Below are 118,656 nucleotides of genomic sequence, written 5' to 3' on the forward strand. Positions count from 1 at the left end.
TTTTTTTCTTTTTTGAGATACAGTTTTTCTACGTAGCCCTGGCTGTTCTAGAACTCACTGTGTAGACCAAGTCAGCCTTAGATTTAGAGAGATTTGCCTGCCTCTGTTTCCCACATGCTGGGATTAAAAAAGTGTACACCATGCCTGGCTTTGAGGCAGAGTCTTATGAAGCCTAGGGTGGTCTTGAACTCCGTATGTAGCAGAAACTAGTCTTGAATTCCTGAACATTCTACTTTTCCTTACAAGTGCTGGAATTACAGGCATACACCATCACACTCAGAATCCCAAATCTTAAAAAACCAAAACAACAACAACAACAACAATAGAAACCCTGGGATTTGAGAGATGGCTCGGAGATTAAGAGCACTGGCTGCTCTTCCAGAGGTCCTGAGTTTAATTCCCAGCAACCACATGGTGGTTCACAACCATCTGTAATGAGACCTGGTGTAATGGTTGTTCTGTCTCTTTAAGAGACAAGCCATGCCCCCTCCCTTCCACATCCGCTGAGGCAGGCTGGTCTTCAGCTTTCGGCCTGAGCTCTTTCTCTTTTCTGTCTTCCTCTTGGAGAGGCAGCTTTGCTTCTGTCTCTCTCCCTTCTTCTCTGCTTCCCCTGCTTCTCTCTCTCTCTCTCTCCTCTTCTTCCCTTCTCCCTTCCCCCTCCAGAAACCCCTTGAATAAATATTCAACCTCATTCTGCATGGCGTTTCTCTTACCCGCCCGCCACATGTCTCCCAGACACTGCTCGGATCCACCCCGACCGGATCCAGCCAGGCCATAGCACCCCACCCAGGGCAGGGGATGCCCAGCTCACGGGTCCTGCAGTGTTCATGCCACGTTGTACCCCGCCTACAATTTCAGCTGTGAGTAGCAAGTCATCCAGGTCTGTCCCCCATGAGGTGGAAGACTTTTAGAGGCCCCAAAACCCTAGGTCTTAGCTCTTACCCTCATTCCACCAGTGTCCCTCCTGCCAGCTCCACTTTTTTATGGAGCTCCACTTTTACTGCTGCCAACAAGATTGGTCGGATCCACGAAACAGCTTTCTTCAGTTCCAGTCTTTTACTCCCCACCGCATCTTGTGGCATGGTGACTTGTGGCGTGGTGGCTCAGCAACAGGGTTGATCACGCCTCTAGGACTCTCTTATTATTAAGCTTAAAATCCCTGCAGTTGTGGCTTTTCCATCTCTTATTGAGTTTAAAACTACAACTCAAAAATTGTGGCTTTTTTCATACAACATGTGAATGCTGCCATTTTGACTGAGGTCATGTGACCTCACCACCATCTTAACTGAGATCAAGTGACCTCACCACCATCTTAACTGAGTGGCTTTTCCATACAACATATGACTGCTGCCATTTTGACTAGGGTCAGGTGACTTCGCCTCCATCTTGGCTGAGAGCCAGGTCAGGTGACCACGTTCTGCCATCTTTACTGAGGTATTTATTCCCTGCCTGGTTCTCCAGTGTTAACTCTTTGCATGGGTTACCTTACTGCCATCTTAACTGAGAGTCAGATCTGGTGACCAAGTTCTCCCATCTTTACTGAAGTATACCCTGCCTTGTCCCCCAGTTTACTTCTGTTTTTTTTTTCACTAAATTCCTCTTGTTGACTCTGTTGCATGTGTTTTGCACAGTGGCATGCCTTTGGTAGGGTCCACCAAGAGCATCTACTTTATCCAATTCCTGTTCACTCTCTCTCTGTGTGATTATACATGTAACTTAAATATACCTATGCTTAATGTTATAATTGTTCATTGCATGTCATTTCAGACTACAAAAACAATAAGTCTCATGTTATAACTGGTATGTACTTTTAAGTCTCTTACAAAAGTACTTTATATTTAATCCAACCCTCATTTAAAATATATTAAGCTGTTCTCTACTATTGTCAGTTCTGCCATTAACCTTATATTGCAAGCAGTTTTTTTTTCTTCTTTCTGTCTATTTATGACTGTAAATCTTACCTGTTAAGAGCCAGTACAGTCAAGCTCAGACCCAGCTCTCCAGGCAGAGTCTATACTGTAGTTATATCTAATAAAAAGCCCTCAACTGCTCAGAGATCTAGAAAATATGGCATTTAAATATTTAATTATTAAAAAACTTTTCATAACGAAAAGAGACAGGTTGACTCCTAGCAGCACTCTACTTCCTCCAAAGAAGACAGAAGACAAATGGGCACAGAACAGCATTCATTCACAATTCACTTCAACTGCCAAGTGCTGACGATTGGTAAAAACTCCCTTTCATCTAAACTGAAGATCTCTAGATGTGGACAGAATTGCTGGAATCAACAGCCTAGCTGCTCAGGTCAAGGTAGGCTTGTCTTCCCACAGATTTCTTAGCCCACAGGTTCTTCTGGAGCCTGGCAGGCCCTGTGCTAAACAGTAAAAGGTAAATGCGACCTTCAGTGACCATGGAGGACCCTGGAGAGTAGTTCTGGGTGCCAACCAAGTAAGTTCAGTGTCATTTTTTAATCAGTAACTCAAGTTAAATTTTATCCTTCTCAAAGATCTCTGATGTGGTTTGACAGCTGAGAGGTTTTGTCAGTTTAAAAGGACAACCTCAGCAAACAAATTTCAGATCAAATTTCTCTCTCATGATGCCTTTCATAGTCTTAAAAATACTTTTCATTGTGCAAAAATATCTGTCACAGTAATTCTGACATATGTCTAAAACTTCTCTTTTCACAAACCCAAAGCATTCTTGTGAGTTCCAGGGAGCCAAATTGAAGGATCCACCTTAAACAGGTCAGATACATCCCCTTCAATTCCCTGGTCCCAATTTTTTTCCCCTTAATTTAACTTTGTTCTTTGTTCTGCCAATACCTTAAACAGGTATAAGAGACACCAGACATTTCCATACCACAAACACCAGACAAGAGCAAAGAGACCAGCTATGCTAGGATGTTGCCAGCACCCAGCCTTCTCAGGTTCCCCCCAAAGACGATGCCCACAAATAAATAGGAAGCAGTCTTGAGAATTCACCGCCCCAATTCCTTTGACCTGTGGTGCCTAACTACCTACTTTTTTATTATAAAGAAGAGATGGGAATGTAATGGTTGTTCTGTCTCTTTAAGAGACAAGCCACACCCACTCCCTCCCACATCCGCTGAGGCAGGCTGATCTTCAGCTTCTGGTCTGAGCTCTCTCTTTTCAGTCTTCCTCTCGGAGAGGCAGCTTTGCTTGCGCCTTTCTCCCTTCTTCTCCCCTTCCCCGCTTCTGTCTCTCTCTTCTCTCTCCTTTCTCTCTCTCTCTCGCTCTGCTCTCCTCCCTTCCCCCTCCAGAACCCCCTTGAATAAATATCCAACTTCAGTCTGCATGGCGTGCCTATCCATGTCTCTGTCTCTTGCCCGCCATGTGTCTCCCTGCCTGGGACCAGCCACGGGTCTCACCACGTTGCTCAGCTCATGTGAATTTTCTACATAAACCAGACTGGTCTTGAACTCACAGAAACTTGCCTACCTCAGCCTCCTGAGTGCCCAGATTAAAGATGTGAGTTTGAGGCCAACCTGGTCTACAAAGAAAGTTCCAGGAAAGGCTCCAAAGCTACACAGAGAAACCCTGTCTCAAAAAAACCAAAAAGAATAAAGGAAAAGATGTTCACCACCAGGTCAGGCCATGTGTATAAGTCTTAAATCAATGGCTGGCTTGTGATAAGCATTCAGTAAGCCCTAGGAGTTATTATGATCATATGTCAATTACCTTAATAAGTCAGATAAACTATTAGAATTCACCATAGGTGTTTTAAGTAGAAAGGAACAGTCTTCCTGTTTTCTGCAGGGATTGCCTCGAGGACTTGCTTTAATGAATTGCTGGGAAGAAGCGATCTATAATTACCATATTGCTGGAATTCGGATAGGTACTTCAAAAAGGTGTAGAGAACTCCATTTCTTAAGGGGGATAAATATTCCCCTTGGGGTTCTATATACAAACTCAATTATTTTGTAATAAATAGAATACAGTAAACCCCAGCCCGATTTAAGTAAATGCTGAGCTGTAAGCTTCTGTCCTGCAGACATGGAGCCACCGCCTGGGTAGATTTCCTAAATCAGAAGTACCAGGTGAAAAGTGTCTAGCTTGAGGGTTTTTTGCTTCATACATCTTTATTCCAGCGCTACATAAAATGGAGTAATGGCCAGCCTAATGCACAAATGTAGTCAAATACCCACCACACCTATATGGATTACCCGAGGCAAGTATCGACCAACTGTGCGCTTATTCCTTCTATTCTTTTCACCCTCTATTTCCACCATTCCCAGAGCACAGTCAGCTCTACTCACTAACACACTCGCATTCATATTCATACAGATATACTCAAGTTCACACATTTACAGGCACCCATATAGCACAACACCCCATTCTCTCTGTGCGTCTCTAACATACACGGGGACACACACACACACACACACACACACACACACACACACACACACCATGTTGCCCAGAGCAGAGAATATTGCTCAAAAATAGCATCTCTTATTGCCTTCCTCTCCTCACTGTAGGCTTCCCTTTCCTGAATCACACAGTGAGGGTGTGGCAGGAAGGGAGAGAAAGGAAGGAAGGAAATCATGGTATTTGTCCTGGCCTAGCAGTGCAGCCCATGAGAAGCAGAAGGCGCCTGCTCCCTGTGTGCTGGCATCTCTCCTGCCATTTTCCTGAAACTTGAGGGTGTTTTTCTCTCTGCAGCACCCACGCTCCCTCCCTCCCTGCCAAAGCTTCTTGTTGTGACAGAGTGAGATGCTGGTGTTGGGGGTGGGGATGGCAGCTAGGTAGCCTGCAGACTGAGTTAGAGCGCCCCCTCCAGGACCAGTGATGGGGGAGATCAGGCTACAGACAAGCCCTGGATTTACTGACCACCCTACATTCCCACAGTACCTGTATGTACACAGAGGTGTATATTTCCCTGACATTCATATGGACACTCGGACAGACACATACACACACACATGAGTCTAGAGCTGGGCAAACACAACTTAACAGTAATGATGGGAGAAAAGATGATTTCCACAAGATGTCCTCTGATCATACTCATGCCAGGGAGTGCACACCACATGCCCACTACCCAGGGAGTGCACACCACATGCCCACTACCCAGGGAGTGCACACCTCATGTCCACTACCCAGGGAGTGCACACCACATGCCCACCTACCCAGGGAGTGCACACCACATGTCCACTACCCAGGGAGTGCACACCTCATGTCCACTACCCAGGGAGTGCACACCACACGTCCACTACCCAGGGAGTGCACACCTCACGCCCACCTACCCAGGGAGTGCACACCTCACGCCCACCTACCCAGGGAGTGCACACCTCATGTCCACTACCCAGGGAGTGCACACCACACGTCCACTACCCAGGGAGTGCACACCACACGCCCACCTACCCAGGGAGTGCACACCTCATGTCCACTACCCAGGGAGTGCACACCACACGCCCACCTACCCAGGGAGTGCACACCACATGCCCACCTACCCAGGGAGTGCACACCACATGCCCACTACCCAGGGAGTGCACACCACATGCCCACCTACCCAGGGAGTGCACACCACATGCCCACTACCCAGGGAGTGCACACCTCACGCCCACCTACCCAGGGAGTGCACACCTCATGTCCACTACCCAGGGAGTGCACACCACATGCCCACCTACCCAGGGAGTGCACACCACATGCCCACCTACCCAGGGAGTGCACACCACATGCCCACTACCCAGGGAGTGCACACCACATGCCCACTACCCAGGGAGTGCACACCTCATGTCCACTACCCAGGGAGTGCACACCACATGTCCACTACCCAGGGAGTGCACACCTCATGTCCACTACCCAGGGAGTGCACACCACACGCCCACTACCCAGGGAGTGCACACCACACGCCCACTACCCAGGGAGTGCACACCACACGCCCACTACCCAGGGAGTGCACACCACACGCCCACCTACCCAGGGAGTGCACACCTCATGTCCACTACCCAGGGAGTGCACACCACATGCCCACTACCCAGGGAGTGCACACCTCACGCCCACCTACCCAGGGAGTGCACACCACATGCCCACTACCCAGGGAGTGCACACCTCACGCCCACTGACCCACACACACAATAAATAAATATAAATAAAAGCAACACATGACCAAGCCCCCCTCTCTGTTCTCTTTTTCTTCTCCTGGGCCTGACATCGCACTGGTACTTGCCATTCTTGTACTGCAGGGGAAGGTCAATCACTTTTCAGACTCTTGGCCTAGAGTAGCAGGTGGAGAGGGCAGTGAGTCTTGAGTGCCTAGATTCTATCTTTCCAGCACTTTCTAGTAGGGAACACCAGCGGCAGTACCCTAAGACTGACCCCCTTCCTCCACAGCAGCCTTTATAAGGAGGACCCTGGACTCTTCCCAATGACTCCCACGGCATACTCTAGAAAGCACAGAGACGACTTCTGGTACGGGGGCTAAAGAAAGGTGATTGTGCTCCTCTCAGACTCAGCTAATAGCAGAGAGGTCCTGAGTTTGTCTGAGGGAGAAGCCTCACTGTGCAAAAGGAAAAAGAAGGACTCAATGATTGCCGAAATTCTCTCAAGCTCTAGGAGACCAACCAATGAAAGCCCGGGTGAAGTGGTACTCAGTTGTAATCTCAACGATTCGGAGCTAAGGTTGAAGAGTTGCGAGTTCAAGGCCAATATGAGCTATATAGTGAGATCCTGTCTCAAAAGAAAAAAAGTTGAACAAATGCTTTTGTCATATGATAGGGCATCTCTTGGGTATATTCCCAAGAGTGGTATTGCTGGGTCCAGGGGTAGGTTGATCCCGAATTTCCTGAGAAACCGAAACACTGATTTCCAAAGTGGTTGCACAAGATTGCATTCCCACCAGCAATGGATGAGGGTACCCCTTCCTCCACAGCCTCTCCTGCAAAGGCTATCATTGGTGTTTTTGATTTTAGCCATTCTGACAGGTGTAAGATGATATCTCAAAGTTGTTTTGATTTGCATTTCCCTGATTGCTAAGGAGGTTGAGCATGACCTTAAGTGTCTTTTGGCCATTTGAACTTCTTCTGTTGAGAATTCTCTGTTCAGTTCAGTGCCCAGGAGCCCAAGGCGATGTCCCCAGTTAGTTCCTTGGGCAGCTGAGGATAGGGAAGCTGAAATGACCCTATCCTATAGCAATACTGACGAATATCTTGCATATCACCATAGAACCTTCATCTGATGATGGATGGAGATAGAGACAGAGACCCACACTGGAGCACTGGACTGAGCTCCCAAGGTCCCAATGAGGAGCAGAAGGAGGGAGAACATGAGCAAAGAAGTCAGGACCACGAGGGGTGCACCCACCCACTGAGACAGTGGGGCTGATCTATTGGGAGCTCACCAAGGCTAGCTGGACTATGACTGAAAAAGCATGGGATAAAACCGGACTCTCTGAACATGGCGAACAATCAGGGCTGATGAGAAGCCAAGGACAATGGCACGGGGTTTTGATCCTACTTCATGTTCTGGCTTTGTGGGAGCCTAGCCAGTTTGGATGTTCACCTTACTAGACATGGACGGAGGGGGAGGACCTTGGACTTTCCACAGGGCAGGGAACCTTGACTGCTCTTTGGACTGGAGAGGGAGGGGGAGAGGAATGGGAGGAGGGAGAGAAGGGTGGGAGGAGGGGGAGGGAAATGGGAGGCTGGGAGGAGGCTGAAACTTTTTTTCCTTTTCTTAATAAAAAATTAAAAAAAAGAAAAAAAGGTAGAAAAGAGAGGGAATGGGGGGGAGGGCGTAGGAAAGGAGGGAAAAGAAACATAAGTCAAGAGGACCTGACTGAATATCAGGAAACACCACATGCCGTCCTGGGTCCCGTTAGGAAAGTCAGAAGGACATTAGTCTACCTCATTGGGATAGATGAGACTTTGTGTGCTCACCTCCAAGGAGTCAGTGCTAGGCGGACTCCATCTTTGCCAGCCATTGCTAGCCAAGTGCACTGCTTCCCTGCCTATGTCCTCTCCACCAGGCGTCTACATGAGTCCTTGAACTTTATGTCCACTGTTTCACCTTAAAGAACTCCACGAAACACTATTAAAGAGAAAGTTAAGAAAGCTTGTGGTTCAGAATCTTACACCAGTTGATCAGGATTACATGACTAATAAGTGAATTCAGCCCAAAGAATGATTCACTTGGGACCCTTACCCTATCTTTGCCAGGGCCGGGGAACCTCCTCAGCTTCCTCTGAATCAGCAGCTGATGGTCAAAACAGTGTTGGAGGTGGAAAATGTTGGGCGTCTCAGGAGCCTTTGCTCATCTTCAACAGTGACAGGGTGGACCTGTCCCTTGTTCCATGCAGGTAGTCCTCAGGGTACTGATGGGCAAGTCATCTAGAGCCATTTCTTCTTTAGGACCATACACTTCTGGGGCGGTGTGTGGCATGGCAGTAAAAATCTCAGCTCTGGATCGCCAAAGAATGTGTTGATTCAGAAACATGTTTGTGGTGGCATTTCATTCGTATGTTAATAAATAAAGCTTGCCTGAAGATCAGAAAAGTAAAACAGCCACACTGGCCAGCCTTACAGACCAGGCAGCAATGACACAGCCTTAATCCCAGTAGCCACACTAGCTTGCCATAGAAACCAAAAAGTAGTGGTGCACGCCCTCAATCCCAGAACTAGAGAGGATTATAAAATTGGAGGAGACAGCTCTCACACTCAGTCTCATTCTGAGGTTTCTCTCGAGGCAGGATCGCCATTTTCAGACTGAGGGTGAGGTAAGAGCCAGTGGCTGGCTGCTTTGCTTTTCTGGTCTTCAGATTGAGCCCCAGTATCTGTCTCTGAGTTTTTTTTAATTGAGTATCACATGTTTGAAATTATTAAGCACGTGGTGACACAGGTTGTTTGTTCAGGGCAATGTGCTGCCTAAATTGGACCGCACCAAACAGCCTCCTCCTACTTCCTCCAGGTCCTCCCCATTCCAGGGTCTTGGCTGTTACCCATGTATTCTGCCAAGACAGTTATTCTCTCATTCCCTCTGGCTGGGAGACTATCAGTTTGCAAAACTCAACCTACCAACTGAGCTGTTTGCCCAAACTTAGAAGTCTCACTTTGGCCAGTTTGTGTGTGTGCTTGTGTGCGTGTGTGTGTGTGTGTGTGTGTGTGTGTGTGTGTGTGTATGTACCTAAGCCAGTTCATGCATGTGTGTGTATGTACCTAAGCCAGTTCATGTGTGTGTGTGTGTGTGTATGTACCTAAGCCAGTTCATGTGTGTGTGTGTGTATGTACCTAAGCCAGTTCATGCATGTGTGTATGTACCTAAGCCAGTTCATGCATGTGTGTGTATGTACCTAAGCCAGTGCGTGTGCGTGTGTGTGTGTGTGTGTGTGTGTGTGTACACATAGGCACGTGCATCCAGAATTCAGAGGACTGTTTCTGGGAGTCACTTCTCTTTTTAAATCATATGGTATCCAGGGATTGAATCCAGGTTTTTAGGCTTGTACAGCAAGTACTTTTACTGCTGAGCCATCTTGCTAGCCCCTAAATTAATTTCTAAACTGTCAAAATGTCTTTTAGACAAGGTTTCATAGAGCCCAGGCTGAGCTTTAATTTGTTATCTACCCAAGAATGACCTTGAACTATCACTCCTCTGGCCTCCATCTCCCAAGTTTTGGGATTGCAGGCACACACCGCCACATCTGCCTCTTAGTTTTTGAATTAATATATAAACACATTAGTAACAAAATAGAAAAGACTATGCAGAGAAATATTTCTCTAGGCCCTACCTTCAGATGTCAAGTTTTTCTCCAACATGTGCAAATGTTCATTTCTGTGTATTTTTTCAGAGAAATTCATTCATACAAAAGTGGTTTGTGTGTAGTTTGTGTTTTTGCCCCGAGGAACATATTTAAATGGGGCATCAGGGACACTTGTAATTCTAGCTGAAACTTGAATGATAAGAAAGAATTGGGCTTCTCTTAGGACAGAGAGGGCCAGAGGAAACAAGCTGCACCGGGAACAGAAGCCAGGAACAAATTCAGTCCTGGGAGCCAACCCAGTCCTGGGACACTGGCAGACCAGGATTGAGCCAACAATCTGACTCAGAGTCTATGATCTTCACCAGAACCGGAGTGGGACTGAACCAGCTACCTTGGACACAGAGAGATCAACCTCCACCAGCAGCAGAAGCCAGAAGCAAACCCAGTCCCGGAACACGGGAGGATCAGTATTGAGCCAGCAACCAGATCCAGAGTCAGCGATCTCCACCAGAACAGGTCCAACTCCATTCAGGGACTCTGCAGGAGGATATCCAGACCAAGATTTACAGAAACAGATCAAAGCCAGTAGCCTAGGCCAAAGTAGGCCTGAGACAGCAAACTCCAAGGGAGCAGACCAAAGCACAGGAGCACTGAGCTACCTCCAGGAACAGGAATAACCAACAAGGTAACTAGAACTGTGACACTGACTGTACCATGAGGTACAACCATCTGAGCTTTGGATTCACTGGCACCTACAAGATTATTCAACAGAATCTCAGAAAGCCCCAACCACACCTACTAGAGGAAAAGATAAGTAGAAAAGGTAAGATCACACACTACACCACAAAGAGCAACACCTAAAGACCCTACAAAAGCATGACTGAAAAACCAAATATGGATGAACCAGAAGAAAATGATCTAAAAATTAACCTCAAGAGAATGTTTGAAATTCTTAAAGATGAAATGAGAAATTCCCTTAAAGAAATGGAGGAAGAAAGAATTGGGGCTGGAGTGATGGCTCAGCGGTTGAGAGCCCTGGCCACACTTCAAAGGATATGGGTTCAATTCCCAGCACCCACATGGCAACTCACAACTTCTGTAACTTCAGTGCCAGTGGATCTGGCATTTTCACACAGACATACATGCAGGCAAAACACCAATGATGTGGGAGTGTCATATATCAATCTGTTGATTTCATTGGTTAAGTAATAAACAAACTGCTTGGGTTCATAGCTTAGAACATAGGTGGGTGGAGTAAACAGAACAGAATGCTGGGAGGAATAGGAAGCAAGGTAAGATGCCTCAGACAGAGACGCCATGCTCTGCTCTCCCGGGCAGACGCGATTCAGCTCCGACCAGGATGGACGTAGGCTAGAATCTTCCCGGTAAGCGCACCTTGGGGTGCTACAACACATGATTGGAAATGGGCTAGTCCAGGTGCGAGAGTTAGCCGAGAAGAGGCTAGATATAATGGGCCAAGCAGTGTTTAAAAGAATACAGTGTCCATGTAATTATTTCGGGGTATAAGCTAGCCAGGCAGCTGGGGTGCTGGGGACGCAGCCCCGCCACTCCTATCACTACACACCAATACATAACAAATAAATCTTTAAAAGAAAAAAAAAGAAATAGAAGGTATCAGCCGGATAGAGCAGCAACCCTTCAACTGTGAAAGCACCCAGAGCGAAAGCCCTAGGTGAGATCCGGCTGGCAAGAAAGCAGCTCAGGTCCCTCTGCACAGCTGATGAGTGCGCTAGGTCAGATGTGAGCAGGCTTGAGAGACACTGAGGATGAACTACTCTCTCACAATCAGCAGCAGAAACCAGATCTCAAGCTGGCGTGGTAGAGTGTACTTGCAATCCCAGCCCTTGAGAGGTGGAGGCAGGACAATCAGGTCATCTTCTAGCTATGTGAGTAGGAGGCCAATCTGGACTATATGAGACCTTGTCTCAAAAGAGCCAAAAGGGAGAGGGATACTGGGAGGATGGCTCAGTTGGTAAAGTACCTGCCATGCAAACCTAAGGACAAAGAAAATGGGCTATGTGGAGCAGTGCACGTCTGCTGGCCTGCTAGTCTAGCCAAATTGGTAAGGTCTGGGTTTAGGTGGAGGGCAATTGAAAAAATACCTGATGTTGGGGCTGGAAGGATGGCTCAGAGGTTAAGAGCACTGACTGTCTTTCCAGAGGTCCTGAGTTCAATTCCCAGCAACCACATGGTGGCTCACACCATCTATAATGAGATCTGGTGCCCTCTTCTGGCATGCAAGCATACAGACAGACAGAACAATGTATACATAATAAATAAATAAATAAAATATTTTAAAAAATACCTGGTGTCAACCTCTGGCCTCTGTGTGTCCCTGCAGACACATGTGCACTCATGAACATGTACATACAAACATGCACAAAGCTTAAAAAAAAAGGACCAAATCAGGGAGTGATCAGAATTGTCTCTAAACCACCAAAAAGATCCAAGATCAAATCATAAGGTTATCTCTAGTCAGAAGCTTTCAAGTAAAGAACAAAGGTATACTACTTCCTTGAGAATTAACCCAAATGAGTCTGTCAATCACTTAGACAGGAATAGATCCCCCAGGAAACCATCTGCCCCAGATTTTAAGAAACAGTATAAAGTGGCTGGACAGTGGTGGTGTATGCCTTTAATCCCAGCACTCAGGAAGAAGAGGCAGATGGATCTCTGTGAGTTCAAGCCCAGCCTCGTCCACAGAATGACTTCCTAGATATGTTCAAAAGCTACAAAAAAAAAAAAAGTTCTAGTATGTCTTTATCACAACTACTGACTTTTTTGAGGTAGGAGGAAAGGAGAAAAGTCATTCTTGAAATATAACTCTCGTCTTGCTATTCTCTCTTTTTATAAATCTCTATTTATTAGTTATAGTGTTGTGTCTGCATGTATACCTGCACACCAGAAGAGGGCACCAGATCTCATTATAGACAGTTGTGAGTCACCATATAGTTGCTTGGAATTGAATTCAGGATCTCTGGAAGAGCAGTCAGACTCTTAACCTCTGAAACATCTCTCCAGTCCTCTCTTTAGTCTTATAGAGAGGAAGGACACTATATTTTTAATGACAAAACTTGAGGGGTTCTTTGTTGTTTTGCTCTTTTGTCTGTTTGGAGACCGGAGGATATTACCGTAGCCCAAGCTAGATACCCTAGAACTCTCTGTTTTTGTTTTTGTTTTCTCTGTGTAGCCTTGACTGTCCTGGAACTCATTCTGTAGACAAGGTTGGCTTCAAACTCCGCAGGCAGACCAACCCCCGGGATCGGTCCAAACATGATTCCGGTAAAGGAAAGCAACAGTAGCAGAACGAAAGCAACCGTAGCAGAACAGGGAGAGACTCACCAGTTGAAGCCATCTGGGAAGCCGGTGGTGGGAGTGGAAAAAGAACCCGGTTCAGGATATCCGAGCTATCTGTCTCTGACTCCTGAGTGCTGGGATTAGAGGTGTGCACCACCACAGCCTGGCTAATAATAATAAATTAAAAGAGAACATGGGGGTAACAGAATTGGCACTGTTTCTTCTTGTCTGATGCTAGGGATTAAGCCCAGGGCTTTGCCCGGGTAAGTAAGCACTCTGTCATAAGCTGTAATACTAGCACGTGGTCAGCACCTCTAAAGGCAGGTCCTATAATGAGAAGCCTCAATGCAGGAGCTCAGTAAAGACTTTGTAAAGATGATGATGATGCACATGGCTGGAGAAATGGCTCAGAGGTTAAGAGTACTCATTGCTCTTGCAGAGAACCAGGGTTATGGTCCAGCACCCACATGGTGGCTCACAACAATCTCTAACTCCAATTTCAGAGGATTTGATACCCTTTTCTGACCTCTACAGGCACCAGGTGCATGGCACAGATACATAAGTGTAGGTAAAACATTCATACACAGAAAATAATCTTTAAAAAACCCTAATGATTAGCAACCTCAGTTCATAGATGGGTTCTTGGCTTTTGATAAAGACCAAGAAGAATAACTGTGTTTTCACCCAGGGCTTTGCTTTGAAAAATGTAGGACATTCTTAGGCTGAAAGAGTAGCTCAGTTAGTAGTGCTTGGCCCAGCACCACGCTAAACAAGCATGGTGGCACATGCTTATAGTCACAGCACTTGGGAGGTGGAGGCAGGGAGATTAGAAGTTCAAGGCTGGGCTAGCAAAATGGCTCTCACTGGGTAGAAGTGCTTTCCTTGCAAGCCTCAGATGAATCTGAAACCCCAAAATTATTCTCCGACTTTGCACCTGTCCTCTCTCATGCACACACATGTGAAATAATTTTTATATTATGTATTAGTTCAAGGTCGTCTTCGCTACCTAACCAGTTTGAGTCCAACCTGAGCTACGTGAGACACTGAGTCACACAAAACAAAGACAAGCAAAGGACATTTACAACTTTTACTATAACTAGTGGCTAGACATTTCAACCTCAGGTTTCTTTACTTTAAAAATTATGTTTTTGCTGGGCAGTGGTGGTGCACTCCTTTAATTCCAGCACTCAGGAAACAGATGCAGATGGATGTCTGTGAGCGTGAGGCCACAGCCAGACTATATAAAGAAACTCTGTCTCAAAAAATCAAAACAAAAAAACCCCAAAATTATTTATATTATTATTTTTTTTAAAAAAATATTTATTTATTTATTATGTATACAATATTCTGTCTGTGTGTATGTCTGCAGGCCAGAGAGGGCACCAGACCTCATTCCAGATGGTTGTAAGCCACCATGTGGTTGCTGGGAATTGAACTCAGGACCTTTGGAAGAGCAGGCAATGCTCTTAACCACTGAGCCATCTCTCCAGCCCCCTATTTATATTATTATTATTTTACATGTATAGATGTTTTGCTTGAATGTCTGTATGTGCACCATATGCATGCCTGGAGCCTTCAGAGGCCCAAACAAGGAGGCAGAGGCAGGCAGATCTCTGCATGTTTGAGGCCAGCCTGGTCTGCAGAAGGAAGTCCAGTACAGCCAAGGTACACAGTGCAACCCTGTCTTGAAACAAACAAGACAAATAATTTTTAAATCATTACTGTGTGTGCATGTGCCGCAATGCAGGCGTGGAGTCAGAGGACAACCCTGTGGAGTCAGTTCTCCCCTTCCACCCCTACACGAGTTCCAGGTCTCGAACTCAGACATCAGAGTTGTACATCAAACATTCTGTCCCTAAGCCATCTTGCCAGCCAACTTCAGGTTTTCAATTAACAGCTGTGTTCAGTACCTTTATTTATTTTTTTCATTTTGTCTTATGCATGTGGGCTTTGCCTGCATGTACGTCTGCACTAGGTGTGTTCTGTGCTCACAAAGGCCAGAAGATGGCATCAGAACCCCTGGAAATGGTCAGTGGTCCTGCAGGTCCAGGAATATGCGACTCAAACCCAGGTCCTCTAGCAGTCAGTACTGCTAACCACTGAGCAATCACGCCAGTCCCCAGGGTTCACTCTCTTGGGGATAGCAACTAAAACTAGTCACCCTGGCCCCTGGCATCCACCCCGGCGCCCTGGCCTGGGAGTTGCATTGGTCGGAACTCCAATTCCCAATATGCCGGGGAGGTCAGGCTCACTCCCACAGGCTATTTAAGTGGGCACTCAGAGGAGGAACACGTGGTCCTGGGTTTTGTGTGCGCCCCCCCCCCCCCGTTTTCTGTGTCCCCTGCCGTGCTCTCGGCCACCCGGGAGTGCTTTATTTACTAAAAAAAATAAAATAAAATAAATAAATGGACATTTTAATTTGGTTTGATTTGACCTGGTTGGATTTCTTTGCTCAGGCGGAGTAGCTCGGCTTAGGATTTTTCCTGACAGTGCTAATCAAATGCTTCCCTAGAAGTTGGAAACTCAACCATGCCGCCGCAGTGTGCGGCACAAATTTAAGGATGCCCTATCCAGGTGTGCATACTTCAAGCTGTGCACAAGAGCTGACAGAGAAAGAACACGGGTACACTCAACAGTGCCTCAGGGCAAGATGGCGTCCGCTTCACGAAGAAGCCTGAGGAGAAACTTCGAGGCCGTCAGTGCGACCTCGCGCTCCGGGTACTCTTGGGCAAACTCGCGTACACTGGAGCACCCAATAAAGCCGACAGTTAGGTCCCAAACCCCGGTTCGCCACGCCCTTCGCACTTGCGCGCTAGAGCCTAGGTCGGGTGCCAAGGACGCAGGCGCAGGAGGCTCCTCCTTCTGCGCAACTGACGCAAGGAGACTGTAATCTTTTCGTAATTTACCCCGTGTGTCCTTGAGTCTTTCCAACCGCGAAGGGCCGGGGCTGTCTGAAGCACTGCCTGTGTGTTCCTCTTCCCCGTCTCCCTTCTCTCTGCTCCCGCAGCCGCGGAGGCCGTGTAGAGAGGACAGAACTTTTCAACAATCTTGTTGCGGGCCGTGCTCGCCGCGGGCTGCGATTTTGGGAGCAGCAACCGTTCAGTCTCTGCTCAGGCAACGCGCTCGGCGCCTCAGCGGAAGGGGGGGCCTTCGTGCTGCGGCCGTCAATTCCCGCCCCCCACCCCACGTGGTTGGAGGTTTTTAGAAGTGTGGCTGCCGCTGTGCTGCGCACCTCCGGACCTGTGCGGTGTTTGCTCTCTGCTCTCGCGTCCCCTCCGTCCAGCCGCCATGATAAGCGCCAGCAGAGCCGCGGCCGCGCGTCTCGTGGGCGCCTCAGCCTCCCGGAGTCTGGCGGGCGCCCGTCACCAGGTGAGGAAATGCCATGCCTTCTGGAAGGGGCTCCAGGCCCTGACTTGAGTGAGGTAGGTCTTGCCCTTTAAGGGTCAGACTCTAGGAGAAATCCGGAGCGGAGAAAGGTAACGGACCTTCGGTGGTCAGGGCTGCTGGCCTTGGTCAGGACTTTAGCCTCGAGCTCTGCTGAGTCACAATCCATGGCGTTCTGGAGTCGCACCCACTAATTCACGAGGTAGCGGTCCTCCCCACCTGACATGGGGCGCATTGGATGTACTTAGTCCCAGGCAGCGGGTGTGGTCTATCGGAAGGCAGAACTATGAGCTAGGCTCTGTTTCCTAAAGAGCCGAAGGACACTTCCAGCTCTGGTTTTTTTTGTTTGGTTTTTTTTTTTTTCTTGAAGCAGGTTGTCTTTGTAGACCTGACTGGCCAGGAACTGACCATGTAGACCTCATAGAGACCCGCCCGTCCTTGCCTCATCTGTGCTGAGATTGAAGGTGTGCACCACCCACCACACCTGGCTCCAACCTCGGAGACTTTTTTTTTAATGTCTTCGATTTACTTGTGGATTGTAATAGAACAGAAAAAGATTGTGGATCTTGGTCTGAAATAAGAGAAAGTACGTCTTTGAGACTGTAGCTCCCCAGAGTAGTTGTTGACAAGATCATTCATTGGAAGTGGCTCCAGTATCTTTTGGAGTGCAGGTATAATGAGGTTCAGGTGTGCGCAGCTGTGGGTTTGAGACAGGGTCTCACTATTTAGCCTTGGTTGTACCGGAACTTACCAAGACCAGACCTGCCTTTGGCTTTCAAGTGTTGGGGTTAAAGATGGTTGCCACCAGGCCTGGCGACTATGAAATAATTTTGAATTTTTTGCATAATGTCTTTTTAATCTGATCAGCAGCAGCAAAAGTTGTTCCCCCAACTCAGGGGAATTGGGGGGGTGGCAGGTCTGTCAGCTTCCGGGTTGTATTGACTTTGAGGGACACTAATTTATGGGCTTCTTGTTGGTAAAGAGCGGAGTTACTTCTAAGCATTCCACACTTAACGGGTCACAGCACGTTGTACCAGATCAATAATGTCAAAGTTGAGAACCCTCTGTTGCACTGTAATTCCTTTTTTCTTTTTTCTTTTCTTTTTTTTTTTTTTTTTTTTTTTTTTTTTTTTTGATTTTCGAGACAGGGTTTCTCCGTAGCTTTTGGTTCCTGTCCTGGAACTAGCTCTTCTAGACCAGGCTGGCCTCAAACTCACAGAGATCCGCCTGCCTCTGCCTTTTTTCTTTTTTTAATGCTAGTTTTTTTGTTTGTTTGTTTTGAGATTGTTCCTCTATATAGCTCTGGCTGTCCTGTAACTCATTGGTCCGCCTGCCTTCCGCCTCCCAAATGCTGGGATTAAAGAATTGCTCCACCCACACTTCTTGTCTAGTTTTCTGTTTTGTTTTTTCAATTTTTCTTTCTTTTTTTTTTTTTTTTTTTTGTAATTTAAGACTATTGGTTTTGGGGTTTTTTGTTTTTGTTTTTCGACACAGGGTTTCTCTGTAGCTTTGGAGCCTGTCCTGGAACTAGCTCTTGTAGACCAGGCTGGTCTCGAACTCACAGAGATCCGCCTGCCTCTGTCTCCCGAGTGCTGGGATTAAAGGCGTGCGCCACCACCGCCGGCTAGAATTTTTTTATAGTTTAAGACAATTTGCTTATTTTTACCTGACAGTCCGGAAAACTTGTAGATGTGTGGTAGACATGTAGATCTTTTTCCTTATACATACTAAGTACTTTTCTTCTGTTTTTTATACAGGCTACTACTTAATTCTAAAGGTTGTATGTGTTTCTCGGTAATAATTGGAAAAAGTCCAAGTGTACTTGTGTAGTTGACGGATGATGCAATTTTTCCCCCCTCAGGATGGCTGGAATGGTGTTAGTCATGAAGCTTTTAGATTTGTTTCAAGAAGAGATTATGCGTAAGTATAACTTTAGTTTCTTTGGGAGAAAACACATATTAATTGAACACCTGGGCTGTGATCTATACATTTAAATAAATAATTTTCCCTCTGTAACTTTATACTTGTAGTTTATGAAATATGCTGCTTAACACCAACATAAAAGCAGTTATTATGTTGGAGACTGTTAAGATAACCATGGTGTTTTAAATTTCTTGCAGATCAGAGGCAATTAAGGGTGCAGTTGTTGGCATTGATCTGGGTACTACCAACTCCTGTGTGGCGGTTATGGAGGGCAAACAAGCAAAGGTGAGCAAGATTGGAAGCTGGGGTCACTTAGGTTTCCTGCCTGACCTTAGGTGCTTAGAAATACTGAACCGAGCCGGGCAAGGTGTAACACCTTTAGACAGTGGAATCTCAGAGTTTGAGCCCAGCCTGGGCTATAAATAGAACCCCTGTCTCAAAATGAGGGGAGGGGGAACATTGAATCAAGTTTGGTGCTGTGTTTTTCTATTGAGACAGTATATATATTAGGCTATTCTCAAATGCAGATTATTCAGCACTAACATTACAGGCATTAGCTATTACTCCAGACATGTGTGTTTCTGTTTTTGCTTTTTATGGTGTTTGTGTTTGGAGAAAGGGTTTCTCTGTAGCTTTGGAGCCTGTCCTGAAACTCTGTAGAGCAGGGTTGCCTAGAACTCACAGAGATCCGCCTATCTCTGCTTCCTGAGTGCTGGGGTTAAAGGCATGTGCCACCTTGCCTAATTTGCATTTTAAAACTGCTTTTATTTTCTCTTTTTTCTTTCTTTTTTTTTTTTGGACTTAGGAATTCACTTGGTATTGATAATTGAATACAACTTTACAGGATAGGATCTAAATGTGTTCTCTAGCAGTATGGGTGGTGATGCCATTAGAGGACTCGGAATGGCTTTCTCAGCTTGGAGTTCAGCAGGGTTCAAGGTGTCTGCTATGGAGAGGCTGTTAGAGCCTCCTCAGAATGCGCAGATCTTAAGAGCACCTGTAATTGTAGAGTTGTCTGTTCATTCTTGACCCTTCATGTTTTCTTTTCCCATGCCCTCATCTGAAACAACTCGGGCTATTTACAGGAGTCTGGCTTACTGGATACTAAGAGAAGTGAAGCCCTTCCTTAGTTCTTATGTATGCTGCTTATCCTCACCCCCCTATTTTCTGAAGCTTTAGCTTCCACGTGCATTTTGCATATTATTCATATTCAAGGTGGTATGATCATAGACTTCTCCATACATTTGAAATGATGCTGTGTAGCATTCCTAGCAGTAAACATGCCAACTTAGTGTTATCCTTTTAGCATTTGTTTTATGATTTGAGCTGTGATTGTATCTTAAATCAGAGCCACAAAGATGTTAGTGGTGACTAGTATCTTAATCATTATCTTTGGTAATTTTAGGTCCTGGAGAATGCTGAAGGTGCCAGAACTACGCCTTCTGTTGTTGCCTTTACAGCAGATGGAGAACGACTTGTTGGCATGCCAGCAAAGCGACAGGCTGTCACCAACCCAAACAACACCTTCTATGCTACTAAGCGTCTGATTGGGCGTCGCTATGATGACCCTGAAGTACAGAAAGACACGTGAGTAATAGCAAAAGCAACCGAGAGTGCTTTGCTCGAGGTCTCTTTTTCATTATTGTTCCTAAAAGAAATTCACATCTCTGCCAAAAGAGTAAACAGTTTTTAAAAGCCCATTTGTGCTTTCATAGACTAGGCTTTTTTTATTTAATAACATGACAGGTAATATGTTAAGATGCATTAAGGTTTTTGAGATATTCCTAAATGATGTTCCTCATCACTTGTGTAAGGCTGTTAAATGTCCTTACATTACATGCGCGCGCGCGTGTGTGTGTGTGTGTGTGTGTGTGTGTGTGTGTGTGTGTGTGTGTGTGTGTTTACAGCCCTTTCCCATTATTTTTATTTGTTTGAGACAGGGTTTCTTTGTGTAGCCCTGGCTCTCCTGGAAATCACACTGTAGACCAGACTGGCCTTGCCCCTGCCTCCTGAGTGCTGGGATTAAAGGCATGTACCAGTGCCTGGCTAAGCTTTTATTAACATTTTTGTTTGTGGGTGTATTCATCCTCACAAAATGGGAGGTCAGAGTCCAGTATGAGCCTTTATTTGTTAAGCCATCTCCTTATCCAGCTCTTTGGTTTGTCTCTTTGTCTGCTGTGCTTTCAAGACAGGTTTCTGTGTAGCTTGACTGCCCTAGAACTCATTCGGTAGACCAGGTTGCCCTCAAACTCAGAGATCTGCCTGCCTCTGGCTCCTGAGTGCTAAGGTCAAAAGCCTGTGCTATCCCTGCCCAAACAGGTTTTTGGGTTTTTTTGTTTGTTTTGTTTTGCCACAGTGTTTTTCTGTGTAACAGCCCTAACTGTCCTGGAACTAACTCTGTAGACCAGGCTGGCTCTTGAACTCAAAAAGTTGAACTGGAGTTAAAAGACAGTTTTGAGCTGCCATGTGGGTGCTGGGAATCGAACCTGGTTCCTCTAGAAGAGCAGCCAGTGCTCTTCACCACCGGTCTATCTCTCTCTCTGGTCTTCAATAGAAATTGCCTGTGACCAAATAATATTCTATTACATGAACATATTTTTTCGCAACTTTCAAATGGGCATTTGAATTAATTTCACTTTGTTGTTTTGAGTAATGCTATCCTAATTATTTGTTTTTACTTTTGGTTTATTTGAGACAGGATCTCACTGTGTTGCTCTGGCTGTACTAGAACTCACTATGTAGACCAGGCTGACCTCAAATTCAGAGGTCTGTCAGCCACCTCTACCTAGCTCCTTTATTATATCATTTTTTTAATTGATTTTTATTGAGCTCTACATTTTTCTCTTGCTTTCTACCTGCCTCTCCACTCCCCCCTTCAACCCTCCCCCAAGGTCCCCATGCTCCCAATTTACTAAGGAGGTCTTTCTTGTCTTTTTCTACTTTCTTCTTCCCATGTAGATTAGATCTATATAAGTCTCTCTTAGTGTCCACATTGTTGTCTAAGTTCTCTGGGATTGTGATTTGTAGGCTGGTTTTCTTTGCTTTATGTTTAAAAACCACCTATGAGTGAGTACATGTGATAATTGTCTTTCTGTGTCTGGGTTACCTCACTCAAAATGTTTCCTGGCTCCATCCATTTTCCTGCAAAATTCGAGGTGTCATTTTTTTCTGCTATGTAGTACTTCATTGTGTAAATGTACCACATTTTCCTTATTCATTCTTTGGTTGAGGGGCATTCAGGTTGTTTCCAGGTTCTGGTTATGACAAACAAAGCTGTTATGAACATAGTTGAGCGTGTGTCCTTGTGGCACGATTGAGCATCCTTTGGATATATACCCAAAAGTGGTATTAGTGGGTCTTGAGGAAGGTTGTTTCCTAATTTTCTGAGAAATCGCAACACTGACATCCAAAGGGGTTGTACCAGCTTGCATTCCCACCAGCAATGCAGAAGTGTTCCCTTTTCCCCACAACCTCTCCAGCATAAGCTGTCATCAGTGTTTTTGATCTTGGCCATTCTTACAGGTATAAGATGGAATCTCAGAGTTGCTTTGATTTGCATTTCTCTGATGACTAAGGATATTGAGCATTTTCTTAAGTGTCTTTCAGCCATTTTAGATTCCTCTGTTGAGAGTTCTCTCTTTAGGTCTGTATTCCATTTTTTTTTTTATTGTATTATGTGATCTTTTGGTGTCCAATTTCTTGAGTTCTTTGTATATTTTGGAGATCAGACCTCTGTCTGATGTGGGGTTAGTGAAGATCTTTTTCCATTCTGTGGGCTGTCGTTTTGTCTTGTTAACTGTGTCCTTTGCTTTACAGAAACTTCACAGTTTCAGGAGGTCCCATTTATTGTTTCTCTCAGTGTCTATGCTGCTGGGGGTTATACTTAGGAAGTGGTCCCCAGTGCCAGTGCGTTCAAGTGTGTTTCCCACCTTCTCTTCTATAAGGTTCAGTGTGGCTGGCTTTATGACAATGTGAGGTCTTTGATCCATTTTGACTTGAGTTTTGTGCATGGTGATAGATATGGATCTATTTTCATTCTTCTACATGTTGCTATCCAGTTATGCCAGCACCACTTGTTAAATATGCTTTCTTTTTTCCATTTGATATTTTTTGCTTTGTCAAAAATCAGGTGTTCGAAGGTGTGTGGATTAATAACCGGGTCTTTGATTCGGTTCCATTGGTCCTCCTATCTGTTCTTAAGCCAATACCAGGCTGTTTTCAGTCCTGAAGCTCTGTAGTAGAGTTTGAAGTTAGATTGTGATGCCTCCAGAAGTTCTCTTATTGTACAGGATTGTTTTGGCTATCCTGGATTTTTTGCTTTTCCATATGAAGTTGAGTACTGTTCTTTCGAGGTTTTTGAAGAATTTTGCTGGGATTTTGATGGCAATGCATTGAATCTGTAGATTGCTTTTGGTAAGATTGCCGTTTTTACTATGTTAATTCTACCTACCCAGGAGCATGGGAGATCTTTCACTTTCCAATTTCTTTCTTCAAAGATTTAAAAGTTCTTGTCATACAAGTCTTCCACTTGTTTGGTTAGAAACTCCGAGATATTTTATGCTATTTGTGGCTATTGTGAAGGATGTTTTTTTCTGATTTCTTCCCCAGCCTTTTTATCATCTGTATACAGGAGGGCTACTGATTTTTTTTTATTCATTTATTTATTTATTTTTGATTTTTGAGACAGGGTTTCTCTGTAGCTTTTTTTGGTTGCTGTTCTGATGCTAGCTTTTGTAGACCAGGCTGGCCTTGAACTCACAGAGATCCACCTGCCTCTGCCTCCCAAGTGCTGGGATTAAAGGTGTGCGCCACCACCGCCCGTCTTAATTTTTTTGAGTTAATCTTTTATCCTGCTACATTACTGAAAGTGTTTATGAGTTGTAGAAGTTCCTTAGGAGAATTTTTGGGATTGCTTATGTAAACTATTATATAATCAGCAAACAGTGAGAGTTTGACTTCTTTTCCAATTTGTATCCCCTTGATCTCCTTTTGGTGTTTTATTGCTCTAGCTAGGACCTCAAGAACTATATTGAATAGATATGGAGAGAGTGGAAAACCTTGTCTTGTTCCTGATTTTAGTGGAATTGCTGCTTTGTCTCATTTTTGAGAACTATTAAGACAATTTTTGAAATGATTTCAAGTTATCAGGCTCACATTTTTACACGATAGTAATTATAGAGATTTTTAATAAACCTGTCTCCAGAAATTATCGTTTATTGGTCCATCTGTTTATTTTTATAATTTGAAATGGATAGATATATGATGACATAATTCTTTTTATTTTTCAGCAAAAATGTTCCCTTTAAGATTGTCCGTGCCTCTAATGGTGATGCCTGGGTTGAGGCTCATGGGAAACTCTACTCTCCTAGTCAGATAGGAGCATTTGTTTTGATGAAGATGAAAGAGACTGCGGGTGAGAAGATTTAGTTCATTCTGGGGAAATTGGAAGTGTTGGTGGTTCCTCTGAGTTTATAAACTCATGCCCTGTAGATTATGCTCTTTGCACAAGAAATGTAGGAACGGCAAAACTGTGCAGATGAAGTTTTTTTCACACTTCATCTGCAAGTTGAGTTTAATTTCCCTAATGATACAAGCTGGTGCCTTTTCAATAGGGGGCAGTGTAGTATTTGTTAAAATCTGGAAAGCTACACATTAAACTTAGAGTCTAAAGGTCAATTGATGTTGGTAAGTCTTGGCTGAAATGCTAAAGGTAATTTGGAATTTCTGGCCAGTACCACCTTGGCTGCTGAGCTACACAAAATTACTCCCTACATCTCCAAATAACTTTAATAGAGGAGGGGGGTTGGCTGCCTTGAGCTTCTGGTACTACTGTTACAGCCTCTGAAGGACTAACAGTGGTCAAGGTGATTTGTTTCTGAGAATAAATTTCATACTGGAGTTTACGTTATCTTCAGACTAATTTTGTGGCCAAGGCTGGTGTCAAACTTAGGGTCATCTTCCTGCCTCAGCTTTGGATGCCAAGATAACAAAAGGCATGAGCTGTGTAACCCAGGACAGCCTTAAACTCACCTTCCTCCTGCTACCTCCCTGGTGCTAGATTACTAGGGTATAATACAGTATTCAGTGTTTTTCTTATGTGGCCTGTCTGCAGGTTAAGCTGCAAAGGAGGTGAGTGTTCTCTGTTGCTCCACAAGAGGATTTGAGGAGGAATATTAGGCTTTGGTAGTAATTTTGATGCTTTTTTTTTTCCTGACATAGTGCCACAATTGAATTTTATTCTTTTCCAGAAAATTACTTGGGTCACACAGCAAAAAATGCTGTGATCACAGTCCCTGCTTATTTCAATGACTCACAGCGACAGGTAAGGTTAATTATATCTCCTATTTGCCTGGGGGAAGAGTTTCCAGAGTTAAAGGATGGAAAAATACATTTACTTTTACTTTCTCTAGGCCACTAAGGATGCTGGCCAGATATCTGGGCTAAATGTACTTAGAGTGATTAATGAACCTACAGCTGCTGCCCTGGCGTATGGTCTGGACAAATCCGAAGATAAAGTGTAAGTTTATAAAGCGTAGATACTCGTACCTGAATTATAGGTTTTTACACGATTTTTTTATTACATTTTCTAATTTTGTGCTGGTACTTATGTTGGAGGTATGTTTATGCTACGGTATGTATGTGGAGCTCAGAAGACAAAATGTGTGAGATGGCTTTTGTCTTTCTCAAAAATGGGTCTTGGATCAGTTTGTCTGGCTTGACAGCAAGTGCCCTCACCCTCAAAGGCCCTTAACGTTTTATTTTTTTTTAACTAAAAATTACTCATTTTCAATTATAAATGTGTTTGTGTATGGCTATATACACGATATTGCAGATACCTTCAGAGATGTCAGATTCCCCTAGAAATTAAATTACTGGTGGCTGTGAGCTACCTGATGTAGGTACTGGAAATCAAACTGGTCCTCTCTGCTTTAAAAGCTGCTGACTCGCTCTAACCCATACCCTCCTTGTCATTGACTATGTATGTGGTGGGGCATGTTCATAACAGTGTGCATGTGGAAGGACAGCATGGAGTTCATTCTCCTTTCGCATAGGTTCCTGGGGTTGCATCAGGCTTGGAGCCAAGGATCTTCACCAGATAAAAAGCTATCTTGCCAGTCCTCATGTTGTAAATTGTTTTGTTTTTATTTTGTCTTTGTTTTTCAAGACGGATTTTGCTGTGTAGCCCAGGCTGTCCTGGAACTTTCTCTGTACACCAAACTGGCGTCTAACTCAGATCCACCTGCCTCTGCTTCCTGAGTGCTGGGATCAAGGGTGTGTACTGTACCTGCTACACTTGTACTGTAAATTAACCTGAACTGTGAATCAAGTTATAACAACTATAAGATTTATCCTATATTTCCATTTCTTAGGGTTAAAAGGGTTGTGCTTAGAATGAAAATGTACTTCCTTTTTTCTCCCCAAATTTGTATATATAGTCTTTTTTTTCGTTGTTTCAAGACGATTTTTCTCTTTCCTTGGTACCCTGGACAATTTTTATTTTTGTTATTATGGGTATTGATAAATACTTTGGGAACCATGGTTTGTGTGATATGAATTTTGCTAGTCTCTCTTATATGTTACCAATGCCATATGTTAAGGCATGTTGGTTACTAGATTTCAAAATTAGTAAGTATTTCAGGAAGATAACTAAGTTAATCTTTGGTTATTGAATTCATTCCTTTGTAATAGGATTTGTTTCTTTGTTTTCCTTTCTAGCATTGCTGTGTATGATTTAGGTGGTGGAACCTTTGATGTTTCTATCCTGGAAATTCAGAAAGGAGTGTTTGAGGTGAAATCCACCAATGGGGATACTTTCTTGGGCGGTGAAGATTTTGACCAGGCTTTGTTACGTCACATTGTCAAGGAGTTCAAGAGGGAGGTTAGTTACCATTGTGGATTTAATGTGTAGGCTTCTTTGTAGGAGGTTCAGACTTTTTGTTCAAAATGCTCATTTGCTTTCTGAATAAATTTTTTGCACTAAAGTAATTACATTCAGGTTCATGGGTAGACTCAACCATTTTAGTTACATGTATATAGTACCTTAGATTGGGAACAAAAGACTTGTCCCCTAGCCCACAAATCCTCACAGTTTATATTTCTTTATAAAGGATGACCCTTTCATAAGCAGACAAAATAAATCTACATTGCCACTGCAGTTCCTCTATTAATTGTCTTATGAATCCTATTTTGTAGACAGGGGTTGATTTGACCAAAGACAACATGGCACTTCAGAGGGTTCGGGAAGCTGCTGAGAAGGCTAAGTGTGAACTCTCCTCATCTGTTCAGGTGAACATGAAGAAATCCAAGTTCTTTTGGTGGATATTTTTAGCCTAACCTTATTTGAATCATATATTCTAATTTACCTAATGTCAGTGTAGCCTGTTTACGGTTTTCTATTTGGTAAAAACCTTGAGCAAGCTGGGCAGTGCTGGCCACGCCTTTACTCCCAGCGCACTGGAAGTTCGAGGCCAGCCTAGTCTACAGAGCGAGTTCCAGGACAGGCTCCAAAGCTACTGAGAAAAACCCTGTCTGGCAAAAAGAACAAAAACCTTGAGCTGGGCAGGGGTGGTGCACTCCTATAATAATCTTAGCACTCAGGGAGGCCCAGGTAGACAGATCACTTTGAGTTCAAGGCTACCCTGGGCTACAAGAGCTAGTTAGAGGACAGTTAGGGCTGCGATACAGAGAAACAGTCTCAAAAAAGAAAGGAAAACAATACGACAATGATCAGTTTTCTTTTTAATGAATTAGGTAAATCTTTGCATGTGGATCTTTTGTTCACATGTATATACGTACTGTGTGTGTGCTTGGTCCTTGCAGAGGCCAGAACTCCCATGTTCTCTAGAAGACCTGCCAGTGCTCTCAAGCTTTCCAGCCCTGAGACAGATATTTTTTAAATTATCTATTATATGTGCACTGGTGTTTTTACCTGCATTTTTGTCTCAGGGTGTCAGATCCCCTGGACTAGAGTTACAAAAGCAGTATGGTGAATGATTAACCTTGAAAAAAATTAGAGTCTTCAATATACTATTTTGTGGATTATATGAATTGCTAGTTTTCTGCCTAATAAATTGGATCACCATTCTAGAAAGTGAGCTGTGGGAAAAATCTGCCCTTTGAGCAACAGATTTGCTCCAACTCTCTGTTCTGCACTTGTTTGTTGACCTCAGTTCTGGGAGGTAAAGCTTCCCTGTCTTAAGCAGGTGTAGACTAGTGTAAAATCTAGGTTACAGCCTCACCAGCGTGAAACTAGACCACTCTAAACCTGTGACTGCTTAAGATTCTTACATTCACAGCAACAAGTTATGGTAGCTGTTGGTTAAGTGGTTGTTGCTAACTAAGTTGCTGAAACCTGAATGCTGTATACAGTAATCTATTTTTGAGTTCGGCCTTAGTTCCCAAGCCTTCACTGTTGTAAGGGGCTGTGAGTAGTTAGTTACTATGTTGTCCGTACTCATGGGTGGTGATGCCATTCTCCCTGCTGAGTGACAGAACTTGTGTGACTTATTCATGTTTAAGGTTGTGGTTTAAGAGCCTGGGTTTGTCAGTAGAAAGAGAAATCTATAAGTCTCAGATTTGATACTGGGAGGGGAAACAGTTGTTTACATTTACATGGCTGTGTCTTACTGACGGACATTTTCTTTTCTAGCCTTTAGCACTTTAGCAAAGTATTTAGCCAAGTCAGTGTATAGTTATGATTTTAAGTCTGTAAAATAAATCCTTGGGAACATCTCAGAAGACTTAATAGTGTACTCTGAAAAGATGGATTTTACCTAGAATATTAACTCAGCCCTGTGGTGGTCTCCTACCACTCAGACTGGCCTTGAACTCACTACCTCTGAAGATGACTGTGAGTTCCTGAGGGCTTGGGCAGTGCCAACACAGCCAGTGTGCATCGCTCCTGCTTTTTCTAGTAAGAGCAGAGGTAACACTAGTTCCTGGAACTCAGTCTGGGTATGTTAAGAGGATATGTTCTTTTTGTTTCTTGTTTGACTTCGTCGTTCCTCACCCACCCCCCATACACAACATACCCCGTTTCTCTCTATAATAGTCCTGGCTGTCCTAGAACTTGCTTTGTAGACCAGGCTGGACTCAAACTATCAGATCTGCCTACCTCTGCCTCTTAAGAGCTGGGATTAAAGGTGTGCACTCCAATGGCCCTTCATGATTTCTGTCTTTGATTTTCATTTTTATATATGTGGAGAGGATGAGAGAAGGTGAATGTGAATACCAGTAAAAGAGATTTTAGTGTATTTACACTACATTGTAGGAATTTAGTAAGGCTGATTTTCTGTGCTTCCTAGGTTCTATCCTGGGGTATAGTCTTAACCTTAATTGGAGTCATAAAGATTAACTTATAGTGAAATATTTTCTGTGTAGACTGACATCAACTTGCCATATCTTACAATGGATGCTTCTGGACCCAAGCATTTAAATATGAAGGTAACTCGAGCTCAGTTTGAGGGCATCGTCGCAGACCTAGTCAAGAGAACTATTACTCCATGCCAGAAGGCGATGCAAGACGCAGAAGTCAGCAAGAGTGACATAGGAGAAGTGATTCTGGTTGGTGGCATGACGAGGATGCCCAAGGTATGGACTCATATCTTATGTGGGGGAAATCGATACATAATACAATTTAATTAAAAGATGCAAGAAAGGGTATCAGGGAGACTATTAAACCCATTCTTATAATGTTGTCAAGCCTTGATGGTGGTCATTCCCTAGGAGATGTCTTTTGGGCACTTCTTCCCAGCATAGTGGTTGGGACTACTTGCATTACTTCAACAAAGATTTGTGCAATGATGCATTTTATTAATCAACACATCATTCTGAAAACAGATGTGTAGATAAGTAATAACTGAGCACAGACTGTTGATGAATGTGCAGTTGTTCCTTGGAGGCTGGATAGAATTATCTTGGGTCCAAGTTAATGGTGGAATTACTGCTTTTGGTGGTGGTTTCTCTTGTTTTTTTGTTTTGTTTTTAATTGTACTGATTTTTATTGAGCTCTATGTTTTTCTTTCTCCACTCCCTGCCTCTCCCCACCCCTTTAACTCTCTCCCTGGTCCCCATTCTCCCAACTTACTCAGGAGATCTTGTCTTTTTCTATGTCCCCTGTAGATTAGGTCTATGTATGTCTCTCTTAGGGTCCTCATTGTTACTCTAGGTTCTCTGGGATTGTGATTTGTAGGCTGGTTTTCTTTGCTTTATGTTTAAAAACCACTTAAGAGTGAGTACATGTGATAACTGTCTTTCAAAATGATGTTTTCTAGTTCCATCCATTTGCCTGCAAAATTCAAGATGTCGTTATTTTTTTCTTTGTAGTACTCCATTGTGTAAATGTAGGTGGGTTGTGTTTATGGGAGATTTTGTTTCTCTGTTGCAACACTAGGATATTGGAAAATGAATCTAGAATAAAGTTGGACCCAGAACTCTGGTTAGAGAAGACATGTTGATATTAACAAATTATCCCAAGATGCTGTGTACTTTTGTTAGCTCTTAACAGGGTCAAAAACTATCCCACAGAATTGGTATTACTGCTTCCTTCAAATTGGCCTCTGATTAATTATTTAATAGTGTAGGCTGTATTTTATAGTCCCTTGCCTTATGCCTTCTCTTTCCAGTGATGAATGTCATCTGGAAGACAGATAATTGAAGCAAATGCTTCTAAATTAAGGGGACAAAGTGAGTTTTCACGTAAAGAAGAAGTCAGCATTGTTGGAGCTGAGTTCATCTGACTTGCAATCTGGGTGGCACCTTAGTGCTCTGTCTCAGTTCAACAGTGGCCCTGGGTGTTGGCTAACAGGTTCTTTGTCCTCCGCACATAGGTTCAGCAGACTGTGCAAGATATTTTTGGCAGAGCCCCAAGTAAAGCTGTGAATCCTGATGAGGCTGTAGCCATCGGAGCTGCCATTCAGGGAGGTGTGCTGGCTGGAGATGTCACAGATGTGCTGCTCCTGGATGTCACTCCCCTCTCTCTGGGTATTGAGACTCTGGGAGGTGTTTTTACTAAACTTATTAATAGGAACACCACAATTCCAACCAAAAAGAGCCAGGTAAGAGTTATCCTTCCTCACAGGTTTTAAGTTCTATGAGTGCATAACTGCAGCCACTTCATGAACTGTTTAAAACTTAATGTTTCTAAATCCACACCAGCTGACTGGGTGGTGAGATTACCATTTGTGTGTTTTGTTGCAGTTTCTGGAAAAGTTCTTAGATATCAGCTAGCAGTGATGATTAAGGGAAGGATAATGCAGTCTCCTAAAAGGGCTGTTGTCATTTGCCACTGAATTCTCTGTAGTCAGAAATAAAATAAAAAGTCTGGTTAGCAACATGGGACTAGGCTTGATTTCAGCGTGAATGATGGGGGCTGAGTTGTGTTTTACCAATCAGTGATATATGGGCGTGGCTTGGCAGGGTCTTAGGTGAAGTCACACTTCTTGTGCCTGGTTGGATTGTCGCAAAACTAGGGAAGTTGAGGCATGAATATTGAGAACGTGAGAACTGCGGACCATATAGTGTGACACTGTCTCAAATGGTTGTATTTCCAGACTCAAATCAGTCTTGAATTATTCTAGGATCTCTCTCTTTGGTATTTGTGCAGTGATGTATTTGTCAACACATCATTCTGAAAATATGTGATGACATCTCAAGACTGAGCACATGGTACATCGCCTATCTCTGGTCTTACTTCCTTGGACTGACAAGTTGTTATTTTATATTCTTATTTTGATGCCTTAAACTTCCAAGCTTAAAGCTTCATCTTGTCCAACATACTTGTCTAGCAGAAACAATAGCTGTTGTGTGCCATTTAATACTAACCCTGTCTTTGCAGAGATAAACCTTTGTTCTGAGAGTAATGTATGTTAGGAATCATCCAGTATTAGAATGTCATTGTCTCGTTAGCCTTTTTCTGTATAATGGGTGTAAGTTTAATCATCAAGTAAGGAAGTTTCCTTCTTACTAGGTATTTTCTACCGCTGCTGATGGACAAACTCAAGTAGAGATTAAAGTGTGTCAGGGAGAGCGAGAGATGGCTGGGGACAACAAACTTCTAGGACAGTTCACTTTGGTAAGTATTTCAAATCTGAGTATCATGTGTTTTGGTCCTATAGCTTACAAAGGTGACAGTAGTCTAACCTCTCCAAACTGCTTGCAAACAGGCATACTTTTACTTTATTAATACTTTATTAAGGTTTTATTGTATGGGTGTATCTCTATGTACCAAGGGCACTAAGGCCAGAAGAGGGTATTGGGTTCCCTGGATGGATTTACTACAGTTTTCTGCAATGTGGATGCTGGGAATTGAACCTGGGTCCTCAGGAAGAACTGCAAGGGCTCTTAACCGCTGAACCATCAGCCCAGCCCATATTGTGTTCCTTTTGAAAAACAGTTTTCATAGGTGAACTATGAAACTCAAAAATTCAGTACTTTTTGTGTTTTCAGATCTTTATTGAAAAGCCAGGGACATGTTCAGTTTCAGAAGCAGTGCTAACTCAGAAACTCAAAACCACTTGATGGTCACCGTTTTGGGTCAGCATTGCTACAGTGAAGAAGTCCTGATTTACTGAAAAAACTCTGGCCAACACGGCTATTATGGTTACGTATTTGCTCCTTGAAGCACTAAAATCTCAAGTTTGTGTACATTAGTGAAGATACCACTTGTTTTCGGGAGCACGTGGTAGATGGCCTGTTTGGAAATGGGAGCATCTGAGAGGAGCTGACTCTAGCTGTTTACTTTAGGTTGGAATTCCCCCAGCCCCTCGTGGAGTCCCTCAGATTGAAGTTACATTTGACATTGATGCCAATGGTATTGTACACGTTTCTGCCAAAGATAAAGGAACAGGACGTGAACAACAGAGTAAGTATTCAGGCTGTATGAATGAGGTATGATGCTGAGAACGTCGTCCAGCAGTAGAGTGCCTTCCAGCATATGTGATGCCCTGGGTTTGGTTACCATCAAAGGAAAAGTAAGGTGGCCATTATTAGGAACTACATACTCTGTTTCTATGCCTCTTCTCCCCTGGGGTGGTTGCTACCACACTGCCCCCTTTTCCAGGTATCAGATAGGGGTGCTTCACTTGCATGGTTTTTGTTTTTTTTCTCTTGGTTTTCTGAGACAGTGTCTTGAGGATTTAAGGTGTGCGCCACCACTGCCTGGCTTTGCATGTATTTCTTGTACCTCATGCATGTCCAATGCCCTGGAAAGGATTGCTGCCAGTCTTACTGAAGTGAATTTCTGGCTTGTTTTGAGACAGGGGTCTGACTTTGTATCCCTGATTGACCCAGAACTTGCTGCTCAGACCGTGCTAACCTCAAACAATGAGATCTGTATGCTTCTTCCTTCCAAATGCTGGCATAGATCTCTAAATTTTTTGTTAGGTTTTTGAGACAGGGTTTCTCTGTGTGTAGCCCTAGTTGTCCTGGAACTAGCTCTGTAGGCCAGGCTGGCCCCAAACTCAAGATTCATCTGCTTCTGCCTATTAAGTGCTAAGATTAAAGGTGTGTGCCACTACTACCTGGACAAATATCTGAATTTTCATAAGTTAACATTAGGAGGGGACAAACCAAGCCTGACCTTGTGGAATGCTGAAGTTTCACCAGGGAGGCAGGTCACTTGTTCTTTTTATACAACTCACTTACAAGACAATAACTAAAATCATAATTTGAATCATTCAGATTAGTTACTACAGAGGCAGCATTTGTTTATTGTGGAAGCTGAGTCTTATTTTGTAGCCGTGACTGACCTTAAGCTCAGAGTTGCCTGCTTCTTGAGTGTTGGGATTAAAAGTGTGCACCATGTAGTGTAATGTTATTTGTTAATACAGTGAAAGAAGAGAACTAAAGAGATTTTTTTTTAAACTAACTCTAGTTGTGATCCAGTCTTCTGGTGGATTAAGCAAAGATGACATTGAAAATATGGTTAAAAATGCAGAGAAGTATGCTGAGCAAGACCGGAGAAAGAAGGTGATTACTTCTGCTGAACGTGTTAAAGCTGACAGACTGGGCAGGTCACTGCTCTTAAGTTTCTCATCTTTATTGTTCCCTTTCATTAATTTATACTTTGTTTAATGTGAAATTACACCCTGTGGTCAGGACGATTTCCACAACCCTCCCATTTCTCAGCCTCCACTAGTACCTGGGACTAAGGGCACATACTGGGTTTAGGATGTTCTCTTAGTCTCCCCGCTATCAAAATTCCCACGCCACAAAAGCCAACTCTTTTCTCCGGGTCAACCCAAGTACTTCTGAGTACAGTCATTGTTGCTCTACTGTTAACAGTGTGGAAAGTAACTTATTGTATCACGTGATATAGAACTTAAGTCAGTTATGTTAAACTCATAATTTTTTTAAGGAACGCGTTGAAGCAGTTAATATGGCTGAAGGAATTATTCATGACACAGAAACCAAGATGGAAGAATTCAAGGATCAGTTACCTGCTGATGAGGTAAGTTATTAGAAAAAAAATCAAAGAGAATATTCGCTGATTCATTGAAGCTCATTTTTTATTGGGTTTGATAGTGATTGGTGTTTTTTAAAGCATGAATAAAGGGTAGAGGTGGGAAGGCAAAAAGAATGCTTGAAAATTCGCCTTTAATCCCAGCACTCGGGAGGCAGAGGCAGGCGGATCTCTGTGAGTTCCAGACCAGCCTGGTCTACAGAGCTAGTTCCAGGACAGGCTCCAAAGCCACAGAGAAACCCTGTCTCGAAAAACCAAAAAAGAAAAAAAAGAAAAGAAAAGAAATTTTGAATAGTGCACTACATATAAGAAAAGAACATTCTAGAAAAAGGGTTTGTTTTTTGCCTTTTACAGTGCAACAAACTAAAGGAAGAGATTTCCAAAATGAGAGAACTGCTTGCGCGGAAGGACAGTGAAACGGGAGAAAACATTAGACAGGCAGCATCTTCACTTCAGCAGGCATCACTGAAGCTCTTTGAGATGGCATATAAAAAGGTACAAGGGCCGGAGGGGTATTTGGTCGAGATTACTGGGAACAGAATGTTACAGGGAAAGACATAGGAAATAGCAATGGTTTACAAGGGCGGGTGGAAGGAATGATGAATACAATGTGAGTTATGTATGAAGGATGAGGTTAGACCTAACGTAAATCTCAGTGATCACAAATATTTTCTCAACAGATGGCATCTGAACGGGAAGGTTCTGGAAGTTCTGGTACTGGGGAACAGAAGGAAGACCAGAAGGAGGAGAAACAGTAACAGTGGCAAGGCATTGAGAGAAGAGGCCAGAAGGACAACATGAAGCTTGGGAGTAAAGGGACGTCCTGAGCAGAAAAGGGTCAAACTTCAGTCTTTTTACTGTGTTTTTGCAGTAACCCATATAATTTCCTTAATAAATATATGTAGTGAAAATTAGCAAACTCATTTTAACGGGTGGTAATTCAGAAGTAGACCATTCTGTCACTAGCCGGTTAGTTTCAGCCACGTGTAAAGGGGTGGGGTGGGACTGTATACCAATCATTATTAAGCTATATCTGGTTTGTGCTGAAGGGGCCATGTTTTCAAAGTGTGAAACCCATTTCACATGCAGTAGTCTTGTCATGGACCTTGGATTGTATGTAGATCTTTGTTGGCCAAGAGAACTGCTATAAAGAACGGTCTATTTGTATATGAGGCGATCCCTCAACAGGCCTTGCAAGACTAAGCTACCTGTGCCATGCATGGTTTGTTGGTACAGAAGCTAAGCCAGTGTAAGCCAGGTGTTAGCCATGGCTTCCAGAGATGCAGGATAGTGATGAAGTCTTTCGTGGTCCTAAGCCATACTTTCCAAGCTACCCTCTTGGTTGGCCTATATCTGGCACTATATCCTTGGTGATCATTCTTTTCATCCATTTTGGAGGTTTTTTTAAAAAAATAAAATTCTAAAAACTTCTTGATCTCCTTTGTGAATGGCATTAGTTTCAGGAAGAAATGACAATGACTTTCTAACACTGGCTAAGTTTGGACACATTAAAGATACAGGAGGAATGATAAAAATACTGGCAGAAGCACACTAAGGAAGCCAGGCAGGGCTACATAGTGAGACTCTCAAAAGTACTGGCTGGCATAAACAAATCTAAAGAAAAAAAAAAACAAACACTCAACTACTTCCTAGGCAGATGAGGAATCTTTAGTTTCCTCTGTTCTATTTACAACTTTAAAATCTTCAAGTCTCTTAAGCAGTCATGGAACAGGGCACATAATAGCACCGTGGAACACTTTTCATACAGATTTGATTAACGTCTTGTTACCTTGCAGTCCACACCTGACACTTAACCCTAAGTATTTCAGCATCCACTTTACACGATTCCCACAATTACCAAGGTCAGGAATATTAGCACTGAAATAACATTTTAATATATAATTCATATTAAAACCGTCAAGTATCTTGCTCACAGCTGAAATCCCAGCACTTAGGAGGCTGAGGCTCGGGGATTCTCCAAGTTTGGAGATAGCATAGATGACAGTGAGACCAGTTTTCTGTCTTGAAAGCAGTAAAGCAATCCCTTTGATCAGAGCACAGGACCACATCAGTCCTCAAGTAAAGTTTGTACTGAAGTCCTGGTTGGCTGGGAATTCGCTCTGTAGAACAGGCTGGGCTCGAATTTATAGAGATCCACCTGTCTCTGCTCCTGAGTGCTGGGACTGAAGGCGTGTGACACTATCGCCTGGCTTACTGGACATTTTAAATTATTCAAGACAGGGTCTCACACAATCCAGGCTGCCTTAAGCTTACTCTGCAGCTTGGGAAGCCCTTGAACTGAAGATCCTCCTGCCTCATTCTTTGAAGAATAGGAACTTTAACTGTGTATCATTGTCCTACCCTCCTCTTGCTTTTGTTTGCTTGTTTAAGATGGGAGTCTTATGTTCCCCTCCCTACCCAACTCAGCTGACCACCTCAGTACCAGAGCAGCTGTGACTGGCTGTACTCTAGCCAGAACCACAGGCATGCACCACTCAGCCAGTTTTCTTTTTCCCCAGCAACAGTGATGCAGTTCAAATTGAGAATTTTGCTCATGTTAGACAAGTATTCTTCCACTGAGGTATATCCCAGTTCCAAGCAAAATTTATTATGGGGCTCTGGTTGGGGCAGGGGAAAAAAAAAGGCCCCAAAACATTTAATCCTAGCAAGGGTTGCAGATACAGGACATAAAGCAGGTGGTGGAGCGTTTCCCAGCATCCTCAAAGACAGGGTAATAGGCAGGCATTTCACTAACATTCAACCTCGGTGGCCAAAGGTTTTTTCCATGCTGGGTACCGTATGTCCAGTCCTGACACCACCGGGAGTTAGTATTAGATCCCACAAGTTCAGCATCTGTAGGTCTACTTTGGATGCCTAGTAAGAGTTCCACGCTGAACCTGACAAATGGGACCTTTTTCTGGGTTTGACAACTTGCTAGAGTGGCTCACAGAACACGAGGACACACACCTTATCCATTCCAGAGGATAGTACAAAAGATACAGAATAACAGCCTAATGAGGGTCTAGGAGGGTCCTGAGCTCGGGGCTTGTGTCTCTTGTTCTTGCTGCTACTACACATGAGCCTACCCGCTTTCCAAATGCTATGTTTGGCTTAAAAAGTTCCTGGATCACCTCTCCCCCCTGTGGCTGCAGCACACTGTCAGTTTTATAGCTCCTCAAATATATTAGACTACTACTTTACTCAACCTCCACGCTTTATTTCAGAATTAGATTCCTTGTCATATACTCTCATATCCGTCGATTATTTTAATACACAAAATATAAAGATCGGCTGGGTTTACTGGTTCACACCTGTAACCCCATCATTCGGAAGGCTGAGGCAGGAGTGTTGCCTGTACTTTTGAGGCCAACAAACAAAGTTATAAAAATTACGAACGGGGGCTGGAGAGATGGCTCAGTGGTTAAGAGCACTGCCTGCTCTTCCAAAGGTCCTGAGTTCAATTCCCAGCAACCACATGGTGGCTCACAACACTCTGTAGTGAGATCTGGTGCCCTCTTCTGGCCTGCAGGCAGACATGCAGACAGAATACTGAGAATACTGTATACATAATAAAAAATAAAATCTTTAAAAAAAAATTACGAACGGTTGCTAAGCAGCGGTGGCGCACGCCTTTAATCCCAATAGTAGAGGTAGGGGGAAGCGGCTCTCCGAGTTCAAGGCCAACCTGGTCTAGGAGAAACCCAAGGGGGGGGGGGCAACCAAAACGTTATGAACGGTTATAAGCTCAACTAAACTGTGAATTCCACTAAAGTTAATATTACTTACTCGATTCACCTCTTTCTAGGAAAACTAGAGTTCAACTACTTGCTCGGAGTTCAAATCTTTGATTACACACAATTTGTGAAGTTGGAGACAGACAACTGGAAAGCTTAACTCTTGACAGTTCTAACGTTGCAAACGTTCTCCCCACCTCCACGCTCACAGTTAACAAAACACGCATGCTCTCAGATACCTTGGGTCTCCAACCTCAGACAACCCTTCAACCCCCAAAAGTCCCAGGGCCACTGTGAACCCACAGTAACACTGAAACGTCAGGAAACCCTCCTTCACTCCAGCGCAGCCGATCGGCTCCAGCCTCGGCGAAGCTCCTGATCCAGACCTAGAGGCCAAGATTCTGAACTTTTGTTCGCAAAGCCACGATACACGCAGGCGCACCGCACTTGGTCAGCGACAAAGCTGACGGTGGAGAGACGTCCTCCAAGCTTTCCAAGCACCTCTGACCACACGCACGTACATACGAGTCGGTCCGAGAAACAGGATTCTGCGTGGCAGAGCTTCAGGTGTCCGTTCAGGTGAAGGGGCAAAAAACGGAAGACAACGACCACTCTCTCGCGCCCTTTAAGAGCAACCGCCATTCCAACCCATAGAAGCCGAGAAAATGCTCGCCAGGTCACCGGAGTCCGCCCGCTTTCCCCTCCAAAGCCGGCGGGGCCGGAACGGAAGCGGTGCATCCCGCTCCCCGGCCTACACCTCACAAGGCAGCGCGGCCGCAGAGGCAGCCAATCAGAAGAACTCTTGTAAGCGGAGGCACGAGAGCCAATGGGAAGTCGCGGCGCGCGCAGAGCCTCTGTGCGTCGCACCGGCCCCCTCCCTTCCGCCCGCCGCCTTCCACTCCGCCCCTGGCGGAGGAAGTGAGATCAGAGGCCCCATGTGAGCGGATTGCAACACATGCAGCTGCCTGGAGAGAGGGAGCCGGTGTCCTACGTCAGAGCCGCCGCCGCCGCGGAGCCGCCGCCGGGGAGGAGCAGCCGCTACCGCCCAGCACTGGGCCCCTAGGTAAAGCGGGCGTAGGAAAGCCGGCGCCCGATGCCGCGGGTTGTCGGGGCGGGAGGAGAGGGCAGCTCGGGGGGTGGCGACGAAGGGGGCCTCTCTGCCCCAGCGGCGGCACTAACTCTGTGGTCTTGGTGTCTCCGGGCCCCGCCGGGCCGCTCTAGGGAGGAGGAGGCGAGAAGATGGCGGACGACCCCAGTGCTGCCGATAGGAACGTGGAGATCTGGAAGATCAAGAAGCTCATTAAGAGCTTGGAGGCGGCCCGCGGGTGAGAGCCACGTCCGCCACCCCCCTGCACTCTTGGATCCGGGACCCTCGGGATGGCCGCCCCCACCCCGCATGGCCGGATGGGGAGAACCCGGCACTAGCCAACTCCCGCCTTTAGACCTCCGGGTAGTAGCCTCTGACTGGAGGGCGAGGGTCGGCGCTGCTGGCCGGGAAAGAGTCCTGCCCCCACCCTCTAGGGGTAAGGAGCCGGCTCCCACGGCTCAGATCACTCGGTGCCCTCTCTGGAGAAAGCCCCTGCGACTTTTGTACCACTCTCGAGCCCTTAAATCCAGCTCCTCACTTTTCGGGCTCCTTGTGCTGCCACCCGACTTGGGTGCTGTTGGGGTAAAGTACTTGGCGCTCCTTTCCGAACGCCCTACCCTGATTTTCTATCTTACTCTCGCTTCACGTTCCTCAGCCAGGCCTCATTAAAATGGCCTCCCCCACTTGGACTTTCAAGTCCCGTGTGGGTGAAGTTTTGATGGGGGCTGTAAAGGAGAGTTGGCCAAGGGAGATCTTCCCGGCTCACCTTTATTTGTCTGGGTCTTAGACCTCTCCGACTTCCCCTAAGTTTTCTAATTTCTCCGGCGCTTCCTGGTTTTGGCTGTTCCAAAACTCGTCTATAAACCGAAAATGCCAGCGTGTGCGGGATGGGCTGGTGGTGGGTTTTTTGTTGTTGTTGTTGTTGTTGTTAACAAATCTGTTGTGTGCTCATTCAAGATAATTCCAGGTAATACGACTGGTTGATAGAAACCATAATATTAGTGTCCTTGTTGGCTTTTCTTTGTAACTTCTTAGGAATGTCATCGTCGAGTTTCCTGATGGATTAATAATGCTGTGGAAATTCAAAACTTAAAGGGAGCTTCCGGGCTCCTGTAAGTTTTTGTACGAATTTGTTAGTGTGTTCATTCCTGGGTGAATAAGCTAGGTTGAAAGTAGCCATATGTTTGCTTTTTGTGAGTTTGCCAGAGGTATTTGTGTTACTTCCTTGTATTGCTGTATTTACTTTCCCAATTATGGAAACTTTTTACTATCTGGCTTGCCCCCACCCGAAAAGTGGAACGTTATATATTGCTGCACTCCATGGCATAGTTATAACAGAGTGCCTTTCTTCCCTGCCATGTGGGAAGTTGACTTCGGCCCACAACTGAGACTATCTGAGTTTCAGCCCGAGTTTGTCACTGAAGGGGAATCTGACAGTGGTGTGATGACGACGTTGGCACCGAACTCATTAACTTCTTAGGTGGATTCGGCCTCATTCTACCAAAGTTCATGGTTTTAAAGCCAGATGCTTTTGCTTTGGTGTTTCATTCTTAATTAACAAGAAGCTCTAATTTCTGTTTGGGATTAGACGCCTGAAAGATCAGCCTGAAGGTCTTTGCTCATCCCTTTGATGTAGTGTAAAATCTTGAGATGAGGGTAGATAGATGCTTTTGTTGTTATTTCTTAGGGTGTTTGTTTTAAATGGAAGATAAAGACTTTCTCATAGGAACTTGTGCTGTGTGGAGAGTGGGGGGAAAAAAGCCCAAATGTGAAAATCATATAGGAGTGTTACTAGAGGTCATGATTCATTAGGACGCCAAGAATTAGCCAGGTACTGTTGTTTCAGTAGGCATCCTTTTGTTGTTACTTAAAGCTTTCTGTGGGGTACTCATTTATGAATTCGTCCTGTTACACTGTTTCAAGTTGAACTTGAACCTGTAGGTTATCTCAATTCTTTTATTTATGGTTCTTATTAGAATTTGGATATAGTGCATTCTCTGAAGCAGTTTCAATATGAATTCATATACTAGTTTGCTTGAGTGAAGTTAACATTGGAGGCGTGGTAAGCTACTTTTCTTTCTCCTAGTTGATCTCATTCTTAGATTTGTTCCTAGCCATAGTTCCTAACTACTTGGAAGTGTTAAGGCTCTCTTAAAAGTCTTTGGAAACTTTATTTTCTAGTTTAGAAAAGTTCGGTAAAGTTTGGAGCATGCTAAAGAACATGTTAGACAGGATTACGCCGTCTAAATTAGCTCGGGGCTCTTCCTCTGAACAAGTAATGCAATTTATAATCGTTTCCTGCTTTGCTTAATAATTTAGCCGGGATCTGGTTGCACCTCGAACCCATGGAAATGCTAAAATCTCAGGTGTTGGTCAGGGAATCAAAAGTTTGTTGTATGTGACTCGGAACTTTTTTGGTACGTATCAGTTTCTTTTGGGAAATGGCAAGATTTCATTCTCATGGCTGAGTTGTATTAGTTTTAAGTGCCCCTCCCCCCCTAAAAAATTTTAATGGTTTTGTGAACCAAGCTGGCCTCCAACTCATTATGTGGCTGGCTGAAGCTGGCCTGACTTCTGATCTGCCTCTATTCCCCGAGGTGCTGGGGTTATAGGATGAGCCTGAGTAATACTAAAATATTTTTAGGATGATTGTGATGAACCTTAAAGAAAAATTAAATGGCAAAATGGATCCATATGTGTCAGTCTTTGGAGGTGCCCCAGTTTAACATGCGTAGAATTATCTCAGAAGTAAATAGGAACTTGTGGGCAGGTTTAGGATGTGGGCCCCATTAGCTTTCCTTTAGCTTCTTTAGTGTGTGCGCATGGGTATTTGTAGAGGTCAAAGGACAACTTTGTGGTGTTAGTTGGTTTTCTCCTACTTTAAGTCACGTTCTGAGGCTGGAGTGCAAGTCATCAGGGCCCCAAATTTTTTGAGTTATATTCTTACTATGTTGCCCTGGCTGGCCTCGAATTTGGTGTATAGCCGAGGATGGCCTCTAGCTCACAGAGATGTGTGTGTCTCTGCTCGTATATGCTATCACCATTCTCCGCCTAAACACTACTTTTTAAAGTTTGCCCGAGTAATTTTGAAGTTTACTCAGTCAATATGAGGTTATCTTTTGATATATAACCAAATGTAGAGTAGCCCCAAAATGGACTCATTAGTTAAAATACATTGACAGGATGAAGTCACCACAAAATGATTGACTGAGCGCTTTGTCATAGATGCTTTGGAGTGATACGTTGTCATTTAATGTTCACAACAACAAATGTCACCAGTTGATACACAAAGCAGCTGAGAGCTTAGATAACTTGTTGTCTTGAATGTCAGAGTGTGAAAATGTGAGACACGCTAAGCGTCAAACAAACTGCAGAGGCCGGCCTCTTTAACCTATGATTCTGAGCTTGGTTTCCACGAGTGTAACTGCATAGTAATCCACATTCTAGTTTGTGAACCAGTGTGCTGGTTTGGAAAACTGTCTTTTCCAAAATCTACAAGACTAGTCTTAAAAATTACTCTGAGTCCAGCAGGCTGTATTGTTGTGGAATTACATCTACAAAGGCCAACTACTGAAGGAGAAATTTGGTGGCCGTGTTTTTTGGTTTTTTTTTTTTTTTAAATATTTATTTATTATGTATACAATATTCTGTCTGTGTGTATGCCTGCAGGCCAGCAGAGGGCACCAGATCCCATTACAGATGGTTGTGAGCCACCATGTGGTTGCTGGGAATTGAACTCAGGACCTTTGGAAGAACAGGCAGTGCTCTTAACCACTGAGCCATCTCTCCAGCCCCCGTTCGTAATTTTTATAACTTCGTTTGTTGGCCTCAAAAATATGGGCAACACTCCTGCCTCAGCCTTCCGAATGATGGGGTTACAGGTGTGAACCATCTCTCCAGCCCGGTGGCCGTGTTTTATAGCACATGGTGTATGAACTGGTTGGAGTGTTCCTGTTTAGGTGGGCTAATAGAATAAGCAGCCAGTTGTTTTCTTATATAAACCTCCCTTAGTACTTACCCTGTATAAGTTTAGCTCTTTATGATTACTCTTAGTATATTACCCAAAGTTACCTTATAAGGAAAAACATGTACATAGCCAAAACTGGATCCAGTGCCACGAGTTGAACCACACCTGGTTTCAAATAAGGAACTTAAAGTGGTTTCTAGGCCTTTTTGTTTTTCTCTTTTGAGATAAAGGTCTCCTGTGTTCCTGGTTGGACTTGTACTCTTGATCTTTCTGCCTCAATCTCCCAAATGCTGCGATTATAGGAATGAGCCACCATGAATGAACTAGCTGCTGGGAAAAGAAATGGCCCCGAGTTCAAGGTCAGTTGACTATAGGAGACCCTTCTGTAAACATCTTTCTCCTCTTAATAAAAGAAACCTTTCCTTTTTGGAGACAGGGTTTTCTCTGTGTAGCCATAGCTGTCCTGGAACTCTAAGTATCCTAGGTTGGCCTTGAACTCAAAGATCCACTTGGCCTTTGCCTCCCCAGTGTTGGGATTAAAGGTGTGCCACCACTGCCCAGCAGAACATTCTCAAACTAGTGAATTTCAGGTAGTTTTTGGTTTTATTCATTTCTCAATATTCTTTCTTAAATGTGGCTAAATTTGGATTTTAAAGATATTTTAATAAGGTTTAAGCATGTGTTACTCAGAAGAAAGTAAGACACACCCAGAAAGGGCTTCTTAAAGAAGAGTGTAGGGAAGTAAGCTTTTCATATTCTTGAAGGTGTGGTTGTGACTCAGGTGATACACTGGCTAAGATCCTACTTGATGACACAGTTACAAAGCTAGTGTGTATGATTTTCAGCACTTCTTCAAAAAGAAAGTCTTCAGAGTGATAGCTTACAGTCATTCAGTCTTCTTTCTCCTCATTTCATACCTCTTTCCATCCCTTCCTCCATTCCTTCTAGTTTTGCACACTCCGTGCATTTGCAAATATATATTGGGAGGAAGAGTGCTGGAGATTGAACTTAGGGTTGCAAACAAGCACTGAATGAACATTCCAAGCCATTTTTAAAGATACTGGTTTTGCTGGTAGTGGTTGAACTCAAGGCCTGTCCATTTCTGGCAGTCACCCTGTTACTAAGCCACGATTTGAGCTCTCGGAGTCTTTGAGGGTTAAGAATCTCACTCAGTTTTTACTGCTGGCCTGTTTCAGACTTGGCAGCTATCTTCTAGGCTTTTATATATCTACCTAAACCATTAGAGATTCAGGCTCTGGAAGAGCCTTCATCCATCCCTTTGTCTTGTGTGCCATGTCCCATTTTAGATTTTAAAGTGAAAAACAGAAGAGTCAAGGATCAGAATATTTATGATTCAGGGGAGAGGTGAATATAAAACCAATTGCGGAGACTTGTTTGACATATGACAGGTTATATGTATTTAACTATGCATAGAAGTCTTGGATTGTGCCAGGCAATGGTAGCTCATGCCTTTAATACCAGAATTTGCAAGGCAGAGTCAGGCAGAGTCAGCCTGGTCTACAAAGTGAGTTCTAGGACAGCCAGGACTGTTACACAGGGTTTCTCTGTTATGTTAGTCCTGTTATATACACTGATCTTTAGAACTATTTTACAGGAGCTAGCTCTAGTGGCACGGGAGTAATTTTGTCTACCTGGGAAGCTGAGGCAGGAAGTTGCATGCTCAAAGTCTGCATGAATAACTAAATGACATTCTGATTCAAAATAAAATGTAAAAAGTAGTATTGTGATACAGTTCAGTGGTAGAGTACTTGCCTAGCATGTTTAGGGTGAGTCTGTCTCAAAAAATTTGGTGGAGAGTAATTGCACACAGAGGAACGCATCCAATTCGGATGTGGTAGTCTTCCTCAGGTAACCCTCCAGGTGTCTTAATTCAGGACTAGTCCTAAGAGCTTGAGTATTCTGTTCAAGAGTCCTATGTCCTGTGGATCTAATGAACAAACACTCGAGTTTCGAGTCTTGACACACATTGCGATAGGAGATGTACTTAATCCTTCCAGGGAAGGGAGATCTCTAGACACATTCTTGAAGCATGCATTTACGGTGGCATGTAGTAAGGTATTTTTCTATCCTTCCTGCCACACCACATAGACCAATTGGATGTACCCTTTAACAAGAGGATTCTTCTTTGAACTAGGGCTTGAGAGAGTACTTGCATGATAGTTCTAGTAAGATACTTGCTTGTAAGATACTAGTAGGAGTCTGCTTGAAGAGTGGGAAGGAAAATTTTTGCCTGCCCATTATCAGGTCTGTCTGTCCAGTTGATCATCTCCAGCAGAGATTTCTGAGTCCAGCCTATTCTCCAGGAATCTCAGAATAGAATCTTCTCCTAGGATACATTCTGTAGGTGTCTTTTCATTCTTTCTCAGCCTGCTATCTTAAGAGGGAGTGGGGGGGGGGGAAGGTTCGAAGCTCTTTTCCATGAGGTTAGAAATTATATGGCTTCCCGCTCAGGCACCGAGAGCTCTGTGAGACTGCCTCTAAAATAGCAGGCTTTAGCGTTGCCATTTGACATGCTTCGGACGCTTAGCTAACAGTCTTTATTCTTGTTGCAGCCCTTCCTACTAGGTTCATAGGACTTGGCATGTTTGGGTTCCTGGCAACTCTTTGTAGTCATTCTGATAACCTGGGACGGTTGGCCTAGACTTGGTGTCTTGAGACAAAGTTTTGCCTTGTTATCCAGACTAGTCTTGAACTCTTTACAATCCCTCTGCCTCAGCCTCCCAAGTGCAGGATTATAGGCATCTAACATTGATCCTTTAAGGCTTCCTTGATGTTTGGTTTGGTTTTTGTTTTTCAAAATAGGGTTTTCTCTGTGTAGCCCTGATTATCCTGGAACTCGATCTGTAGACCAGGCCCTTGAACTCACAGAGATCCACTTGCCTCTGTCTCCTGAGTTCTAGATTAACTTTGCTTTTATGTCTGGTGTCTTGGGTTGATAGAGAGAAAGAGGTCCCCTCTTATTTGTGTTGGCTAGGTCAGGCTAGCTGTGTGTCCATCCTCCCCACCTCCACCCCTAACAGGGTTTCTCTGTGTAGTCCTGGCTGTCCTCAAACTCAGAGATGCACCTGCCGCTGCCTCATTGGGGATTAAGGATAAGCATCAGGCTAATTTTGAGTTTGTGAGTTAAGCAGTCGTCAACTTTAACCTCTTGAGTAGCTGGGCCTGCAGACACGACCCTGGCTAGGACTGTGGTTTACTGTTGTCACGTTGATCTTCTAAAATCTCCTTTAAGGGGAATGACCTTTGTCAGGGGTTTTGTCTTTTTCCCGCTGTGTCTTTTATTTGTTTTTGTGGTACTGCATGGAGATCAACTCCAGGATTTAGCTCATCCTACACAAGTATTCTACCACTGACCTGCCACAGCTCCATCCCACCATGTCTATGACCTTCAAGTTGTGATTTTATCCACACATCAAAAATTAAATCCACAAATGCTTTTTTACTATTAATCAGTCAAGCTTATCAAACCCTTTGTAGTGAGTTAGACAGGTATTTAAGAAAAATGTATAAAATAAAATGAGAAAGTGGGGGCTCATGAGCTGTCTCAGTGGATAAAGATGCTTGCGGCTAAACATCAGGACCTAAATTCTGTTCTTGGAACAAACACACACAAGTAAATACATGTAATAAAAGTTGTGTGGTTTTGGAGGGGGCCTTTTTTCTTTTTTACCTTCCAAGTTCTGTGATTTCAGGCAGTAGTCACAAGCCCGATTTATAGTTTTTTTTTTTTTTTTTTTCCGAGACAGGGTTTCTCTGTGGCTTTGTAGCCTGTCCTGGAACTAGCTCTGTAGACCAGGCTGGTCTGGAACTCACAGAGATCTGCCTGCCTCTGCCTCCCGAGTGCTGGGATTAAAGGTGTGGGCCACCACCGCCCTGCTCCTATTTATAGTCTTAAATGACATATTGGATACTATTAAAAAAGAATAAGGTAACTACTTGGACAAAAATTAGAAAGTATCTTAGCAAGGCAGGTGTTTAAAAAAAATGTTACTTTGAGGGGCTGGAGAGATGGTTCAGCAGTTAAAAACTGGTTTTTCTTTTTGTCTTTTTTTTTTTTTTAGGATTGTTACCATGCATGCTAGGTAATAAAGTAGCCAAGCCCACACTTGTAATCCCAATAGTGGGGAGACTAACTAAGGCTGGAGGATCACAACTTCAAGGCCAACCTGAGCAACGAGCCCTTTCTCAAAAGAAGAGATTACTTTGTGCTTGCCTAGTGTGTACAAGGCACTACAGAAAAGTTGGTTTGGGCATTGGTGTTAGTATTATGTGGCTGGAGACTCTTTGGCATGGTAGAATAAAACTGTTACAATTGGGATGTTTCATTATTTTGAGATAAGATCTCCGAAACTGGCCCTCCTGTCTCTACTTCCCAGGGTACCCCATAGCTGCTGTGGGTCATTCTTGTATTGTACAGAGGATTGAAGCAGTTAAAATCTTTTTGAGTTATTGGAAATTGAACCCATGACCTTGAATGCTGGGCAAGTGTTCTTCCACTAAGCTACATAGTCTTGGGCCCCAAAATTCTGTTGGTTGTTGTTGTTGTTTAGAGTTAATTTATTCTGATAAATAAATGAATATGTGTGTGTGCGCGGATGCCTGAAGAGGCCAGATTACCCTGGAGTTAAAGGCGGTTGTGAGCTGCTTGATGTGGGTTTGTGGATTGAACTCAGGTCCTCTGGAAGAGCAGCAAGTGCTCTTACTCCAGCCTTAGCATGTTTGTTCTTAATGAGCATTGATGGTGAGGGAAGTGTGTATTCAAAAGACAGTTATTGGGAGAGTTGTGCTTTTCTGTTTGTTTTTCTTTCTTTTCAAGACAGGGTTTCTCTGTGTTGCTTTGGAGCCTGTCCTAGAACTCACTCAGACCAGGCTGGCTTTGAATTCACTGAGATCTGTCTGCCTCTGCCTCCCTAGTGCTGGAATTAAAGATGAGTGGTATCACCGCCTGGCTGAGAGTTGTGCTTTTCCTTTATTTCAAAATACTTACACATTGGTCAAGAAAGGCTCGTCGTCATCCCTTTTACACTTTCCTAACTAGAGCACTGATAGTGAGATCCTAACATTGATTGACATTGCTGTTTCTTTGTAGTGCATTGTTTTGACAAAACTAGAAAAATTTTCCAACTATTGCTGCTTCCTGGTGGAATATTCCAGTATGTAGTGTTGGGATGTTCTGTTAGGAAGGGTGGCTATTAGCAAGTGTGTTTTTGTTTTAGAGGACAGAGTGGTCTGCTTTTGGTGATAAAATGCTACTGGAAAACGGCTGCTCCATTAAATCACTCTATACCTGCAAGCATCGGGAGTGTCTGCGGGCGGGCATGTGTGACATGCCTGCTGTCAGGATTACTTGTGGGAGTCAGTTCTGTCCTCCACCAGGTGAGCTCCAGGGATTGATCTCAGGTCATAAGATTGACAGTAAATTACTTTAACCAAGCCATCTTTAATCTTCCCTCCCTTCTCTTTTTGTAGACAAGGGCTCAAAGTAGGCCCTAAGCAGCTGATCTTCTGCCACCACACCTTGTTTATGTGATGCTAGAGATCAAACCCAGGAACTCCTGCATGCTACCACCAACTAAGTTATAGTCCCAGCCCAATGACTAATTTTCTAGTTCTAATTTTGTGTTCTAACCAAGTTCTGTCCACCCCTTGACCTGTATCATAGATAGTGGCATTAAGGTGATCCTCAAAATCAAATGAAAAAAAGAAAATGTGGGATTTATTGTGGGTAAAATAGTGTCCTAGCCTTTTTAATGATTTTTATTTTATTTTTTGTGAATTGGTATTTTTCCTGAATGAATGCCTGTATGTGGGTGTTGGATCCCCTGGAGCTGAAGTTGCATAGTGTGACTTGAGACTTGAATGTGGGTCCTCTAGAGCAGCCACTCCAGCGCTGGTTTTTGTTTTTCAAGATAAGGTTTCTTAGTCCTCCTTTAATCCTAACCCTTGGGAGGCAGACACAGGTGGATCTCTGTGTTTGAAACCAGCTTCAAACTTGCTGTGTGGACAGACTGTGCTGGCCTCAAATTTAAAGAGATCTAACACACCTGGCAGGTTGATCTTTTTCAGTCAGGTGGAAACTGAGAGACAATTAGTTATTTTAAGATAGCATATGTTCAGGGGAGGGCCTTGGACTTCCCACGGGGCAGGGTACCCTACCCTCTCTTAGGACTGGAGGGGGAGAGGGGAACAGGAGGGAAATGGGAGGAGGGGAGGAAGTGGAAATTTTGAATGATATTATTTATAAAGCAATAAAAAAAGATAGCATGTGTTCAAGCCAGGCAGTGGTGGCACATGCCTTTTTTAGTCCCAGCACTCGGGAGGCAGAGGCAGGCAGATCTCTGAGTTCGAGGCCAGCCTGGGCTATGAGAGCTAGTTCCAGGATAGGCTCCAAAGCTATAGAGAAACCCTGTCACGAAAAACCAAACACACACACACACACACACACACAACAACAACTAAGGAGTGACTGACTTTATTGAGACTGGATCTCACTACATGCCCAGACTACCCCCAAAAGCATTATTGTCCTACCTCAGTGTTCCAAGAGTTACATAAGTAGATCTTCATAACCACCTAGGAGTAGAAAGTGTTTAGTTGAATAAAACATCTGATGCCTGCTTATCAGAAAGTATATTGACACCGGGTGCATTGGCTCTCACCTTTAATCCCAGCACTTAAGGCAGAGGCAGACAGATCTCTCTGGATTTGAGGCCAGCCTGGCCTACAGAGTGAGTTCCAGAAAAGGGAGGAATATGCAGCCCCCGTCTTGAAAACAGCAAACAAAGGTGTTGGAGGAGACTGCTCTTTAGTTTCCTGGCCACTCAGACCCGAGTAATCACAGAAACTATTAATTACAACACTGTTTGGTCAATGGCTCAAGCATATTCCTGGCTAACTCTTATATCTTAAATTAACCCATTTCTATTCATCTTTGTATCACCATGAGGCTGTGACCTACCAGTAAGGTTTCAGCAGCTACATGGATGGCATCTACCTGACTATCTCTCTATCTCTATCTTTGTTCAGAGTTCCCGCCGGGCTTAACTCTTTAAGCCATTGGCCAGAACAGTAACCAATAAAAGCAGCACATATACGAAGGACCTCCCACATCACAAAGGTGTTGGGGTCCAGTAAAATGACTCGGCAAGTAAAAGTGCTTCCTGTGCAAGCTTGGTTACCTGAGTTGAATCTTCAGAACCTGTGTTAAAGTGAAAGAGAGTGACTCCAGAAGTTGTTTCTTTGACCTCCTCATGTACACTGTGTCCTGGTAACAGATAAATAAGGTAACTCCACCTCTGACCTCCAAACACGTTCTCACACAGAGATAGAAATGTAGCTAAGATGCGGTATACAGAAGACCTTGCTTTTGTTGTCAGAGACTATTGATTCCTCAAGTATTTTACCGCCACTGTGTGCGGAAATGATTTCTATCCTCGAGAGCACCAGCCTGTGGCAAGGTAGCAGGCCTCTGTGAAGTGGCTTACCCCATGGGACCTATGCTACAAATGTAGGGTTCGGACATTTCTTTGGTATGGCTGTTTAATGTTTTAGATGATGTTGAATCTGTTGTGCCACTGTCCTGGAAAAGTGGTTACCACTTACCAAAGTCCACTTTGCCTCTGTGTGGACATAGCCAAGTTCAAATAATGCTCCTGTGGGGCTTCGAGAGCTCACCTCTTGTGCCTGTGGGGAGGGACTGCCGGAATCTAGTTGCCATTTAGTGATTACTTACTCTCTGCTCTTCAGGCTGAGTACTGAGCACAGCCTACAGAATCATCATGACCTTATGAAGTAAATAGATAGCAAGATTTGCAGGAATTTAGGTCATTTGTTTTGGGTCAGAAAGCCCAATAACAGATTAGAGCCTAAGCCTGGATGTGCATGATTCCAAACCTGTACTCAGAGTCATGAGATACCTGTGTTTTTCTACTGTGGGGATGCCATCCCACTCCTTACAGCATCAGAAGATAACTTTGGGTGTTGGTCTTGGGCCTCTTATAGTTTGTCACTTGCACACCAGGCTACTGGCCCACCAGCTTTCCGGACCCTCCATTCTTTGCCTCCCATCTTGCTGTAGGAGCACTGAGATTACACATAGTCCCTGTATCCATCTTCTAGGGATTTGAACTTGCTCTCACACTTGCATGGCACATACTTTAACCACAGAGCTCTCTCTCACCAACCCACTTTAAAAGATGATCTAGGGAAAGAAAGAAGAATTGAAGTCTTATAGTGAGTCCAGTAAGGACAGTTTTGGGAAATGGTCTGAAAATTGGTGAGGAATTGACTGATTTCTCCGTCTTTATCATGGTTTTAACATCTTTCCCAGAAATGGTCTAGGTCTAAGTTGAACTTCGGAGCATGATAATAACTTGGGTCATCTACATCCTGGGAGGTAGGTACCCAATTGAATGTTGAGCTGAAAGAGTCTTGGAACTATGCTCAACCCCAGCTTGGGCTTTAGGAAGCAAATCTCTAGGCTGTTCTGGTCCAGTCCTGAAATAGTTGTATTAGGAGTGATGACCTGTCTATAAAACGGCTGGTGAGGTGTGGGTGTTCTGTCTGGTCAAAGTTGTGTTATTTGGTATAATTGTATAAGTAGGATAGCAGAATACTGCAGATGCCGCTGGGCAGTGGCCAAGGAAGTGTGTCTGCTAAGCACCCCCAAGATTTATTTGACTGCTGCCTCCTTCAGGAAGAACACCAATTTTCATATGGCAGAAAGATCATACACACAAACATGTCTTTTTCTTTTTGAAATCTTGTTTGTGTATTCATTTGGTTTCTGTGTGTCTGTGTCTCTTTGTGTGTGTGCCCGTGTGGATCTATGTGCATGCATGTGCCACTGTGTATGTGGAGGTCAGAGGACAACTTTGTGGAGTGTCCTTGCATGGGTTTCTTCAGAGAATCACCGCTGCCCATGGGCAGGCTGAAATTGTTTTATTTTGAGACAGAATATCGAATGTCCTAGAGTGTCCTCAAACTCCCTGTGCAAGAAAGGTTAAATTTCCAACACGTTTGAGCACAGCATAGGGTGAATGCAGCTTGTGGGCTCTTTGGATTTCTGTTCTTGAATTTAGGCTTGTACTGCAGAGGTGCTTTGCCTTGAGCTGACCAGAAGAGGGTCCTGCTTGGAAGTACACAATTAGACTCAGTGAATGTTTTTGTGTTTGAGATGAGGTCTGGAACTTGCTATGTAAACCAAACCTTAGTAAGACTTACAGGTGAAAGGATACTTCGGTATTGTTTGCCTGAAGTTGACCAAATACATACATCCAGTGAAGTCAGGATCCACTGGTCACCTTCAGTTTTTCTTGTTATATCTTCTGGGTAAAGTTACCACAGAGATGCTTGGCAGCGCTGCGGACTCTGCTCTGTCTTATCCAGTTGATCTGGGTAGAGGAACTTCCCTGTAACAATTGAGTGAGGAAAGGAAAGCTAAATCTTTCCTTCCTGCGTTGTCTTTGCTGTTTTAATTTGACCAAGTTGTGTTTGCTCTGTGTATTTACTATATTTACAAGTTCTTTTCCCTGGGAGTCCCAGAAGCTAGCCCTCTAGGTAAATGGTTGAAGAAAGTTCTCTGATAATGGAAGTATCCTGGTGAGTATGAGCAGGACAGAGGACCTTGGGAGCTTTGTGTTAATCATTGTTCGAGGTTATATCTTGCTTTTTATGTCTTTGAGTTTTTAAGACCTGTGTATGAATCATTGCTATATATCATGATTCTTGGAGTTGTTTTTTTTTTTTTTTAAGTTTTGGGTTGGGTGTAGGGGTCAGAGCAGTCTGTTCTCTCCTATCATGTGGTTTCCAGGAGTTGAAGTGTCTACCCGCTAAGCTGTCTCACTGGCCCCTCACTGGCTCTTGTTTTGAGACAGTCGTACTTTGTTCCCAGCTGGCCTGGAACTCTCAGTATGTCAGGTTGTCCTCAAACTTATGGCCATACTGGCTTTGCCTCCTGGCTTAGTCTCCTAAAATCTGGGATTACAGGTATGCACTGCCAACCCCAGCATGCCATATAGTGACTTCTTTGTCATCCTCTTCCTGTGCGTGCCTAAGGTGGGATGTCGGTCAGGGGACAACTTCAGGTGTGTTGGTTCCTCCTTGTTGGAGACAGGATTTCTTTGTTGTTTCACTTCCTGTTCAAGTAGCTGGCCTTTGGGTTGTGGGAATTCTCCAGTCTCTGCTTTCCATCTTGAGATAGGAGTGTTGTTATTGTTGTTTGTTTTTCTTTTGACAGCTTCCCCACTCACTGGCTAACCAGGAAGCCCTAGGGATCTCCCTCTCTCTGCCTCCTTAGTTACAGGTTGTTTGAGGCTTGCATTGCCATGTCTAGCTTTTTATGTGAGTGCGCTGAGGATCTAGTTCAGATCTTCATGCTTCCAGAGACCGAGCTCTTCTCTGACTGGAACATCTCCCCAGCCCTTACACTGGCTCTTTTCCTACATTTGTTTGTTTGTTTTTTTTTGTTTGTTTGTTTGGGGGGCATGGTCTTGCCATGTAGCCACGGCTGTTTTGGGCTCTTTGTGTACCACCCTTCCAAGTGCTGGCATTATAAATGTGTAGTCGTTGCCCCCCCCTAACATGTGTAGATGTTTGAGCACCACATGCATACCTGGTGCCTTCAGAGTCCAGAAAAGGGGCATTAGATCTCCTAGAGCTGACTTCTTCTGTGAGTCACTGTGTAAATATTGGAACTCTGGGACTTGTGGAAGAGCAACTATTACTCTTAACTGCCAAATCATCTTTCAGTACCCTCACTGGCTGTTTTTAATTAGGGTCTTTTGATTTTGGAAAGGAGATATAGTGACAGCGGAGAAGGCAAGCAGTGTGGTGTGGTGCACACCCTTCTTAATCCTAGCACTTGGGAGGCTGGGCAGGCAGATCTGGGTTCCAGGCCAGCCAAGGATACATGGTGAGACCCTGTCTCAGAGATGAGGAGGTGGTGAGGATGAGAATATGCTGTAGCTTGCTCTTTATAGCTAGCAGTTTCTCAAGTGTCTGGAGATGTAACTCTAGGCCTTGCAGATGCCAACCAAGTACTTCATTGAGCTACATGCCCTGCTGCAAGAGTTTTGTTTCTCATTCTCATTTTAAGAGGTATTTGCTGTATGTGAACATGAAATACTCAGCTTCCTTGAGATTTTATTCTTGTATTTACACAAACTGGTCTAACAGCTTTGACTCGCCTGGGAAGTAAATGAGTGTGTCTGCTCCGCAACTTTCCTGGCAGAGGCCTTTAATCTGCTAGAGTTAACGCTTACATAAAAATTATCAGGCAGTGCTGAACCATTAGGGTTAGTGCCTTGGAGTACTGGCGTACAGGCATGCACTACCCTGCTCTACTCTACCACAAGCTGTGTTTTTAACATCTAGATTTCAAGCCTTTCTAGCCAAGTGTCTTAGAAAGGTGAGTTAAGAAATAAATGTGTTCCCCACCCCTCCCCCCCCCACACAGAGCAGGGAGAGTTATAGATGGAAACTGGTGGAAGGTAGTTTTGTCCCTAAAATTTCAGGGTGGGTCAGAGATGGATGGACACAATGTATCTTTGGGTGAGAGCCACCCTGCTCTGTCATTGTGATCCTTATCCCCTTGAAACGGGGTCTCTCACTGAACCTCAGCTAGGCTGGCAGCCAGGGAGTCGTTGTGTCATGCCCCGTCCTCAGCGTCCATCCGTCCGTCCCCCACCCTGGCAGCCCTGTCCTTACCTCCCACTGCCCCAGGGTTACAAGCACTTGTTCTTATGTAGATTCTAGATTCTGGGATCTGAACTCCTGTCTTCATGAAGACTTGTACCCATAGAGCTATCTCTTCAGTGCAGTCTTAAACTTTAAGGTAGTATGTTTCACAGTTAGCAACTTGGTAGAAATGTACCCAAAAAACCCTGGCAAATTATACCTCTGAATCTGTTTGTCTGTTTTGGTTTTTTTGTTGTTTGTTTTGTTTTTGGTTTGGTTTTGTTTTTTTTGAAACAGGGTTTCTCTGTGTTAGCAGGCTGGCCTAGAACTCAGATATCTGCCTGTCTGCCTCCAGTGTACTGAGATTAATGGAGTGCTCCACTATGCCCTGCTCTACTTCTGAACCTTTTAAACAGTGGGTTCCAGGAAATAACCATATCCTATCACTAAATGTGTCCACTGCTTTATCTTCTCTGGAATGTTACATAGGGGGTGCAAGGTTACCCTACTGTTCTTACAGTAAAATTGAACCTGTCTTTGTGGAAAGTAGATAACTGCTTATCTCAAGGTCATTACTCTGTTCTGCACGCCATTTTTTCTGGCTTTGAGGTATTTTGGGTTTGCTCAGTTTGTTCCAGTAGTCTATTTAGCTTCAGCTGTTCCAGTCCTTCAGGACTGGGTTCCTGTGCCATCGACTCCGCTATTCTCCTTGCTCTGCTCTTTGTCAGTCCCATCTCAGGATACTGCCCTGTAAACAAGGCTGTGTGCTCAGAGCTGTGGCCTGGTTGGTTTTTGTTTTTTGAGACAGGGTTTCTCTATAGCTTTGGATCATGTTCTAGAACTTGTTCTGTAGACCAAGCTGTCCTAGAACTCAAAGAAATCTGCCTGCCTCTGCCTCACAAGTGTTGGAATCAAAGGAGTGAGCCTCCCTCACCCAGCTTGAACTGGGCCCTTTTGAAGAGAATTCCTATGGTTTCTAAAGTGAACGTATATGCTTCCTTGAAAATTGTTCATCAGGGAAAAAGAGAGAGAGAGAAAACTGTTTATATTTAAACTGACTTGTCTTGGGACTGAAGAGGTGGCTTAGCAGGTAGAGCCCTGATTTCTCTTGGAAAGAACTGAGGTTCCAGGGGATTCACTGCCTTCTCTGGCATCTGAGGGCACCAGGGATGCAATAGTGCAGACAAGATAGGCTTGTATACAGGAAAAATACCATACACTTAAAGAATTAATGATTTTGTTTTGTTTTGGGGGTGGTTTTAGATAGGGTCTCTGTGTATATCCCTGACTGTCCTGGAACTCATGCTATAGACCAGGCTGGCCTTGAACTCACAGAGATCTGCCTGTCTCTGCCCTGTGCTGGGATTAAAGGTATGTGCCACCACCGCCCGGCAAGGGGTGATTTTTTTTTTTATGTGTATGGTGTGTGTGTGTATCTATGTCCTTACACCACATTCATGCATGCTTGGTGTGATGGTTGTGAGCCATCATGTGGTTGCTGGGAATTGAGTTTGGTTTTCTAAGGCAGTGCATTTAACTGCCTAGCCATCTCTCTAGAAACTGGAATGTGTATTCTATTGTGGATTCTAGGAAATGAGTTAAAGGTGTTTCATATATGTACATAAATATTCCGGTCATATTTACCTCCTGTGTCTTAGTTACTTTTCTGTTGCTGTGATACAACGCCACCAAAGCAACTTCTAAAGCAAAGAGTTTCTTTGGGCTTATATGTTCCAAGAGGTAGAGTCCTGTGTGGAGTGGATCAGCTGACAGCTCCCATCTCCAGCCATAAGCGAGAAGCAGAACAAACTGGGACTAGCACAGAGTCTGTGAAACCTCAAAGCCTGCCGCCCCCCCCCCCCCCCGCCCCCCGTGACATTTCTTCCAGCAAGGTCACACCTTCCAAACGATGCCACCAACTGGAGCATTCAAATGCCTAAGACTAATCTGCTTCCTTTTCCTAGCTAGTCCACTTGTACTGTGTGTATTGGCCTACCATCTGTTGTCACAGTGCCTTTTGTTAGGGTTTGTGGGAACCTGCTCCAAGGATGATCTTGAATTTCTGCTACTCCTGCCCCCAACTGTGCTGGTGATTGAACCCAGGGTCTCACACTTGCTTAGCAAGCACTCTACTAACTGAGCTATATCCTAGCCATAACTGATTTTCTTAATTAAAGTGTAATTTACATATCATAAAATATACCCCTTTTAAAAGGTATAACTCGGGGCCTTGTCCTGGTTGTCGGTTGCCATGTAAAACACCCTGACAACAGGCAGCTTAGAAGCAAGAGTTTACTTGAGCAGCGGTTCCAGCCTGAGGTCCATCATTGCGGGAAAGTCAGGCGGGGACTTCATTTCTGCAGTCAAGAACAGAGAAGAAATGTGTACGTGCTTGTTGTAGAATATTATTTTAAGGTGTATTTTGTTCATGTTACATTCGTTTGCACCTGATGCTCCTAATAAAGAGCTGAATGACCAGGAGCAAGGCAGGAGCAAGACTAGGTGGTGAAGGATAGGCAGGACTGGCGGGCAGTGTCTATAGGAGAGGAGGACATCAGGGGCCAGACAGCCACGGAGTAACGGTGAAAGTAAGATTGCAGAGTAAGAAAAGGAAAAGGCTCAGAGGTAGTCTGTATAACCTAAGAAAAGCTGGAAAGAAGAAACAAGCCAATACAGGCCGGGAATGGATGAGAAAGAATAAGCATCCATTTGTGTTTCTTTGTGAGCCAGGTGTGGGCCCCCAAAAAAGCTAAAAGAGTAAAACTTTGCACAGCACATGCTTATGACCACTTTTCTGTTTTCATAGTCAGAGTCTTCCCATGGCACCTACCTATCTAGTTGTTTTCTGAATAATGTATGTAGAAGTAACTAGACAGCATGTGGTCTTTTATGATTGATTTTATTTGCTATAATTTAAACTGGTATGAATATCAATCTCTTAAAATTCATTTGAATTATGTATATGGGTGTATGAATGCCGCAGCATACATGTAGAGATAAGAGGACAGACAGCCTAAGGGTATTGGCTCTCTCCTTACACCACATAGAGTCCCAAGAATCAAACTCAGGTCATCAGACTTGACAATTAAGTGCCTTTACTCACTGATCTATCCCGCCTGCTGGGATCATCCCATATTACACCTATGACATATTGAGCTTTTATTTTTCTGCATCCTGTAACTTCTCTTTTCTAAATTGTGGGTGGGGCTTCATTCACTTCTGTATGTGGAGACCAGAAACCAAGGTTGGATGCCTTATTACTCTCAAGGTTTATGTGTATAAGTGTTTATCAGAATAGATGTGTGGGTCAGAATAGGGCACCAGATCCCCCTGAACTGGACTTACAGTCAATTGCAAGCTGCCATTCACGTGCTGAGCACTGGACCAACCTGGGTCCAGTGCAATAGCAACAGGTGTTCTGAACCACTGAGTCACTGCTCCAGGCTCCTGTTGTATGTCAAAGCTTTTCCTGGGGAGATGGAACACACACAGCTTTGTTTACCCCAGATAGGGAACCCATGGCAGACCACAGTGCCTTTCTGTGGTCTTTGCAAAAATGTCTATTCAAGCCCTTTTTCCAGTTTTATTTTGTTTTTTGTTTGTTTGGTTTTTTTGGTTTTTCTTTTTTTCTTTTCCTTTTTTTTTTTTTTTTTTTTGTTTTTTTTTTTTTTGTTTTTTCGAGACAGGGTTTCTCTGTAGCTTTGGAGCCTGTCCTGGAACTAGCTCTGTAGACCAGGCTGGTCTCGAACTCACAGAGATCCGCCTGCCTCTGCCTCCCGAGTGCTGGGATTAAAGGCGTGCGCCACCATCGCCCGGCTCCAGTTTTATTTTGTATTGGTGATTGAACCTAGTGCTTGCTTAGCAAACACTCTGCCACTGACCTATGTCCTTCGCTGGCTTTTGTTGATGTCTGTTTGTGTAAGGCTTGTTTTGAGACAAGGTGGCCTCCTACTCAGATCATCTGCCTACACATACCCCTATGCCCAGGCTTTGCTGGTTTTTAATTTGGGTTGTCTTTTTGTTGTTGAGTGCTGGGAGTTGTTCACATGTTCTATGTAATCTTTTCAGAAATCTTACATGATTTTTACACATAATCTTATGTGTTATCTTTGTGTATGGTACACACATGGGTGTTCGTGTGTGCATGCACATGTTTGGAAGGAAACCAGAGGCTGGCATCGGGTATTTTCCTTTATCAATCTCCACTTGTGATTTGAGATGATCTCCACTTGAACCTGTGAGCCTCCTTAGTGCTTGCATGTGGCAGATGCCTTTACCTGCTGAGGCTTCTCTGGCGTTGGTCATCTTAATCAACTTCATGTGTATAGTCATTATAGGTGAGTATGTTCACATTGTAAACCAGTCTTCGGAACTCTTTTCAACTTACAAAACTGGTTTATGTTGCTGCTGACATGCCCTGCACTACTCCTTGGTGTTAGAATTTGAACCTGTGACTTCATGCATGCTAGACAAAACAACTAGAAATATCGAAACCAGGTGTAACTGCTGGTGGTGGTGTTTTGAAAGTACGGGTTAAAGAGGTGGTATTCTCCTGGGTCATCTTTTGGCTCTTGATATTTGAATTTGTTTGGATACTTAATTAGGTTCTCAGTGAGTTATTCTTCTAAAATTTTAATTTGTGTGTTTGTACATGCATGTTATGTGATAGACTTTATTGTCTACCGCCCTTGGAGATGGTGTTACTAGGCATGTGCAGAACACCTGTTGTGTTGCAAGGCTTCTGGGACTCAGCTCCAGGCTTTCATGATAGTGAAACAAGATGCTCTCAGTTACCCAGCCATCTTTTGCCCCTGTTTGACTTCTGTAAAATGGTTGAGTCAAACCAGTGTAATCCAAACACATTCTTGGTAGCATACCCCTTTAATCCCAGCACTCTGAGAGGCAGAGATAGGAGGATTTCTGTAGTCTACATAGCTGCAGAACTATACAGAACGACCCTATCTCAAGGGGGTGGGGGGAGCCAAGCACAAAATATTAGGATACAAATTGTTTCATAACTGGGGTATTTGTGAATTGTAGTACTCTCCTATCAAGAAAGCCTTGGGTATGCTGAATTGGTATTTGAGGATTTTTGTGGCAACCTAGAATTTAAGGAGAAAAGGGTAATATTAAGTGAAATATTTGTCTGGACACCGGAAGACTTGTTGCATTGTCTTGGCATAGCTTCTCCCACTGAAGAACAACCAGAACCTAAGCCTCTACTGTTGACAGGCTTCATTCATGGTAAAATTCCAGCTTGTTGGTCCTCCACAGCAACCTCTTCTCTTCGTCTTTGAATATGAGGTTTTCCCTTTGAGTGCCTTCATTACTCGGCTAATCTCCGTTTTGAAGTAATTGCGCAGCCACTGTCTGCTGGCTCTTGTTAGGCTTCTTTGGGAAATGCACTGATGTGCTTACTGCCTTTCTGGTGCCGTTTAGATGGTGTATTTTTATGATTTCTGGAACGCCTCACTGTAGCTCGTTTTACTGGTGGTAAACATGAATTTAAACTGGTGTTTCTCTTCTCCAGCAATGGCACGAGCATGATATCGCTGATCATTCCTCCCAAAGACCAGATTTCACGAGTGGCAAAGATGTTAGCAGACGAATTTGGAACTGCTTCTAACATTAAGTCACGAGTAAACCGCCTTTCAGTCCTGGGAGCCATCACATCTGTACAACAGAGACTCAAACTTTATAACAAAGGTAACCGTTTCCCTGTCCGCTCTGCCTGCTCTGCTCCTGCCGTAGGCCCTTACTGCTGTGTCTTCAGCTAGCTGATGTTTAGCTTTTTCATCCATTGAGCGCTGAGTGCTATTTGCTGTGCTTAAGGAATAAATCCTACTGAAACATCTCAGAGGAAGTTTTGCAAATGGGGTGAGAATTTTGCCTATGAGTCTCAAGGGTTTTTCTGTTTTATTTAAGTTATGGTTGTGGGAACAATTAAAAGTAGAGAAATTGTTTATGTTCTTTGCAGTACCTCCAAATGGTCTGGTTGTTTACTGTGGAACGATTGTAACGGAAGAAGGAAAGGAAAAGAAAGTCAACATTGACTTTGAACCTTTCAAACCTATTAATACATCGTTGTATTTGTGTGACAACAAGTTTCATACAGAGGTAAGAGTGAGCACAGAAGCCCCGTGCCCATTAGCAGCTACTGTCCTTCCTTCAGCTTCTGCAGCTCCAGGCCACTGCTAATGTACTTTCTATTAATAGTTTGGCTTACACGTTCGTATATTGGAATTGTACAGTCTAGCCTTTTTCAAGATTGTTTGTGTGGTAGCATATTTCTGTACTGTTCTGCCACTCTGTCATTGAGCACTCTGTGGCATACATCGATGTCTGGGTGGTTTTCACTGTCTGGCTTTCATGAACAATGCCACTGAACATTTATGCACAGGGATTTGTTTGTGTAACCATTTCTTTTATTTTTGTAGATTATATATGTAGAAAGAAATAGAACTGGTAGCTCAGATAGTAATCATAGTTCATCTTTTGAGAAGTCACTTTTCTAAACCATAGGCAACTTTTTACATAGGTATTTTTCCTTTTCTTTTATGTGTGGGGGGTGCTGGTGTTGGAGGACAAAGTGTATATTGCTGAGGCTGGTTTTAAATTCCTAATCCTCCTGCCTCCACCTCTGAAGTGCTGGGCACTCCATCTGGACATCCTCCGTCACAACTCTTTTCAGAATAATGCATGTTTTTTTATGATACTGCTCATTGGGATGTTTGAGGAAAATGCTAAGGAGAACGAATTAGAGGCAGGTGATTGGTTACCTCTGGCTGGCCTATATTCTTGCACCTTAGCACTAAGCTCACAAATTCTTCAAAAATAAGCAAATAAAATGCATTTGATGCTCATTTTAGGTTTCGTTTGTTTTTTGTTTTTCCTGTTCTTATAAAACCCGAGTGAGTGCTAACTCTGATGAACATTAATGGTGGAAAAGAAACCTCATTAGACTGACCCAGATCAGTCAGCAGTGAGCAATCAGGAATTCACAGCTGGCTCCGAGTTCAGTCTCTTGCCTTTCATCAACCTAGAGAAAACCCTCTGCAGTGGAATTAGAACTGACATTTGTCTGCAGTTTACAGTGGCTGATTTTTGCTAACGTGACAGGAATTCCAATCCCAGTTGAATCTTGCTTGACTGTATGGTGGTCTAGCTTAACCTTTTCTTAGCTTCTAAGTTAGTGCCTGGCAAAGGCCGCTTGGGACTGTTAGCGATTCTATCTGACAGATTTACTTATATCAACTTTGAAAGCAGATTTTGGATCGTTCTGACTTAAAAAGTACCCAATAGCTGTATTGTCTGACTTTAGATTGGTTATTACATTAGCATAACTGATTTTTACTTTTCTTCCAATAATCATTAAAATGACTAGTAGAGGTAAGGATGGAGATTCTAGTACCCTCAAAACCCAACTTTGACCCATACCTAGTTTTTTACATGGATACAAACTAAGGTCCTTACGCATAGCAAGCACCGTACCTACCAAACCACTTTCCCTCTCAGCCCCTATTGGAGTTTAGTTGTTGAGACAAACTGTTCTCAACATTGCTGGGCGGTGGTGGCGCATGCCTTTAATCCCAGCCCTTGGGAGGCAGAGGCAGGCGGATCTCTGTGAATTCTAGGCCAGCCTGGTATACAGAGTGAATTCCAGGACAGGCTCCAAAGCTGTGGAGAGATTCTGTCTCAAAAATGAATGAATGAGGGCTGGAGAGATGGCTCAGTGGTTAAGAGCATTGCCTGCTCTTCCAAAGGTCCTGAGATCAATTCCCAGCAACCACATGGTGGCTCACAACCATCTGTAATGAGGTCTGGTGCTCTCTTCTGGCCTGCAGGTATGCACACAGGCAGAATATTGTATACATAATAAATAAATATTTTTAAAAAAAATGAATGAATGAATAAATACATAAATAAATTTAATAAAGATTTTTGTACACCCAAGGATGACCTTGAACTTCTGATCCTTTTCCACCTGAAGAAGGTGTTACAAGTGAATCCCAAAACCTGATTTTCTTGTTTTGTTTAAGACAGGGTCTTGCTGTCTAACCTAGGCTCAACTCTCATGCCTCTGCTTCCCAAGTGCTGGTATTAAAGGCATGTCATCACACCAAATTTACAATATATGTATCTTACTACTGTTTCATTTGTCCAAAAATAGATTGCTAATTCAGTAGCCTGCATTCTAGACATCTTTATAAAGGTTTCTTATTCATTAATTAAAGTAGAATGAAAGATATATCAGTTCTTTATTATGGTAAAATCCAGATAAGTCACCTTAACTGCTTTTAGTTGTGCCGTTCAGTGTGTACGATCACCATCTTATCCCAGAACTAATCCTGTAACTGTAAACAAGTGTTTCCTGCAGAGTGGAAACTCCATAGTCATAGCTAATGTCCGTACTTACTCCATTCCCTCCATAGTGTTCATTCCATGTTGAGTGGGATAAAAGAGCTCGTGTGTCGCTGAACTTTGTCTCTGCCTTGACAGAGCCCTGGAGTTCATTGTACAGTGTTGTGTTTGTTTTTTAGGCTCTTACAGCATTACTTTCAGATGACAGCAAGTTTGGTTTTATTGTAATAGACGGTAGTGGTGCTCTTTTTGGCACGCTCCAGGGAAACACCAGAGAAGTCCTGCACAAATTCACTGTGGATCTCCCAAAGAAACACGGTATGTAGGAGGAGCGCCTGAGTCCTTTTGCTTCCCTCTAGCAGTAGTCATGAAGCTCAGTTTGTACTAAACAGTTGCGGGGGGGGGGTGTCCTTTTCCTCTGTAGTTTGACTGGTTATTTTGTTTCTGCTTCATGGCCTATTGTACTCTTTAATCTTTAACCCTTTCTTCCCCATACTTTTGTATCAAAGGCAGAGGAGGTCAATCAGCCTTGCGTTTTGCCCGTTTAAGAATGGAAAAGCGACATAACTATGTTCGAAAAGTAGCAGAGACTGCTGTGCAGCTGTTTATTTCTGGAGACAAAGTAAATGTGGCTGGTCTGGTTTTAGCTGGATCAGCTGACTTTAAAACTGAACTAAGTCAGTCTGACATGTTTGATCAGGTAAGAAATAAGAAACAGCCGGATAGAGTCTCTAATGTGGGGTACATTCGTCCCCAGCATATTATGCGTGTGTTCGTATTCCTAGCCATAAATTCCCTAGGTTTAAAAAAAAAAATCTCTGGGTAGCGATGGCTCAGTGGTTAAAGGCACACAAGGCTTTTACAGAAGACCTAAATTTGGTCCTAGTGCCCACATCAGATGGCAGACATACCTGTAACTCCAGCTCCTGGTGGCCAATAAATTTTTATTTTTTTTTTTTAAGGGAGAGAATGGAATTTTACTAAAGGTATTTAAGGTCCTAATGTTTTTATTTTTATTTGTGTCAGAGGTTGCAATCGAAAGTTTTAAAATTAGTTGATATATCCTATGGTGGTGAAAATGGATTCAACCAAGCCATTGAATTATCTACTGAAGTTCTCTCCAACGTGAAGTTCATCCAAGAGAAGAAATTAATAGGTATCACTGAAATACTATTTTGCTTATCCTGTGAAATGTTTTTGGTATGATGTCTGAAAAAGACACTAAAAAGGTATAAAAGAAAGGGCAAGCCAGGGGGTGGTGGTGCACGCCTTTAATCCCAGCACTGGGGAGGCAGAGGCAGGCAGATCTATGTGAGTTCGAGGCCAGCCTAGTCTACAGAGCTAGTTCCAAGATGGGCTCCAAAGCTATAGAGAAACCCTGTCTTGGAAATGAAAAGAAAGGAAAAACAAAAACAAAAAAAAAATCCAGGCAACCAGGTGGTGGTGGTAGTGGTTGGAAGGCAGAGACAGGCGATCTTATTGAGTTCGAGACTTTCCTGGTCTACAAAGCAAGTAAGACAGCCAGGACTGTTACACAGAGAAATCCTGTCTTTAAAAAAAGAAAAGAAAAATCAGGTGGTAGTGGTGCATACCTTTATTCCCAGCACCTGGGAGGCAGAGACAGAGAACTCTTGAGTTGGAAACCAGCCTGGTCTACAGATGCCCTCTAGGACAGGTTCAAAAGCTACAGAGAAACATTGTCTCAAAACACCCTACCCTACCCTACCCCTCAAAAAAGGGAAGGAGAAAGAGCTAGATGTAGTAGTTGATATTAGAAATTCCCACACTAGGGTGACTGAGCTTAGATCAAGGTCATCCGTAAGAGCTTTTAGGGCTTTTGTCTGTCTCAAACAAACCTAAAGTGAAAAAAAAAAAGTAAAAGAATAGAAAACTAAACATTTTCACTGAGGGGGAAAAAGTATCAGCTGGGGCTGGAGAAGATGGCTCAGTGATTAAGAACACTGCCTCCTTTTCCAGAGGATTTTTCACTGAGGAAAAAAAGTATCTGCTGTGGCCAGAGAGATGACTTGGGTTAAGAGCACTGCCTGCTCTTCCAAAGGTCTTGAGTTCAATTCCCAGAAACCACATGGTAACTCACAATCATCCATAATAAGATACGGTGTCCTCTTTTTAGCCTGTAGGCATACATGCAGACGGAACACTGTATACATAATAAATATATCTTTATAAACAAAGTATTAGCTGGACATGTCTATGTAATCTTATCACTCAGGAAGCTGAGGTAGTGGTATTGCCACAAGTTCCAACCAGCCTGATTTTCAAGTTGAGATTCTGGGATGAGGGCTGGGTCCAGTGGGGAAGTGGCTCAGTAAATAGAGTGCTTACCTAGCATTCGACAAGACCCTCGAGTCAATTCACAGCACCAGTATAATATACTTTAGGGGGAGCCTGTAATCCCAGCACTCTGTGGTAGAGGCAGGAAGATCAGAAGTTCAAGGTCATCCTTAACTCTAAAGTACAGCACCAGCCTTAAAAGGGTGACTCGGGAGGACCTAGGAGCTCAACAGAAATGATCCAGAAACCCTTGGTTTCCTCAACCACATGGGCCTAAGGCCATGAACAGCTAACACTGGAACAGGCTCGCTGTGATGGGTCAGCTGCCAAGCCTGGGACTGAAAGTGGGATTCTCTTTATAGCGGTCAGGACTGCTGGAACTGATTGCATAACCTTGTGAGTCACAAAATCCAGAGCTGTGCAAGGCCCTTAGAGAAATTTGCATATAGCACATGTACATCGTCCCATGTACTTTAAATTATCTCTCAATTACTTACAATACCTTGTAAATGTCATATAAATAATGTACCTTTTAATATATTGTAAATATTATATAAGTAGTCATATGTTATTTAGGTTACAGTGACAAGTAAATGTCTGTATGTTCAAAAACAGCCGGCCGGGCGGTGGTGGCGCACGCCTTTAATCCCAGCACTCGGGAGGCAGAGACAGGTGGATCTCTGTGAGTTCGAGACCAGCCTGGTCTACAAGTGCTAGTTCCAGGACAGGCTCCAAAACCACAGAGAAACCCTGTCTCAGAAAAAAAACAAAACAAAAAAAAACAACCATTGCATGCTTAGCTCTCTAGTACCTCTTGGTATGCTATGCTTGCTTTTCTGCATGTTTAATCCATAGTTGACTAAGTTCATGGATATCAAGAGCCACCATATATTTTATTGTTATGTCCCTAATCCACAGGGCGATACTTTGATGAAATTAGCCAGGACACAGGCAAGTACTGTTTTGGAGTTGAAGATACACTAAAGGCTTTGGAAATGGGAGCTGTAGAGATTTTAATAGTCTATGAAAATCTGGATATAATGAGATACGTTCTTCATTGCCAAGGCACAGAAGGTAAAAAAAGATGAAAAATTGTTGCTGTCTGTTACATTTCTCTGTGTTCGGGAAGCCTTGGTTTCAGGCGCAGTTAGAAGGGAGCATGTAATTGCGTAGGATCTAGGATCATGTGTCATGTTGTGTTCCTGCTGCTGCCGCCCCACCCCCACCCCCACCTGTTTGATGGCTGTTCGCAGTTAAAGTTGACAAGGAACGGGGCTGTGTCTTGGATGTTTCCCTATAGTGGCAGAGTACAAGGGCTGTATAGTGGGGTGTTTATGGGAAGATTTAGTTCAGGAGTCCTGTTCTTATCTGATCTCCTTATTCTGTTAATATTGTGAGAGCCAGGATAACACTTTTTTTTCTTTTTTAACTTTTAATACTACAGAGGAGAAAATTCTCTATTTAACTCCAGAACAAGAGAAGGATAAGTCTCACTTCACAGACAAAGAGGTATGTAAACCTGAGTTCCTTTTGTAAGGACAACATACGAAAGCCTGAGTGCTAGAGCGCGCGGTCTGACTCCAGGGGGGAGGGGTCGCGATAGTGAGGTCTGGGTGTGGTGTGCACTCTAGGTGCAAGGCCAGCTAGCTGCAACTACACGAGATGGTAGCTAGTTGATTATTTCAGTATTTCCCCTCTGGCTATAGCCTCAGCAACAAAATGTCAAACCATTCTTAGCCAAAAAAGGTTAAGAAATCAGGAAAACACTCTTATCCTTGAAATAACGTAGATTTAATTTGAGTAGCGCTGTCCCACCCTGTGAGACCTATTTTGTTTTATTAACATTTTATCAGCTTTTCCTTTGAACTTAACTAAATTTATAAATGCATTGCCGTGGTTAATACTGAATGCTACATTCCTAACCAAGACAACTATAATGGCAACTGCCCTGAGTTTTGAGTTGGGCTGATGAGGAAGAGGCACATGCTGCCCGAGAGCCGACTCCAGCTGTTTGTCTTCTGAATGGCATGTTGGCGTCATATCCATACAGTACTGCATGCTGTTGAAAACAAGGCTGCCAGTGGGGCTGAGGAGATGGCACAACAACTAAGAGCACGTGTTCTTGCAGAGGACCCGGGTTGGGTTCCTAACATCCACATGGTAGCTCCCAACTGTCTATAATTCCAGTTCCTGGGCAGCAGGCACAAATGTGGTGGTTTTGTTTGTTTGTTTTGTATTTTAATCTGCCACGTCTCTTCTGGGCTGTTGAATAAAGAGGAACTACAGCAACCTAGTTTCTAGAATCAACAATAGGAATCATTAGACTACTAAGTATGGTTTGACATTTTGTTGCTGAGGCTACAGCCTGAGGGAAAATACTGAAATAATCAGTTTATTAACCATCTCAGTTATTCAGTTATGTTCCCAAGAACCAGGATATTTTTAAGATTATACATTTATAGTACTCAGTGGGTAAGAGGATCAGTGAAGATGGGCTGGGGCATTGAGGGTCCTAAACTCTGTGTTCTGATCCCATTGTTTCTGTGTCCTGACTGCCCTATAGACTGGACAAGAACATGAATTGATTGAGAGCATGCCCCTTTTGGAATGGTTTGCTAACAACTATAAAAAATTTGGAGCTACACTAGAAATTGTCACAGATAAGTCACAAGAAGGATCACAGTTTGTAAAAGGATTTGGTGGAATTGGAGGTGAGTAGCAAACTCCAAACAGGATTTTTTTTTTTAACCAGGACCTCTTGTGGCTAGCCTGAAATAAGTTAGTTCAAGTGGCATATGCTCGCTCTACTTGAAAGGTGGTTGGAACAGCAGGTGGAGGCATATTCCTTAGTTTGAACCAAAAAAAAGTTTTTTATTAGCGTATATTTATGTGTAATAATGGATCGTGTATCTGTGATTTGTTTGTTTGCTTTGGTTTTTTAAGACTTGGTTTCTCTGAGTAGCCCTGGCTGTCCTGGAACTTGCTTTGTAGACTGGGCTGGTCTTGGACTCAGAGATCTGCCTGCCTGTGCTTCCCAAGTCGTGGGACTAATGGGACTGAAGACTTGTACTAGCATATTTTTTTTTAATGCATGTACATGATGTATTTAATATTTAATCTCTGGGGTTTTGTTTGGTGTGTTTCTGTGTGGGGCATGCATATGGAGGTCAGACAGCTTACAGAAATCGGTTCCCTCCTTCCACCTGTGAATCCTGGGCATCTGCTTCTGCAGCAGTGCCTTTACCTACAGAACCATCTTGCTGGGCCTGTGTTTGTTTGGGGAGTACAGCTTTGTGTCTGCAAACACTCTGGTGTCAAAGGAAAACTGGGAGTCCACTCTTCCATCACGTGGGTTCCAGGAATGGAATGACATCAGGTTTAGCACATGCACTATTATTCTCTACTCCACTTCTCCCTCTCCATTATGTTTTCTTTGAGGGGGTGGGTCTGAGACTCACTGTGCCACCCAAATTGGCCTCTAACTGAGCAATCCTTGTACCTTGGCCTCCCAAGCACTGAAATTTGTATTTGTGAGCCATCATGCCTAATCATTGCCATTTTGTAATTTGGGAAGAAGATGGGCTTCTCTTGGAAGAGCAATCCTTCCTGCTTCAAGAACCCAGATCACTCATTCTGCTTTGCTTCTTCAGGTATCTTGCGGTACCGAGTAGATTTCCAGGGAATGGAATACCAAGGAGGAGACGATGAATTTTTTGACCTTGATGACTACTAGGTAGTCGACATGGGTCCGGCAAAATGTGCCTCACCCTCCAGCATTCAACCCAAGGAGCATACCCGTGGTGGAATCCAAACAGATCCCTGCCTTACAATTGGAACATTTCCAGAACTTAATCCGTGAGCATTGGATACTGAAAAGAAAGCGAAACAAAACCAGACCCAACCCTACACTTTGGTTTGTCATGGAGTCAGCGCAGCAGCCACAACTAAGTCCTAAATGCCACTGGACTAATTTAAAAAAGAACCCCAGTTTTTACTTTTACTTGATGGTAAAATTGGTTGCTCTTGTATTTTATGAAAAAAAAATGATTTTTTTAACCTTCATACATAGAAGCAAAAATACTTTAACTGCTGTAAACCTTCAAAAGTTAGTAGAAGTGAGATCATACTGGTTTGTTTCTTATTTTGATCAGAGAATAACTAAATTGCTGCATTTCGCAGTGACCCATTTACATGGCATTCTCAGCTTAGACTGCACAAGAAGAAATATATGTGGTGAAATATTGGAACTGTTTCTCTCTTGGTCTCTGTTTAATGTTGAAAGGGTGAGCTAATAGGAGGCAATTTCAGCTTCACTCCCGCACACTTCCCACTCCCAGACTGTCTGTTTCAAAGGTGCAGATTGTGTTGCAAAGTCAGACTGAGTGCTGAAACATTGGGGCCAGCGCATTCTTGGCTTCCATCTTTTTGGAGGCACATTTGTGCCAAGCATTTGGGAGCCCTTAGTGTCACTAACATTAATGAAGCTCCTCCCTTTTGTCTCAGCCTACTAGGAACCAGTGTGGGATGGACATGATGGGGCTTCTGTGCTATTGCTGGGATTGGGAGAAATAAAACATGCAATTTAAGTGGAACCAAAAAAAAATGCAAAGATGATTTTGCTTGGATGTATTCTTGATAAACGGAGGTGGTCGTGTTTCCTTGTGTTGGGTGGCATGAGATTATGTGTTTTGATTTTTTTTCTTCCAAATGAACTGCAAGGTTTTTCACATGAACAACAGACAAGACATGTATGACTGCATGTTTCTCAGACCCCTGGTGGGGCTGGAGCATCTGTTTCACAAGTGGGACTTACAGCACTCTCAGATGAGAAAGTATGGGAGGAGGGTGGGAAGGGCGGGGGGGGAGGGATGGGACACAGCTTCTGGCACCATGGATTAAACCATGTTAGATCCAAAAGTTGGCTGAAAACCTGAAGCTTATGCTTCACAGCTGGGCTGTAAGTTGGATTTGAGCCCAGTTGAAGTACAAGGTCATGTTGTGCTCAAGGTGGTGACAGTAAAGGAAGTGTAGGATGTGCCCAGTGGCAGCAATGGGGAAAGCATACCAAGTGGACTTTGAAGGACCAAAGGTTTTAAAGTCAGTTGGTATCACCCACACTCACCAGGGTGGTGGGGTACATTGGGTTTCAAATTGGGTACTTTTAACACTTTAGTGCCTGACTGCTGTTCTTCACTGACTTGACTCAGTCACTTGTAGCTTTATTGGTCTGAACCAGCTCCTTGTTCCCAGGTTACAGACCTGCCTATCGTTCCAATAATCCTGTTTCACTTGAATGAAGGGAGTATGTCTTAAATGTAAAGCTTCTGGTTCTCACACTGTACTCTGAGGTCCAAATGACTGTCTGTCGTGTAACCCGATGTCTCAACCCCCAGTGAGAAGTCAATTCTCTCGTGTTCACCAACATGGCAGGCTTCACCAGAACAGGCTTTTGCTTTGGGCTCTGCTGTTTGTTTGCAGAACACCCAAGAGCAAGCAAACACACTCTTCCCAGCAGTACCTTAGGGCTTTGCCATTGTAAATGGGTCTAATGTGATATGACAAGACCAGAGAAATCGGATGTAAATTTACAGTTTTGAATATGCTTGTTGTTTCACATGATACATTTAGGGTATGCAGCTCCTTTTGTAGTTTTTATTTTTACTATTTAAGTTTGGAAATGATGCCAAATTTTTGTATTTCTTTAATCAATGTGTTCTCCTTGGTGATATATATTGCATTATATATTGATGTGTGTATCAATATATACCGATATGTGTTACACTTCCGCATACAAACACATACGTGAGAGGGGTGAAACCGTAGCCTGCACTCCCTAGCCTCTGCAGAGAGACCCTAAGAGCAGAATCTCGGTGTTGTGATGTACAGAAATGGAGAAGAGTATTAAACCATATTTAAGAATATATTTTGTGTGCTTGAGATTCTTTAGGAATGTTCCTAGGAAAGTCTGAACTACAGAGACTGAATTCTCCCATTATTAGATTAGTCATGCCTAATAAATGCTCAGCCTTAGTGATTCTCTCCATGTCAATGAAGAATAGCTGAGGTTGCAATCCCAGGGTTATGCTATAGGAGCTTCTACTCTCTAGGGCCAAGCTAATTTATACCTTTCTCCACTTTTACATGTATGCCAGAAGGGAATGTGCATGTGTTCAGCTTTGAATTTTTGTTTGTTTAAGATATTTCAATCCTTCCTATACTCCATGGAGACAGATTGTGTCACCTAACGGGTAAGAAGGCCTTCATTAGCAGCTCTTTGGTGATAAAGCCAAAATTTTATCCTAGTTCCAATTCTTTTTTTTTTAATTTATTTATTATGTATACAATATTCTTTCTGTATGTATGCCTGCAGGCCAGAAGGGGGCACCAGACCCCATTACAGATGGTTGTGAGCCACCATGTGGTTGCCGGGAATAGAACTCAGGACCTTTGGAAGAACAGGCAATGCTCTTAACCGCTGAGCCATTTCTCCAGCCCCTCTAGACCCAATTTTTAAGTTAATTCTATGTCCACTTCCCTTTGAGTCCTATAAAAGGTCCCATAGTCCTGTGGTGGTACAAGTTTGAGGCTAATCTTGGCTTCATAGCAAGATTCTGTCTCAAAAAATGAAAGAATAGCCCAGGGGGCTGAGTAAGTTATCTCAACAGTTAAGGCTGTAAGCCATGCCAAGTGGCACATGCCTTGAATCCCAGCACTTGGGAGACAGAGGCAGGTTCAAGGAGAGCCAGGGATAAACAGAGAAATCCCATCTTGGAAAATGGGAGGGGCGGGGCACTGGCTACACTTGAAAGTGTGTGGGTTCAGTGCCCACATGGTGGCTCACAACAGGCTGTAACTCCAGTCTTAGGGAATCCAGTGCCTTCTGATTTTCGCTGGCACCTGGTGCATGCATTAAAAGTAAATCTGGTGTGGTGTGGTTGGTACATATCTTTATAACAATATTTCTTTTCTCTCCTTAAAGGTTTAGGAACATAGACGTTCATTTAACTTTATTTTATGTGCATGGGTATAAAGATGTTAGATCCCCCGGAACTGGATTTTCAGACAGTGTGGGGGCAGGGAATTGAACCCCAGGCCCTCTGGAAGAACAGTCAGTGCTCTTAACCATTGAGCCATCTCTCCAGCGCCCCTGCCCCCTTTCTTAGAGAGTTTAAGCGTAGTTGAGCAATAGTCTGTACATGGCTTGCTATTTCCAGTTTCAAAGAAAACTGACCACTAATTGTGATTTTTTTTTTCCCCTCTTACCCATCACCGCTTTTTCAGTGCTTTCTCATCTGACCCAGAAAGTACTCGGATTAAACCAGTCTTCCTCTGGAAAGAGGCAGGCACACTGCGCAGCAAAGGAGGGGGTGTTTCTCCTGCAGCATGCCTAGGTGGTGTTCTTGATTAAGGTTCAGCTGTTGGAAGGGCAGGACGTGTGAGCTGCGGCCCTTGCCTGTCTGGGCCTGCAATGCTGCCATCTCTCGTTCCCCGTTCCCATTCCCATACCACAACACTCCCAGACAGGCCCAGCAGATTGGCTGAATGCCATGGTGGAATTTAAGGTTATGTCAGCTTCCCTATAGGCAACTTGAGTGCCAGTTGGAATTCGCATCTGCCGAAGTCCCACCCTGATGGAACTGTACCTTGGTAGGAGCTGACGTGGGGGGGGGCAGGGTGGAAACATGGTGTTAGAGCCTGTGAGACAGGACGCCACAGGTGGCATGAGGCCCAATGAGAACTAAAGGAGAATAAGCAGACATTCTTCTCTAAGGGTACGTCCTGGCCCATGAACTGCCCTGGAGAGTAGAGCCATCTCCAGGAGTCCCAGAACTTGGCAGGCTTGTCCTTACCTGGGCTTAACAGGAACCAGCCTGTAATCCCTGATCCCTGGGAGGCTTGGGCAAATCAAAGCCAGCCTGCTGAAACTAGTGAGATCCTATCTCAAAACAAAGGGCTGGGGATGTAGTTTAGTGCTACGTTTGTCCAGTATATGTGAAGACTTTGGGTTTGACTCTTGTACCATGCCGAGCCCCCACCCAGTTCCCCAGCACATGAGGTGTTAAAAAGCCCTGGCTTTGAACTAACTACATGTGACAGACACTCCAGCACACTGCAACACCGGCACTCTGGAGGCAGGAGAGCGGAGTTTTCTAGGCCAGCCTTCCCAGCTGGAAAGACTGACAGACCGCCTGAAGAATTTCATAATGGTGAATACATATGGTGAATGCATAGCCCGGTACCTGGAGCTCGATTGGGCCTGTGATGAGACTTGATATCAAGATTCCTTGGCTACCAGCTTCCTCGTGGATGTGTCTAGAGTGACTTTATACCAGTGACCACAAGGTGGTGCCACACTACAAGGATACTAGCTATGGTTGAAATCTGCTTCATCTGCAAAGGCCGGATCTGTGACCAGCATCAGATGTCGGGAACAACTTGCTTTGTCCTTGCAGTATGGAGAAATAGGGAGGGCAGTCAACCAAAAGAAGGAGGAAGAACCCAGGAGGCTCATTCAACGTCTGTTCAGTTTTGCCCTCTGAAATCTAGGTTTGAACTGTCACCTGTAAAATAACTGTAGTCACTGACATTCTAGTTACATAACCCTTAAAAAAACCACAGAGACATAGTTCTATCTGTCCAAGCTATTACATGGCAATCTAGGACTCGGTCAGGTCTTTTTGGTTCCAAAGTCATGAAATGCAAGTAATCCTTGCATTAAGGGGGATTCCCTTAAGGGGGGAAAATGTTGTTGGGGCAAGTAAGGTTAAGTGGGCATGCATGCCCATCCACTGGCAGGCTTTCCACCCTGCCTGAGTTGTGTCCGGAAACACTTCTTCCCACAGCACACATTTCAACTGGATAGCCTCTCATCCCCCAACACAGTTGAAGATGGACAAAGGAGTCCAGTGACCTCCAGCATCCTCACCAGACCTTGGAAGAGCACACTTAAAATGCTAGCATTTGGGAAATGGAGGCAGGAAGATCAAGGAATTGAAGGTCATCCTATACTGTGTTTAATGCTAGCCTTGGTTACATAAGACACCGCCTCTAGGGTTGGAGGAAAACAATTTATCCAGTGTCTTCATAGAACAGACAGAATTTTCCAAACGGTAGTGTTTGTCCTTGGGCTTGTATTAATTAGCCCCAGTCCAGCTCTGAGCTAAGCAGGTGCTCCACCACTGAGCTACATTGCCACCGCCCACCCATCCACTCCTTTGGAAACAAGAAAGGTCTTGCTAACTTGCACAAACTCTTGGTTTCAAATGGTTTTTTGGTTTTTAAATTTTTATTTTTATATATGCATTTATGCCTGCACACCAGAAGAGGGCACCAGATCTCATTGTGGATGGTTATGAGCCACCATGTGGTTGCTAGTAATTGAATAGTAAAAGACCTCTAGAAGAGAATTCAGTGCTCTTAACTGAGCCATCTTCCCAGCCCTGCTGATTTTGTTTTTTAGACAGGATTGCTACATAGCCCTAGCTGTCCTGGAACTCAAAGTTGACCTTAAACTCAAGGACCGACCTGCCTCTGCCTCCCAAGGGCTGAGATCACCCCTGCCTCAAGTGACTGTTGCCCTTTTTGCTCAGCATCACAAGTGGCTGGTGACATAAGAGTGACAGGTACCTGCATTGTGCCAAACTTGCCCCCAACTAGGTTACTTTCTTTTCAATTTATCACATTTTTGTTAACATTTTTAGAGGTGCATGTCACAGCTTATATAAAAAAATAGGACAACGTGTAGGTGGTGATTCTCTTCACCTCCCTCCCCCTCCTGAGCCCTCTTGCCTGACCCTTGCCCCTGCTCTTCAAATTATATCGATAGGACAGTTAACACTGAGATGTGAACTGTAGATAAAAACCACCAAAGCTGGATTCTAGCTTTAGCTGAGCGGTGGTGGTGCATGTCTTTAATCCCAGCACTCAGAAGACAGAGGCAGGTGGATCTCTGAGAGTTCCAGAACAGACAGAGCTACAAGGAACAAGGACTATTTGGGGACCTTCGAAGGACAAGGTCCTAGACAAGCAGCAGGCGATGGAGAAGCACAGCTATCTGAAAACATGGAGTCCAACCTGAAGACAGACTTGTGTCCTTCGTCTCCAGTCAGTCCGCTCTTGACTACAGTAGCCTAATACCTTCACTTTTCAAAAATGATTGTTTCAGAGAGAGAGCGCGAGCTCAGGAAGAGCACTGGAATCGCTTCAAGAGGACCTGGGTTCAATTCTTGCCACTCATACACATCAGTCCCAGGGATCTGATAACCTCTTATGGCATTTACACAGACATACATGCAGACAAAATACTCTTACACAAAATAATGTGTATGGGTGTTTGCCTGCATATATGTCTTGCACCAGCATAAATACAGTGCCTGCAGAGATCAGAAGAGGGCATTGGATCCCATGTAAGTGGATGGCTGTGAACCATCAGGAGGGTTCTGGAAACAGGCTCCAGGCCCTCTACAAGAGCAACAAGTGCTCTTAACTGCTGAGCTGTCTCTCCAGTCCCCCAGTACTTGCGTTTTTGAGACAGGGTTTATGTAGCCCAGGCCAGTCACAGACCTAGTTATCCTGCCTCCACCCCCTACGAGCTGGATTACAGGCATGCACCCACCATGCCTGGGTCTTTGAGAATCCTAACTTTAGCACTCGAGAGCCTTGGATCTTATCCTGTTCCCGTCACAACCCAGAAAAGGTGGCTGAAGACCAGAGAGCAACATCACAGATGACCTGCCGAGCTCTAAGTTAGCACGAGTGTCCAACAACTCTAAAGTCTGTGGTCGCAGCAAACAGGTGACCTTATTTTCTTAAACCCTGCTCTCTCCAGTGCTCTGGATGAAAGAACAGATTGTGAGGGGGCAAGTGAATGGCCATAACCAAAGGAGGCCAAACACCCAGAGAGTGCTCTGAAGTCACTTCCCCGAGTCAGGGTTGCCTGAGTGTATGACTCAGTTGCTTCTCTTGCCCCAAGCTCCCAGCACCTTCTGCCACTCCGCTGAGACACCCTACATGGCTCTGTGTGGTCCTTTCTGCTTGGCTCTCCAAACCACTCAGCTAGAGGTCCCATTCCTGGGGAAGCTACAGAAAGAACGGCAGCTTCAGAGACAGGCTCAAGCAAGGAGCAAGGATCTTGTGAGGTGGGGGCAAAGGAGAGCTCAAAAGGGAGAGAAACGAGGACTCAATGCCAGGACACAAGCCTGTTCTATGGCTGTCTAAACTGAACAAGTTCCCAGTCTGGACTTTGGGGTGGGGGGTGATGGGAATAGCAAGGCCACTCAGAGAGGCTGCAGAGCAGCCTCTGAGAAGATAGGATGACAGCTGCGGAAGAGATGGAGCTCCCCCCTGCAGAGTCGTGCTGGCCAAGACTGCGGAGCTGAGGATTACCTTGTATGTCTGGCCCTGGGGTTGACCCCAGCACTGGAGCTGCGCTCCTGTGCTCAGGCCTGTGAACCTTCCCTTGCCCCACGTCCACTCTGTAGCCCAGGCCGCCCTCCCATTCATGCCCCATCCCTTTCAAATCTGACTTGAAAGATAGGCAACAGATTAATTCTAGCCTGGGGACCTGAGCAGAGGGCCTCCGAAACCCAGACCCCCCCCCAGGCTTGTCTACAGCACCCCTCGCTGCCATCCTTTCCCTGAGCAAGCGGTCGCAGGCATTTCCTATGCGCTGAGCCCTGTTCAGCATGCTGAGGCTCAGTGGTAAGCGGGCAATGAAGAGCAGAAGGCCCAGGCTCTGGTTATTGTCCAGCAACGAAACAGTTAACGAGGCATTAAAGGTGAAGAGTGGCAAGTGTTAAGAAATATGGAGGACACAGAGTGGCCCCTTCTCACTTGGAGCTCTAGGCCTACATGGGAGCTGCGGTTAGCTGCAGAGATGACGGGCGTGTGAAGAGCCGAGTCGGTCCTCACCTCATCCGAAAGCAAGAAAGTTACTCAAATTTCAGGATATTGATTTTTTTTGGGGGGGGGGGGGAGACAGGGTTTCTCCGTAGCTTTTGGTTCCTGTCCTGGAACTAGCTCTTGTAGACCAGGCTGGCCTCGAACTCACAGAGATCCGCCTGCCTCTGCCTCCCGAGTGCTGGGATTAAAGGCGTGCGCCACCACCACCCGGCAGGATATTGATATTCTATACTCATCATTTCTCACTTGTTTATTAACTATATTAAGGTATAATACAATGTATTATTATTGTGTATAAGGTATAATATAAATACAATGAGACCCTGTATTAAACCATTTCTAAAATAGGTGCCTAGAAAATTCACACTATAATTTCATTTTTTGAGATAGTCTCACTATGTAGCCCCAGATGGCCTGGAACTTGCTATATAGACCAGGTTGGCCTTGAACTTAGAGATCTGTCCCTTTCTGTCAGGATCTCACTATATTTTTTTTATTCTTTTTCTTTCCTCCCTCCCTTTCTCTTTCTTCCTTTCAACATGGCCTTTTGTTTTCAGAGACAGGGTTTTTCTGTGTAGCCCTGGCTGTTCTGGAATTCACTCTGTAGACCAGGTGGCCTCCAATTCATAGAATTCTGCCTGCCTCTGCCTCCCGAGTGCTGGGATTAAAGTTATGCACCACCACTGCCCCATTTAGTACAATCCTATACTACACCCTGGGGTAGCCTGAAACTCATTGCCCTGGATCTTCCTACCCTAGTCTTCAGAGACGGTGGGCCCATGTGACATCACATCTATCAGGACTGACTGAACCTTTAAACTATGGTGTCTGCACTAAAATCAGCTGTCAAAATTGAACTGATGGATACCCAGTTCATGTCGGGGGAGACAGAGAATTGGTTGGTATGGGAGGAGACTCCACACACCCACATACTTGGTGTTGAAAATGTTGCATGTAAGAATCACAAAGTAGTACACCATTGCATGAACATCACAGTTGCTGCTTCCCCTGGGGGATCTGGCTCATTACTACTTTTTACTCATGGTGAATAATGTTGCCATTACCAATCTTTGGGTAACTTTTGAGGAACTGGAGAGATGGCTCAATAAAGTGCTTACAAGTATCGGGATCTGAGTTCGAATCCCAGAACCCACACAGAGAGCTGGGCATGGTGGTTTGTATGTCCTTAATGACTAACCCCGTTTCAAAGACATGTTCATATTGTAATCTGCTGGCCTGCCCTGTCACCTGGGTACCCTGTCCCTTTAAGAGACAAGCCCCGCTTTTTTCCTGCCTAGGCAAGCAAGGGATCTCCTGCCTGCACTCCCTCTCTCTCTCTCTCTCTCTCTCTCTCTCTCTCTCTCTCTCTCTCTCTCCATCACTCTTCTGAAGAGGCTGCTTGCTGTCTCTCTCCCTTTCTTCTCTTCTGTTCCCCTCTTCTCTCTCCCCTTCTCCCCCAACCCCCCGCCAATACCCCCTTACTCTTATACCGTTCCCAATACCCACTAAATAAACTCTATATCCTAACTCTCTCTGCATGGCGTATCTGTCTGTCTCCCACCCGCGGGGCCTTGCGTCACCCATGTCATAAATAACACATATGACTGTTGGCCATTGGCACTGCATGTTCCTGTCCTTTGTTCATTTTTCACTTAAAAAAATAACTTGCCAGGTGAAGAAGGTACATATCTTTAATTCCAGCACTTGGTGGGCAGAAGCAGGAGGATCTCTGAGTTCCAGGCCAACCTGGTCTACATAGTGAGTTCCAGGACAGCCAGGGCTAAACTGAGAAACACTGTCAAAAAAAAAAAAGAGAGAGAGAGAGAGAGAGAAAATTAAGTCCTGCAACTCAAGGACACAGAATGACTATTTAGATTTTCTTTCTTTCACTATGGTTTATAATTTCCATTGAACAATCTTTCTACTACCTGAGCTAAATTTATTCCTGGGCATTTCTTTGTGGTTGAAAATGGAATTGTTATCTTCATTTCTTTTTCAAATTGTTCATTGCTGGTGTCACTATGGTTTTGATTTGCATTTTCTGATGACTAATAGGAGCATCTTTTCATATGCTTATCAGCCATGCAGAGCCCTCCCTGGTGAAATCTGATCTTGGGGTTTTGTCTTGTTTATGAATGGGTATTTGCTTGCATCACATGCCTGAGCACCACTTCTGTGTCTGGCGCTGCAGAGGCCAAAATGGACACTGGATCCCCTTGAACTGGTGGAGTCACAGTTGTTATAAGTGGCCATGTATGTGGGTGCTGGGGATCGAACCTGAGTCCTAGGCCCTTCTCTGGGACTCAGAGAACTACTTAATGGATGTGGGGTGGACACTGGAGTCTGCTGTCCAGGGGAACAGTGGCAGTCCACTTAAAGGCTCTGTGACTTTGAGATGTTGTTTAGCCTTTCTTTCAGGTTCAAGTTTGAAATGGAAGTTTTATTAAATATACTAAGTTGTTTGCTACACACTATAGACAAGCAAAGGGTAAGCCCCCTGGAATGTTTCATGAACAAAAGAGACAAGCCCTAGACTTCCAGCCTAGTGAATCATTCTGATGGGACATCCTAATTGTGACAAACGCCGGGAGGGTTATGTGTGAAATAGAGGTCGCGGGGCTAACTGACCTGACAGAGAAGAGGATCACTAATCCAGAACAGCTTGTTGAGGAGGCCATGGGAATGGGTCTTCTGAACTAAGGGAGCGTGTGACAAAGGTTGAACCTGGAGAACCCAGGCAGACAGAGCCTGGTCATTCACGTCTGTCGTCCCAGCGTGTGGAAGGGGGGAAGGACCAGGGGAGGAGAGAGGAGGGAGAAGGGAGGGGGAAAGACAGAGATAAGCAAGCCAGGGAGCAGATCCCGCCCACCGAGTGTGAAAGGTGGGGCTGAGCTCACAACACATTTGAAGAATATGGAGACACTACTGCGGTATTTTAATCAGGGAGGTGACACTCAAACCTCTTTTTCAAAAGGTCTCTATGTGCACAGCACAGTTTGGAGAGAGCCTGGATCATTGTGAGGAAGCTCACAGCTACTTCACACCCAAGGAGAAGAACCTACAGGCCTGTGAGTGTGATATGGAGAAGATTCGGAACACTTGGAAGAGCAAAGACTGCCCTTGTAAGAGGACCTCGGTTCAGTCTCCAGCTCGAGAGAATCTGACGCCCTCTTCTGGGCTCTGAGAGCACCTGCATGCATGTGCACACACTTATCACATGCATATGTGCATAATTAAAAATTACCCCATTTGTGTTTGTTTTTTGGAGTCAGGGTTTCTCTGTGTAATAGTCCTAGCTGTCCTGAAACTAGCTTTGCAGACCAGGCTGGCCTTGAACTCACAGAGGACCACCTGCCTCTGCCTCCTGAGTGCTAGCATTAAAGATGTGTGCCGGCACACCCAGCCAAAAAGAATTTTTTAAAAATATTTATTTATTATGTATAAAATATTCTTTCTGCGTGTATGCCTGAAGGCCAGAAGAGGGCACAGATGGTTGTGAGCCACCATGTGGTTGCTGGGAATTGAACTCAGGACCTTTGGAAGAGCAGGCAATGCTCTTAACCACTGAGCCATCTCTCCAGCCCCCAAAATTTTTTTTTTAAAAAGATATGGAAGTGTGCCGGGTGGTGATGGTGCACGCCTTTAATCCTAGCACTTGGGAGGCAGAGGCAGGTAGATCTCTGAGTTCGAGGCAGCCTGGTCTACAGAGTGAGTTCCAGAACAGCCAAGCCTACAGAGAAAAACCCTGTCACAAAAAATCAACCAAACAACAAACAAAGATATGGAAGTGCTGAAGATAGGGCTTCAATGCAGAATGATTGCCTAGCATGGGAAGACAAGGGCTTTGATTTAGGAGGCAGAGGCATGAATATGGTCCCAAGTTTAAAGCAGCCTGGTCTACAATGCAGAATTCCCAGCTAGCCAAGGCTGCCCTCTCTTTTGTTGTATACTGTCAGGGCTCAACAGTACTCTGAAGTCAGATGCCAGAAGTTATCGCAGCTCTGGGGGAAAGATCCAAATGCCCCAAGCTGCTTTCCAAACCATAAACAGCACAGTGATGAAGTATGTATCAAGCATCACTCCACACACAGTGCTGGCAACCCCGACCCTCCAGTCAGTTTATTCATCAGACAGTGGGACTATAGCAGTCAACCTGCAAACAATAAGAACAAGCAAAGCCCAGAAAATGAAAGGCACTGGGCAGTGGAGTCTATGGGACAAGGGGACAAAGGCAGCACCCCGACTTTCTTCCCAAGACCCTTCTCTCGCCCAACCCTAGTGATTACAAATCTATGATAAAGGTCAGAGGGAGGCTTGGCAGTTAAGGAGCACACGCGGCTCTAGCAGAGGACCCAGGTTCAGTTCCCAGAACACTCAGGCCCCTCCAGGGGACCCGACAGTCTCTCTGGACTCTGCAGGACCTGCATGTTCCCACACCCACACACAGACACACATATACACATAATTTTTTTAAAAAATGTTCTTTAAAACCTGCATTAAGGACTGGAGAGATGGCTCAGTGGTTAAGAGCATTGCCTGCTCTTCCAAAGGTCCTGAGTTCAATTCCCAGCAACCACATGGTGGCTCACAACCATCTGTAATGAGGTCTGGTGCCCTGTTCTGGCCTTTAGGCATACACACAGACAGAATATTGTATATATAATAAATAAATAAATATTAAAACCTGCATTAAGGGCTCAGCAGTTAAAAGCACTTACTGCGCTTCTAACCAGAATTCGGTTCCCTTGTACCCACATGTCAGTTCCAGGGATACCAGGCACACACAGGGTGTGCATACATACATGCAGGCCACGCATACACATTTAAAAAAATTATATATATTAAAAATTCCCAACTAAGGGCATGGCTAAATGGGTTAAATGCACTAGCCACCAAGCCTGATGACCTAATTTAATCCCTGGAACCCACATGGTAGAAAGTTGAACTCCAAGAGTGGTTCTATATGTGTACAGTCAGATCTCCTGCCATCCCCCCAAACACACACAACAAATGTAATTTTAAAACTCTAAAATATCCTAATAAACTCCACCATTGCTTCAAAAAGAAAAAGGCATCCAGTCCAGCTTGGTATTTTAAGCAGCGGGCAGTTTTGTTTGTTTTTGTTCTTCTCCTGTGGAGATTTGGTTAAGAAAAATGCAAGTCTTGGCACATACCTTTAATTCAGCATTTGGGAGGCTGAGGCAGCTGGATCTCTGGTGGTTCAAGAGGCTAGGCTGGTCGACATGGTGAGTTTTCCAGGACAGCCAGTGCTATGGGGGGAGAGAGAGAGAGAGAGAGAGAGAGAGAGAGAGAGAGAGAGAGAGAGAGAGAGAGAGAGAGAGAGAGATCCTGTCTCAACAACAAATTCGTGAAAATCTCAAGAGACTACACCGCGTGTCCCATGCTTTTTATTTCTTCAAAAAGGTTCACCTTCTCAACCCAGATCAAATAAATATCCAACCCTCGAAAGAAATCGAAAAAGCTGGCATCAGAGCTCTCAGGGGAGACTCAAGACCCCTAGAAGTTCGTGGGGTTTTCTGAGACTCGCAGCCACGTCACCGAGAAAGAGAAGGCCTGCCAAGCAGAAGCATGGGGTTCCCGCGAATCCTCGTGGAGTTCAGCACCTTCGACACCATTCCTCCACCAGGCTGTTATAAATAGTTCTCAGGTTTCCAGCCCGGAATCTCCCAGCCTCACAGGAGCAGTCACCGCCTCCACCCCTGAATTGCCCTCGACAGGGAGGCATCGTCCAGCAGAGGGCGAAAGGAAGCGGGAGACGGCGGGAAGAACCGCAGGAAACCTGGTCTTCAGGATCTTCTCCCCCAAGAGGCGGTAGCCTTGCTGAGGACAACGCTCAGGGCAGCTCCTGGAGCTTTGAGAGCCTCTCATAGCACTCACGGTGACACAAAACTCAACTGAAAGGCCTTAGCTGTAGTCTTGGGGCATGGGAGTTTGGTAGCTGGGGGAGACTGGAAGCCTGTAAGGCACTTCACTCTAGATCGAAACCAGAAAAGAAAAGTCTGGAAGGAGGAAGAGAAAGATGGACTGGCGGAAAGATGTCCTGCAGAGAGGACCTGGGACACACGGTAGATGGGATTTCTACATATTGTCCTCTGACTGCCACAGCCACACACAAATAAAAATGTAATGTAAAAATAAACACCCACAACAAGAGCTCATAGGCTGCCTGGAACTAGAAACCCCTTCTCTGGCCGCAAGGCTCTCAGGGCGGATACGGGGCAACAGGGAAGCTGGTTTGTTTCCACCCAGCATGTCTGGACTTCAGTGACTGTGGTGCCTGCCCCTCTCTCTGACCTGCTTTCTTTCTTTTCTTTTTTTCTTTTTCTTTTTAGGGCAGATCGCCTCAGTACCCGAGTGTCTGGCCCAGGTTTAGGTCCCTGCAGCTGCTGTAGCAGGGCCTGCAGGAGGAGCTTGTCGGTTCTTGAAATAGTGGATAGCTGTCAGGCAGAGCAAGAGAGGCCACTCTGGGGGTGAGGGGCACCTCGTGGGTGCTGTTGCTCACTGTAGCTGTACACCTAGGCGTCGCTACTCCCCCACCCCACCCCTGCTCCATCTTCCCTTACAAAACTGAATCACTCTTATAGGGTTCTGGGGCTCCTGAACCTCCATCCCACAGGAAATCCAAGAAGGCTGCAGAGGCCTGATAAGAGGGTCCGTCCCTGCTTCACTTTCACGCATTTGAGGTGAACTAGGAATGCAATGAGCAAGGCCAAGTCTGCAGTCTGGACAAACCGGTGCACAAAGCTGCTAGGTGCATCGTCTGCCGACCTATGGGCAGGATGGGAAAGATTTCCCTCGGGTCATTGGTTTGAACCACGTTAGGGAAAACTAGGAGCATTCGCTCTACCACAAGCCTGTGAGGAAGGCGCCTGAGTAAAGGCGGGGAGCAGCAAGAAGCAGCCAGATGCTCTTAAAAGACCAAATCGCCAAGCGAAATGGGGGCAGGGCGGAGGGTGGCCGTGGCTCCGGAGTTGCGAGCGGCTAAAGGATGCCCAGCGATGGGGTGCTGCGTGCTCGGGAGGGGGAGAAAAGTGGGGCAGATGAAATGGATGGCGACGACGGGCGCCTCTGACCTTACGGGGTGGAAGGCGGTGCTGTCCCGAGGGGCTCCGGAGGCCGGCCTGTCCGCCGTTCTCCTCCTTGGCAGGGTCACGGCGCCGCGGGCTGCTCGCGGGGGCCGTGCTCAAGCCCGCGGGCAGCCTGCCAGCTGCGCCGGGAAGGAAGCGCCATGTATGGGCTGGTGACAGAGAAGGAAACTCCTTGTAGGGCTGGGGAAGGAAGCGCCATACATGGCGCGGGGAGGCGGGGCGGGGGCGGGGAGCGCGGGACCGAGGCACTTCCGCCGCCCGGGGCCGCCCTGCCCGCTCCGTGCCCCTGGCCCCCCTGGAGGGGGAGCTGCTGGCCTGCGGTCCCGGGATGCGGAGCCCGGGGGTAGCTGCACAGCGCTCGGACAGGAATGGTGCAGGACCCCGCGGGAGCTGCACGCATGCCATTCCGGGACGCGGGGTCCCGTGGGAGCAGCACACCTCGCTCCTTGGATGTGGGGCCTGATGGATGCCCCAGCCGGCGGGGAATTCCAGTTTGGCCGCGCTCGTTCTGCAACCTTGAGCGGGTCGCCTTCTCTATTGGCACCCCTGAGCGCAGGGACAGCCCAGGGTGGCCACCTCGTTGCTGTGAGCTGGGCGATTTTCCCAGATGTCTGCTGGGTCTCCTTAACCTCCTCGGGTTAAAAGATGGAACAGGGAGCTGCTTCGGAAGATATATGCCTAGAAGAAAATAAGGCGTCCTTAAGGTGTGGGGTTTCCCCTTCAGGGCTCAGAGGAAGTGTAATCCCAGTTTCTCCCCTTACCAGCTGGTTAATGTTGGAAACAATACCTTCTCAGAGGCTTCAGGTATTCTGTGAAAGGGGGTAACGGCCCCTGCTTTGCAGGTTTGTGGTGGCCAAATGAAATAGAGAAGAAGTGTGTGTGTGTGGTGTTAGTGGTGGGGTGTCTAACATGAAGTAGCCCTGGCTTGAGGGCTTGGGCATTCTTCCTGAAGGCCTGTCTCAGTGAGGAGAGGCATCCTTCACAACCCTCCTTCAAATATTGGCACTGGAACACAAGGTCTTGTACACGCTAGGCAAAGGCTCTCCAGCGGACCTATAACCCCAGCTCTTTTTGTAGTTTTCATTTTAAAACAGGGTCTCCCTAAGTGGCAAAAGATGGCCTTGAACTCCTACAGAGCCATCTTCCTCAGTCTCCAGAGTATCTGGGATTACAGGTCTGTGACACCAGCCCAGTTCTCTCTCTTTGGCCACTGCTTCAGTGACCTGCCCCACAGTCCTGTCCTTCCTCCAGAGGATAAAGGTGGCAGGGGAGTAAAAGCATCCAGAGGAGACTGAGTTCCCATGACAGCCAGATCCAGGTGTGGAGGAGCCCTCTCCTCCACGGGCTGTCAGTACACACCCACACATTTCACCAAGAGATGGGGATCACTCTCAGAAGAGTGTTCCCCAGCCCTGCCTTTCCTGGAGCCCCACTGAAATCTAACCTGGATTTCTCTGCCCTGTCCTGTGAGCAGCAGTTAGCAGCCACTGATAGATTCCAGGCAAGTCTGTGAACACACAATAGCTGCCTGTCACCCAGGGCCTTGTTTCCTTTCATCCCCGTTGGGCACAGAGGCTGTGGTTGGCATGGTAACCTTCCCTGTAAAAGTTGCAACTTTCAAGGATGTTTTTTTCAATTTCAGCAGGGACACAGCTTCCCAAGTGCCATGGAGCTGTGTCATCCAGGCCTCCCCTGGAACAGAAATGTGTCCCTGGTAGCAGGAAGGAAGGACCAGTTCCCAGAGTGCTCAGGGCTCAGTGGAGATGCACCCTGGTTCTCCCTCCCTGTGTGTCAGTCCTGAACCACCAGAGAAACCAGTTCTGGAGCCTGGGGATGCTACTGGTGCCTGATAAACATCTAACTACACAATCAGGCCCCCAGCAAATTGAGCAGCAGTTACGGCTGCCATTGCTATAGAGCAAGACTGATAAATCACAAAGACTCCAGACGTCAGTGGGTTTTTTTCTCTTCAGTCATCTGTGGAATAAATGAATATTGACTATCTCCTGTGTTCTAGTTTCCCACAAAGTGTATCAACTAAGTCCCTGCTCAACTCTATGAGGTCTTAGAACACTTAGAGAAATTGGGGAGTTAGAATTTGGGCAAACATCATAAGTAGCATGACCCAAAATCACATGGCTTAGCGGCGGTATTAAACCTTTGACCTTCAGAGCCTCTATCCCCCATCTTTTGTGTGAAGTCTTATACTCTGTTGTATTTGCTCTCTCTCTCTCTCTCTTCTATTATTTCCTCTTTGTATTTCCTTTTGTGCTTCAAGCAAGCAAACCTTCCCCCAAAGCACTGGCTTTCTAGGGAGCGCTCAGGAAAGAAAGGTAGCCTGGGCATCTATATTGGGCCTGGATGTTCTTGTGTGGCCCTTCTGGCTCCAAAGCACCCTCAAGCCAGCTGCCTTGTCTCCGTCATGGATTTTTCCCAGCAGAGGGCAAGCCCAGGAAAGTGGTTCTCAGCTGCCAGCTCCAGCCAGGCAAAATCACATTAGAGCCAGCGTGGCTTCCCTCAGTCCCTCAGGGAGCGCAGTCAGCTCCCCTGCAAAAGGGAGGGAAAGAGAGGCTTGGAGAAAGGGAGGAAACTTCCAGTTCTTCTCTCACTGGCTAGGAAGAATCTGGTGTCACGCTGCCACCACTGTAGGTGGGCAAGATTGATGCTGGTCCTTGCGGGGATTACAGAAGTCTCTGAAATGAACCTTGGGCAGAGCCTGGCTCAGCAGGGGCCAGACTAAGGCCCCGGGTTAAAGAGTAGAGAGATGGGTCTCAGGAAGGAGAGAATCCCAGATCTCCTTCCCTCTCCTGCTGGCATTCAACTGTCGGTATGTCTCCCTCCAAAATGACAAGCCTGCCACCAAGTCTGACTACCTGAGTTTGGTCCCCCAGACCCTCATGAGCCGATTCTCACAAGCTAACCTCTAGATATACACAGTCACATACCTACCTACACTAAACAAATGAACGTAACTTAAAAGTTTGTCAGGCCCGGCGGTGGTGGCACACGCCTTTAATCCCAGCACTTGGGAGGCAGAGACAGGCGGATCTCTGTGAGTTCGAGGCCAGCCTGGTCTACAAGAGCTCCAAAGCCACAGAGAAACCCTGTCTCTTTCCCGTGCAAGGGCAGAGAGTATGGCTGCCATGCATAACCAATGCCAGAAGTGCCAGGGCAAAGGGTTAGAATTCGGATGTGTGTGCCTCAGCTGCCTCTTGACTCAGGCTTCTTCCCTTCTTTGAGGTACCTGCTCGGGAAGGCTCACACCACAAAAATCTGCTCATCATGTTTGCCACACAGCACCCACTGGGCTTCACTCAGACGAACATCAGAGCCTTTACTGGACTCATGGGCCTGCAGGGGTACAATAAGGCCTTGGGCCTGAAGAGCTGCTGTCAGTCACAGATCCCTGGGGCAGGAAGGAGCCTTGAGAGGTTTCCACTACCTCTCCCACCCTTGAGTGTTCCCTGAGAGATAGTCAGATGTCTAAACGGAGCAGTGCCCAGTGCCGTGTCTTGGTGAGTTTAGTCTGAGAGCTGGAATAGCCAGCACTGCTAGTTAACACGCCGGTCTCCCGCGGATGATCGTTCCCCAGAGCCCTCTGCAGACTGCTTCTGAAAGTCATGCAGGAGCCTGAGGGGGTGGGAAACACTTGAAACTCTGAGTCAGAGGAAAGGTTCCACTCTCCCTGGAACAGAAAGTCAAGGATGCGGTCTGTGGAGAGGAAAGGGCACTGGAAAGCCGGGAGAACACACTGCTTCCTTCCTCCCCGGCCTCTCTTTTGTTTAGTTTTTAAGCACTTACCTTTTGTTCCATTGTGGGTAATGCATGCTCACTGCAGACAGCACGGGGGCTGGAAACGAGGTTTGTTACTAGGTTTCCCCATTAAAAGAAAAACTCTCACCCACCTACAAAAGATGTCCAGCTCAGAAGCAGTGCCCACTCACGCACTAGGAGTTTGGCCTTTGGGGCCCCAGTCTTTGTTAGTATACAGAATAAGGGGCACTTGGGGTGCAGTCTGAAAGAATGGTACATGGAGACTGATCGGTTGGAAGGGAGAAGGCTTGAGCAGAGAAACGGCATTCACCTGTGTAAGAAAACGCAAGGGAAAAGGGAATTTCTTTTTTTTTAAATAATTTTTAATTATGTATGTGCGGGTGTCAGGGTGTAGACACGTGTACCCAAGTGTGGGTGTCCACTGAGGCCAGGGGGTCGGGTCCCTCTGCAGCTGGAGCTGCAGGTGATCATGAGCCAGCTGCTACGGGTGCTGGGAACCAAACTCAGGGCCTCTCAAAGGCAGATGCCTCTGTCTCCTGGGTGCTGGGATTAAAGGCATGCACCACCACTGCCTAACTTTTTTATTAAGAAAACAGGTTTATTTATTAAAGCAGCTGTTCAGCTGAGCAACAACCAGACTACGGCCAGCAGCAGCCACAACTATTTATTTGCAACGTTATAGAAACCCTTGACCATTTAAGCACCTAAAAGATATCAATATTTTATAAATGAAAAAAAAGAATCAGATATTAATCTTCCTGAGGATGGTCATGTATGTCTGGAATCCCAGCACTTGGGATGCTAACACAGGAGGATCAGGGTTCAAGGCCAACCTCAGCTATGCAATGAGTCCAAAGCTCTCCTGGGCTACAGGACACCCTGCCCCCCCCCATAAAAAAGGGTGCAAAGGAATCAAGGAGGAATTTGAAGGGGGTGACATAATCAGAATACACTTAGACATCTATGAAATTAATCATAAATTAAAAAGTCACACAATAAACGTAAGTGGAAAGGAAGAATGGTTTAGTTCACCTTTTCCTCGCATCTATGATTCAGTCTAGAAAAATCTTGACTAATTAATGCAAACGGGGTGGCGGGACTACAAAAGTCATTGCAACACCTAATGAGATCATAGACAGGGATCATCAATAATGGGGAGCCAGCACCAGCACTCGGGCACCTGAGGTGAGAGGATCCTTTCAGCCCTGACAGCCAAGACCAGATGATGCAAGACAGGAAGTCAACCCTAAAAACAAAACAACAACAGAGCCAGGGTTGGGGAAAGGCTCCTGGAGCCGTCGGTGGGCAGCAGACGGGCTCTCTATAGCACTATAATCTGGTGGGGCTTACACCCAACAATGGTAACGTCACAGAAACAGACGACCAGCAGGAGAACTGAGAGCATGTGCTCGTAAGAAGCCTGGATATGATGCTCGTAGGACCAGTACTGTTCATGATACTTGGCAAGTGGCACCAAGCCAAATGCCCTCCAACTGGTGATGGGATAAATAAAATGTGCCATAATCGTTTACTGGAATATTACTCAGCCGTGAGAAGGAACTGAAGTAGGGACCAGTGCTACAACATGGGTGTGCCTTTAAATCTCATGCTAAGTGAATGAAACCAGACATAAAATGTCACATACCGTGATTCCTTTTGTAGAAACCCCCAGAAGGAGGAAATGTTGAGAGACAGAAAATGGGGGTAGCAGCTGGCAGGCGCTGGTGGATGACAGTGGCAGCTACGTGGGACAACGCTTTGGGGATGGTTTGAGTATTCTAGAATGAAATGGTGACAATCACTTTACAACACTAGATACTGAAAGTCATTAGAGTGTACACTTCATCTACATAGGTTAGGCTGTGTGAGACAGTCTCTCACAGCACCGAATGGCCTTAAACTCACAACGTAGTTGATTATGACCTTGAATTTCTCAGCCTCTTTTACCCCCAAGGGCAAGTGTGCACCACCACATCTGATTTTATTCATCACAGAGGATCAACCCAGACCTTCCTGTGCCAGCTCAGCTCATCCCTGCCCCCAACAGAACAATTTAAAATGCCAGATGCCTCCCAAGTTAAGATAGCCTGGGTGAGGTTCCCAGGACCCACACGGGGCTCTGAACCCTCTGTAGCTCCAGCTCCCGGAGGACTGGCACCCTCTTCTGACATGGGTACCAAGCACACATACTGCATATGCAAACATGCAGGCAAATGCACACAAAGTAAAATAAATAAATCTTTACAATAATAAAATGAAACGTCTGGTGAATTATATTGTAACTTTTCGGAATTATATCTGGGCAGTTAAAAAGAGGCAAAGAAGGGGAAAACCCAGAAATTCTGTACTCCTTTCATTGCAGTAGAAAGCGCATAGCATCGCCTAAAACTTGAATCTGACCCAGCCTCTCAGCTGCACAGCCAGTTCATAGGAAAGTGGTGGGACTAGCCGGGCGGTGGTGGTGCACGCCTTTAATCCCAGCACTCGGGAGGCAGAGGCAGGCGGATCTCTGTGAGTTTGAGGCCAGCCAGGACAGGAACCAAAAAAAGCTAGGGAAAAACCCTGTCTCGAAAATTAAAAAAAAAAAAAGTGGTGGGACTAAGAAGACATAATGGCTGGACCTGGGGCACACACCATTAATCCCAGCGTTTGGGAGGCAGAGGCAGGCAGATCTCTGAGCGTTTGAGGCCGGTCTTATTTCCAGGACAGCCAAGGCTTCACAAAGAAACCCTGTGTTGAAAAAATAAATAAATAGATAAATAAATAAGACATATGAAGTAAAAATTAGAAACAAATGCAATCTGTCAAATTCTAAAAGTGGAAAATTCTTCTACCATGAGACAGAAAGACCCAACTCCAGCAGGGTTGCCCTGACCTCTTCAGGCACATGCCCACCCCCCCATAATAAATAAAATGTTGAAATAAATAAATAAAAAGATACCGAGAGGAACTATCATGACTGAAAAGAAACTTTAAGACAAATTGACCAGATGCAAAGAGTGGTGTTTGGGTTCTGATTCAAGCAAAAGTACTTTTTTTTGTTTTTTTTTTGGTTTTTCGAGAGAGGGTTTCTTTGTAGCTTTGGAGCCTGTCCTGGAACTCCCTTTGTAGGCCAGGCTGGTCTCGAACTCACAGAAATCCGCCTGCCTCTGCCTCCCTAGTGCTGGGATTAAAGGCATGCGCCACCACCACCCGGCACAAAAGTACTTTTAAAAGTCTATAAAGATGTCTCAACATATTTGTAGACGGAAGTCACGTGATGTGTGGGATTTGCTTTGGTATCGTCTAGTGGGTGAGGAGAAGAAGGTACTAGAAAACCAAGGCTGGCTGTGAAATGCTGAGTTCTGAACTGCCTGACGGATAGAGACGGCTTCATTGTGCGAGTTCTGCCTGCTTCTGCGAATACTGGAAAATTTGGAGTTTCTATCCCCAACACTGGGGAGAACAGTGTGTATGTCTGTGTGTCTGTGTCTCTATGTGTCTATCTACATGGGTGCCTGATTTGGGTCACGACTCGTCCATGAAATCAGGGTGTATTTAAATGCATAGATAATCTTGTTTAGTTTTTGTTTTGAGACAGGGTCTCTCTATATAGCCCTGGTTGTTTTAGAACTCACTATGTAGCCTAGGCTGTCCTCGAACTCACAAAGATCTGCCTGCCTCTGCCTTCTGAGTGCTGGGATAAAAGGCGTGCACCCCCATGCCTGGCTTGTTCGATGCATAAATATTCTATCTTAGAGAAAATTGAGTTAAAGTTGAGTAATGGAGTCTAAGGTGGCTCTAATTGACAGAAACCTAAAGATTAAAGGGAATGCAGCAGCCAGGCCTGGTGACTGTCCTGGTTAGTTTTCTATCGGCCTGATACAAGCTAGAGCTATGTGCAAAGACCCTCAATTGAGAAAATGACTCAATCATATTGGCCTGTCGGCGAGTCTGTAGGGTATTTTCTTGATTAATGATTGATGTGGGAGGGCCCAACCCGCTGTGTGACGTCATCCCTAGGCAAGGGGTCCTGGGTTGTCTAAGACAGTAGACTGAGCAAGCCACGGGGAGCAAGTCAGTCAGCAGTAACCCTCCATGGTCTCTGCTCCAGTCCTTGCCTCTCTTGAGTTCCTGCCCTGACTTCTCAGGATGATGGACTTGAAGCTGTCAGCTGAGTTTAACCCTTTCCTCCTCGAGTTGCTTTTGGTCACGGTGTTCAAGCGCGCCAACAGAAAGCAAACTAAAACAGTGGCTCGCACCTGAAATCCCAGCACCCGAGACGGAAAGGCAGGAGGGCTGTGGTGGCTTTAAACTCAGCCTAAGCATGGCTGGCCTGGAACTCCTAACACTAAAGGCATGCATGAAATCTGGAGTGATTAGTCTAAATTATTGTCATTATCTTAATTGTTGGGTCAAGGGCGGGCACTTGGGCTCTTCTGAGAAGGGCGGCACACGCAGCCTTTCACACACACGAGGCGCCAGCTCCTATTGGGCCATCACTAAAGCTCATCCAAATCGGGCCCCAACCTGCCTTTCCAGCCGCATTCCCTGCTCCTCCTCTGCCTGCTTCCTGGCCACACCCCCATTAATGCGCTGGTTTCTGATATCAGAGTTTGAGGCTCCTCTGCTGGGTACTTACTGTTCCCCTCGCCTGTGAGACCTTCTCCTGTGAACTCCCCAATTTCCTTCTCCACCCTGTTCCAGCATCCTTGTCCTGGACAGAATTAGTCACTCCTCCTCTACACACCTTTCATACACACACCGTCTGCTAATTATTTCTTTCCAAATATCCCCCCACCCAATTCTGGGTTTCCCCAAGACTATTTACCTTGTTTCTCTCTCTGTGCTCAGGGTTGGACATAAAACTGGTATTTGCTAAATGTTTGGGGAATAAATTCTGACCAAACAGCTGGAAGAGCCAAGGGAGTCTGGATGGCCCAACGCCACTCTGTGCTCTCAAGAAAGTCACACGGGTTCTTTCTTCAGCGGCCACTAAACTGGGGTGCTCTGGAGGGAGCGGTGGACTGTGAATAACCGAGACCGCCTGGCTAAGACCAACGCTAACACAGAGATCTCACCAGTTTTCTACGATACAGCTGAGGAAGGGCCAGTGCGATGGCTCAGCAGGTAATAGACCTCGTCACCAAACCTGATGACCTGAGTCCAATCACCGGGATCCATACAGTGGAAGGAGAGACCAATTCCTGAAGGTTCTCCGTTACTTCCACACAAACACTATGGCAAACACAGGCACACACCACACACACACGCACACACACACACACACACACACACACACCAATCTAATAATAATTTAAAAGAAATAGTTAGAGAAAGTGGAACCTAGTGGTATGCACCTGTGACCCCAGTTCCTCAAGAGGCTGAGGCAGGAGGATGGCTGGAATCCAGAGTCTGGAGCCAGCCTGGGTAATCAACAGTAAGTAGGTAGGTATCTAAGAAGAATAGACAGATAGTAGACAGGATAGACAGGAAGAGGCAGCTCAGAAAATTAAATAACTCGGTTTGTTTGATTTCCCATTTGTGATAAAGATCAAACTCAGGGCCAGGTGGGTGGTGGTGCATGTCTTTAATCCCAGCACCCGGGAGGCAGAGTCAAGCGGATCTCTGTGAGTTCAAGGCCAGCTTGGTCTATAGAGCAAGTTCCAGTACAGGTTCCAAAGCTACACAGAGAAACATTGTCTCAAAAAACAAACAAACAAACATAGAATCAAACTCAGGCCTTGGGCCTACTAAGCAAACATTCTTCATGTGCCACAGGGTCTCAATCTACAGTTCAGGCTGAAGCCTGCTGTCACTAGGGGACAATGGGTTTGTAATCCTCTGCCTTAGCATCCCTAAGAACCAGGGTTATAGGCCCGTACCAGCAGGCCCAGCTTCTTCATTTCTTTTTTTTTAAATATTTATTTATTATGTATACAATATTCCATCTGTGTGTATGCCTGCAGGCCAGAAGAGGGGCACCAGACCTCATTACAAATGGTTGTGAGCCACCATGTGGTTGCTGGGAATCGAACTCAGGACCTTTGGAAGAGCAGACAATGCTCTTAACCACTGAGCCATCTCTCCAGCCCCCCCCTCCCGGCTTCTTCATTTCTGTGCCTTACGGTTCTTTTGTTGTTGTTGTTTTGTTTTGAGAAAGGACCTCACTGTGCACATTGAAGCTCTGGCTAGCCTAGAATTCACTATGTAGACCAGGCTTGTCTCAAACTCACAGAACTCCACCTGCCTCTTCCTCCTGAGTGCTTTGATTAATAGGGGGGACCACCCTGCCCAGTCTGTATGGTTTTTGAAAACGGTGTAGCTGTGGTTCTCAACCTTCTGAATTAGTTTGACTCTTTAATACAGTTCTTCATGTGGTGACCCCCATCACAAAATTATTTTCATTGTAGCTACTTCATAACTGTAATTTTGTTACTGCTAGGAATTGTAATTCAGTATCTGTGCTTTCCTTTGGTCTGGGGTGACCCTGTGAAAGGGTCCTGGACCCACATGTTGAGAAACCAGTGCCTTATAGCCTAGAGATTTAGAAGCCAGTGGCAACTGTCTAGCGCTTCTCTCCTGCCAGCACCTAACAAGCATCACTCTTCGGGGACTACGAGTCAGCAACCATCTAGTACACAGCCCAGAGCCCTGAGCCCCCAGAAGACACCCCCCTTCATAGCCTCAGCCCTCTCCTTTAACGCTCGGTTCCTGAAGGGGCAGACCCCTGAAAAGAGACAAATACTCCATCAGAGGGCCGTCACAAAGATTCCATGGTACACCAGGTTCAAGGAAATGATTATGACATATATAATCCTCTTCTAAGATTGTATTTATAAGCCAGGCATGATGGCACACACCTTCAGTCCCAGTGCTTGAGAGACAGGGGCAAGCAGATCTCTGAATCTGAGGACACGTTGGCTTACAAATCAAGTTCTAGGACAGCCAGGGCTACACAGAGAAACCCTGTCTCAAAAAAAAAATCGAATTTATGTGAGTTAATCATGATGTAACCCAGGATTTGGGAGGCAGTGGAAGGCAGACAGACCTCTGTGAGTTCAAGGCCAGCTCAGGTTCAAGTTACAGACTGGTTTCAAGGTGGTGTTACATGTGTGCATGTATCTGATAAAACTGGAACAATGCCATCTAAGACTTACTTGTTTTTGAGCCAGAGTCTCACTATGTAACCCAGGATGGACTAGGACTTGCGACAGCCCAGAATGGTCTCAACTCATGATTTTCCTGGGTCAGTCTCTTGAGTACTGAGATTACAGGCAAACAACACCATGACCGGCTCCATGTAGATTTGATTACTTAATACTAATTTTATTTTATTGTCTGGACATAGGGTCCTACTACATAGCCCTGGCTAGCTGAGAACCAGCTATGTAGACCAGCTTGTCTCTACCTTCTGAGTGCTGGGACACTATGACCGGCTTATTGCTTAGCATTATAAGTCTCTTTCAGATCAATAAATAACTTATTATTTATCACAAGTGTTTATTTGTTTGTCTGTGTGCATGTATGTGTTACGGTGTGGTCAGAGGGACAATTTTTCTTCTTACCATATAGGTTCTGGGGATTGAACTCAGGTCGCCAGGCTTGGCAGCAAGTGCCTTTATCCAGTGAGCCAGCCATCTTTCCCATCCTAGAGCATGATTTATAACTGTCTTGTAGCCAATCATATCGTATAACACTTTATTATTCCAGCTGTCACTCACTGGATTTTTATACTCATTTTTTCCCACCACAAGTAGTACTGTGACAGGCAGCAATCCTGGCAGACTCGCTAAGGAGAGGGCGCGAGCTATTATTAAAAGCTCTTGGCCATGCTGGTTCCTCAGGAAAGTGCTGGCCCCAGTTCATTCTTCCTCTAGCCATGCATGAGGTTCATGACGTCAACGGCTTTTGACTTATTTTAGCATATACAGAAAGGTAGGATGCTGTCTTAGGAACAGGTCCGTTGCTGTGATGAGACGCCATGATCAAGACAACTTATACAAGGAAGCATTAATTAGGGGCTTGCTTACAGTTTCAGAGGTTATTATTATTATCACGCCAGGAAGCACAGGAGCAGGCAGGCACAGTGCTGGAGCAGTAGCTGAGAGCTTACAACTGACCCAAAAGAGCCTGAGACAGGGCCTGACACAAACTTTTGAAACCTCAAAGCCCACGCCCAGTGACACACCTCCTCCAACAAGGCCACACCCCCTGATCCTTCCTAAACAGTTCACCAACTGGGGACCAAGCATTCAAGTATATAAGCATGTGGGGGCCATTCTCATTCAAACCACCGCAGGTGCATTTAAATTTTTCACCAGGAGTATCTAATGTTTATGCACATGGCTGGTGTGTGTGTGTGTGTGTGGTATGTCACTGTGGTGGAGCTGAGGCCAGCCCAGAGCTCTCTCTTTCAATCCTCCTACTTAGTTTCCAAGTGCTAGGTGGAGATTACAGGCATGTGCTACCAAGCCCAGCCCTAAGAAAAAGTAATGCCTTGTTTTGTTTTTGCAACAGTCTTACCCTGTATTTCGGACTGATTTGGAATTCATTATATAGACCAAAATGGCCTTGGATTTGAGGTGACCTTCTTGCTCTTGTGGACCAGGCTGGCCTCAAACTCACAGAGATCCACCTGCCTCTGTCTCCCGAGTGCTGGGATTAAAGGCGTGTGCCACCACCGCCCAGCTAGCTAATTTTTTTTTTAATTTCATATGTGTGTTTGTGTGCATGGCACAGTGTGCACCTAGAGGTCAGACTGACTGATCTGTGCTATTTTACATGCATGAATGTTCTGCATGCACGACTGTCGCTACATGGGTTCCTGGTGTCCATAGAGACCAAAAGATTGTGTCTGGTCCCCTGGAATGGGAGTCACAAACACTTGTGAACTGCCATGTTAGTGCTGAGAACCAAGCCTGAGCCCTCTGCCAGGGCAGCCTGTGCTCTGAACAGCTGATTCTCCAACCTATAGTTACATAAACCATCCCAGAATGAGGCAGAAACGTGACAACTAGCGAGCAGGTCTAGTATTCTAGAAAACTAACTGGCGGAGAAGTACAGAAGTGGCCTGTTGAGAGCAGGCTCCTGGGCCGACTCCCTGTATCACTGTGGTGGTTTGAATGGCAGTCACCCGGACACACTGATCCATAACTGAATGTCGCGTTGGAAGCTGGTGGAACTGTGCACCTGTTTGAGAAGGATTAGCAGGTGTGGCCTTACAGGAGGAGGTGTGTCACTGGGACGGGCTTTCGAAAGCCCATCAGATGTGAGCTCCAGCACCGTGCCTGACTGCCACCTGCTGCCATGCTCCACACGATAAAGACCATGGACACAAACCCTCTGTAACTGTAAGCCCCAAATAAATACTTTATTTTATAAGCTGCCTTGGTCATGGTACCCTATCACAGCAATAGAACAGTAAGATAATCATCTACTTTGGAATGTTCTGGCCCTCTTTCTGTCACGTACTTTTCCTCCATTCAGAGCATTCATTCCCAAGGCCTTATGCACGCTTGCTGAGATGAGGAGATACTGACAATATACCTTGCTTCGCCCAGACATCTCATTACCAGGAATACACAAACCAGTGGGGTTAAGTTTGTAATACAGCAATAAAAAAAATGAATGGGGGCTGGGTGGTGGTGGTGTATGATTTTAATCCCACACTTGGGAAGCAGAGGCAGACCGTTTGAGGACAGGACAGCCAAGGTTACATAGAGAAAAATCCTGTCTAGAGAAATCAAATAAACACACAAAATGCCACACAGAAACCTACTACTTCAGTAGATGCTTTCTGAGTGCATGGAGGGGATTCAAGAGTCACTATATTACGGGGGAAACTATGCCCTAACTATGCCAGCAAATAAAACCTCCAGTGTCAAGAATGGGTTATAGCTTGAGTTGTTGGCCAAAGGGGTCTCATGGTCTGCCTCCCACAAAACATACGCTATTGCTAAGGCAACTGGTCACCTTCATAACCTGTTGACAAGGCCGTATTGAAGACACCTCTTACGTCATCAAACATGGAAAAATCAGCCAGTGCCTGACTAGAGGCTTTACCCTACTGGCTAGAAGGTGCTAGAAGATACTTTGCACACTACCAGAGGAAAAAAGTAATCATAAATTTCACCCAGGTACAAACCCTGCAACCTACAAAAGTGACCTACCTGCGAGATACACTGGCACAGATGGGATGAGGGTAACCAACCGCTTTTGATTGACTTACAGCCCACTGTGTGAGACGGAGCACATACCTGACCCTGCAAAAGCGGCCAAGAACCCGAGACGATATAGGGCATGGCCCTAGGGGAAAACACCATCTTTCTGCTAAAGGCGCACAGCAATAAAATGACTCCTAATGACATATTGCTGTACCCACAGACCAGTGTCTTGCTCAACTCTCGTCAGAGATGCTTCTTCTGGCAGTAGCTGGTAATTAACACAGAAACCCACAGCTGAAGCATGTGCAGAGACGCTGGGGCGCGCAGCCCGAAAGGGGAGGTCAAACCCCTCCCCCAAGGCCAAGGGATCGATGAAGGAAAGGCAGAAAGACTGTAAGAGCCAGAGGTGCTGCCTGACACCTTACAGAGACTGACAGCACACAGAAGACCCACACAGCTTCAAGCCAGAGGAAACCCCAGCACTGAGGAGGGGTAGTGGACACAAAGTTCCATCCCTAACCGAATAAACTATTTGCAATTGATAGCTGCTGGGAAAGGGGAAATCAATACTTTCCAATGGAGTGTCATTGTGTTTATCAACCATACTCCAAGACAAGGCCCACGATTTTGTTTGTTTTGTGTGTTTGTGTGTGTGTGTGTGTGTGAGCATATTATTTTGTTTTTTACATTTGTGCATTTTGGTTTTCATTTTTTTGTTATTTTTGTTTTTCCTAGATTTTTGTTTGGGAAAACGTTAGAGACAGAGAAAATGAGTTTTGGTGGGTAGGGAGAGAGAGACGATCTGTGAGGATTTGGGGGAAAGAGAAAAAAAGATGGCTCAGTGGTTAAGAGCACTGACTGAGCCGGGCAGTGGTGGCGCACAACTTTAATCCCAGCACTCAGGAGGCAGAGGCAGGTGGATCTCTGTGAGTTTGAGGCCAACCTGGTCAACAGAGAGAAACCCTATCTCAGAAAAGAAAAAACAGAAAGAGCACTGGCTGCTCTTCCATAGGATCTGGGTTCAATTCCCAGCACCCACATGGCAGCTCACAACTGTCTATAACTCCAGCTCCAGGGAATCAGACACCCTCACACTGACATACATGCAGGAAAACACCAAAACACATGAAGAACATGCCATCTTCAAAGTCACAGAGATCATCCTGCCTTTGCCTCCTACCTGTTGGGATTAAACGTGTGGGCCAACATGCCTGTCTCAATAGTTTCTAGAACTTCTCTGAGGACAGCCGGAGCTACATATCTCATACAAACAACAACACACCTTTAGGACTAGCCAGGGGTGGTGGCCCACTTCTGTAACCTCAACACTTGGGGAGCTGAGGGGAAAGGACTGGCCGTGAGTTCACAGCGAGCAAGGTCTACAGAGCAACTTCCAAGCCAGTCGGAGCTACATAGCGAGACCTTGTCTCAAAATATCAAAACCCAAGGCAAAACCAAGGCCACTGTGTTGGCTCAGTGGGTAAGAGTTTGCCATATAAGCCAGATGGCCTGAGTTTGGTCCCCAGAACCCACAGTAAAAGGAGAGAGCCATCCTTCAACACACTAACAAATAAATAAAATGCTAAAAACAAAAACTTCGTATAAATTAAAAATAGAATCAAACCCCTTAGTGCTGAGGAGGATGGGTCGAGAAGAGACAGCCCACAAGTGGAAAACGAGATAAACTCATCAGACTGGAGCCATCATTCTGACTTAAGGCAGGTGATTATCTCAATTAAGCTTTACCAGAAAGGTCTCTCCTAAGTCCCATGATTGGGAAAGGAGGACTGGGAGGAAATCAGCTCAAACAGCGGGCCTGACTTGCTGTCTAAGTACGAACTATTTTATGGGTATGAGTGTTTTGTCTGCATGTATGTCTGTGCACCCCGTGAGTGCCTGCCCAAAAGCCTGTGTCTGCTCCCCGGGAATTGGCGTTGTGGATGGTTGCAGTATGCCGTGTTGCTTCTGGGAATCAAACCAGGGTCCTCTGTGAGAACAAGGGCTCTTCGGGGCTGAACCATCTCTCCAGCCCCTGAAGGCAAAAACCTTACTGGCATTTGTTTCAGGAAACGTTTCCACAGCGACCTGAACACTGGGCTGCTCTCCCCACATAGGGAGGGCACTGGCGGTGGATCAAAGGATCCCACCAAGTCCAGCGTGGTGAGCCAATGAATTCACTGCAGTTACCTGCAGGAAATCAGGTTAGAGGTTACTTACAGGAACATGAGTGGTTCAAAGCTCACCCCAGCATGGCTCAGGCTTCATGAAAACTGCCGCCCTGCATCTCCCTGCGCAACTAGCAGGTAGCAGGCGGGTCACACTCTGTGGGACTCTGCCGATGGGAGCCTCCTTTCACTAGCCTTTCTATACACTTTTATAACCTTGCGGGGGAGGGGCTTGTGAAACTTGTGAGTTTCAGCATTCTTAACCTTGGGAGGTTTGTTGACTTCCTGAGTCTCAGGACCACCTTCCTCCCTCCAGGAAGGGGTGTTTCAATTGGAGGAAATCACCACACCACCGTACCCAAAGGTTTCTGGGTAAAATGTTGAAATTAAATGTTCTTGACATCTGATTCCTTGGGACTTGGTCTCATTTCCCTTAGGACACTGGGGTCTCCGTTTGCCCATCCCCCCACAACAGTGCCAATATTAGCATGATGCTAGGTTCTCAGTTAGATGGGGATAGGGACCTGGCAGAGAATTCCCAGCCTGTGGTCCTCTGACCTGGCCCTATTTCTTCTGTGAGTCAGGAGGGGTAGAACGAAGTTCATAGGAAAGCTGGAACATTGACAACCAGGCCAAATTCTTTCCTTCCAAGTGGAATCTTTCGAATTGCATGGGATGGAACATTCCTGAAATCCAAAAGAAAAAGACCTGTCAAGAACTTAGAAGGAGCCAGGTGTGGTGGTGCATGCTGCAATCCTAGCACTCAAGAGGCAAAGGCAGGTCAGTCTCTGAGTTCGAGGGCAGCCTGGTCTATAGAGCAAGTACCAGGACAGCCAGGGTCTACAAAGAAAAAACCTTTCTTGAGCCCTAACACCCCCCCCCAAAGAGAACTTAGAGGTATGCTAGAGGGTTGTGGTTGTTTTCCTTCAAATCTAAACCTGTTTCTCTCCCTCTCCTGTTTCTTCCATGCTGCCTTGGTCTTCCCCATATTCCTAAAACTCTAGGCAATGTCCCCAGGCAACAACCCATTGTTCAACATTCATGCCACATCTCAAACATTACTAAGATCACAGCCGTCCTGAGCCTTGGGTTGCAGGTGGCCCTCCGAGGAGCAGGAGATAAAATTAATCCTTCTTATTTTGGGTGACTCTTCTGGTACAGGCTACGAAAGAGCTACATTCACAGACCCTGCCAACACACCTAGATTCCTGGTCCATAAAACAGGGCAATTTTTTTAAGTGGTGCCTTATTTCAATCATGCAAAAGAACTTGAGTTTGGAGTGTTAGAATCTAATGAAACCTTGATGCCAAGACCGAGGAAAATTGGCTAGCAAGCTTGGCAGAATTTCTCAGCCAGCCATCTGCCTAGGAATGACCTTGTTATCAAGGCCAATACCAAAAGTCCTCCTGGATAAGATGGACCCTCTGGGAAACAGGTCTGATAAGCTCATCCTAGAGTCTTCAAACAGGAGACACTGTGCCGTAAAGGGACTGTCCTTGCTTCCTCCTTCCCACACAAGTGTACTTCCGATGCACTTTGTTTCTTGGGAATCCAGGGTGAGAAACTCTAAAGAATGTCCAACAAGCACAGACCTGCAAGAGCCTAGAGTGAGATGGGGAAGGGTAGGCGGGGCTAGGGAGAGGTCTGCCAACACAAATGTCTTGTGGGGACTTGGCAGTTTTGCTGGGAGGCTAACAGGGCTGTGCCCTTGTCTAGATACGGTGCCTGGTTCCCCCTGGTCTAGGCTAAGGGATCTGGATTCATGGGAGAGGGCAGAGAAAAGTGTTGGCAGGGGAGGATAGAATGCACAAGAGCTAGGCTAATGCTAAGGAACTACTGGCATTCCCTAGGACCTAGGAGGTGAGGGCTGAGAACCTGAAGGGCCCTCAGAGCAAGCAGAGGGGTGGGGGTGAGTTCACCTTGACTCCACCTAGTTCCTGAGGGATACTCGGGTGTCTGGGGTCAGAAGGTGAGTGTGGAGCCAAGACTGGAGAATTCCAACACACCAAGGTCACCGTGCTGTGTGCCCTAAGATCGTGGGTATCTGGTGAATTCGCAGATGAGGCACATTGGAGTTAGAGGTGGTGTTTCCACAGCACTCCATTCTAACTACACTGTACACTACCGGCCACTGTCTTCCCCGACTCAGTAACGCAGAGGCATTGAGGTCCACCCCTACGTAGGCTGCCCAATCTAACTTTCCCACCTCTTCTAAGTCCCCAGCTGGATTGGGTGCCTGTCTTTGTGCATCCAGGGAGCCACACACTTGCCCTGATTGTGTAACGTATCGTGTTGAAATTTTTGGCTCACATCTCCATCTCCCCAACCATCTGCATTCCTGGAACAGGAACTGTTCTTGTCTGTCTGTCATGGCCAAGTCAAAGGCTCTCACTGAGCAGACAGATGCTCACAAACCTAGGAGCACCCCAGCACTGAGTATCCTTTAGGGACCAGGGTCAAGAAAACCTTGTACTGTGTATGCCTATCCAATGGGAACACACTTTGCCACCTCTTATTCACCCTGCCCTGTCTCCCAGGAAGCTGCCAAGAATGGCCTTTCCAACTGGCAAAGGGATGAGCTCTCCTTCCTGGAAGGTTTTGGCTGGAGAACTGGCCCCTGCTTCTAAGTTGCTGGGGCCATGCAAGGATGGAGAAGTTGAGTCAGCCTGTGTTGTCCGCCTCGTATCTCCCCCAAGAACATCTGGCAGGGACCAGATTTCTCCAATTCTGGGTAAAGGTAGAAATGAGGGGTGGCATTAGCTCATGTCTCTGACCACAAGGCCACCTCAGGCTGCTACAGTCCACCACACTGACAGAAAAAGCCTGGACATAGTGAAATAGGAGTAGAGGAGTACCTGCTTTTTTGTTGTTTTTTTTTTTTTTTTTTGAGACAAGGTTTCTCTGGCTGTCCTGGAACTCACTCTGTGGACCAGGCTGGCCTCGAACTCACAGAGATCTGCCTCCCTCTGCCTCCCTCGTGCTGGGACTCAAGGGATGTGCTACTTAACATGTGCACGGTCAGTTCCCAGCACCAACACAGATGCTCACACATCCGTAAAGCCAGTCTGAAGAAAACCTCAACCCCCTTTAGGCAGGAATGGTTCCTGCACAGCCCGCCCCCTAGCCCAGGAAACACATACCAGCTTCTTTATTTTCCTTTTAATTTTTCGGAAGGATATACACCACATATCCCATGGGCAGTAAAGCGCATTCAATGTGTTTATAAGCCAAACAAGTCACTTTGTTTAAGCAAACACAAGTACAAAGTAAAACAAAACCACAAAATAATGAACTTCATGTTCATAACATACAAAAAATTGCCGCCTACTCAGTAGGTAACTACAACATTCCAACTCCTGAATATATGTATAAATTTACATTTTCAGTTAAAAAAATAGACTTTTGAGAGTTCTAATTTTGTTTTGAATTTTTTCTTCTTCCATTCTGGAGAGCCAAAGCTCAGCTCAGCCCTCTTCCTCATTTTTCTCTCAAAGCCTTCCCCAAGACATCACTCCTACCCGCTTAAGGCTAGAGGTGAGCGTGTCCCTCACAATTGCACATGTCAAGCCATCGGCACGGCGTGTCACACAAAAGGCACCAAGACGTGAAACTTTTTAAACCAAAGGGACGGGCAAATTTTTTTTTTCAAAAACAGAAAATAAAAACAAAAAACCAAACAAACCATACTTTTGTCACATGTGAGAGTACAGTCGAGCAGTATTTACAAAGAGGTTAACGGAACACTCTGACACATGCTCTGGTTAATACCTAGGACTGCTGCTTCAAAAGATGCTCCAAACATATTGTCACAGCAGCGTTGTCACAAAATAGAGGATCACCATTGGTTTGCTTGGCTTTGCTCCCCCTCCCCCCCAAAGTGAGGACGGAACTCCAAATAATACAATAGAGTATGCAAATTATCTTCACGTCAATACCCTAAGGAAAACAAAATCCATGGCACAGACACTGTACAAAGATACCAGGCAGGGTTCCGAGGACCCAAACCCATTTCGCCAACTTGATGTTGTAGCACTGAGGGGAGCCAGGGTCAGGCGTATAATGGAGATGATACTGAAATGATTTATCCAATACCCATGCAAATCAAGTTCTTTGGATAGAGGTGAAGAACTTGGACATGGCTGTTTCAGGCAGCTGAAGTCAAAGGGAATAGGAACGGGAAGCAGGGACAGTAAGTGAAAGGGCCCTTGGCCAATAGACCTCCTCCTTTGGACCAGAGGAAGGACTTGGCTTTGACCTAAGAGGAGCCCCTTCTGGTGGCCATCTCCCTCCGGTCCTTTATTGTCTTTCATGGTTTTCCCCCTCCCTTTCTTTTCTTTTCCCCCTTTAGCAAATTTCAATTGTCCTAGGAGAAAAGGTGGCTGTCATGTCCGAAAGCCCAGTCGAGGTGCTGAAGGAGTTGGTGACCGCTGCCGAAGGGAAGCTGCTGACCTGGGCAGGGAAAGCGGGTGGAACTGAGGCATAGGTGGTGGCCACTGAGGGCGAGGGGAAGCCACTGTGCGCAGGAGATGGGTAGGTAGAGGAGCCAGGAGAGGAGTAGGAGGTGGGCACTGGGGACGGAAATGAAGTGGCGGCGGGGGATGGGTAAGAGGTAGCCACTGGGGACGGGTAGGAAGAGAGGGACGAGGTGGCCGAAGAGGCGACAACACTTTTGTCTGCTTTCTTGTCCTTCTGTCGTAAGTGGATTTTGGTATGCCTCTTGCGTTCATCGCTCCTGGCAAACTTTCTCCCACAAATGTCACAGGCAAAAGGCTTCTCGCCTGTGTGGGTGCGGATGTGGGTGGTAAGGTGGTCACTGCGACTGAAGTTGCGCATGCAGATTCGACACTGGAAGGGTTTCTGGCCTGTGTGGATGCGGATGTGGCGGGTGAGCTCGTCAGAGCGAGAAAAGCGGCGATCGCAGGACTCGACCGGGCAGGCGTATGGACGTTCGTGGGGGGGCGTCTTGCTGGGCCGGTTAGGGTACTTGCGCATGCGGCTGGGTTTGATGAGCTGGGACTGGTAGGTGGTATTAAGAGCCTTTAAGTCCTGGGAGCCCGACTGAGTGGCAAAGGCTTTAATAGTGGATAGTGGGGTAAGTGAAGGCTGCTGGGTACGGTTCTCCAGACCCTGGAAGGGCTTCTGGTCTGGGGTGCCCAGGCCCAGGTCTCCCTGTTGTTGTGGAAACAGATAGTCAGGGATCATGGGAACCTGGAAGCCACCCTTGGTGGCAGGGTAGGCAGGAGGCGGGTACTGTAGGGCTGTGCCTGCCGAGGCGGGAAAGGCCTGGCTTTGGGGCTCAGGAAAAATGTCAGTGTTGGGAGTGGGAAAAGTGGGCGCAGCTGAGTAAATGGGGCTGCTGTCGTTGGAGGGCACTGCGCAGCTCAGGGGTGGGCTCTGGGACGCAGAGGAAGACGTTGAAGCCGCTGGAGAAGGTGCTGAGGACGAAGAGACCGGAGGATTGGACATGCTCACGAGGCCACTGACTAGGCTAAAAAGCGGTTCAGGCCACAAAGTGTTGCCACTGTTGGGTGCAGGCTCCAGGGAGAAGCGGCCAGTGTAGGTGATGGGAGGCAACCGAGTAGTTTGGCTGGAATAACTTGTCTCCACCATCGCCTTCTCGTTATTCAGAGCGATGTCCGAAAATGACTCTGGTAGGAAAGAGAGGAGAGAGGCCTGATTACTGGAGAGCAATCACTGGACGGACGATGGGAACCGACGCGGCCAGGCAAGAGGTCGCCCGGCTACCACTGCTGTGGTTAATAATTGATAGCAGCAGATTGCAATGTTCCTGGACCTGCTCCAGTGGCAGAGACCATTTCAACATCTGACGCAAACAGAGAATCCCCCCTCTACTGCAGCTAGGAAAGCTCCGCAGCGAGGCTGCGCGGCGAGGGAATCCCGCCAGCACCCTAGTGGCCACAGCTAATGCGCGCCCCCTACCCTGGGCGGCAGGGACATCCCTGTTCACAGATTTCAGCCCTGCCTTGGGGACAAGCGGCAAGCCACGCAGCGCCGCTCGCGCGCGGGGGAGGGGGCAATCCTGCTCATCAAAACAAACCCCCCTCCCTCCTCCAACCACCCACGCAGCTTGAGCTCTCCGTCCAAAACAAACGCTCTGCCCTCCGCGCACCACAAGGATGGTGGGGCGGGGGCGGGGGGGTTATCCCCGGACATTTAACACAAGACCCCGGAGCCCTGTGGAATAGAGGGAACCCCAGGACCATGCCTAACGTCTAGGATCAAGTCTCTGCAGCAAAGGGCTGGACGTTAGGGTAGTCACTAAGGGGTATTCATCCTCGGCGCAGACCACCGCTTACCTGTGGTCAGGTGCTCGTAGGGCTGTTCGCCCGGCTCCCCCTGAGGATTGAAGGCGCTGCTGCCGCTGCTGCTGCCGCCCCCACTACCGCCCCCGCTGCTGCTGCTGCTGCTGCTGCTGTTGCTGTTACCGCCGCTGCCCTCTGGGGCTCCGGCAGCACCGAGGAACTGGGGAGCCCCGTTGCTCAGCAGCATCATCTCCTCCAGTTTGGGGTAGTTGTCCATGGTGGGTGAGTGAGGAAAGGAGCCGAACGGGTCAGAGATCTGCAGTGGGGACATCAACTGCATCTCGGCCTTGGCCGCTGCCATCCCGGACGAGCGAGCTGGAGAGCTGATGTTGGGCGGTGGGCGCAGCCCGGGACCAAAGCTACTGAGGGCACACTCGCCAGGAGTTGGCCGGGTCACATACGGGGCGCCAGGGCACACTGCGGGGAGGGTGGGTGGACCCCCAGACTGGCAGTGGCCACGGCCCGTGGTGAACGCAGGGCTGCAGCGGAGGCTGGGGCAGGGGCCGATCTTACGGCGGCGGAAGCTTGCGGCGGCGGCGGCGGCGGCGAATCGCGGCGGAGGCTCCCCAAGTTCTGCGCGCTGGGATCTCTCGCGACTCCCCGAATCGGCCTCTATTTCAAGGGTCTGGAACAGCACGGGCCCGCCTCCGCCGTGACGTACATGGCCATATATGGGAAGCAGGAAGCCCTAATATGGAAGGACCGGCCGGGAGGACCCGGAGTGACGTGAAGCACCCCCCATCCGAGAGCGGTGGGCACCTCCACCCTGAGACCCGCTCCAGGATCTCGGACACACAAACTCTGGGAAAGCCGAGTATCGGAACGGCAGCGGTGGCCTCCGGGGCCAGGCACCTGAAGTTCCCAGCCTGCCCCCGCCCCAACCCCCTCGCCCCTCCTCCCAAAGCCGGAAGCGGTAGGGCCATATTGGGCCGCTCCAAATAAGGCGCTGCCCAAATAAGGTCTGTTCCGGCGGGGGGATCCTTCCTGCTCCTTATATGGCGTTTCCGGGTCGGCACTCCCACCCTCCTTCCCTCCCCCCTGCTTGGTTCCCAGCCGGGAGCCCGAACGCGCGCACGAGTCGGGGACGCCCGCGTGGGGAGGGCGCCGGGCGCGTAGAGTTGGGCGCGCGGCGGCACCGACGGCCCCCGGGTACGAGCTGGGCTGGGGAAGCCCAGGCCGGGCGCGGGGGCGAGGGCGAGTCAGGCCGGGGTTCTACAGCCGTCATCCTGGGCTCGCCCGCCCACCTCGGGGACCTTGGGAGCGAGCCTGCCGAGAGGAGGAGCGGCGGGGCGGGCTGGGACAGAGGCCGCCCAGGAGAGGCGGGGCCCTGACCCGAGCCGCCACTAATGGCAGGGTCACTTTCCAGGTGTCACCGGGAAAACTGAGACCCAGAGATGTGGCCCCTGGTGCTGGAGACGCTGCCTAGCAGTCGGGCGCGCATTCCACCACCCGTCAGTAGGTTAGGGATGTGAAGACCTGGGGCTCCCAATGCCCAGCCAGAACCGAAAATCTATTCCCTGGTCCCTGCCGTTGAGGAACCCACCTTTGGCGACCTGGACTGCAGACCCTGATTGCCCTAGGACAGTCTGGAGTCCCCGCCGGGAGCTGTTGGTTCTTGTGATGGTTGGGCACTTCCTGACCTTTATGCAGTCCAGGTCGGGCGGACCCTGCCCTGTTCTAAAGAGGGGACTTTCCTTGGGACTCCCTGGCGACCCCTGGCTTGGGGTGCTGAGGACGCTCCAGTGACTCCGTGCTGCCCTCTGGAGGTCCCTCCAGTTGTGTTTCCCCGGGATCCAGGCGGGGCGGGCTCTTCCGCCGCCTCCACGGTCCCCCGCCCGTTTCCTCGGCTGGGCGCAGAGCCAGGCTGGGAGAGCCTGAGACGCAGTGAGTGAGAACTGAGCAGGCGCGGCGGCCTGGGCCTTCCCCGCAGTCCCGAGGGAACCGCCGCTGCCAAGGCGCCCAGACTCCGGGGTAACACTTTCCTCCCGGAGCCAGCCCAGGGGCAGGGAACGCAGAGAGGTGATGGCGGAGGATTCCCGCAGGTCTCCTGGGACCCTGACGCAAGCAGCGAAGCCCTCCTCCCTCTACCCCAAAGGGAGAAGGAATTCAGAAAGGGAAGGCTTTGTTGTTTCCAAATTTGAATCCAGAAAAGGTGCTGTTTTATATTTTATTTATTTTTTATATTTAAAAAGAAAGCAAATAGTGCGTCCGTGGAAGGAGAGTGAGAGACAGAAGAGGGAAGGTGATGATCATCAGGGTTTAACGGGGTGAGGGGACTACTCCAGCGTTCTCTTTCTCTGACACCCCCCCTCTTAAAAAAAAGCAGCTTAAGGAACCCAGCAATGAACCAGGGTTCCCCTGTGTTTGAACTCACCATCCTAAGTTCTTTGGCCAAGTGTTAACGTTATTCACTTAGGGGCTGTAAGTAGCGTGCCTTTCCATAGGTTCCTGGCCAGGACAGGCAGCATCACTTGCTTCCTGTGTGACAATGTCCCTTTTCCCCCACTCTGCTGGGGTCCTCTGACCAAACTTTCTGTGTCTCGCGTTCTCTAGTGGTAAAATAAGGCTAATGTTAACGACGCTCATGTGGAAGGGTTGTTCCACAGACAGAAATTTACGTAGCCTGCTACCGACTACCAAGATCAGGGCTTGTGTTCCATTTAGTAAGCATTGAAGAAGGCTCACTCAGCCTTCAAGAAAACCCAAATGGGGCCGGGAATGTAGCTCAGTTAATAGGCAGCTTATCATGCAGGAAAACCTTAGTTCTAGTTAGGCATGAACTAGCCCCGTGTTGATAATTCCAATACTTAGGAAGTTAGGTAGGAGAATCAAGAGTTCGAGGCCATTTTTGGCTATTTAGCGCTTTTGAAGCCAACTTGGGCTACATGAGACCCCATCTTTATAAAAACAAAAAAGAGAAGAAAAACAAACAAAAAAAATTGTGCCAAGAGAAAAGCATTCCAGTCCTAACAGAAGAGAACCCTAACAGCTATTCTGTAGCCTTTAAAAAAAATCTTAATTATTTTATGTGTATGAGTACTTTGCCTGTATGTGTGTAAGTGCACTGTCTCTGTGAACTTCGCATGAGTCCCAAAGACGGCACCAGATCTCCTGAAACTGTGGTTACAGACGGCCTTGAGCCTCTATTTGGTTGCTGGGAGCCAAACCAGGGTCCTCTCTGCAAGAGCAGCTTATGCCCCTAACCACCAGCTGCCTCTCCAGCTCCTAACCTCCCTGCTGCAGCAGGATTTTTTTTTCTTTCTTCTTCTTCTTTTTTTTTTTTTTTTTGCCTTAGAGCAGAAACTTTCCAACCTCAGTGGTCAGCAGAATCACCTGTGGGATTCTAGGAAAGAAAGCTTTTGTGGAGCAACTGAATCGTGGACCGGAGAAGGCAACCCAGGCAAGGACCCTTATTCTATGCCTGCAGCATTCTTTAGCGGTGAAGAACAGTGTAAGCCTTCTCCCGAGCTCTCCCGCGCTCGCACCCCAGTGCCAGGACAAAGCTGTTGCCGCATGAGTCTACTGTGCGGCCCGCTGAGGTATCCGCATGTCTCCATCTTTTGTGTGTCCAGCACCATGATTTTGGAATATTCCTCAACCAACAATTTCTTTTGAGGAGCTGCTACCACTCCTAAGGTTGGAGGGAGATAACTCCACCCCTAAATCTAAGTGTAGATCTGTAACCCAGGCCTGGCTCTATAGGATCTTCTGTTTCCTATGGTGACTGAATTGGGATGGACATGTGCCACAAACCAGGCCAATGAAGATAACTCTGGGACTTTCTCTTGAACTCCTGAGGAAGAATCCTCCTTCTTTGGTAGATACAAAGCCAAAGGAATGTGAGCCTCAGGATTGGAGAGCCTGCTTGAGGATGGAGCCCGTGGAAGGTGGAGGGCAATCAGAGAAAAGAGACCTTCTTACCCAGAGTTAGGTTTTTGGATTCTGTCTGGATCTTCAGCTCCACAGTGCATTCCCTTCTCGCTTCGTGAAAGCAAACCTCCTCGGTTTCTGTCCTTACTGTAACAACACATCCTTCTCAGCTGCAGTGAGGCCTCTGGTGTAGCTGCCCCCACCCCTCTGAGGAGCTTACAAGCGGGTAGAAACAAGCCTGTACTCTGTGAGGAGAAGAAGAAGGAAGCACTTCCTTAACCACCAAATGTCAGCAGCATCAAGGGACTTAAGAGGTCCAAAGGAGTTAGGTATTGCTAGGGTCGTGTAACCTGGGAGACAGAGACAAGAGGACTGCTACAATGTCAAGTCACTAGCCTGGGCTACCTAAGACTATGTCTCAAGCTGGACCATGATAGTTTTTAATCCCAGCACTCGGGAGGCAGAAGCAGGTGGATCTCTGTGAGTTTGAGGCCATCCTGGTCTACAAGAGTTAGTTCCAGGACAGGTTCCAAAACTACAGTGAAACCCTGTCTCGGGGGCGGAGGGGGGGAGGAGGAGGAGGAGAAGAAGAAGGAGGAGGAGGAGGAAGAGAAGGAGGAGGAAGAAGAGGAGGAGGGTAGGGATTTCAGGAGTTAGGTAGACAGAGACAATGGAAAGATGTTGGAGGAGAAAGAACATACCAAGGACTGTACTGTATAGTGGAAGTGAGAAGCTCTTCGGCCCAGCCGGCAGTGGTGTGGCCAGAGGGCCCACATCTAACCTGCCTGGTGAAAACGATGCCAGGAAGTGCAAGCATGGTCTGGAATAGAAAGGGCGAGGAGCCAAGTCGCAGATTGGGCCTGTGAGGAACACCCTAGGTCTACCCAGCGACTCAGATGGAAAAGTGTCCCAAGGCCTACAGGAAGGCAGGTTGCCTGGGCCTGCAGAGATGCTGGACCCCTAGAAATGCTCAGGATGACCAGGATTCTAGCTAGGGCCAGATCTGCAGTCTGCCATGCTCTGAAAATAGGAGAGGGAAGACCTGGCCACTGGTCTCCAGTAGAGAGTCAGTGGGCCATCTACTCTGTCAACCAAAGGCCAAGCAAGCGAGCTCAGCTCTCAGAGGAAACAAGCCCCTTTTTCCATCGCCACTTCCTCTTCCCAGAGCTAGGCTGCGTCAGCACCCACGTGTGTTGCTCAGGCCGTGGTTTGCCGCTTCTGTGGCTAGCGTAGGGCTCAGGAAGTGACTCTTTGGGTTCTGTCTGGGTTGCCTGTCACACTGTCATACTTTCCGATGGCTGAGGGGCCCCAACAGAAACCCAGACGACTTGACCTGGAATGTTTCTGGGTAGAGCTTTTCTCCCGCCGATGGAGGCCTTTGAGAGATGAGAAGCCGCTTGGAGAGGCCACAGATGAGGTGGGAAGGAAGTAGGGGACAAATGGGAAGTCATGGGAAAAGACAGGGACAGGAGAGAGGATTATCCCAGAATGAGAAGTCACATCCTCTCCTCTATAACCCTGAGACCTCAGCTGGGTGGGAAGGCCATGCGGGGTGGTACTGAGGCCTGAAACAGACAGGATGATGGTCTGAGAGGGCCCCTAAGGGGCTGCAGTGAGGCTCAGTGGTAGAGCGCTTTCCTAGTATGTTTGATTCTCCAGGTTAAATCCCCAGAAGCACACACAGACAGACTCACACATACACACACACTCACACACACACACACACAGAGACTCACATATATACACACACTCACACACAGAGACTCATATATACACACACACACACCACACACAGAGACTCACATATATATACACACACACACAGAGACTCACATACACACACACACACACACACACAGAGACTCACATATATACACACACACAGAGACTCACATATATACACACACACCACACACAGATTCTCACATACACACACACACACAGACTCACATATATACACACACACAGAGACTCACATATACACACATACACACACTCACACACAGAGACTCATATATACACACACTCACATACACACACAGAGACTCACATATACACACACACACACTCACACACAGAGACTCACATATATACACACACACACAGAGACTCACATATACACACACACACAGAGAGACTCACATATATACATACACACACCCCACACACAGAGCCTCACATATACACACACACAGAGACTCACATATACACACACACACAGAGACTCACATACACACACACACAGACTCACATATACATACACACACACAGAGACTCACATATATACATTCACACACACGCAGACTCACATATACACACACACACCACACACAGAGACTCACATATACACACACACGCACACACAGAAATTCATATATACACACACACAGACACAGACTCATATATACACACACACACACACACAGACTCACATATACACACACACACAGAGACTCACATATATACACACACACACAGAGACTCACATATACACACACACACACAGAGACTCACATATACACACACCACACACAGAGACTCATATATACACACACACACAGAGACTCACATATACACACACACACATATGAACACATGTACTCACACATGCACACAGACACACACAAACACAGGTAAACAGATTCCAGGCCTTGTAGAAAAGAGACCATGGGGAATTTGGCAGCGGGTATACAGGACTGCCTAAGGCAGTTGTGGTCTGGGTAGCTTGATTCAAGTCCTTAGAGCCCTAAGGAGTGATGAGCAGACGTAGTTAGGTTTGTCTTAAAACGGAAGCCACTGAGGCACAGAGAATTGGAGGAGGTGGCACAGTCTGTCCTGAAGGAGGTTTGTCGAGGGAGGAGGGAGCTGACTCTCTAGACCGGCTCTCAGGAGCTTTCCTGCCCCAGGGTGCCCTGCAGAGACTGACTAGGCTCCAACCTGTGCTGCACAGCCCCTCTGCTGGATCTGAGCTGGATCTGAGCCGGTGAGGACTCGGGACTCAGAGGACAACCCATCCTGCGCTGCTTTCTCTGCTCTCCCCACCCCCAGCTGAGTGTGCAGCAAAGCCAGCCGGCTGCAGAAATCTCTGGAAGCTCCCCGCGCAGGAGAGGGAGGGGGATGTTACATAAGAGCCCTACTGGTGTGCAGGAAGTCAAAAGCAGCCTTTAGATTCAAAAAGCAGGGTTTCCACCCAGCCCAGAAAGGCAGGAATAGAAACGGGTTATTTCTGGCCCCTCACCACCGCCCAGCGCCAGGCTGCTCAGCTTCTTGGTGGGTAAGCATGGATTCTGCAGACCTGGCAGGAGGAATGGGGGGAGGAGACAGGCACCTTCTGGGGTTACCTGATTGGGAACTGTCCTCAGTTACTCCCATCCTAACAAACCCGAGAATCCCAAGGATGCAGTGGTGTCAGTGTGTTTGCTTCCTCCGGCTGACCTTAATATCTGGGTGCCTTGTCCATGCCCACCCCCTCCCAGCACCCATTTGCTGTGGGACCTCTCTGGTTAATGCTGCCCAGCGTTTGTCTTCACAGGGCTTTATGGGATAGGTCTCCTTGTCAGCCCCAGTTCATTGATGGGGAGAGGGAGGTGAGCAGAGAGGCAGGGAGGTCACAGAACTGAACCAGGATTCTCTTCAAGATGGTCTGGCTTCTGAATCCTTTGCCTAAACTTCGACTTATACCAAGATCTGCTCTCTGGGGTCCCAAAATGAATCTGAGAAGCTCTCTCTCTGCAGTTCTTTAGTAAGAGGGGAACAGGAGACAAACAAACAGGTTACTTCTATTCACGTCATATTTACTGACCAAACATCACGTCTGTTCTATGATTAAAGGAGTTTAGGAGACTCCTGCAACCTTGCTCTTGCTGTTTCACAGCCCAGTGGAGACAGGTACGCAGAGAATCAACGGCAAGCTGGGTGTGGTGGCCCACCCAGTTGAGAGGCAGAGGCAGGAGGGTCAGGAGCTCAAGGTGCAGAGGGTCATCATGGCAGTATGCCTGCCTTGAAGCTGACCTTGGACTCAGGGTAAAATTCTTGCCTAGATAAAACACACCAGGACCTGTGATCAATTCCTAACATTGTCAAAAAATTGATTGGAAGGTAGAGACAGGCAGATCTTTGTGAGTTCAAGGCCAGCCTGGTCTACATAGTCAGTTCCAAGACAGTCGGAACTATGAAGAGATACCCTGTCTCTGTACACATAAAATTTCCCATCTTTACCTCTTAATTCATATTTATGACCCGGGCTGTTATTACATACACTGTCCACACGGTCCACTTCAGAACTTCTTAATCCTTCCAAACAGAATCCTTCCATGCCCATTAATCAAGGGCATGTCCCCTTCTCCCAACCCTGGCTAACTCTGTCTATGTTCTTGACTCTTCTTGGAACCTCAGATAAGGCAAACACACTGCAGTCTTTGGTGTCTGATTTATCTGGTTTATTTCACTTGGTATGATCTTTTCACAAACGGTTGTTCCTTTTGTTCTATTCTTTCTTTTTTCTTTTTTTGAGACAGGATTTTTCTGTGTAGCCTTGGCTGTCCTGGAACTTACATTGTAGACCAGGCTGGCTATAAACTCAGAGATCCGCCTGCCTCTGCCTCCCAAGTGCTGGGATGAAAACCCTGTGCTCCCACACCCGGCTTCTGTAGACTGTCCCTATTGTAGCGTTCCTGTATGACGATCAAGTCATGCACCATGTCATGTATTTTGTGTGTCCCCTTATCTTAATGTGCAGAGTGGGAGTTTTCCATATCAGTATTATTTTTGTCTTATGTACGTGAAAGTTTTGCCTGCGTGTTTGCCTGTGCACCATGTGTGTGCCTGTACCTGGGGAGGTCAGAAGAGGGCATCTCAGCTTCCCTGGAAATGGAGTGACCGATAGCTGTGAGCCACCATGAGCGTGCTAGGGATTGAACTCACATCCCCCAAAACTCTACAGGCGCTCTCAACCACTGAGCTATCTCCCTGGCTCCTTGTTTTTGTTTGTTTGTTTGTTTGTTGACTACTGTGAATTACGCTGCTGAAAACTTTGGTGTTGCAGTGTGGTGGGTTCAGAATTATTACCCTATGGTAACAGCCGTATGGTGTAGGACAGCCTGTGTCTACCTGTACCTCCCTGGATAGCTTTGCTGTCTTGAGACAGGTGTCACTGTAGAGCTCAGCAGATTTGGGCCCACAATCCCCTGCTTCTAACTGCAGAGCGCTGTTCTAGGTGCTCTATACTGCCACACCTGCTGTTCCAGGTAGCTCTTATCTCCCCACCCCCCTTCCCTGAGCCACACCCACACACTCACTGAGGGCCCGCTGAGTGTGCTGTTTCCTAGGCCTGAGCTCGGGGTGCTTAGCTTTAGGAGTGAGGTGACAGAGGTCCCAGCTCTTCTTCTGGACTCTGGGTAGGTGTGCCAACATCTCCAAGCTCAGGCCCAGGCTGCTTTCCCTGGTAACATCCATGCTGTCTCACTTCTTCTCTCCCAGGCTAAATATGGAGTGTGAAACTGCTCTTCTTCCCGATTTAGCATTTGAATTGAAGCGAGAACTGAGTGCGGCTGAGAGGCCGCCTCCCATCTGTGTGTGTCTGCTGGGGAAATGGGCGCCAAGGAAAAGGGCTGCCGGCAGGAGGGCAGATGTGCAGCGGCCTGGGGGACACCTGGCAGCCATCTGAGCTGAGAGTTGTGCACTTGGAGGAGCAGACCTAGGCAAGCAGGAGAGCCGTGCACTGATGTGAGAGGCCATGGCTTCTGCCGAGCAGAGTCGGGAGGGTGGCCGTGGGTTGGAGCAAGACCTCCCTTTGCAACTCTCCCCTCTCTCCCTCCTCTTTTTACCCTTCACGCTGGAGACCAGCCAGACGCCACCGACCTGGGCCAGAGACATCTGGGCACAAGACCACTTTTATTTTATCCACGTGTTATGTTTTGTTGTGACAAGAGTCTCCTATGTGGTCCTGCCTAGCCTGGAACTCACGTAGACCGGGCTGGCCTCAGCTGGGAGTGATTCTTCTACCTCCACTTCCTGAGGGCTTGGGTTACAGGTGTTCCCTACCGTCCCCACACATGAAGGTCCTCCTGCTCAGGCCACTCAGAAAGCGGACCTTGCAGGCCCGGGGTGGACAGGGAACTGGAGTAGGATCAGGATGGCATCATGGGAAATCAATCAGGAGGGGTCTCTGCTTGTTTCAGCCGAAGCTCCCTCCTCAGGGTGAAGTAAATCACTCACAATCTTCCTCTTACTTGCTGAAACTGAGTCATGGTTTTGGTTCAGATGGGAACGGGTGGAAATCTCAGCCTAAGAGAAACCTCTTGTTGGCAATGTGGAAGGCTATCTGGAGGGTCATGCCCCTGCCAGGCACAGCTGAGGGATGCTGGTGTAAAACTCTCCATCAATATTTCAGGCAACATAATTTATTGATCACTCATCTGGCTGGGACAAAAGGAGAGGGTAATTTATCAGGGATACAAGGCCACTGGGGTCAGTTGGAGGGAAAGGTCAGAGAAAGGTAGGTCACCAAGGTGGCGTCTCTACCCTGCCAGACCCTGCAAGAAGACTTGGGGATTCTAGGAGGTAGGTGTGTGTGTGTGTGTGCGCGTGCGCACGCACTCGCGCTCTCGTGTGTGTGTGTGTGTGTGTGTGTGTGTGTGTGTGTGTGTGGTGGATGGGTGGGTAGGCGTTTTGTTCTCTCTTCCAACTCCACAATATCCTTGATGAAAATAATGGAAAAGGCCAGGGGTCAGAGAAGCCTGGGGCAGGCCTGAGATGTCACCGTGGCCAAGTCCAGGATGCAACAACTCTGTGGAAATCTTTCCCCACAACCCCCAACTCTGCCCCTCGCCTCTCCTGACCCTGAAATCCATTTCACTAGGTGTCTCTCAGATGCTAGTTTGGAAGCCCAGGTTAGGTCCCTCCTGGCGGAAGCCTGACATTGTCTCCAGCACCCAGAGTGTGCAGGACCCTTCCCAGGTTTCATTCTCTGAGTCTTGTCTGTCCACCTCCAGTTCTGAGTGACGACTGGTTTCAGGCCGAGATTGCAGAAGAACCCACGGCTGTCCTGTCTACCCTCAAAGATGCGTTCTCTCCAGTTAGTCTCCCCTCGCATGGAGCAGAGTATGAGGCTTTCTGATCTCCAGGCCTTGAGCCATTGGAGAGATTATTCTCTGCTTGGTGATGGACTCTCACACTGGGAGGGGGCTGCGCCACCTAGTGGACCGTTTGACACCTTGCAGGCAGAGCTCCCACAGCCTACGCTTGGGTAAGATCCAAACGGAAGCCGCTGTCCAGCTCTCAGGACTGACTTGAGATGGCCATTTTTTTCCTCGAGCCAGGCGTGAGACCCATAACCGAGAAGAAATAACTATGGCGCTTGATAGGGTAATGATCATGCACTTGCTGAATTTTAGGTTAGCAGGGAAACCAGCAGGGTCTTTCGAAACAACGTGCCCCTGTCACCCGGGATGCCACAGATTAGGCAGGTCACTGTTTAGGATCCCAAGTCCCTCCCTCCTCTGCTAGCATTGCTTTCCTGCAGGCTGAGCAAGGCTGCACTTAGCTCTGCTAATCACGTTAGAGCTGGCACAGGCTCGAGGGAGCTGCTGGCTTTCCTCTGACGTCAGGGCCTGGAAATCCCATTTTAAGCAGGTTCCTGGGAGGTTGGGACACCCACAAAAAGGGAGGAGGAGTCAGATAAAGCAGCTTCAGGCCTGAGGCCATCATAATTTGGAACATAGTCCTGGAGGGTTGCCTAATGTTCCCAGGAGCCTGGACGTGTGATGTAGCACTAGACCCCACCCCTCAAAGGCTGCTGAGGACCCAGGCAGCTAGTACCCTCCACCTAGCTCTAATGGACGTCTTTTGTACGCCTCTAGCCTGAGAAGATCTAAAGGAGAGGAAAGAGGGCAGGTAGACCAAGGGAATGAGGGGACGGCATTAGGTCACCCAGACCCAGTGTGCCCCACCAGCCAATCTTCTCCTAAAAGGCTCTCCAACTATTCTGTCACCCTCCATTTCTCCTCCCCTCCCCTGCACCACAGGAAGCAGGCCCTGTGCCCAGAGTTCTGGAAGCCTGAAGGTTTCCATGGCAACAGAACAAGGAGCTTGGAAATCTGAACATCTTTCTTTTGACACACAAAAAAAAAACCCAGATGTATATGTAGAGTCTGTCCATGCGGAATCCGGGAGTGGTCTCCTAACTACCACTGTATGAGTGTGTATGTGAGTGAGTGTGTGTGTGCAGGTGCACACACGTGATATGTAGCAAGTGCAATTTGCACAGAATACCTAACTCGTTTTCCTGGTTATACGGTAAGTGCTAACATGGTACTACCTTTTGGGGATCTTCTAGACTGAGTCTCTTTCTTGACTGGTACCTTCCTCTCCTTTCCAATAAAAAAAAAAAGCTGAATTCCTCAATGGCTGTGCTGGCCAGCTTTTATGT

At 46.2% G+C, this 118,656-nt stretch overlaps 3 protein-coding genes and 2 non-coding genes across 5 annotated transcripts; 4 read left to right on the forward strand and 1 right to left on the reverse strand.

The window, feature by feature from the left end:
* The first annotated feature begins 15,918 nt into the window (after positions 1 to 15,918).
* Hspa9 (heat shock protein family A (Hsp70) member 9) lies at positions 15,919 to 35,229 on the forward strand. Its single transcript, XM_075968976.1, has 17 exons — positions 15,919 to 16,401; positions 18,278 to 18,336; positions 18,537 to 18,624; positions 19,745 to 19,926; positions 23,628 to 23,752; positions 24,588 to 24,661; positions 24,750 to 24,856; positions 26,056 to 26,218; positions 26,533 to 26,625; positions 28,720 to 28,929; positions 30,168 to 30,395; positions 31,307 to 31,411; positions 32,083 to 32,200; positions 33,212 to 33,306; positions 33,695 to 33,787; positions 34,154 to 34,294; positions 34,480 to 35,229. Exons 1-17 carry the CDS (start codon positions 16,321 to 16,323, stop codon positions 34,555 to 34,557), a joined length of 2,040 nt encoding a protein of 679 aa, XP_075825091.1. The 5' UTR covers positions 15,919 to 16,320; the 3' UTR covers positions 34,558 to 35,229.
* LOC142849107 (small nucleolar RNA SNORD63) lies at positions 29,134 to 29,206 on the forward strand. The gene has a single exon (XR_012910511.1). It is a non-coding gene; the product is annotated as a small nucleolar RNA SNORD63 (small nucleolar RNA).
* Positions 30,938 to 31,003, forward strand: LOC142849108 (small nucleolar RNA SNORD63). The gene has a single exon (XR_012910512.1). It is a non-coding gene; the product is annotated as a small nucleolar RNA SNORD63 (small nucleolar RNA).
* Positions 35,230 to 38,362: 3,133 nt separating the features above from the next.
* Etf1 (eukaryotic translation termination factor 1) lies at positions 38,363 to 70,861 on the forward strand. Its single transcript, XM_075968977.1, has 11 exons — positions 38,363 to 38,596; positions 38,755 to 38,858; positions 59,815 to 59,990; positions 60,262 to 60,401; positions 62,825 to 62,963; positions 63,155 to 63,345; positions 63,672 to 63,801; positions 65,859 to 66,014; positions 66,385 to 66,449; positions 67,504 to 67,651; positions 68,591 to 70,861. The coding sequence occupies exons 2-11, from the start codon at positions 38,773 to 38,775 to the stop codon at positions 68,671 to 68,673; spliced, it is 1,314 nt and encodes a 437-aa protein (XP_075825092.1). The 5' UTR covers positions 38,363 to 38,596; positions 38,755 to 38,772; the 3' UTR covers positions 68,674 to 70,861.
* A 32,318-nt stretch (positions 70,862 to 103,179) lies between these two features.
* Positions 103,180 to 106,979, reverse strand: Egr1 (early growth response 1). Its single transcript, XM_075968979.1, has 2 exons — positions 106,353 to 106,979; positions 103,180 to 105,683 (listed from the first exon to the last, which is right to left on the reverse strand). Exons 1-2 carry the CDS (start codon positions 106,657 to 106,659, stop codon positions 104,380 to 104,382), a joined length of 1,611 nt encoding a protein of 536 aa, XP_075825094.1. The 5' UTR covers positions 106,660 to 106,979; the 3' UTR covers positions 103,180 to 104,379.
* Positions 106,980 to 118,656: the final 11,677 nt, after the last annotated feature.

Source organism: Microtus pennsylvanicus, chromosome 4 (genome assembly GCF_037038515.1).
Source record: "Microtus pennsylvanicus isolate mMicPen1 chromosome 4, mMicPen1.hap1, whole genome shotgun sequence".
Classification (NCBI taxonomy): Eukaryota; Metazoa; Chordata; class Mammalia; order Rodentia; family Cricetidae; genus Microtus; species Microtus pennsylvanicus.

What these genes read in the sequence shown, in the direction of transcription:
- Etf1 (XM_075968977.1), top strand. Translation starts at nt 38,773, where the DNA reads ATGGCGGACGACCCCAGTGCTGCCGATAGGAACGTGGAGATCTGGAAG. An exon ending in AGTCTGACATGTTTGATCAG is followed by an intron (nt 63,346 to 63,671) that starts GTAAGAAATAAG and finishes TATTTGTGTCAG; the next exon opens with AGGTTGCAATCGAAAGTTTT. An exon ending in CCAAGAGAAGAAATTAATAG is followed by an intron (nt 63,802 to 65,858) that starts GTATCACTGAAA and finishes CCTAATCCACAG; the next exon opens with GGCGATACTTTGATGAAATT.
- Hspa9 (XM_075968976.1), top strand. Translation starts at nt 16,321, where the DNA reads ATGATAAGCGCCAGCAGAGCCGCGGCCGCGCGTCTCGTGGGCGCCTCA. An exon ending in GTTTCAAGAAGAGATTATGC is followed by an intron (nt 18,337 to 18,536) that starts GTAAGTATAACT and finishes AATTTCTTGCAG; the next exon opens with ATCAGAGGCAATTAAGGGTG. An exon ending in TCAAGGAGTTCAAGAGGGAG is followed by an intron (nt 26,219 to 26,532) that starts GTTAGTTACCAT and finishes CCTATTTTGTAG; the next exon opens with ACAGGGGTTGATTTGACCAA.
- Egr1 (XM_075968979.1), bottom strand. Translation starts at nt 106,659, where the DNA reads ATGGCAGCGGCCAAGGCCGAGATGCAGTTGATGTCCCCACTGCAGATC. An exon ending in CTACGAGCACCTGACCACAG is followed by an intron (nt 105,684 to 106,352) that starts GTAAGCGGTGGT and finishes CTTTCCTACCAG; the next exon opens with AGTCATTTTCGGACATCGCT.